The sequence below is a fragment of the Panicum virgatum genome, chromosome 9K (genome assembly GCF_016808335.1).
Source record: "Panicum virgatum strain AP13 chromosome 9K, P.virgatum_v5, whole genome shotgun sequence".
In the NCBI taxonomy this organism is placed as follows: domain Eukaryota; kingdom Viridiplantae; phylum Streptophyta; class Magnoliopsida; order Poales; family Poaceae; genus Panicum; species Panicum virgatum.
The window spans coordinates 4,503,145-4,640,272 of NC_053144.1; the positions used below are offsets into that span (position 1 = coordinate 4,503,145).

A 137,128-nucleotide genomic window follows, 5' to 3' on the forward strand; every position below is an offset into this window, starting at 1 on the left:
TATAAACTTCAAAAAGCTCTTTACGGTTTGAAACAGGCACCTAGAGCTTGGTATGATAGATTGAAAACCTTTTTACTGGCTCAGGGCTTTAAAATGGGATGTGTTGATAAAACTTTGTTCCTCATGCGATCTGGCACTGACTTTCTTTTAGTTCAGATATATGTGGATGATATTATCTTTGGTGGCTCTTCTCACGCTCTTGTCTCCAAGTTTTCTGAGTAGATGTCCAGGGAGTTCGAGATGAGCATGATGGGTGAGTTGCAGTTCTTTCTCGGGCTGCAGATCAAGCAAACTCCTCAGGGCACTTTTGTCCATCAAGACAAGTACACTAGAGACTTGCTGCGGAAGTTTGACATGAGTGACTTATCTCCTCAGCCGACTCCGATCAGCACATCTACGGTGCTTGATGAGGACTTGAACGGCGAGGCGGTGGACCAGAAGGAGTACATGAGCATGATCGGCTCTCTCCTGTACCTGACGGCGACGCGACCGGACATCCAGTTCGGCGTCTGCCTCTGCGCGCGGTATCAGGCTTCGCCGCGCACCTCCCACAAGCAGGTGGTGAAACACATCTTCAGGTATCTGAAATTCACCCCTGAATTTGGTCTTTGGTACTCTGTGGATTCTTCTCTGGTTTTGGTGGGCTTTTCTGATGCCGATTTCGGTGGGTGTCGGTTGGATTGCAAGTCAACATCCGGCACTTGTTAATTTCTCGGTACATCTTTGGTGTCTTGGTCCTCTCGCAAGCAGGCTAGTGTAGCGCTTTCTTCCACAGAATCTGAGTATGTTGCCGCTGCTAGCCGCTGCTCCCAGATACTTTGGATGAAACAAACCTTGCAGGATTATGGATTGAGTTTTGGTAGGGTTCCCATCTTTGTAGACAACATGTCCGCTATTAGCATTGCAAAGAACACTGTCTTACACTCCAGAACCAAACACATAGATATCCGGTTCCATTTCCTGTGAGATAACCATGAGAGAGGCCACATAGACTTGTACCATGTCTCTTCAGAGAGGCAAACCGCGGATATCCTAACCAAACCGCTAGAGTAGGACACCTTTGCTCGCTTGCGAGGAGAGCTTGGGGTTTGTTACCCCTTTTGATCGCTAACTTTTCTTTGGTTAGCTTTGTAGGTTTTACTTGTCCTTCTCTTTGTTTTCTAGGTTTGGTAGTTGCATTGTGCATATGCATTGTATATGTTTGCATTTTGTATTGCCTCACTTGTACTAGCATTCTTGTATACACTGCTATGATCTTCTAGTGCCTGCTAGTGTGAGTTGATAAATTTGATCATGTATAGCTTGCTCCACTGTGTATATGACATCATCTGAGTTAAGCTATTTTGATTTGAAAATCTGAAAACATGATCACCCTGTCTTGGCTACTAGCATGTTAGGGCGTGTGGATATGCTTTGCTATCTTATTCATGCAAGTGTAGCCTTTCGTTCAGCAATTCATACTTGAAATGATCTAAATCTGGTAAAATTGCTTGAACTGTTCTTGAAATGGATTGAAAAGATCCAGGTGGGATTGCTTGTCGCACTGATCGAGCTTTCGGGACGGCTCACTTTGCACTTGTGAGAACCCGGGCAAGGCTGTGCATGACTGAAACGAGTGCCTTAAGCTTCTGATTGTCTTTGACATAGGCTTGGCCTCGTTGCTAAGTAAAGCATGACAAGTTTTCAACCCCTGGCATTAAAAATTGATTGATATAATTTGATTGAAAAATGAATGTTTTGCAACATACTTTTGGCTACTTTGGCTCACCTGTATGAATATGATTAGCACTGCTTTTTATTCCCTACTTGTTGGTGCTAGATCATGGGTGATGCTTTTATTTCTCCTAAATTGAACTTGCCTAGCTCTATACTGATATGATATACCCTGTTGAGCTAGACGCAGGTCTTGTTTATGGATGCACACATGCTTGTGACTAGATGTTGCTCATAACCTTGTGTCCCTGAATGCTTTCACTTACACCTCCTGCATTGCATTCATTGCATAGCATCTGTTCAAGGGGAGTCTCAGCTTCAGGGGGAGATTTAGGTCTTTTTAGACTTGATGTGTGCATGTGCCAACAAGGGGGAGAATTTAGGGAGAAGTGATCGAACAAGGGGTAGACTTATTTGTTTTTTGAAAAACTTGTTGTGCACAGGGCTTTGAGAGTGCATCATTTTGGGAGAGTTGCACTTGTGAGAAAGAGGGAAAAACTTTGCTTAGGGAGTTTCTGCTTTGGTTTTGGCTCCTGGTTTCCTCGTTTTCCCTCTGCTTCTTGCATGACTGCGTCGAGCGTTACCTCTGTCTTTGAGGAGTCATGTTTTGGCTTTTGATCGATTGCGTCGAGCCGTTGCCCTTGTCTTAGGGAATTGATCTGTGCTTGAGTAAGTGACTATTCTTGACTTTCTGAGCTTTTTGTCACTTGCTTGAGTTCTTCACTTTATTGCTTCTCTTTTTATCACTTCTCTGCTTTCATGGTGTGTTGACAATGCACTCATCAAGGGGGAGATTGAGGAATGTTGAGTACTCTATCCTGCTTTTGATGAGTGAATTGTCAACCGTGCGGTGTGATCGTACGCTTGGTCTTTGGATTGCAGGTACACAGGCGTCAAGTGTCGACGGGGAGCTACCGTGGAGGTGCTGTGGCCGATGGACCGTGCGGTGGACGGCGGTGAAGGACAGCCGGGACCGGAGCTCGGACCGGGCGGCAGCTGTGGCGTCCACTCCTGGATCGTGGGCGCAAGCGGCGACGGAAGGCGGGTTTCTTGGTTTGCGCCACAAAACCAAGGAGGCGGACGGCTGTTGAAGACGCCAAGTCGTGGAGGCACGAGCGTCGGTCTCGGGACTGACGGAGGCGACGGGCGTCGACGGCGTCTAGGGCCTCGCTGCGGGCGAGGAGGTGATGGGCGTCGGGCGGCGTCTAGGGCCGTCAGAATGCCGAGGCGGGAACAGCGTCTAGGGCCACGGCGTGGAGGCGGGAATCTTCCCGCGCGTGATGTTTTGGCGGTTTTCTCAAAACCGGCCACCCACCCGGGTTTCGCGGACCCTCCAAAACCGCGGACCGGTACTTCGTCGACGTGGTGGCATCGCAGCAAAGACTTCGAGTCGAAGAAAGAAGCTCCGTCGTCGATCGAGTCTGTACAACAGGCTGCTGCCGACCCGACCGGTCTGACCGGTCCCCTGGACCGGTCTGACCGGTCTGGCCGCAACAGCTGGGTATAAAACCCCCCACCAGCCCGTGGCTGGTTGAGTCTCTTGAGTCTTTTTGTTTTCTCTTCGTTTTTCCTTCTCCTTGCCTCTGCTCCAGGTTAGGGCCAAGGACTCCAATGCAAAAGAGGGTTAGGGTTTAGCTAATCTCTCAATTTTAGTGGGTAGGATGATGGGCGGATGGCTCTAGCTTTGTATAGGTGAATTCCTCTGAAACTTATGAATGAAATCTTGTTGAGTTCATCTATGTGTGCTGAGTACTCGTCCTCCCCTTCCTCTCTTGCATTTTTGGCTTGTTTTCCTCTCTTTTGGATGATTCGTGTTTAGAGGAATCGAGCCCTTGGATTCGTGTTTTGCCGGACTCTTTGTGACGATTCCTATGCATCTAGCCTAGTGCCAAACCCCCTGGAATCGCGAGTTCACACGTATTGAAGGTTTTGTGTTCTTGAGAAAACCTCAATCCACTTTGATTTTTCCCGAATTCTCGAGATCCTTTAATCTTTTGGGTGAGATCTCTTGGGGATATGTTCACGGGACCAGTGTGAAGGTATCCTCCAAGTTTCGCTGGATTTGGATTTCGTTTGCTCAAGATTTGCCTTTTGAAGCTTTGGTCTCGAGCTGTCTGGAAGGGACCGGTCTCTGAAACCGGTCTGACCGGTCTGGATTTTTGAATTCCAGCCCGACCGGTCTGATCGGTCTGTGATAGCGGTCAGACCGGTCTGACTCATCAGTGCTGCTGTTTGAGGAGTTTTTTTATTGCTTCCATGAAGTTTTCTAGGGTGTGCTGCTGTGAGATAGGTTGTCCATAGCTATTCTCTCATATCCTAGGTGAAGTGTTTGCGGTGATTTTGGGATATAGGCCGACGGATCGATTTCGAGAGAAATTTTGATCGGCTCCCATTCACCCCCTCTGGTCGCCGGTTCCGGTCCCTCATTTTGATATTGTGCTTAAACTTAGCTGTAAAAATCTTAAAACCATTTAAATGCAAGTGGAAGTGGGGAGTATTTAAATTCTCTCACTGGTACGTAATTCTTGTAGAGATGAGAACAAAATTAGCAGGGAGTACTTTATATTATTAGACTTGATGAAAACTATAGTATTTCAGTTTCTTATGAGCTGGAGCACTGGATCATTTCAGATGCAGCCCTAGTCAGTGTTCATCTCATCATCAACCGGATTAACATCCACGCGGTAATCATCGACAAGCAGGGCATCCAACCCTTGGAACGGATCCTGCTGCATCGCCAGCGCATCGCCCTGCTGCTGCTGCTGCTGCTGCTGCGACAGAGCGGCCTGTGCCGGCGCGTTCAGCTGGGCGGCGCCCACCGCCGGCCGCGCGCGAGCCGCCGCGGCAGCGTGCACGGCGATCTGGGCCTGGGTCCTGGCCAGCTCGCACTGCACGGCTCTGATCTCCCCCTGGAGGCGGCCGACGACCCCCGCGCAGCCGTACACCGGGTCCTGCACCCGCCGGTGCGCCTCCACCGCCATCGCGTCCGCTGCCTTGCCGCGCTCGTGGATTGGGAGGTTCTGCACAGGACAAGAAATGGCGCACACGTAGCTAATGCATGTAAGATCATTCTTAAATTCGAAAGAAAAATGCAAGATCGTTCTGCAGTGTTTCGTTCAAAAGGGAAAAAAAACAATCATTCTACAATGCTTCTATACATGAATTCTGTACGTGCTAATGCTCGATGCTAAACTTCTATTGCTAAGGCTCGTAGCGATCAATTTACCTGGAGCATTCTTGCGACGTTGCTGGCGCCAAAGACCCTCTGCACGCAGGCGTATCTCTGGGGATCCGATGCCGGGAAGTAGGGAGCGAGGATGCAGTCCTGGGAGCACCTCCTGCGCTGGTTCTTGCACGCGGCGCACCGCCTGATGCCCGGGGTGGCAGCAGCAGCAGCTTCCATGTTCGAGCTCGCCGACATGATCTAGCGGGAGATTTCTTTGCAGAGAGGAGGAGAAGATTTTCTGAGAGATTTCGAGGATCCAGCGAAGATACTGGCTGCGGGGAGAGATGTCGTGTTTATGTATAGCATGGGGCTAGAGTAAATGGAAATGTACAAACGGCTAGCAACATTCGAAATGCAAATCCAAAATTTACCATAATTCCTAAGGACTGGGGCAACCCCCGACCGAAATAGAAAGTGTGGGCGATTGGGGAAGCGAGGTAGGCGGCGGCACGTTACCCTTGACGAACTCCTCGAGGTCGGCGGCGCGGAGGGCGGCGACGGCGACGGTGTCCTGCGGCCGGAGCGAAGGCTCGTCGTCGCCGTCGGTGTCCCGCTCCAGATCCCGCAGGCTCGATGGGAACACGAAAGGCGGGTCCATCCAGCCGCGAGCGGGCGGGCGGGCGGACGCCGGCGAGCGGAGGAGGGGGGGTCGTGGGGAGCTGAGGGGTCTGGGTTGGGGAAGGGGAGGGAGGACCCACGTGTCATAGGTGAAGGTGCCGCTTGCCACGAGTGGCTTGAATACACGGCTACTCGGCTAGCTAGTAGTCAACGGTCACTACACGCCTAGATTGCCTGATAGGTAGGGCCCTCCATGTTTATGACCCAAGAGTAAAGGGATTGAACTTTGAAGTCACCTAAACTTCACACATATGTCAACACGCGATGCATATTTTTCGTTCTGACCAGATGTGAGCGGGCTACGAATTTGTAGTTTGGTTTGCTACCAAATTTTGCCATGCTAAAATCAGGGAGTGCTAATAAAATTTGACTATCTATTAGTTTGTGTCTAAAAAATTAGACATTTTGATCAAAATCATGGTAAGTTACTCAATACTTCTTAAACTTTACAAGAGAAAAAAGTATTAGTTAGCACTAAACCAAACGAACATCTAAGCTTCTTATCAACAATTTGGCATGGCTTGATTTTCACAAACCAATATATTAGCTTGCTTTGATTTTGGCATGGCAAAAGTTAGTAGCAGATAAGTTCTTACAGTCCTATCACACCCGAACTACTTTTTTTTTCCACTGAAAAAAGGAGATGCATAGACTATTGGGGGTCACTCTTCAGTCCTCACTCCCTATAGCCGAAGGAGGTGTCGCCGGCGACGTCGAGGGTCACGGCGCTCTTGTACCTCGCCTTGTACTTGTACTCCTCCTTGATCCTCGTACGGCCCCAGCCTCAAGATGGATTACCTGATCATCTGTAAAACGCACTGGGTGTCAGTGCTACACATGTCCTTGGAGGTTCAATAGCTACCCATGCCGGGAAAGATGAAGTTTTGCTGCTCCACCGGCACGTTAGGTCTGGGCTTAGTGTTGTGGGGGCCCAAAAACAGCACACGGGATTGTCTCTCTCTTCTTTATTTTTTTTCTTTTTAAAAGGGAAAGGTAGAGGACTGAGTACTGACGCCGCATGGTAAAGATGCGTTTATGTATTGGACATAGGGTGGCAAATGACTGTGCCTTCCTGAACCAGGGGAGTTCCCTTGCTCCTGCTGCCTACGATTAGCCAGCCTTGCGGCGGTCAAAATTTAGAAAATATTTGGATTTATGGACTAAACTTTGGTCCTAAAGTTTAATTCATTAGGTGATGTAAACAGATAGACTAAACTTCGAACTAAAGATTAGTTATATCCCAACCAAAATTTAGTCCATTAGTCCGTAGAACCCACCTAATTCGGACTAAAATTTAGTTTCACCTATTTATGTTTCAAATGATTTCTCATCTAAATTTTAGTCCATGGATCCAAATATGTATACACTAAAGTTCAATCTAAAAAAGGTTTAGCTCATTTTTTATATATTATTTTTGGAGAAATTTTGCAATGATTGAAAAAATAAGAGCCGCCCATCTGATAAAATCTTATGGTGGTGAAGGCAGGAAGTACCCAGAAGTACCTCGATAAAGTACCTGGTACTTTCAAAATATGGGACCAAGTACCAAAACTAGTGGGATCAAGTACTGATTTAATTTAATTTCCATATATCAACGGCCAGGAAAAATTCAAGAAAATAAGTACCTGAAAGTAACGTTTGATACTTTACAATCAGTGTAAAAGAGCTCTTATTTTTGAGCTAAGGATGATTAAAGATTGAATTAGATTATGAAGGGAGCATTAGGGTCGTTACCACCTCTAATTGGATGAGTGATGGTTGTATATATAATAAACTCGACCGGAAAGGTACGTCCCATCATATTACGTTAACAGGAAGCAACCAGCTTTCCCGTTGAGAAAACCTTCCAAACCCTAACCACCTGAAATCTGTTGCCACATGGAGTCGAACCTAGAATCTAAAGAATGCTACTAGAGCCACCTAATTAATTCAGCTAGAGACCAGTTCGCAGTGATGGTTGTATATATGAAGTGACAACGGCTCTCTTTCTCCTGGCAAAGGAAAAATGTTGCTCTTCCACTGAAACGCATTATAACATTTCATGGTAAGACCAACCATTTTATTTACAAACACAGCTCATGGAGTCACCACGGAACTAAATTTTGACTGTTCGCTTTGCCTACTGAATTCACCTCTAAGAACCCTCGCCGCCCTTTGAATTGCACGGGAGACTTTCCACACTTCATGCCGAATTGCCACCTCTCGTTCTTTGGCACTCAGGTTGCCCGACCGAGAGATGGCGTCCGCGATCCCAGGGAAGAATGATAGCTTGCTTTCGTAGTCCTCCGGAGGTGAGTACAGCTGGGAAAATGTGTGTCGACTTGAACTTTCACCGAAGGAAAATAATGCAGAGGGAGAGTAAAGTCCTTTTCAATTTTGAAGAAGCGTTGCTTACCAGGTGCTTGAACCATCCTCTTCCTTTAAGCCCTTCCGCCTGCAAGAAGCTTCTTTCAGCAAGCAGGAGGCGATCGTTCAACACTCGCCTTCTTATCCTAGCGTGCTCATCATATAAATCTACCTGCTGAAGTTTCTGGATTTGGGTTCCAAACCAACAAAGGAGCACGTGATTGATTAGCACAAGAGTTTCGTATATCAATTAGAAACTGGAATAGAAACTATGTCATCAAGCACCAGATTGTGAAATATTGAATGAGACTATTCAAATGATAAGTCGTCGTTACAAGTTCAATGTGTCAGGCATCCAGATGATAAACTCTGGTAGCCTAAAAAGTCTATTATCCAAATCAAGCAAAGATGCAAATTTGTTTAAGCTTTGGACTACCTGAATACATGAAAACAGAAGCACGGTAAATAGTACCTGCGCCTCCTTCAGAACTTCCATAGCTGCATCAGAAAGATCACTGATGAATCCATTCATCAAATTGACTGCTTGACTATTATTCATCAGGGCAGAAAGTGCATTTGTATGCTCCTGTGTAATTGTAAATTTCAATCCTATGTTAAAATACAGATAATAAATATGCTGTATTGGCTACTGAGAGGAAATTGGTTTGGTGGTGGTTCTATGTAACATTTGAGCTCTCATGGATAAAATTCACTTAAATTGGAAATCTCCTTGTCCTAAAATGAAAATGAAAAATCTATCATTGGCACTGAAGTTGTAGATTCAACCACCAAGTTGGATATACCATCCACGATGCTGCACATGTATTTGGTGGTATTCTCCAATTCATACATCTTTGCAATGGTAGAAATCAAGTGTGTATAAATAACCCACTAACAAAAGGGAGTGAATAGCTAAATTATATGAATGCTTAGAGTCAATGTACCTGTAATTGTGAAGCGTAAACCTGATAATCAAAAGGTAGGACGGGATCATCTGCCAAGCGAAGGGCTAACAGTCCCCAAATTTCTGTGACTGGTGAAGCAGGAAAACTATATGAGCACTCCAAGGATTACTTAAACAAATGCTAGCAATACATTATTTCGACAGACCAAACTTTTGAAAATTGTAGAGTATGTAGCTAGCTTTATAGGCAAAGTTCATTCTTCTTGTTGACCCCTTCGGTACCAGTACACTCAATCATGATATCAAGCAGCAATATCACAAGTGCTGCAACCTTCTGCTCTAAAAAAAGGCATTTTCACAAACTATGTTGTTGCTTACTAGCCAAATGACGAAGAAACAATGGATCTCCATGCTTTTCCATCCAATTATAAGAGTCGAGAGCAGTGTGGTAACCAGGAAATTCTGCATTAGCATTACATTGGTTAGCGATGACGATTACCAGCCATTTTATAAGAACATGAGCAAGATAGGACAAAATAGAGCAAAAGGAGAATTGTGTGTGCCAACTTTAAGGTGAACCGTTGAAAAAATATTAAGAAATAAATGATAGGCACCCATAGCCTCAAAGCCAGTTGTACAGTTCAGACAAAAAAAATTAAAAATGGTTAGATTATAGGATCCTCAAGAGAAGTTCCAGCAAAACTGATCTACATTAGCAACTGCAGGTTTAAACATGTTAAAATCTCCAGGATGTTGTTCCTTTTCTGGAAAGCATCTGTTCTGTTTTGACGTACCTTTTCCATAGTACAAGTCTACAGAGGGAATTCCAGCATGATGTAGAAATGGAGCGAAGTCAGAATCAGTTCTGGCAAGTCTTTCTATCTGCAGAATTGATATTCTTTAGAAAATAGAAGGAACAAATATAAGGCAAGTACAGCTGTGATACTATACGAAATGATTTAGCTTTTTCTGTAAAGAATAAACATTAAGTCAAGCAGATATGGGAGCGATAAAAAAACTGGGAGAAAGCAAAAGGGAGTTATAGGCAAAATTGGATTTAAAGAGCGTGCAGAACCAAATAAGCTATGCCATACTCTATGCATTTAGTCTAAGCAGGTCATGAATTAGTGACAAAAGTGAAAAAAAAAGCAAAGGAAAATGTAGGCCAGTCTCCTTTTCTTGGTGGTGGTGATGGTGGTAGAGGAATTTTTAAGATTATAATACACAAGGTTGGTCAAATAAGTACAGAAGGTGCATCAACGACCTATATTGTGCATTGCTCAACTGTGGTGTAACTGGACATCTCTACATATGCGGAACAAATTTTGAACTTCTTAATTCTTACACTGATGCCGCCATTCATTTCATTCCATGTATCATGAACCATCTTTCCCATGACGTCCGGATCCTTTACCTGGAAAAATAGAAGTTTCAAAAATAGTCTCGTGTATCCATTCTGGAAGTCAAGCTTAACTGTACTGCAGACAATTGCACTAGAATAATTAATAATTTCGAGTACTACTATTGCTCAAGGTCCCAAGCTAAGTTGTTTCGAACACATACAAGAGGATAGATGATGCTACGATTATAAAAACATTCTGGCAATAATAAATAATTTTGCTACAACATGATTTCAGACCCTAGCTAGTTACGTGAAATGTGAATACACTTTCTAGTTTAGAAAACAGAAACATACAAGAGTGCAATAAAAAAGTATACCTGTCTTGTAATATCAACCAAGAGTTTGTCCAATTGAGGAGTAGAGCCAGCAAAAAACCCCACACCTTGCACAGCACAATCAACATTCAAGTAAGCTACAGCTTTCGACTGCAGATCTGCGAGGTTCTCTTCGACCCATTCAGTTGATCCAATCTGGAAAAAGGAACCTTCAAAATGCAGACAAAATAAGAGCAACAAGAAGTAAAGCTAACAACTAGATAGCACACAAAACCTGACCTGATCTAACAGCAGAAAAAAGGCATTCCATAGATGAACCAAAGGCAGAAAATTATCCAGAAATTCTCATTCTGATAATATTGAATTGCAACACCAATTAAATTACAACACTGCTATCCAGTATCTGCTATGTATTATAAAAAGCCGTTTAGTGTCATTTATGGTTTAAACATTAAACATGGCTTAATTGTCTAATGTTAAGAGTATATCTAAGTCTGCTTTTGGTTATATACCTCACGTTTATCCAGTAACGTCTTATTGTGTTTCTTTCATGTCTACTTACCATCCCAAACTCTTCAGCGTCCCAGCTACAAAGAATGATGGACCTCCGCGGTTTCCATCCTGACTGCAGCATTATTCCAAGACGCCGAGCAATGTCAAGAAGTGAAGCTGTCCCACTGTTAGGGTCAACTGCTCCATAAGTCCATGCATCTCTGTGGTTACCAAGTATCACGTAACGGTCAGGTTCTTGAGACCCTTTTATGACACCAAAAATGTCATGTATCTTTTCAAACTTCCTGTCCTCCTTAAACAAAGAGATAAGAGCAATCACAGTCTGACTATCTAGAAAGTGCAAGTACAGAACTTTCAACAATATGAAAGTGTACAGAACATAATTACGCAGATGCCATACCATAGGTAACAATGATGAAAACTTGCATTTTAAAACACTGTTCAGATGAACAAATTATACTTCACAACAGCAAAAACCACAGCACAGTGTTTTCAAATCGTCTAGTCGGACCTAGTCGCCATGGGACCGATCAGACGACTAGTCGCGATTAGTCGTCGATCAGGCCGATTAGTCGAGCCTAGTCGGTCCTAGTCGTCTGCCTAGTCGTCCTATGTGTCCCAGGACCGATATGATATATGTACTACATATTACTTAATAAAAAGCAAGCATGAAGGCAACAATGATGGTCGATTTTTCACTTATTTGTGAGAGATGATTTGTGAACTGTCCAGAACTCTGTATTTCTGTCCCATAGTCCGTATTCCTGTCTCTCAGCCTCTATATACCAAAAAAACTAATGGGCCACCTTGCCAGCCCATCACCGGCCGAGGCCCACAACTCAAACAGCCCACAAAACAATCTCAAGTCTGATCATTTTCCAACCTGATCGGTGCGACTAGTCGACGACTAGTCGGACGACTAGAAAACTAGTCGCCCAGACCTACTCGGTGTCCCTTATCGGGGTCACTGGACCGATAAGCCCGACTAGATAACATGGCCACAGCACGTCGATTTATGGACTTCCATGCCATTAAAAAGTCACACGGTTCAAGTACAAGGTGACGAGGGCATGGTATAGAATAAACACAATGCAGTGGCAAAAAATGTCAACAACAACAGGACAAAGGCCAAAAACAAAATACTGCTTGCAAAACCTGTGGCATTTAAATACATGTTCATAGCTCTAATTTGATTCAGGGAAGGGCTTCGCCCTAGGAAGCAGTTGGAACACCATCAGGAAATCTGATAATTTATATAGCGTAAATTATTCCTCCTCTTCTTCTGGCATTGTGGCCATGTGTACTGGAGTGCTGATTAAGTAATTTATGCAGTACACAAACTAAATAAGATGATTATTTCAGGAGTTAGGATCTGATGATTCTAAAACCAATCACCTAGTTTGGTATCTAATAACAGATAAAACCATAAATCCATGGGATCATGACACCAGTGGTGGAGCTTCATTGAGGCTAAAAAAAGAAGAAAAAACAGGCTACACAGCCATGACAATGAGCCAGCATCAAATTTACTCTATTGCTTATGGATCTCCATTACTGCCTTGACTATAAATAGACCGATTATTACTACCTCCTCCTAATTTATCAATAAAATTGAACCAGGCTCAGAGCCCACTGTGTAGACTACACGGGACTGTTGGGTACAACTCCGTATGGAAGTGAGCCAAACTAGAATACAGCTGCTGTTTGGTACACTATAAGGGTAAGTCCAGACTCTAGAGATCCATGAAACAATACCACCAAAATTGTCTTAAGTTGATGAGAAATTGGATACTGAAGTTACCCAATCGAATAATAATTTTCTCCCAAATAACTGTAGCAAGTGTGCGATTTAAGCAATAGTTACCTACCGATAATTCCATAGGTAGAAGCACCCAAATATAGACAGACAATCCAGTACGCTTATAACAGAAGAAACAAGCTATCTATACGGGCCATGTTTGGTTCTCTGCGCTAGTGAGTGCTAGGAAATTTTGACCGCTAATTACGGTGTTAAATAAAGTCAATTTACAAAACCAACTTCAGAACCTCTGCGCTAGGAACCCTGAAGAATCTAATGAGGCCTTTGACCGCGTGATTAGATGATGGTTACTGTAGCATCACTGTAGCCAATAATCGATTACTTACCATCATTAGATTCGTCGCGAAAAGTTATATCCATCCCTAAAAAGGTTTTGCAAATAGACTTTATTTAACACTCCATGCATGCGAGATTCCTTTCTCGGCTTGTGTGCGCTAGGAGAACCAAACAGGGCCACTGTACTAAGCTAACGTCAATTCACTGCCTGCAAAAGATTCCAATCGAGACAAATCAAACATGCAATATGACTTCTTCATAAACATTGGAAGAGTGTGTAGGCCGCGTTTAGTTCGCGAAAAGTTGGGCGAAAAGTTAATGTAGCACGTTTTCGTTGTTACTTGACAAATAATGTCCAATCATGAACTAATTAGGCTTAAAAGATTCATCTCGTGCTAATCAGTTAAACTGTGTAATTAGTTATTTTTTCAAATACATTTAACATTTCATGCATGTGTCGAAAGATTTGATGTGACGGGTACTGTAGGAAAAATTTTGGGAACTAAACGGGGCCGTAGTAGTATGATAAAAAGCAATCTACATATTGCGTTTTGGATCTAGCTGTCCATCCTGTTTGTCCGTATACATGTCGTCTTGTCGTCTTCAATCATGCAGAAACAGGACCAAGCAACAAGTCATACCTGATACGTGAAGTTGACCAATGTGGGGCCCGGTCCAACGCCACCGGCGTCCACCCCGAGCCCGGCCTGCCACTCCGCCGGTATGGAGGGGCCGCCAAGGCTTCGAATGATTGCTAACGCCGTTTCGGCCGACACCGGCATTGAGGGGATCTTGGGGAAGCGCCGCTTGACTGCCTCATCGTCGAACCCCAAACGCTCAGCCCCGCCGGCGGCTGCCCACCCGGGGGTGAGCGGGTCCCCGGGGCCGCCGAGCAGAACGACGCCTCTCTCTACGCCCCCGTCCGCGCGTCCCGCAATGAGCACGGCGACGGCGCCCTTCTCCGCTGCCCGCGCCACCACCCCGCCCCGATACCCGCCCCCGCGCCGCGCCACGGCGACGCGGCCGCGCACGCCCACCCCGAGCCTCTCGAGCGCGGCGTAGTCCTCCTCGCGGCCGAGGTTGACGAACACCGCCTCCGCGACGGCCCCGCCGGACGGCGCGTACGCGTGGTAGGGCGGCACGAGGCGGCGCCCCTCGTCGGCGGGCTCCTCCAGCGACAGGCGCGCGAGCGGGGACCCGTCGGACCGGAGCAGCGCGAGGGAGGAGGCGCGGCCGGGGTACGAGAGCAGCGGCGCGTACTCGCGCGTTAGGGTTTGGAGCCCCGCGGCGCGGAGCCGCCCGAGCACGTGCGCGGCGGCGGGGCCCGCCGCGGGCGTCCCCGCGAGGTGCGGCCCCGCGGTGAGCGCGCGGAGGTCGGCCGCGATGCTCGCGTTGCCCCCCGCGGACAGCGAGAGGAAGAGCGCGGCGGGGTCACGGACGGGGAGTCGGGCGGCGGCGGCCTTCGCCGGCGGTCCCGCGGGGCGGCGGCGGAGGACGAGCAGCGAGAAGAGGAGCAGCAGCCCGAAGGCGATGACGAGCCGGACGGAGCCCGGGGGCAGGCGGGCCAGGACAGCGTGCGGCATTCCGCAGGCCTGGCGCGGCGGACCGCCGGGGGCGGCTTGGGGGCGGCGGCGGCGAGCGAGCGAGCGAGTGGAGTGGTCAGTGGAGCCGAGCGCTGGGCCTACCGGCCGGCCTATTGCTTCGGTGCGTGGCGCCGTGCGCGGCGGCTTTACGTCCCGGTGAGGCCTTTCCGTTACCACTCGCGGCCACCGCACTTCGTCGGAGATTCTGGGATGCTGTTGGTGCTCGTCCGCGCGGCACGCTTTCACGGCGGCTCGAAGAGACTGCGGTCCGTTGAGGTGCGCGCGTGGGATTGGCTGGGTCGGGCCGGCAGCAGCACGTGGCGCGCGAGGTAGCGCGCCGAGCCGGGGGAACGCGGGATTTCCGTGCAGCTTATCCCGGAACTCTCGTCGTTTCTGGGCTTCTGGCCCAGCCCAGGTGGAGATCGATTTGGATGTGTGGTGCGCCGCAGGCGCAGCGGGCCTCTCCTAACGCGCCGAAAGAAGGGGATTTTTTTATGAAAAAAAGCCCCTTCTGGTACCCGTACAACTTACCACCGTGTTCGGCTGGTGGGTAGCCCTCCAGTAATTCCCTCTCACACCACTCCAGCTCCAGCCTCCGGCCACCAACCAGATAACAGTGTTTTTCTCTCACACTACTCCAGCTCCAGCCTGTCGAACGCGGTGCAACGTAAGATGTTGCACCAAAAAATAGTGAAGATCGGCAAGCAAATCCGTAGGCGCCAAGCAACGAGCGAACCTATATATAGGATGTTGCCTGCCTGCTACATGCGTGCAGTGCAGTGCTGTGCTTCAAGTTGTCGTCCGCAACACAGCAGCTGCTCTCTAGCAGACCACCACCACCCATGTCGTCTGCTTCTGCCGCCGGCGCTTCCGCCGACGCACCGGTGCAAGTACTCGAGGACTTCGCCGGCTTGGTCCAGCTCCTCAGCGACGGGACGGTCACCCGACGGTCGGACGCCAACGGCCTCCCGGTCCCTTCCTCCCCGCCGACCCTGTCCGCGGAGTGGAAGGACGTCGTGTACAGCCCGAACCACGGCCTCAAGCTCCGCATTTACAGGCCAGTTGCTGCTTCCTCTGCCGCCGCGGAGCTGAACGTCGAGGGAGACGATGCTCCCGCGAAGCTCCCGGTGCTCGTGTACTTCCACGGCGGCGGGTTCTGCGTCCGCAGCTTCGACCATCCCAACTTCCACGCGTGCTGCCTCCGCCTGGCGGGCGAGCTCCCGGCCCTCGTCATCTCCGCTGGGTACCGCCTCGCGCCCGAGAACCGCCTCCCGGCCGCGCACGACGACGCGCGGACCCTCGTGTCGTGGCTCCGCGCCCAGGCCGCCGCGGCGCCCGACACCTGGCTCGGCGAGCAAGCGGACTTCGGCAGGGTGTTCTTCGCCGGCGACTCGGCCGGCGGGAACATCGCCCACCACGTCGCCGTCGCGCTCGGGTCCGGCCTGCTCGGCGTCGCCCCCGCGCGCGTCTCGGGGTACGTGCTGCTCTGGCCGTTCTTCGCCGGCGTCGAGAGGACCCGCTCCGAGGCGGAGTCCCCGCCTGGCCCGTTCGTGACGCTGCCGGTGTACGACCAGTTCTGCCGCCTGTCGCTGCCGGCAGGGGCCACGAGGGACCACCCGGCGCTGAACCCGTTCGGGCCGGAGAGCCCCGCGCTCGACGCCGTGGCGCTCCCGCCGGTGCTCGTGGTGGTCGCGGAGCACGACCTGCTGCGCGACCGCGCCGCGGGCTACGTCGCGAGGCTGGAGGCCATGGGCAAGCCGGTGGAGCTCGTCGAGTTCCAGGGGCAGCACCACGGATTCTTGCCCGTGGACCCGTGGGGCGACGCAGGGGGCGAGCTGATCCGTGTCGTCAGAAGGTTTGTCTACGGCGGCGCATCGCGCAATTAGGACGTGAAGGATTGTCTCGTGGAGTCATGGTTGTGAACGCTGCGATCAAATCAGCGAACTGAGACAATTCCTTTTATCATGTGTTATCTGCAGAGCTTTGTTACAAAATTAGAAAAGTGTTACGGGGGAAAAGATTGATATGTAAAAGTTGCAAGAAATTTCAGCCGCTGTCGAGCTTGAAGGAAACAAAAGCTGGAGAAGCCACGTTAGTTGTTATAGGTACGGCGGCGCGACCATCAGCAACGCCGTGTGCTTCGATTCGTTAGCACTGTTCTTATTACAGCCGTCGTCATCGCGACGCTAATTCCCGTAGCCTCGTCTCTCACCCCAACACAACATGGCACTGGACCGCTATGCCTGACGAACACAACACATCAGTGAATTGACCGGGCGAGGAACAGGACGATCAAAATCGGCCGGCGCGCCGCCGACCACACGAACGCAACAGTTTCCCGGATCCGCCAGCGCCATTCACGTCGCCGAACATTTTCACCTTCGTTTCTTGTAGCGACGAAAATACCCGCCATGTACTGGGGGGACGTGGGGGGTGGGGGGCGTGTTACATGTACAACTAGTACAATCGAAAGGAACTCCGTGGCCAACCGCACAGCAGCTGACCAACTGTTTCCTGCCGCCGGCGACGTGGAATTCGCGCCGAATTCTTTGCCTCGCACCAGGCACCACGACTTTCCCGGGGCAGTGGCCGTCCACATCGGGCGAGCGTGACGCCGAATCATAATCGCCACCACCCCGGGCAGCGCCTTTTCGCTTCCCTTCCCCTTTGGAATCGGTGTCCTCGCCTCACGCTTGGCCGGGGAGGGGAAGGGAAGGAAAGGAAAGGCAGCGGTTTGCTCGGCGGCACGGCGTCCGGCGACGTGGAAAGCTCACCAGTATAATGCTATTGTAATGTACTGATGGCTGGCCCCTCCCAATCACATTTCGATCAGGGTCATTATTCAATTCGGTGCGGTCTCCTCCTAATCCAGCTGCTCCAGCCTAGCCCGCGCCGCTTCCTTCCAACAGACGCCACCAGTGACCAGACACCCCCCGTCTCACAGTCGCAGCGCGCCAGCCGTTAGCTCCCGACGGCGGCGGCGGGATCCGAGGCTGGGACCGGGGGAGCGGCGTGACCCCGGCGTTGGAGTGCTACATGTCTCCATGGATCCGGCCGCGGACCCCTCGCCGTCGCGGCGGTCGCTGAAGCGGCGGCCGCCCGCGCGGTCGCCGGAGCTGTCGCCGAAGGCGGGGGGAGGGGATCCGGTGGCGGCGGCGGAGGAGCTGATCCGGCGGGTGGAGGAGCTGGAGGCCGCGGCGGCAGCGCTGCGGGGGGAGAAGGAGGCCGCGGAGGAGGAGGCGCGCGGCCTGCTGCAGGAGCTGGACGCGGAGCGGGCCTCCGCGGAGACGGCGGCCAGCGAGGCCATGCTCATGATCGAGCGCCTGCAGCGGGAGAAGGCCGCCGCGCAGATGGAGGCGCGCCAGTTCAAGCGCTACGCCGAGGGACGCGCCGACCGGGAGCGCGAGGTCCAGGAGAACCTCGCCTCGCTCTCCGACCTCGCCGCCTCCTACCACTCCCGCCTCCAGTCCCACGGCATCGACCCGGACTCCTTCACCGACGACGAGGAGGAAGAGCCCGACGAGGAGGCGGAGCAGTTCGACATGGACGCGGTCCTGGTGGAGAGGAACGCCGGCGACCTGAGCGCTGGCATGGAGCTGAAAGCCATGGTGGTCGTTGACGGCGGCGGCGGCGACGAGGAGGAGGAGGAGCTGTCGTCGCCCGTGGAGAAGGAATTCGAGTACACGGTGGATGTTGCTACCTGCGCGAGCACGACGAAGGCGGCTGGGTCGGTGGTGGTGGCGGAGTACGTTGGGGAAGGGAACTCAGGGGGATTGTATGCGAGGGTCGAGGCGCTGGAGGCGGACAGGGTGGCACTGCGGAGGGAAATCGCGGCGCTGCGAGCGGAGAGAGCGCAGCTGGTGATGGCCAGGGAGATGGCGCGGCGGCTGTGCTGGGAGATGGTTACTGAGCAGAGAGCCATTGTGAAAAAATCAGCAGCCCCAGCGAGCAGTTTCTCGGTGCTCAGGATTTGCAAGGTATGCATGTGCTTAGCATATTGCTCATTGTTATCAAGCTGTTTTCTATGTAGCACCAAGTTTGTGAGTTGAAATTGCTAAAGTTTGACACATTTGGAGAACTAAACTTAGTCACATTGCAGGGAGTGATTTGTTAGTAAGATTTTTCCATTTGAAATTGCTAACTTAGTCACATTTTGAGAACTAACTTAGATCCATTGCTGCAGTTGACATTAGAGTTATTAGACACCATGTTACTTGTGACATATTTATTATGCACCTTGTAGGATCAGTATTCATTTATAGTATGTGAGCAACATTTGATGTTTTAAACATCATCACTTTTTTTAGTCAAATTCATACATGTCCACACTGATGATTACAAAATGCCGCTCGAGTTGTGTGCACTGTGGATGACATAAACAAATGTATTTGTCTTGTTTTACATCATGCTTGATGTGCTATTCAGTAAAATCCATTCCTGCAGACTGCAATCAAATTATTAACAAAAATTCATTCTTCCAAATCGTTTTCAATGGCAACGCAGCTTTTGGTTGAAAAGTTGTGAATTGAGAGGAGGTCATTTACCAAACTTCTGAAATACTTATATTCAGTAAACACTTCCAGCCATTTGAGCTAGTTTTCAGTCGACCATTTGTTTTAGTTAGATTTTTCTTCAACATGCCAGGGCATTTTGCATAGCATCAAGCACTGAACATTGACGCAACAACACTACAAAATACAAATATAGTATAAAAAATGTGATGTGTGCTAAACATTCAGCTGTATTTGATCTTCTAATTTAATTTTCCACATTCTTGGTTCATCCTTGAGAAAACACTCTTATTAATCTCTTTTCTGCAGTGGGTGCTCTCAATACTGTTTTGGAGAAACAGAAGTTCTACAGCCAAGTAGGTTATATATGATGGTTTTTCACTGATGGTCCTTTCCACTCTGAAGCGCAACTGAACTGTTGCTGTGGATATTCCGTAGGTATACCTTCGGTTTGTCGACTACTTTCCTTGGCCTTCTGCTGCTTCTCAACAGATCCACCATGTTGAGTCCCTGGCGACGTCTCCCAGGGCCACAACGATGAATTATGACCTCCATCCAACAGCCAAATGATTGTAAATTCAGAGCTTTGAACAATTGAGCTTTGTTGTGCATGTGTATTTGATTTTTTTTTAATGTTTCGTATTCCTTTTGCCACGTACAGTATTGGAGCTGTACGTTTTGGTGCCCAATCTTTGTGCTTGCCGTATAGTGTGTTATTCAGACTGCTAGGATTGACTTGTGATCTGGAGCTAACTGACATGCTCTGCATAGAGTGTAAATCATAGTAATTCGTGGAACCTGACGTTGTTTTAGTTGTTGCTGTTTGATGCTAGTGTATAGTGTGTTATTCTTTCTCTCGAATTCTTGGGTTAGATTATGTTTGGTCATCTTCTACCTTTCTATTTGAACCAGCTGCTACAAAATGATGTCATCTTCTACGTTTCCTTATGATTGCTTAATCGTTTACTTCTTAAAGCATGAAATTTGCACTGCAATCTGCAATGGGCGCCTAGGTGGTGCACTGGTGCCCCCTTTTTTTGTAATTGAATTTCATAGCCAATTCGGTTTTGGTTTTCTTATGTACTGAAGGATTCATTTGGACCGTCGGAATTTTTAAATGTTATGATTGAATGGTTCTGGAGATGTTGCTGGTGCGCCAATTCTTAAATGTAATCCGCTTCAAGAAGTCAAACATAGATAAATGAAGATGGATGGATAAACGTTTGAAAAATTGCAGCTTGTCTATCTGGCATTGATGCAGCGATGCTGATGCTAATGCTGAAGATTTTTCGAGAGGACAAGTCATTTTCCTCCTGTCATGCCAGAGCAGAATCATTTGAACTTTGGGAAAAATCAAACATAAATGGATTCAGGATCAAGACAATTCCTGTGCTAGTGTATATCATCCTATCTACTCGCCTGACATGTCTGAACTTGTCAGGATATTCATATCAGGAAGCTGAAACTTCCATGAAAGACGAAATTTACAGGTATTTTTGCCCATAGTTTTCAAAAAAGGTATTTTTGCCCATTTCTGCGTACAATAATGCAAAGCAGATACAAGCAAGCAAGCCGCTGTGCGTGTGAAATTTGCCCCCTGTGTGAAAAATTTTGCACGAACAGCGCGGGAAAAAAATAAAAATTATTGTACACTCTAATATACTCTATGGAATAACTTGTGATTAGAACAAGGGGCTGAGGTCCTGGATGGCCTGCATGGTGTTGGGGGAGAAGATGAAGCCCGGGGACAGCAGCAGCCCGGCCGCCATGGGGGACGGCAGCGTCGGTGCTGGCGGCGGCGCGGCCTGGCCCTGCCCGAGCGTGAGCAGCAGCGGGTCGCCGCCCTCCTCGGCCGCCGCCGCCGGCGAGAAGCCTGGCACGTACGGCGGCAAGGCCGACGATGACGTGGCGGGCGCGGGCTTGCCGGTGAGCCGCTGCACGACGGTCATGAACTCCTGCGGCCTGGCGTGGACGACCTTGGGCGTGTGCTCGTACACGATCACCGGCTTCTTGGAGCCGGACGCCGGCTTGGACGACGACGCCGCCGTCGGCGACGAGCCCCTCGACGACGCCGTCACCTTCAGCGGCTGCGGCCGCGGCCCCCGGAGGCCCCTCTTGGAAGGGGACGACGACGCCTCCGACGACGGCATGGCCACGGTCATAGTCATCGTGTAGCTCCACCAAGCTCCTCCTTACTATTCCCTGACGCTGTCAGCAGCCTGCTCAACGGCGATGATGTGCCCTACGGAGCACGGAGCTTTATAGAGAGAGGATGGAGAGCCAGCGAGTGGCTTGCATGCAAGTGGCGGTAGGATGTGTGCCAGTGTGAGTACGATGTCCAAAAGTCGCCGGTCAAGTACGGCGGGTGACCGTTGACATCTTTCTGCTTCAGGCTTCAGCTCCCATGAAGAAGTCAGAATTCCAGTTTGGAAATTAACCGGCCGATCAAGGAGAGAGGCAGGTTAGACGTTAGAGGTGGTTAGCGATCGCCTTGTTTTTCCTCTTCGGCGAGCTGACGCTGACCGAAGACAATTTTATCATGTCAATCTAGTAGTGCGTGGCGCGTCCACAGTTCGCTCGAGGTGTTCAAATCCTTCGAGGAGTGTGTTGTGTTCACTCTAGACTAGATAGTCTTTTGACTCCCTCCCTGGTAGTACAATTAGTAGTAGTACCCTTTGCATCATGCCGTGGACTTTTTGCGGGTGCCTTCTGGATGATCTTGCCCAGCCGTTTGAAGTTTGAAGTCCTAAATGTGACTGATGGCATGTTTGTGTTTACTAATTGTCTTCGTGGTTCATGTACCACGATGATTTGCAGTTCTCGTGCATGTTTGTTGAGAAAACAAATTAAAAGGCTTAGTAGTCGTTTTGGGTGACTTTTATGAAGTTCGTATCTGGAATTCAACTTGAGCGTTGGATCTCCGAAACAGAAGTTGAGAATAGTTGAGATGTTGTCCCTATCCCTTTTGACAAATGGCAAGGCTTACCTTTTTTTGACTAGCAGAAGATGGTCGGCTTTGGTTCCAATCCAGCCTTTCAAACAAGTTGTAACTACTGTTGAAGGCTTGAAGCAGCTAGGGAGTGTTGGTCAAATAACGGATTCGGGACGGCAGAATGAAGTTCCAAGTAATGCCTTGAAAAAAAAAGTAGTAAGAGAGAATGGGAGTGTAAACATGGAAGACCATGTGCCAAAGACGTTTTGAAAGAACAAGTCAGACAGCAGCGTCTCTCTAGCATCACCTCCATTGCTTCTTCAGAATTGCGGCAACATTGATTAAGCGGCAGAGACAGCGCCGGCTAACCCAGGGCACAGTACCTGGGATGTGATTGCTCGTTCAGAGCTGTTGAATTTTGGATCGGCATTAAATAATTAACTTGAAATAGAAGCTTTCGAGCAGGGTTGTATGCTAGTATTTGAGGTTTACAAACCTTTCTTTTCACACCATTATAAATTAAGAAAAATAAGTACATTTTAGCCCTCCAAGTAACTCATCTATTATGATCTGCCCCCTTTACAGATTTTTTTTCTTGGCTTCAGCCTCTCTGATACAACGAGCAAACAAGATGAAGAATTATAAGTTGCATTGGATCGGCTCGTTTTCTTACAATTAACCAAGGATTCATTCTAGCCTTTTTTTAGCGAGCCAATTTGTGAGCTGTTTGATAGGCTCAACAGATTCGAAAAATACAACAATACCATATTTTAATTTTTGTACCGTTCAATATGACAAAATAAACATGTAATTCGACTCATAAGTCAAAATAATATTGGTAAAATCTATTGTGAGTTTAAAATATTTTCTCCTAATTTATCGACCATCATTGGTGTTTTTCATAGTGTAATAATGAGTTATCATTTTAGGTCTTAATAACATTACTAAATTATGGCACATTGTTTATTATTATGGTAAAAACTTTTGAAAATAATGCTTGGTCAAAATTAGACATTACTGGACTAGGACAAAACTAAAGTCAATGGAGGGACTATCTCACATACTAACAAAATATTAAACCGAATTCATTTGTGGCTTAAACTCAGCAGCCAAAAGTGCTTCGAATTAATTCATACAAGTAGTAATTAAGATACTTAGCCAAAATGAATCTGCCCGTCCAATCTCCAAATACGGCCTGGAATTGATGAGAAAACGGAGACTAGCCCATCCGATTTGGCGCCAAGACCCCGGATCCGCATCCCGCGCGGTGTCCCCTGCCTCCGAACGCCGGACCACGGATCCGCCACTGACATCCGGACCCGCACGTATCGGGCCCACATGTCATCCACACGAAACCCGTCGCACGGGACCCGCATCGGCTCCGTTTCATTCCTCGGTTCCGTTCCTCCCCTTCCGCCCCGCTTCCCCGATCGATCCAACCTGAACCACCCAACCGGCAACCGCCTCCTCGCCGCCCGCGTCCAATGCCACCGCCGTCGCCGCCGCCGCCGCCGTCCGCGTAGCGTCCCCGCGGCGATGGGCAATACCTGCGTCGGCCCCAGCGCCGCCGGCCGCAACGGCTTCCTGGCCAACGTCACCATCTGGCGGCCCCGCGGCGAGGACCCGCCTGCCCCAGCCCTACCGCCGCCCTCCTCCCCCGCCTCCGACAAGGCGCCCGAGCCTGTCACCATCCCGGATTCGGAGCATTCCTCCCACCACTCATCCCGATCCTCCGACCTGCCGCCGCCCGCCGCCGCCCAGCCGCAGGGCCAGCAGCAGGACAACCCTCCGGCGAAGAAACCCGTGCCCAAGGTAAAGCGCGTCCAGAGTGCGGGCCTCCTCGCTGACTCCGTCCTGAAGCGCGACGTCAACACGGCCCGGCTCAAGGACCTCTACACCATCGGGAAGAAGCTAGGGCAGGGGCAGTTCGGCACCACCTACCTCTGCGTCGAGAAGGCCACCGGCCGGGAATTCGCCTGTAAGTCCATTGCCAAGCGGAAGCTGCTCACGGAGGAGGATGTCGAGGACGTGCGCCGCGAGATCCAGATCATGCACCACCTCGCGGGCCACGCCAATGTGGTCTCCATCGTCGGCGCCTACGAGGACGCCGTCGCCGTGCAACTCGTAATGGAGCTCTGCGCCGGTGGGGAACTCTTCGACAGGATCATCCAGAGGGGGCATTACTCCGAGAAGGCCGCGGCGCAGCTGACCAGGGTGATCGTCGGCGTCGTCGAAGCGTGCCACTCTCTCGGCGTGATGCACAGGGATCTTAAGCCGGAGAATTTCTTGTTTGTCAACCAGAAGGAGGACTCGCCCCTCAAGACCATCGATTTTGGCCTCTCCATCTTCTTCAAGCCAGGTACATTTACGGCATTCCTGGACTCTCTAAGCTAGAAATGCCGTTTTATCTAATCGTGACCTTGTTATAGTAATGTGACCCTCTATCAGTGGAATTAATATTATAACATCGAGTTAGCAAATGATCGAGGTGCCAATGTGCGTACGGTTGTTGCAGAATGGGGGATTCGTTTGTGGGGATAGCACTGGTCTCATGCTGCGTGCAACAAGCAGGCCACCATATATATGGTGACAACAAAATGTAGATCGATCGATTGTTACATGTTGGTGGTGACGTGGTGTGTATATTCACTAACAAGGGAGCATGGTTGCATCATTTCTACCAATCAATAAACTGAGATAACTTATGCTGCTAAAGCTGAACCATATTCGAGTATTCAACAAGTTTTTGGCACTGACTTTATTGGCATTTTGGCTCAGAGACCTCAGGATCGGTAAACATATGGCTATGATTTGCAAACGAGCATCGCACCAAAACTTATGAATTTCCTGGGTGTGCTTAAGCTCTCATCTTCAACACCAGTCAATCATATTCGTGACTTAGAATAGATCCGTTTTCACATTGATCTACACCAGATTTCTACTGTAACACATAATCTACATATGCAGTAGATTGTTTCTGTTTTCTAAGGAAATATGTGATTTTTCCAGGGAATATTATTGTGGTACTTTTACCAATTACCACGTAATCCAGAATAGCATTATTCTTTTTTTTTTCTGAAAAGTTTGCAGGAGCGCTGCTATGTCATTTAAGAGGGGATAAGCAAGTCCAAGTTCTTACAAACTAACGCCATTTGGACTAACATAACTTTCTCTGCAGGCGAAATGTTTACGGATGTTGTTGGAAGCCCATACTATGTTGCACCAGAGGTTCTGCTAAAACACTATGGCCGTGAGGTTGACGTATGGAGTGCAGGTGTCATAATCTATATCCTTTTAAGTGGGGTCCCTCCATTCTGGGATGGTGAGGTTATATGTAGCCTTTATGGTGAAATATTACATTGTAGTTTTGTGTGGCATTGGAAGTTGCCATTAATTCTATTTTTCTATTGATCTCTGGGGCAGAAAGTGAACAAGGGATATTTGAACAAGTTTTGAAAGGTGACCTGGACTTTTCGTCAGAGCCCTGGCCTAGCATCTCAGAGAGCGCTAAGGATTTGGTCAGGAAAATGCTTATTCGCGATCCAAAGAAGAGATTAACTGCCCATGAAGCCCTATGTGAGTAGTACGGAGGGATAACTACAATTTAATATGCAATTCCTTCCTAGTTTCTTTAGCCTCATCTCAACCAAATCGGCTATAATGACTGACCTGGGTTTTCCTAGGTCACCCTTGGGTTTGTGTTGATGGAGTTGCTCCTGACAGGCCTCTTGATTCTGCTGTTCTAAGTCGGTTGAAACAATTTTCTGCAATGAACAAACTAAAGAAAATGGCCCTTAGGGTGAGTACTCATACAAACGATTTAGTTGTGCATTATATCAAGCTATTCATGTATTGTTTTGTTTTGTTTTCTGTGTTTTTGTAGGTTATTGCTGAAAGTTTATCTGAGGAAGAAATTGCAGGATTAAAAGAAATGTTCAAAATGCTTGACACTGACAACAGTGGTCATATCACATTAGAGGAACTAAAAACTGGCTTGCAGAGAGTTGGCGCTACTTTGATGGACTCAGAAATCAATGCTCTAATGGAAGCAGTAAGTGTTTCAAGATGATCACCACCTATCTGCTGCCTGTCTATATAACTTTTTGAATAGAATTTGGTCTTCAGACCGCTTTGATGTCACTGTCTCATTCGCAGAATGTTAGCCATGGAAGAATGTTAAGAATAAATTCATTAGTTTTTTCTCTGATCTTGCATGGCTTTGAACATCAAATAAGCTTCAATTCTGTGCCGCGCTTTGGTGAGGAAAGAAAATACCACGTTATGAGGAACGCTTAACCGTGTTGCCGAGTATGAGATTTATTTTGGGAAGTTTACTAAAACAGTAGTGAAAATTAATTTTCTAACCATCATTCCAATTTATGGACTACCACTCAGTTGAAGCACATTTCATGAAAATATCAGGCGGACATCGACAACAGTGGAACAATTGATTATGGAGAGTTTATTGCTGCAACTTTGCATATAAACAAAGTTGAAAAGGAGGATAAGCTTTTCGCGGCTTTCTCATACTTCGACAAAGATGGCAGTGGTTACATAACTCAAGATGAGCTCCAAAAGGCATGTGAGGAGTTTGGTATAGGGGATACACGACTTGAGGATATTATTGGGGACATTGATCAGGACAATGTAAGCAGAGGATATTTGTTCTTCCTGTTCAAATTGGTAACTACAGTTTGTCTCGTTTTAATCATTATTTTTCTGGTATAGGATGGAAGGATTGACTACAATGAGTTTGTTGCGATGATGCAAAAGGGAGATAATCCACTTGGGAGAAAGGGACATCAAAGTAATGCGAATTTTGGTCTTGGGGAAGCACTGAAGCTTCGGTAATGGAGGTAATAGATGTTTGTTTTCCATAGTTTTCCTTCTATGATTGATTGACAATATTAGCCATGACTTCAAGTCAAAAGAGTATAATATTCAGTTTCCTTGAAGGGGACCATGTTATTATTTGTTTTTCTATGGATACTGTTCTTCGCTAGGGTATCTGATGGATCATTGCATTTAAGTTAGTTTCTTCTGCTTACTGTTTGTATTATCTTTTTTACAGTAGCAGATGTTTCTCATAGTAGCAAAGTTATCGTTCAGTGATTTGGAAAAAAATTGACCCGGCAATGGAATATAGCTCCAAAGGCTTGTCGATCGCATGCAGGCATTTCTGACCTCCAAGGTTCCATGGCGCCACAATCAAAGTTCCAGGGTACGTAGCTGAAGCAACCCAGGAGCGAAAACTTTTGCCAGAAAGCATCGACCTCACATAATTAACAGCAGGGTCGTCATGCTCAACATGGCATCTTTTGATTTCCCTCCTTTTCTAGTTCACATGTAGTGGCAACCAAACTTTCTCCACCATGTATCTGCGTTGTAAGTAAGCATGAGATGAGAGTAGGCGAAGTCCTTTTTTCTGCCCCTTCATCTTTCCATTTCCAGGAACGGCAGGAACAGTGTCAATCATTCCTGCATCTGCATTCCAGACTAATGTTTTAATTTTTGGTCATCCATGTTCGATAGCGGTGTAGTTCTTAGTGCCTGTAAGAATACAAGATTGTGCTGTAGGAGTCTGACAAATGAAACAAGTTCTTCTATGTTTGATTAATTGATTCTCCGTTGCTATTATAAATTTTTTTTGAGGGAAACGTTGCTATTATATTGGAACCTGATGAATGATTATTGAGGCCGCATTCTTTCCTATATACGTGAGGATTATATGTTTTATGATCATTTTTGTGTCATCAACTCTCGTCCCACTGATTATGCACAATTAAGAAGGCTCCAGTCAAGAAAATTTGGCATTCAGATAAAAAGAAACTTTATTACTCCAAATAATTAAGCATCTTGCCGTGCGTCTTCATTATTTGAAAAAGCGAAACAGTATTTTTCAAAAAAAAACGAAACAGGTGAAAAAAGATAAAGAAAACAAATAACAAACTGAAAAAGAAACTGAGGGGTAGTGCCTGTAAGAATACAAGATTGTGCTGTAGGAGTCTGACAAATGAAACAAGTTTTTCTGTGTTTGATTAATTGATTCTCCATTGCTATTATAATTTTTTTTGAGGGAAACGTTGCTATTATATTGGAACCTGATGAATGATTATTGAGGCCGCATTCTTTCCTATATACGTGAGGATTATATGTTTTATGATCATTTTTGTGTCAACAACTCTCGTCCCACTGATTATGCACAATTAAGAAGGCTCCAGTCAAGAAAATTTGGCATTCAGATAAAAAGAAACTTTATTACTCCAAATAATTAAGCATCTTGCCGTGCGTCTTCATTATTTGAAAAGGCGAAACAGTATTTTTCAAAAAAAAAAGCGAAACAGGTGAAAAAAGATAAAGAAAACAAATCACAAACTGAGGGCCCAACCGGGTTCGAACCGGTGACCTATTGATCTGCAGTCAATTGCTCTACCACTGAGCTTTGGACCCTTTATTGTAAACTTAGTAAAACAATAGTTAATCATACCAATAACCGTGAAAAGCCAAAGCATATCCTGGGACGGTCACGCTGCCCTGTACGAGACATGGACGGTGGAAGCTCGACGAATTTTTTTATTTTAATCCTTTTTAATTTAATATTTTAATAATAACTCATGCAGATTTAAATTTTCAAAAACTAGCCCTTTTGATCGAGCCAAACTCCGTGGCGTGACTCCCTGAAGAGTCGCGCCACATGCTTTGGCGCGACCAAACTGCCACGCTAGAAACCCCCCGCGGCCAGGCAGCTGACGTGGCAAGGCTGAGTCTCGCCACATGCAGTCGCGCCATGCGCCGTGGCGCGACTCAGCCCATTAACCATTAGCCCATGAAGAAACCCGAACCCTACCCCTCCTTTCTATTCCATCCTTCACTTCCATCACTGGCCGCCGCCATTTTTTTTTGCCGTTGCGAGAACGCCCCGCCACCCGCGCCTCCACTGGGCCGCCGCCACCCGCCCTCCGCCTTCGCCGCCGCCCGCCCTCCGCCGGCCTCGCCGCCGCCCGGATTCGAGCGGATCTGGTCCCACCGCCTGGATCCACTCGCGGTAGAGCCGGCCCCGCCACCTGCGGAGGCCACGTAGGCCGCCGGTCCCTAGCCCGCCACCAGCGGCGGCCCAGCCTTCCCCCCCCCCCCCCCCCCCCCCGCGGAGGCGGCCGGTCCCCGGCCCGCCTACAGCGGCGGCCCCGCCTTGCCCCCCGCGGAGGCCCACGGTCCCCGTCCGGCCGCCACCCGCCCCTGCAGTCCGGCGCCCTCCCACCCCTCCCCCACCACGGCCTCACCTCCTCCCTGACCCCTCCTTTCAATGAGCAGGTACATTTATTCCTTCCCTCCTCTAATCTTTTGATTTAGTTTTTCATGTGAAACACACTGAGGTAATAATTTATCTAGTGGATGTGATATTGTGTTACGATGTTGAAACTGTGATTTGTTGATAATTTTAAATAAAGTTACGGTGATTTGGAGCTGACCCTAGGTGGGATGTTGAAATTGTGATTTTTGTATGTAACTGCATCTCGACAATAGCGTGCATGGTTACATGTATGTTCAATGTGTTCTAGTGGTGTCATGCATTTGTTTTCTGACTCAGCATAATAAGGTCTTGTTCTGCCTGTAGCTTGTTCTTGAGCATGAGTATGGGTTGAACTTGAGAGTACATTTTACTAAAGGGGCAATTGTGTTTCTACCCTTACTTTGAATCCCAATTGCAATTTTACGCTCATTTTCTTTGACTTTGCATTCTTACCCCTACTGTTTCAAAATGAAGCATCGTTTTATCCCTACTCCGTTAACAGCACCTAACAGTGTTAAATAAGACAATTTTGCCCTTGCAAATATACCCCTACTTTTTTAAGAATTTGTAAATATACCCTTATTTGCCATTATATTGCAGCAACATTCCAATAACAATATGAACAAGAAATTGACAGAATTTGGACAGCATCTTAACACATAACTAAGTTCAAACCACATACATATGTATAGATAGCTAACATCCAATCATGCATATCCAAAAGAGATGTACCACCATATCACATCCCCATTGTACATGTCCAAAAGACAAGCATGTCTTCAGTTGCATCTCGCTGTAGTTTGTATTCGCAATATTTGTTAGCTTATGGTATAAAAAATTTGTATGTTATGACATACATTTGATAAAATTCTCCTTTAACAGACTGTGCCAGAATTTCCATTCATATGCTCCTTCAAAATGTATAGTGTAGACTGTATAAAGTGGCAGTATGTCTGTATGGATAAAAGCCAAATCTGAAATCGCATGCACTTCTTTTCCTCCAGCATTTTTTGTATCATTGTACAAGCAAACTGTGTGTTCACTGGTTTTCCAAAACAGATATGTTTAAGCATATTGAGTGCAGGAAACTTGGTAATCTGAAATCTATTTTGGTTACAGGCACCTTGGCACTTTCTCTCAAGCACCACTGCTCAGAGTCGAGAAATGGATGAGCCACAAGCTTGAGGCCGAGGTGGGTGGCTAGCCAATGTCAAAGACAACATTGGCAAGCCGCCTGCCCCTCCCGTCCGCGCCCACGCAGAGCCACGCGCAGGCCGCTGCCCACGCGCCGCCGCCCGCGAGCCACCGCCTTGGCCGCGCCGCGCACTCTCGCTAGCGCTGGCCGCGCGCCCTGCAGGGCCCCGCGCACTGACTGCTCAGGCCACACGCCGCGCACCCTCGCTGGCCGGGCCGCGCGCCGTGCAGGCCGCGCAGAACTCCGGGCCCCGCCACCAGGTGTAAGGATCGATGGACCAAGAGGGGGGGGTGAATTGGGCCTTTTTCAATTTCTAAAACAAAGTAAAGCAACCTTAACCTATGCAAAGATAGTAGGGCACCAATTCACCAACCGGATAACTAAGCTACCTACACAAGCTAAGAGAGATAAAAACAAAGTAAAGCCTAGCAAAGTAGAGCTAAGTTATGATCTCTAAGTCAAGCACATGAGTAAATTGCAAGAAAAAAAATGCTTGAATAAAGAGAGTGGACAAGAGACGACCGGATTTTTTCCCGTGGTATCGATGTGTTGGCACACACCCCTAATCCACATTGTGACACTCTCAAAGAGTCTTGTCACCTCCCTAGTTACCGAGACGAGGGCGCTCACTAAGAGTCTCCGTTCACCATCCCGGCGTGGTGGAGATCAAGCCACGTACAATCTTCTTCTCCGGGCTCCCACAATCCTTGGCAAGCTCCGCGAGAAAACACCTCGATCACCAAGATCGCCTAGGTGATGCCAATCACCAAGAGTAACAAGCTAAGGCCTTCACTTGAGCAAGAACCGATCACCAAGAACGGATGCACACTAGCTTCTCTCTACTCAAGTCCTTAATCTTGCTTCTTGATTGATTGAATGCACAAGTATGTGAATGATGAAGCTCAAGGTGGCTCTTGACTATAGTATGAGTGTATGGATGTTGCCTGGTGTCAAGAGTGGGCGAAATGACCCATTGGAGGGGTATATATAGGCAGCTCACACAAATAGAGCCGTTGGAGAAAAGCTGCCAGAAAACTGCGTAGCGCCGGTTAATCCGACGTCCCTCCATTTGTCATCGTCGGTTTAACCGGTGAATGTAAACTGCCTCTTCTGAAAACTAGCCGTTACAACTGGGGCAGATTAACCGACGTAGCATCGGTTTAACCGGTGAGTGTAGTTGTCCACTGAACCACTGAAAAACCAAGTCTCTGGACAACTGCACCGACGTTAACTCAAACCTATCGTCGGTTTAACCGGTGAGTACAACTTTTAAATTCCTCTGAAAAACCATCTCACTGGTCAATTGCACCGACGTCTTGATTCAAACAGCGTCGGTTAATCCGGTGAATAGAACTTGAATTTCCCTGGAAAAACCAATTCTGGACTAATGCACCGACGTTAAATTCAAACACATCGGTTTAACCGGTGTATTGAATTTGTCCAGACTCTGCTGACTTTGTTTAACCGACGTATAGAAAATTGAGAGCGTCGATTAAACCGGTGTATAGACTTTTTCTGATTTTGTCTTTTCTGATTTGAGTCTTGAATGAAATCCAAATATTCTTGAGATATAGTTTGAGAACCACTTATTTGAACTTCTAGAAACCTGAGTGACCATAGTGTGCATCCATTTTCAAATGATCATGTCCATGCTCAAGTTACTTAGCCTTAACCCCTCTTAATAGTGTGATCACTACAAAACTATAAAACCTATACTGACCTAAGTGTCCTTCTCAACCTTATGACACTTAGGACTAGAAAGATCCTTAGTCTTGACATAAAATTGAGTTGAATACCGAGATCGCCTTTTTGAATAATGAAATTGAGGGGCCTCTTTTGACATATGACCAAATGAGCGATAATGATCTATTAAGCTGCACAAACTCATTAGTCACAATAATGGTTGTCATTAATCACCGAAACATACCTTGAGGGCCTAGATGCTTACAATCTCCCCCTTTTTGGTGATTGATGACAACACAACCATAAATAACGGGAGAGCGAGAAAGATAAAGCAAGATAAACACAAGCGAACTCGAAAAGAAGGACCAAAGAGCTCAACGGCTCAAACGAAATTCATAGATATGTCTCAAAGCACGGCATACTCAAGCGACAAATGTACATATCCATGAACTAACACCAAATGTGATACGAAGAATCAAAGTCCTGATAACTACGAGCTCTCTCTAGCTCTACCCTCCCCCTAACTCTGTGGCTCCCCCTAACACCTCTCCCCCTTTGGCATCAAAGCACCAAAAGGCGAGCTACGGGTCGTGCTGTCGTGGTACGGCGAGGAAGCGGTCCGGGTCGTCGTCGTCGTCGGACGGAGAGCTCTCACCCTCGGTGACAGACGGAAGCTGCTGGTCTGGGTCTGAGCTCACTGGGGGGGTGACTGTCGTGGAGGCTCTCGTGCTGGCACTGCCTGGTAGAGGATCCGTAGAAGTCGTAACCGGGCCAGCGGAAGAAGTATCAATATCCGAAGAAGTGACCGCTGAAGCTGCCGGCTGTGACGGCTGCTGAAGCGACTGACTGGACTGCTGAAGGAGACTCCTGGAAGAGTGAAGTCGCTGGCAGTGGAGAGAACAGTGGACGACCGGCAGACCCAAGTAATGCGGACATCGAGAACGTGGTCTCCGGTGTCGCTGAGGTAGCTGGAGCTGCAGTAGGGGCTGGAGCTGGTGTAACGGCAGGCTGAGGTGCTCCAACACCCTGAAGGCCTTGCTGTCCTGGCTGCTGCGGGGCGAGTCCGGTGTGAGAGTAAAGCTGTGAGATCATCCCGAACATCGCCATCATCCCCTGCTGCATCTGCTGAAACTGAGCGTCTGTCCTCTGTGAAACTCTGTCGATAAGCCAGACAAAACGCTCCTCGGTCGCAGCCCGCTCTCGGGCGGCCTCTCTCTGTATAGCAGCAAGCTGAGCCTCATGAGCTCTCCTGGCCTCCTCCTGTGCAAGCATGTCCTCTCTCTGCTGAGTCACGAGCTGCTGTAGTAGTGAAGTGAGCTCGGACGGCTGAGTCACCTGAGACTCAGAGACTGTAGTAGCTGCTGAAGTCGGAGGAGCTGGCTCTCCTGAACCTCCTGCCTCGTGAACGTGACTGGCTGGGGCAGCTGAAGGAAAGTACTCAACGTCGTCGGAGGAGTCTGACTCAAGCTCAGACCAGTGAATCTCATCATCTCCCCCGGGAAGCTGTGCCTCTGCTGCTAGGAGTGCCTCATCCTCCTCTGCCACTCGTGCCTGAACCTCCGGTGACAGTCGAGCCATCGCTGCTCTATCTGCGTGTCTGCCCCTCCTCCTGTCCTGTGGAGCTGTGGGTCGGTAGACAGGGAACCTGGGAGCCTCGTCGTGACGGTAAGGGGCGCTGATGGGTGACTCTGCTGGCACTATCATAGAGCATATGTAACTGATCCAGTGCGCATAGGGAAACTGTCGCACCACACCCATCCCATCAGTGATCACATCCTCGATCTCAGCCAGAATAAAGTCAACTATATCAAATGGCTCGTGAGTGAGGATGTGTAGGAGCAAGAGCTGCTGCAAACCTGTGAACCCCTCTGGGTAGCCACTCCTCGGTAACAGAGTCCTCCGGAGTGCCATGTGAACAGCGTAAGCCTCTGGGGTCAGCAAGCTCGGCACTCTGGCGTAAGAGGCTGGGAACGGCTGGCGGAAGCACTGAGTGATCGCCTTGTGGGAAGGAGCAATCCCGCCAACCATCGCCCTGCGGGGTGGATCTGAGTCCCCGTAAACCCTCTCGTGCAGCGAGACGTCGACCAGGTCAACTCCAAGTATACCAGCAATGGTCGCCCTCGATAAACCAAAGTCCTGCCCTCCAAACATGAAGTGCACGGCTCTGCGCTCGGGGGCTATCCAAGCTGTAGCGTAGAACACTCTGACCCAGTCCTCGATATAACGGTTCTGCTCCATCTTTAGCAGCCTGGGCAGTCCTCTGAAGTGAGCGAAGTGTTCTCTGACATCTGCTCCCCCTGCGGCTGTCCTCAGAGACACCCAGTCAAGCACTCTGTGCGGGAAGATCCTGTGACCCCGCCTCTGGTAGGTCTCGTAGAAACTGGCCTGAAGAAGCGTCCAGAACCTACGGTCGACTCGGCTGTCACGGGTCACGGGGAACCAGTCCTCCTCCTGAACACTCCACCTGAGCCTCTTGACCTTCGCCGCATTGGCCTTGGTCAAGTTCTGGAGCAGCACACCTGGCTCCAGACGCACAACAGTGTCCATACGGAACACTGCACGCTCGGCCTCTAGGGCCTCGGCTCTACGAGCTGCTGCTGCTGCAGCTGCGGACCTGCGAGGCTCCTGTGGCTGGTGACCTCCTCGCGTCCTCGGTCTAGTGCGACGCTCGGTCGCTGGTGAAGTCTCTGCTGCTGGGGATGTCTGCCGAGTGCGGCCAGACCGTCGTAGAGTCGGTGACTCCTGTGTGCTCTGCCCCTGAGACTGCTCAGACTGCTTTGCCTCTGAATCTGAATCTGCAGCTGTATCTGACTGATCTGACTCTGCTGCTGCTGCCGTCGCGGCTCTGGTGGCCCTGGCACCTCTCACTCTGCCCATACCCCTGCCTCTGCCTCTGCCTCTGCCTCTGCCTCTGGGGTCCTCCCTGATCTGAAACGGACGAGCACGGCCTGATGCCTGCTCCTCGGCGGCCTTGGCCACCATCTCGGCCCTCTCGGCCTCCTTCTCTGCACGAGTCCGCTTGCGAGCGGGCTTCTCGACCACGACCTCCTTCCTCTTCCTCTTTTCGCGACCCATCTTGACTGACGGTGTGCAGAACACGAACGCGGCGCGAAAGTACCAGCACAGGCAAAACGTCGAGCACCTGGCGAGCACTTGGCGAGAAGGATGCTACGGATGCGGCTGCGGCGTGGAGCTGCTGCTGCGGCGTGGTGCTGCGGCTGCGGTGTGGAAGGCGTGGAGCATGGCGGCGCGCGCGGCTGGCGTGATGGCGGCGCGGGCGCGGGTGAGAAGCGGCGCCGGGTGGGCGCGAGGGCGCACGGCTGCGGCTTGGAACGGCGGCGCGTGGCAGCGAGCAAGGAGCGGCGGCGGCGGCTCGGCTTGCAGGCGAGCGGCGGCGAGTGGTGGCGGCGCGGGGGCGGCTTGAGGTGAAGGCGGCGGCGTGAAGCGATCGAGGGCAAGCGGCGGCGGCTGAAGTCGGGCGAAAACAGAGAGGAAGAAGAAACCACGGCCCGCACAAGACACATATATGACAGGTGGGTCCCGCGATTTTCTTTAACACCGGTCGATCCGACGCGTAGGGTTTGAACGCCGGTTGATTGCGTCGGTGCAGTTCACCCGAGGCTTCTGCAGATCTGAAACTGAACGCCGGTTGAACCGATGCTGTCAAGAGTGTACTCGTCGGTTGATTGATCAAAACACCGTTTGATTGCTAGGTCTGATTTGCATTTACTATCACCGGTTGATCCGATGCTCTGACTTTTGTATACGCCGGTTGAACGCCTGAAACTTGACTGAGCTGAGACAAACTTTAGTAACGCCGGTTAATCCGATGGGTATAGATCCTTTGAACGTCGGTTTAACCGGTGAAGCCAAAAACCCCACACTCAGCTCACTCTTCTATGCTAAGTCCAATAAACTTATAAGATTCAAATAAACTCAAGTTAATGGACTTGCATAGGCGACTTTACCCCTCAAAATAGATAGGATAGCACACTTGCTTAAATAAATTTCTTTTTAAACACAAGGAAAAGCCGCAAGAGAGACAAAACGCCAAATAAAATGTATGAGCCATGTCATAGGAATATTGAAGATAGAAAACTTCAAACTCATCATGACATTGCTCACTAGGCAATAACGCACCTAATACTTTGCTCTTTTCACTTTTCATGAATTAAGATCTTGTATATGAAACAAGTCTCATTTTCATCAAGTGACCTCCTTTGTGACCCTTACGCATGCAATGATAATGCAAGCTACAACCACATGCGAAAGTAAAGTAAACATGAAGTGCACATCTATATGACAAGAAATGCATAACAAGAAATTAAGATCTACTTGTCAAGTTTGAACCCACGGGAAGCTTCTTCATGATGAGCCTTTCTACAAGCCTAGAGGAAAACAAGTGGACCACCACCTCTAACTAAACCCTTGCTCATCACTATCTTACCATGGTTAGACAAGTGTCCTATATGTATGCATTTTTCTATATGACATGGCAACTTACATGACGTTTGCCGCATCTAACACATTAAGCTCATTCCTTAGCCTAACAAAGGTACTCTCGTCTAAAGGTTTTGTGAAGATATCCGCCAATTGCTCCTCGGATCTCACACCTTGAAGAGATATGTCTTCTTTGGCTTCGTGATCGCGCAAGAAGTGATGGCGAATATCAATGTGCTTTGTGCGAGAGTGTTGAACCGGATTCTTGGCAATTTTTACGGCACTTTCATTGTCATAAAGGAGTGGGATCCTATCTAGTTTCACACCAAAGTCCAAAAGGGTTTGCTTCATATATAGGATTTGGGCACAACATGCACCGGCCGCTATATATTCCGCTTCCGCGGTGGACAAAGCCACAGAATTTTGCTTCTTACTCGACCAAGAAACTAGAGAACGCCCAAGCAAGTGGCAACCCCCGGAGGTACTCTTGCGATCCACACGGCTTCCGGCAAAATCCGAATCCGAGTATCCCAAGAGATCTAAACTAGCGCCTTTGGGGTACCACAAGCCTATGCTAGGAGTGTGCTTGAGATACCGAAGGATCCTATTCACAGTCGAAAGGTGTGACTCCTTTGGGTTAGCTTGAAAGCGGGCACACAAGCACACACTAAACATTATATCAGGCCTAGATGCGGTAAGGTAAAGCAAAGACCCTATCATAGAACGATAGAGGGATTGATCAACCGGTTTACCGTCCACATCCAAGTCGAGATGCCCATTGGTTGCCATGGGTGTCTTGATTGGCTTGCACTCATCCATCTTGAACTTCTTCAAGATATCTTTAGTATACTTTTCTTGATGGATGAATGTCCCTTCCTTCATTTGTTTGACTTGAAAACCAAGGAAGAAGGTCAATTCGCCAATCATGGACATCTCGAATTCCCTAGACATCATGGTAGCAAACTCATGGCTTAGTAAATCATTAGTTGAGCCAAAGATAATATCGTCAACATAAATTTGACAAATGAAAAGATCCCCGTTGACGTCTTTTGTGAACAACGTGGTGTCCACCCTCCCGATCTTGAAGCCTTGCATGATTAGGAAGTCACGAAGCCTCTCATACCAAGCCCTTGGAGCTTGTTTGAGCCCATAGAGTGCCTTGTGCAACCTATAAACATGGTTAGGATTCCTCGGATCTTCAAACCCGGGAGGTTGCTCAACATAAACAAGTTCGTTAATAACGCCATTTAAGAATGCACTTTTCACATCCATTTGATATAATTTAATGTTATGATGTGAAGAGTAAGCAAGAAGGATACGGATAGCTTCAAGTCTTGCGACCGGAGCAAAAGTTTCACCAAAATCCAAACCTTCGACTTGAGAGAACCCTTTTGCCACAAGTCTTGCTTTGTTACGTATCACCACCCCATGTTCATCTTGCTTGTTTTGAAAGACCCACTTGGTGCCGATGATGTTCTTGTCTTTCGGAGGAGCTTCGAGGACCCAAACTTCATTGCGGGTGAAGTTGTTCAACTCATCTTGCATGGCCATCACCCAATCCGAGTCCTCAAGCGCTTCCTCTATGCTAGTGGGTTCAATACAAGAAACAAACGAGTGATATTCGCAAAATGAAGCATGTTTAGAGCGAGTTCTTACTCCCTTTGATGGACTACCAATGATTTGACCAATTGGATGATCCTTGGAGATGCGACCATGCTTCACTAGCGGTACTTGCGTGGATGCTTGTTGAGGTGGATCATGGGTGACTTGTGCTTGTGGTGGAACACTTTGCTCTTCTTGTTCTTGAACTTGGGGTGTTGGCGTTGGCACATCTTCTTGAGGTTGTGGATCATCTTTTTCTTGATCTTCATCCATTTGGGGCGCCGTGGAGGTGCTTGGTGTAGATGAGGAAGGTCCTCCCCCTTGATCATTGCCTTCATGCACCTCTTACGGCTTGATATCCCCAATGGACATATTTTTCAAAACTTCATCAATCTCCTCATCACCTACATTTTCATAGCCAACAACCTCCTCTTGGGAGCCATTAGATTCATCAAACTCCACATCACATGTTTCTTCAACTAACCCGGAGGTTTGATTGAATACTCTATATGCTTTGGAGTTTGATGCATAACCAAGAAAGAAACCTTCATCACATCTACTTTCAAACTTATCGAGCCTTTTCTTCTTGTAGATGAAGCATTTGCAACCAAAGACTCGAAAGTATGATATATTTGGTTTCTTCCCGGTGATGAGCTCATATGGAGTTTTCTTGAGGAGTCGGTGAGGATACACTCGGTTGGATGCATGACACGCCGTGTTGATTGCTTCCGCCCAAAATTTCTCGGATGTGCCATAATCATTCAACATTGCTCTTGCTAGGGTGATGAGAGTCTTATTCTTTCTTTCCACCACTCCATTTTGTTGAGGCGTGTAGGTGGCGGAAAACTCATGCTTGATGCCCTCTTCATCGCACCATTCTTCAATCTTCATGTTCTTGAACTCGGTGCCGTTGTCACTCCGGATCTTCACAATTGGGGAGTTGTACTCCCTTTGAGCTCTTCTTGCAAAGGTCTTGAAGATTTCCGGAGTTTCACCCTTATCGCCTAGAAACATAACCCAAGTGTAACGTGAAAAATCATCAACAATTACTAGGCAATAGAGGTTACCACCAATGCTCTTGTATGTAGTTGGACCAAAGAGATCCATGTGAAGTAGCTCGAGCGGCTTGGAGGTAGACAACATCGTCTTGATGGGATGATGTGTTGCAACTTGCTTCCCGGCTTGACATGCTTTACATAGCTTGTTCTTGTCAAACGTGACATCCTTCAAGCCGGTGATCATCCCTCTCTTGTGGGCTTTCTTGAGGTTGCTCATGCCAATATGAGCAATTCTTCTATGCCAAAGCCACCCAAGAGAAGACTTGGTGAAGAGGCATGTCATGGTACTTGTTTGCTTTGAAGAGAAGTCCAATAAATAGATGTTGCCATGCCTAAACCCCGTGAATACCATTGACTTGTCTTCTTCAAAAGTTACTACAACACCATTCTTGTCAAAGATACACGTTAGTCCAAGATCACACAATTGAGCAATAGAAATAAGATTAAAACTAAGTGCTTCTACAAACAAGACATTAGAAATGGATAAATCTTTAGAGATAGCTATTCTACCCAAACCTAAAACTTTTCCCCTTGAGTTATCACCATAGGTGACATGTTCATGATCGCCGGGGTCTTCAAGGGAGGTGAACATGCTATCATTGCCGGTCATATGTTGAGAGCAACCGCTATCTAGTACCCAATGTTTTCCACCGGCTTTGTAGTTCACCTACACACATGAGAATTCACTTTTGAGTTTTAGGAACCCAAACAAGCTTTGGGCCTTGCACATGTGTGACAAGAGCTTTTGGGACCCAAAGTTGCTTGGGGAGCTTTTTCTTTGACTCCTTAGTGAGTTTGCCAATGAATTTGGCCTTCACCTTGCCCTTCACTTTACTCAAGAGAAAATGGTTATTTTGAAACATTGAAGAGTAATTCTTGGGTAATTTAGGAAGAGGACGTGATGGTAAAGTGCACTCCCTAGTGTGGTGCCCGGTGACTTGGCAATGTTGGCAATATGATCCAACTTCCTTGATGAAGCTAATCTTTATCTCCGGAGAAGGAGTAGTGGCTATGTTTGGCTCCGGAAATGAACCAAGACCTCTTTTGCCATAGTCACGGGCATTGTTGAAGAGAATCTCTTTGTGGATGTATTCTCCTCTTGAGAGCTTCTCCACACTACTCTTGAGGCTTGCAACTTGATCCATCAATTCCTTTTCCCTAGAAGGTGCAAGCTCGGGCAAAACATTAGTAGCATTTGCATTAATGAGTAGGTCATCACATGAAGTAGAAGCATTGACCTTCTCAATAGTTTCATGAGCAAAGTTCTCAAGACTTGGGTCAATTGCTTCATAGGCAAATTCAAGTTCTTGATACTTGTGAGCCAACTCCCTATGCTCTTGTTTAAGCTTTTTGTGGCTCTCTTCAACTTGCTTAGCAAGTACAAGTGACTCATTGTGCTTTTTGAGCAAGTCATTGTACTTGCCAAGCAAATCGGAGTGGGCAAGCTCTAACTTGGCACGAGTGCTCTCAAGAACCTTGACTTTACCCTTTTCCCTCTTGATGACGGATGTATACTCATTAATGAGGTTAGCAAACTCATTAGGGTCAAGCTCATCATCACTATCATCTTCACTCTCACATACCTTAGAGTTACCTTTGGCCATGAGGCACATTGGAGGTGGAGGTAGTGATGGTTCTTCATTTGTGAGGGCGATGGTGACTATGTCTTCTTCATCACTTGACTCTTCGCTTGATGAGACATCGGTCACCCACTCTTGTTTTTCCACCAAGAAGCTTCTCTTGGTGTGCCCTTTCTTCTTTGGGAAGAGCTTGGTCTTCTTGTCATGGCTCTTTTTCTTCCCAAGTCTCTTGTTCTTGTTTTTCCTTTCTTCTTCTTCATCATCGCTTGAATCATGGCGATGCTTGCTCTTGTTGTCCTTGTTTCTTTTGTCCGGCTTGGGGCAATTTGGACGGATGTGACCTTTTTCTCCACAATTGTAGCAAATTTTGTTCTTGACATCCATTGGCCGGAACATTCCCCTTTTTGAGTCAAAGTTGAAACCCTTCTTGTTGATCTTGTCATTCAAGCGGGTGAACTTCCTCATCATGAGAGCAACCTCTCCATCATCTTCAACATCGGATGAGCTTTCATGATGATCATCTTCTTCATTGCTTGAGCTTGAATCTTGCTTGATCATCTTGAGCTTGCGGGCTTTGTTTGCCTTGGTCTTTAGAGCAATTGATTTGCTTGAAGTTGGCTCTTCGAACATACCAAGGATACTCATCTCATGAGCGTGAATTTCGCCCACAAGTTCTCCTACTTCCATTGTGTCAAGATTCTCCTTTTGAAGCATAGCATTGATGATGTTATACTTGGACTTCGGGAGGAGCATGAGAATCTTGCGATTGATGGAGGCACTGTCAATTTTGGATATTTCAAGTGCATTAATGTCCTTGACAATGACATTCAAGCGAGAGTACGTATCATTGCAATTTTCATGAGCTAGCATTTTAAAAGAATCATACTTAGCTCTAAACAAGTGATATTTTTTCTCACGAACTTTAGTGGAGCCTTCATGAATTTCAATGAGTTCCTTCCAAATATCACTTGCTAAGTCCATGCCATTAACTCTAGCAAAGACTTCCTCACTAATGGCCTCGAAAATTGCATTTCTAGCCTTGGCATTCCATTTTAATTGTTCGGTGGTGGGAGTTCCGGTGAACCCGGTCTTAGTGGCCAACCACACTTCGGGGGCAATCGCATCAAGGTATGCGGCCATGCGAACTTTCCAATAAGCAAAGTTCTTGCCCTCGAAGTGAGGCGGCGAACCACCCATCTTGGCCATACCTCTAGGCGGTGAAGCCTAATGATCCAAATGAGCAACGAGGCTTTGATACCAATTGTAAGGATCGATGGACCAAGAGGGGGGGTGAATTGGGCCTTTTTCAATTTCTAAAACAAAGTAAAGCAACCTTAACCTATGCAAAGCTAGTAGGGCACCAATTCACCAACCGGATAACTAAGCTACCTACACAAGCTAAGAGAGATAAAAACAAAGTAAAGCCTAGCAAGGTAGAGCTAAGTTATGATCTCTAAGTCAAGCACATGAGTAAATTGCAAGAAAGAAAATGCTTGAATAAAGAGAGTGGACAAGAGACGACCGGATTTTTTCCCGTGGTATCGATGTGTTGGCACACACCCCTAATCCACGTTGTGACACTCTCAAAGAGTCTTGTCACCTCCCTAGTCACCGAGACGAGGGCGCTCACTAAGAGTCTCCGTTCACCATCCCGGCGTGGTGGAGATCAAGCCACGTACAATCTTCTTCTCCGGGCTCCCACAATCCTTGGCAAGCTCCGCGAGAAAACACCTCGATCACCAAGATCGCCTAGGTGATGCCAATCACCAAGAGTAACAAGCTAAGGCCTTCACTTGAGCAAGAACCGATCACCAAGAACGGATGCACACTAGCTTCTCTCTACTCAAGTCCTTAATCTTGCTTCTTGATTGATTGAATGCACAAGTATGTGAATGATGAAGCTCAAGGTGGCTCTTGACTATAGTATGAGTGTATGGATGTTGCCTGGTGTCAAGAGTGGGCGAAATGACCCATTGGAGGGGTATATATAGGCAGCTCACACAAATAGAGCCGTTGGAGAAAAGCTGCCAGAAAACTGCGTAGCGCCGGTTAATCCGACGTCCCTCCATTTGTCATCGTCGGTTTAACCGGTGAATGTAAACTGCCTCTTCTGAAAACTAGCCGTTACAACTGGGGCAGATTAACCGACGTAGCATCGGTTTAACCGGTGAGTGTAGTTGTCCATTGAACCACTGAAAAACCAAGTCTCTGGACAACTGCACCGACGTTAACTCAAACCTATCGTCGGTTTAACCGGTGAGTACAACTTTTAAATTCCTCTGAAAAACCATCTCACTGGTCAATTGCACCGACGTCTTGATTCAAACAGCGTCGGTTAATCCGGTGAATAGAACTTGAATTTCCCTGGAAAAACCAATTCTGGACTAATGCACCGACGTTAAATTCAAACACGTCGGTTTAACCGGTGTATTGAATTTGTCCAGACTCTGCTGACTTCGTTTAACCGACGTATAGAAAATTGAGAGCGTCGGTTAAACCGGTGTATAGACTTTTTCTGATTTTGTCTTTTCTGATTTGAGTCTTGAATGAAATCCAAATATTCTTGAGATATAGTTTGAGAACCACTTATTTGAACTTCTAGAAACCTGAGTGACCATAGTGTGCATCCATTTTCAAATGATCATGTCCATGCTCAAGTTACTTAGCCTTAACCCCTCTTAATAGTGCGATCACTACAAAACTATAAAACCTATACTGACCTAAGTGTCCTTCTCAACCTTATGACACTTAGGACTAGAAAGATCCTTAGTCTTGACATAAAATTGAGTTGAATACCGAGATCGCCTTTTTGAATAATGAAATTGAGGGGCCTCTTTTGACATATGACCAAATGAGCGATAATGATCTATTAAGCTGCACAAACTCATTAGTCACAATAATGGTTGTCATTAATCACCGAAACATACCTTGAGGGCCTAGATGCTTACACCAGGGCAGGCCGGGCAGGCCGCGCGCCCTGCACGCCGCGCGCGGAGCTCCCTGCTAGCCGCACCCCCAAGCCGGGATCTGCAGCACAGTGCCTCAGGCCACTGCCCCCATAGCTGAGAGAAAGGAGAGGATGAGAGAACTCGGGGCTCAGATCTGCTTGGAGGAGAAGAGACGAGGATAAGGGTTATATTTGTCTTTTCGCAGGATTTTTGTTATTTTTCTAATCGTTTTATTCGGGATGCACCTCACGGTGTTACGAATAGGGGTAAACGGAGGCTTCGTATTGAAACAGTAAGGGTAAAAATGCAAAGTCAACGAAAATAAGGGTAAAATCGCAATTGGGGTTCAAAATAAGGGTAGAATATTATGGGGCTTTGAGTGATCGGCTAATGAATTGTAGCAGAGGAAGCAATGAGTTCTGTTTTGCTTTTTATTGTCACAGAATATTATAAGTTATGTGTCTTTGTGTTAATATCGAAGCAGAATTTGGTCATTGCTATGTAAATTTAGATTGTTTTTGTGTGAAATATATGGGGCTTGTTTAGAATTTGGTGGTGAACTGGGGATTTGTTATTTGTCTTGTGTTTCATCTAGGCTGACTAACACACTAAGGTAGCAACAAAGGTAAAATGGCTTCTTGAGTTACATGTTTAATGGGGTAATCATCACCATCTTCAGCAGGGGCATCCATACTACAATTACACACATTAACCACTATCTCCGCACAACTCACTTGCGAACCTCTGACCAACTCTTTGTAAAACAACTAATCATTCTCACAACCAATTAGCATCATCACATAGTGAGACATTTCCTTTCCAGCATCAAACCTACCACAAAGTTTTAACTCTATACACCCATTTTCTACTTTGAATAATGAATTTACTCGACCCATTATATCATCGAATGAAGGTGCCACATCAAATCTTGCTACTTCTTGCCTCATTCTTGCAAACTCTCAATTTTCTTTAACCGTCCCACCCGAAAATAAACGAACTAAACGATCCATCTACACATATATATATACACAAAATGACCAAGACAAAACTTTACTATTATAACTACAACATATTTCATTACTCCATACATGAAGAAGATAATATAACTATGTATAGCATAACATAAGAATCTTTACCAAAATACACAAAAAATAGATTTGCTACTATGAGGATTATTCACACTTTATAACTCTTCGTACTAAAAAAATCTAAACAACACTATCACCTCCAAAATGATATATGCAGCAATTATTACACGATATAAAAGTGTCACCATCGTTCAATTGCACGATACACCACAACTAATTCTACCCGATTCGTATTCAATCCTCCATTTCAACTCAAACCCTACCTAAACTCTAGCCAACTCAAACCCTAACAAATCCATAAAATGGAGGAAAACCAATTGAATAGAGTGAAGGAGGTACCTTCAAGGATCAATTTCCCTTCGTTTTCCCTTTCAATCCGGTGAAAGATCGAGTGGATCTAGAGGGGGGATGGAAGGGCGGCGCCATAGAACTCAGGTCGGGTGGAGAGTGAAGAAAAAAAAAAGAAAGAGAGTTGGAAGAAGATGTCGTCCGACGCCTATATCAGGCTGAGTCGCGCCACGACGCATGGCGCGACTCAGTCGCGCCAATGCATGTGGCACGACTCAGCCTTGCCACGTTAACAGCCTGGCCGCGGGGGTTTCCAACATGGCAGCTTGGTGTCGCCAAAGCATGTGGCGCGACTCTTCATCGAGTCACACCACAGAACTTGACGCGACTAAAAAGACTAGTTTTTGAAAATTTAGATCTGCATGTGTTATTATTAAAATATTAGATTAAAAAGGATTAAAATAAAAAAATTCTCTTGCTTTATACGGTCTCACAATAATTTGCCCCAAGTAGTGCTCAACCAATCACCGAGGACGTGCCTTACATACAGTCACGGGTGGTGGCCCACTTGCCAATATAAACGCGGGCCCGCACCTCGGTGGGAGACCCGTGCGCACGCCTCTCAATTTTAGCAAACCCCCAGCAATAACATCACTAGATAAGGATGGCCCACGGTTCGTCTGCCCCATCCGTCCTTGGCGCGAGGGGAGGCGGAGGGAACGACGGGGGCGGAGGAGAAATCGTTTAATCCCCCCCCCCCCCCCCCCGGTCTCCGCCTCGTCTCCTCTCGCCATCGCCCACCGCCCCCACCCCCCGGCGCAGGCGCGAGGGCGACGTTGCCGGCTCGTCTTCGGCGACGGAGCGGAACGATTCCACCAGGGCCAGGAACTCTGTCGTTTTCGTGGCGTTTGGTGCCTGTCCGTTGAGCGAGCGGGGCCAGGTGCCCTCCCGATTCCACTCCGCATTCGTTTCCCATCCCCCGTTTTCTGGAGTTTCTGGGTGCAGTTTTTGGTCAGATTGGCTCAATTCTGCGGCATTTACTGCCGTTTGGCCAAATCTGTTGCGTGGGATTCGGGGGGATTCTCGATGGTGTTTTCTTTTCAATTGATAGGCACAGGAATTTCACCAGAAATGCGCGTGTGCAGGAACCTTTCTGAGAAGAGGTAATCGAAGTCCGTTTGGTCCCTCGCGGCGGGGATGGACGAGAAGGCGAAGATGGAGAGCAAGCTGTCCTCGGCGGCGGCGTTCGTGGAGGGCGGCGTGCAGGACGCCTGCGAAGACGCCTGCAGCATCTGCCTCGACGCCTTCTGCGACAACAACCCCTCCACGGTCTGCTGAAATTGAGCCTTGGTTGTTTGTGATCGATGCGCTTATTGTTTCATTTTTGTTGGTGCTGATGTCTTCTTTGCAGGTCACGAATTGCAAGCACGACTACCATCTCCAGTGCATTCTTGAATGGTAATGTTTTCTAATGTGTTTCATCCTGCTGCAAGTTATGGTCCTATGCTCCTATGTTAAAGTTCTCGTGACGCCATGGGCGGAGCCAGGGCCCGTGCTGGGCGTGCTGCAGCACTGTCCCGGACTGGTTCATGCATATAAATCTCTATAGTAATTAGGTCTAAGGTAATAGCATTTAGCATAAATTTAATCAAACTAGCACTTGTTCGTCGGTTTAGCCCGGGTTGGAGTGCATTTAGCTCCGCCCCTGCGCGACGCCTTTGTCCCCTTTTGCCTGCGAGTTCTGAACCTTATGCAGTTATGCTTTTCGACCCATGTGCGACCCTAAACCCTAAACTCATAATAGCTCATTCTGCATTCTCTTGATCACTTTGCACCGCAACATGTTGCCTTCTGTGGCATAAATTATGACACCACTCCCTGTGTTATGTGCTTCATCACTATGGCCTTATTTAATAGAAAAGACCACACCAAACAACTTCTATTTAGATGTGAGTTTATGAAGTAGTGGTGCTTCAATCTCAGATTTTCAGTATTGCTTCCAATCATTATGCAATTTGACTGTGATAATCTTTTTTCAGAGTTCCAGGTACAAGGCTCTGGCCCATTATGTGTTGCAACAGAACCCTCTTACATAGTTTGCAGTCAAGGTTCCCCGTATGTTAGCACATCAATCAGTGATAACCCAGCACTATCAATCTATCACAAACAATTCAGCAGGAAACACTCAGCCTTACTGAAACCAGAAAAGCAGCAGCCGTTTGCAAATTGCCACATTATCCCCCCACCCACCCACACAAAAAAACGAGCCAGAACCAACTAGTCTACCAAATGGGATGGAATTGAACCTGTGTTCTGTAGGTTCTTATTTTTATATTCTCAACTTGCCTACACTAGTTGGGAACACCGAATGATCCTGCTGAACATGCCTGTCTCACTTTTAGCATGCAGTTATGATAACACATTGCAGAACATATGATCCATGCCCATGCAATATTTCAGCCATTTTCTTTCTTTTGGATGGTTGATTGTTGCAGCGATTTTCAGTACTAGCTTATGATTCAACGCATGATTAGTTGACTGAGTTGGAAGTCATTCTGTAGCTTGATAGCTTTTTTATTGAGTTTGTGCCATCCGTCCTAGAATCATAGTTTTGTTGGGGAAGTTCTTAGCATGAGATTTCGTTCTTAGCTTGTTATGGTCACTGATTCTTGGGATTTGTGCTACAGTTTCCTTGAAAATGAGGTGGAACTGCATGTAGTATGTGATTTCTGACATTGAAGTAATGCAGAAAATAACATCGTATGGTCGATTTAGAATGCAAGCAATAACAATACATGCATGATTCGTTCTGGTTGAGTAAGGTTGATTGAATTGAACCAAGTCAATCTCCAATCAATATGTACCAAAATTACTATTATTGTTGCCATGCTTAAAGTTTCATTTCATGTTTTTTTCAATGTGTTCTGATTCATATGACAATCTAGGTGCCAGAGAAGCTCCCAATGTCCAATGTGTTGGCAGCCTATCAGCATGAAAGATCCTATGAGGTGAAAATTTGTCATCTATCATGTTTATTTGTTGAGCTATAGATATTGTCTATTTCTCACCCACACTTTTGAAGTACTGCAGTCAAGAGCTGCTGGAGGCTGTTGAACAAGAGAGGAACATGCGAGCTAATCGTTCACATAGTACTGCTCTTTTTCGGCACCCAATGCTGGGAGATTTTGAGGTGTGGCATGCTTCTTTGTTCACATTTGAGGATGCTTTCGGTAAACTGTCAATGTTTTGCTCTGAATGTACACTTGTCACATGTACTTCTACTAATATCACCATTTCAACTTTTAGATTCCTGTAGGGGCAGATGATGCAGAACTCGAAGAACGCATCATTCAGCACTTGGCTGCTGCAGCTGCAGTGCGTAGGTCACACCGGCATCATAGGAGAGATGGGCACCGCAGCAGATCAGGAGCAAATAGTCACCCACAATTTCTTGTGCTGTCAACAGATGAGCACACAGCCTCAGGCCAAGATGCGGATTACGGACAAGCCCCTGCTGTAGTTTCTGGTCGCCCTTTAGCTACTCTTGTTGAACAAGAACGCACTACTCGAGGTTTAGAGGGTGCTATCAATCCACCCCTCTATTATTCTACTCCTGCTGATAGTAGTGGTAGATCAAACAATAGGTACTTTCTACATCCGTCGATACTATGCTTTTGCGCTTTTTCCTCACTATCATTGAGCCTTTGCTCGTGCTAATTGATTGTTATGATTGATCAGAATTTCTGGGATGCAGTCTACACCTGTTGATCAAGATAGAGCAGGACCATCCGATTTACCGTCATTCTCTGACACACTGAGAACTCGTCTGCAGTCTGCTTCAATGAAGTACTCTCCAAACCCTCAAAACTCATGACAAATGGAACATGGGCATGTGCATCTTACCTGTGGACATTCTTGACAATGGCAGGTACAGGGATTCTATAACCAAGAGCGCAAGTGGCTGGAGGGAAAGGTGGTTTTCTCGGAGCCACACCATATCAGATATCGGTTCTGAAGTAAGGAGGGAGGTCAACGCTGGGATTGCTGTAGTATCTCGCATGATGGAACGGCTCGATACAAGGGATGGAAATGGAACAGGGCCTTCTGCTACCTCTGCATCAGGATCCGGTTCTCAGTGAGGGAATGTCCTTGGAAGAACTGGTTCAATTGTTAAGACAGGTATGTGCTCATGATGTTCCTGCTGTGCAAGCAAAACTTCTACTACACAGCAATGCAGACTGACTGCTTCGAGATTTGTCTTGCTTCAGGCCCGAAGGAAAAAAAAGGCATCTGTTTCAGAGCTCCTGGGATCCAGCGATGCTTCATGATCTCTGTTAGGTCCATGCTTCAGAAGTTCGCTGAAGCTCTTGCGTCCAGGTCACGGGAAGGAACAGCAAATGTGCTCCCGCTCGAGACTTCAATACGTTTCCCCTGTGTAACATATCCAAAGGATGTATCTAATGAGACGGCTGTAACTGTAACAATACGAGTGTTGGTGGTGCAGTTTATGTTCACATCCATAAAAAAATACTGTACCAATGGATCGTTTCTCATGGCAAACTCGCTGTCTGAATTTTTTTCAGTTTGGTACTTTGGTCAAACAAATACAAGAGCACATGCTACACAAGGAATGAAGTTTTGTCATCGACGAGGAATTAAAAATTGCACCCCCTGGGTCAAGATTTAACTGCATAAGATTAATGCGACCTTCACGTGGCCAGCCCATCCCAATTCCTCCAACCAAGAATTAACACTATCGCACGTGCAAGCCCGACAAGTGATGGGCTGATGGTTCCTTCTGAGCACATACGGAGCCAAGAGTTAGCAACAGGTGCCAGATGATGATCTCTGAGAGAACAAGCCGGTCGGTCAAGATGAAAAAAAGAGTGAGCAAAAGCAGACGGTCCGGGCAGTTTTCTTAAGAAAAAGGAAACAAAAAAGAGACAAGATGAAGGTGCCCCAGGCAAAAGCATCAGAGCAAGCGCGCGCGTAGCTTGTGGCCGCGAGGCCGAGGTGCGCGCGGTTCGTAGTTCGTTTCGTGTCCTTTCCTCGCTCGCCGTCTCGCCTGCCCGCCCGCGTCGGCGTCGCGTGCCCTCGTACCGGCCCCATCGGCGAGCCCCCCGGCTCCAGACGTCGAGCCCGAACCCACCGGCACCGACGCTTCCCCCGTCATCCAGCGGCGCGGTGACGGACGCGACCCCGTGCCCGGCCGTGGCACATCAACACAACTCCTACGGTCCTACCCGTGACGAAACGACCCGGCGCCTTCGGGATCGCCGGTCTCCGCCGCATCTGGCCTGCAGGGCACTGCTGGAGACGGACCGGCCGCGGTCAGGCTTGGCCGCTCTTTCTTCCCGTATATGCGCAGGCCGAAACTTTTGGGTGGTGGTGACCAGCGACCAGTCCGTCGGTTGGTTCTGTACGCCACCACCTGGCAAGCGTACAAGGTAGCAGTAGCGCGAGACTTGTCTTGGCTTCAAAGGAGGAGGCAGCGCAACTACGAGCGCACCGCGTCGTTAGTAAGTACTCCGTTTTAAATAATAAGTTGTTTGATTTTTTTATTCTAAATTTGATTACTCGTCGTCTTATTTAAAAATTTATTCAAAATATTATTTTTTATTGTGGGTTGCTTTATTAATACAAATTCTTTAAGAATAACTTAAATTTAATTATATTTATACAATTTTTGAATAAAACGATTGGTCAAATTTAGTGTCAAAAAAGTAAAACGATGTATAATTTAGAACAAAGGGAGTAAGTCCGAAGAATAGCGTGACCGGAGCAGGAACTTCAGCGTACCCATTTCAGCCGGTCTTTTTTTCTCAAAAAAAAAAACAGGGCGCGGAAAGGCAGACGCTAGCACATTGTTAGTAACTGTGAGACGGAAAAGTACTTGGTACTGGAAATCTGTTGGAGGCTGGGAAAACAAGCCGTCGAGGCGGTCGCTTAGCGTGGAGAGTAACCCACGTCAGGCGACTCCGACGACGCCTCAGGCCAAACCATCGGAAAAGAGACAGCCCACTTCACCCCTCACAATCCTCCTCTCCCTATGTGACAAGTCAATAATTGAACAACCAAAAAGTAAAAAACAAGCCACCACTAATCGCTCGACGCAACACCTGGTTATCGTTAACAAAAAAAAAGGCAGCCATGATTTTGTCCTGCGTATTTGCCGAGTATATTCTAGGTTTCTTTTTCTTTCTTATCCCTTTCCCCCCTCGCGAATGTGTGAAAGGTAAGGAGGCACACGGTACGGCGCTGTCCTGCGCGTTTCTTTTGGGTGCCGCACCCGCACCGAATGATCATCGCCGTCGCCGGCGATCCGGCGATGGGGACCGTCCAGCGAGAGGCCTCGTCAAGCCATGTTCCGATGGCCATCAGGGAATTAGAGTGCTCGATGATTCCCGTTGTACATGCCGTGCAACGCCGAAGAAACGACGTGGCGGTCTACGCACGGCGCGCCGTACAGTACAGTCGGTTTTCCTGTTAATTTTTACGCAGACCAGGGGCACAAGACGGTACTGCTTTGCCAGTCGACGAGATGCCGTTGAAAAATATTAAACGAGTTTTAGTTTTATGGTAGACCGTTGGATCGCTGGCCATCATTAGTCTAATCAGAAGGGTAGGATTATTAGTTGCGGCCTAGCGGGTGAGTTGTCTTTCTCCGAGGGACATTTAACTACTCGTAGCCGTACATGATCGATATGTTTCTAAATCTGATCCTGTTTTTTTTTTGAAGGAAACTGATCCTGTGTATTGTAATTGCAACAAGCACATTGCTTCGGCCTTGCTCCTCATTGACTCGTTGCGGGTAAACGAGGGCGCTTTGAGATCATCAGTAGTTAGCGCGTCGTAAATGCAATGCGAACGCAAGCACATGCCGCAGCTAATAAGCTCTCATGCACTTGTTTGACCTTTAACCATAAGAAAAGATACTATAGTCTATCTAAGCATGATAAAAAGCTCGTCTCTTCTTGATCCGGTTCTGGTGGTGGCACCTACAACTACCGGAACGCCTTTTTTCCTTTCTTTCTTTCTTTTAATCTCCCTCAGAGGAAGCGAGACGCACTTGACTGCCTGCTGAGCGCCTGATCAATCATCATAAAAGCCTTTTGGGCCCTCTGCTAGCACCGACGGAGTGGCAGTAGCTAGCGAACCGAGTCCATTTTAACACGGGGCGGAATGAGATCGATGAGCACGCCAGCATGAACAGGAATCATTCCCTCACGGAATTTGACGGACAGACTACTGGTACACACGTTGCAAGACAAACTTTTTGCCGCAGCTTTTTAACCCAAAATCTCCGTAGCCCCGTGCGGGCTTGCATACTCGTCCGTCCTCCCATAGCTTAAGCTTACACTGGAGCCCGTGACGCCGGTGAATCCCTCTCCCTCCCGCCAACGCCAAGCCGGCCAGGGGCTCGAAAAGCGCGGGCGGGCACCGTGAAAAGTGGCTCAAACCAGCGGAAATCCTCGCGCGGCGGGGGGGGGCAGAAACAGCTGCAATCCGAGGCATTGCCGCGCTCGGCCGCCGCTCGTCCGCCTGCCGGCTGGGCTCGCTGCCCGCAGGTGCCCACGGACAGAGGGGCCAGGGGCCGTGGCGGCGTGGCCCGACCCGACCTCACAGGCTCACACAAGACACAACTGCGTCCAGCCTTTTTGCTGCTTACGCACACGCGAACCTTGTGTGCGCGGCCGCACACCGACACTTCCCCGGCGGCCTCCACCTCGGCCCCGCCCGCCAGCCTGTGTGCGCCCGCCTCCTCGCGCTTGCCCCCACCCACCACACCGCGTCTCACGTCTCTCTCCCTCTCCTCCGTCGGCTCGGTTGGCTCTTCTCTCTCTCACTCTCTTCACTCAAAGTGCAAGAGGAGAAAAGAAACCACCCCAGAGGAAAGGCTCACACCACCCACCTCCATTTAGCTAGCTTCTCTCTCTCTCTCCTCTCGCGCTCTCCCCCACCCAACCAACAAATCGAGCTAGCTGAGAAGAGGGGAGGACCAGAGGTGGAGAGCGGCGCAACGCAGCATCGAGGGGCGGCGGCGGCGGCGAGACCAATCTAGAAAGAGCAGAGGCCGGGCGCGCGCGGGGATGGGCGCGCCGGCGCACGGCGCTCTTCTCCTCTCCCTCCTGCTCCTGGTGGGGGCGGCGGCGGCGGCCGAGGACGCGGCGCCGCGGGAACCCACATTGCCCGCCGCGGGTGCCGGCGGCGGCGGCGGGGCGGCGGTGGGGATCAACTCCAACTCGGTGCTGGTGGCGCTGCTGGACTCGCACTACACAGAGCTGGCGGAGCTGGTGGAGAAGGCGCTGCTCCTGCAGACTCTCGAGGACGCCGTCGGGAGGCACAACGTCACCATCTTCGCGCCGCGGAACGAGGCGCTGGAGCGGGACCTCGACCCGGAGTTCAAGCGCTTCCTCCTCGAGCCCCGCAACCTCAAGTCGCTCCAGGCGCTGCTCCTCTACCACGTCCTCCCCGCGCGCCTCCCCTCCGACTCCTGGCCCGCCGCCTCCCACCCCACGCTCTCCGGCGAGGAGGTCGAGCTCGCCGCCGCGGCCGGCGGCTGCGCCGCCGGCATGCGCGTCGGCCACGCCGCCGTCACGCGCCCGGACGCGGTGCTCCGCCCCGACGGGGTCATCCACGGAATCGAGCGCCTCCTCGTGCCCCGCTCCGTGCAGGAGGACTTCAACCGCCGCCGCAGCCTCGCCGCGATCTCGGCCGTGCTGCCCACGGGCGCGCCCGAGGTCGACCCGAGGACGCACCGCCTCAAGAAGCCCGCGCCGCCGGTGCCCCCCGGCGCGCCCCCCGTGCTCCCGATCTGGGACGCCATGGCGCCCGGCCCGTCCATCGCCCCCGCGCCGGCGCCTGGGCCCGGCTCCGGGAAGCACCACTTCGACGGGCACAGCCAGGTCAAGGACTTCATCCAGACCCTGCTCCTCTACGGCGGCTACAACGAGCTCGCCGACATCCTCGTCAACCTCACCTCGCTCGCCACCGAGATGGGCCGCCTCGTCTCTGAGGGCTACGTGCTCACCGTCCTCGCCCCCAACGACGAGGCCATGGCGCGCCTCACCACCGACCAGCTCAGCGAGCCTGGCTCGCCGGAGAACATCCTCTACTACCACATGGTTCCCGAGTACCAGACCGAGGAGTCCATGTACAACGCCGTGCGGCGGTTCGGCAAGGCGCGCTACGACACGCTGCGGCTGCCGCACAAGGTGGTGGCGCGGGAGGCCGACGGCTCCGTCAAGTTCGGCCAGGGCGAGGGCTCCGCCTACCTCTTCGACCCGGACATCTACACCGACGGTAGGATCTCGGTGCAGGGCATTGACGCCGTGCTGTTCCCGCCGGGTGACAAGAACGCCACGCAGACCGCCGACCCTCACAGGAAGCCTCCCGCCATCACCACCCACAAGAAAATCAAGCTCCGGCGAGGTCAGTACCTCCAGATCTGGAACTGGTCCTTTCTGTTCTACCCACATGTCATTACAGATTGCTCAAAAGTAACCCATCACATTGTCCTTAGTTCAATAATTGAGCCGAAATTTACAGCTCACAATCTCGATTAGGGGGGTGGGTAGATTAATTTTGCGATTGGTTAAGATCAATGCGGGTTGATCAGTTGATGGTAAGAATGTTGCCGGTGAGGGTACCGGTGAGTGATCGGCTCGTAGCCAGCGGCGATTAATTTATCAGTTGGTGGGTGATTAGTAGTACTGGGTAGTAGAATAAAGACGAAGGCGTCGGCATAAAATAGAAGCGGCAATTAGGGTTCCTTACCGTCCTACTGCCATGGTCGTATTGGAAGGCATATGGGCTGTCGGTGGAGCACTTTCTAGCTTCTACCATGGACTAATGTTACTGTGGTTTCCTTGGGTTTTTTCACAAATGGCCAACATCTGTACTGGCCAACGTGTTAGCACCGTGGAAACATGGATGTGAGCTGACATAATAGGGATACTTGAGCATATGCTGTTGGGAGGTTGTCTTCAGCATCTGCTTGATGGGTGATACGGTTCCTGGGCCTGCAAGCAACACTATCCTTTAACCATGACGCATGAGCAACAATTTTGCTTTTCCTCGAAGCATGAAAGGCTCATATAGCCTTGGTCGCGTTTCATAGTTTAGGTGGAACAGTACCTGATTTGTTAATGCTTAGAGGGAAGGCAAGGTCGAATGTGTGCCTTTTGTATGGGTAAATAGCAATAGTTGGCAGTGTTCAGATTGTAGACACTGACAAATGAACGAACTCAAAATCTTGCCAGAGGAGACTGTTACAGAGGAAAAATTAGATAGCATTTAAGGTATACTTATGATCTGAATTAGACAATTCAGTTCAACCCAAACCACTAAGCCTTTGTAGGCCTTTGTTAGCATTTACTGTGAAATCAGATGTTTACTCGAGATTGGGTGCAGGAATGTACCAAAGCATTTTAGGAATGTGTCCCAGGCACCTAAAATTCTTTAGGCCCAAAGTCCACCCTGTATTTTGAATTCCATGTGATACGGTGTTTATTCGTTCCTGTTTGTACCCTTTCAAGCCAAGTTACTGTCGGCCATTATCGTGTCCATGACCCTTGCCCATGAGAAAAAGCATATTTATGGTATAAAATTTGCGAGTTTTCTTTTGCATAATTGTTTAGGCATCGAGTGCCGTCCTGCTGATTTGACAGGTTATCTGTTGCAACATAATCTAGCGTTTATTTCTTATTACTCCCCACCAATGTTTCCACCCTTCAGTTCGGCACCATGTCGGTGTCATTATTTGTTAACTGTGCAGTTAGTCTTACGCATTGTTCCCTACCAAAACTCTGCAGGCAAGTTGTTAGAAGCATCGTGCCAAATGGCTGCCCTCTTCGGTCAGCGATCGCGTTTCGTAAGCTGCCAAGATTGATCTCCATTGATACCGAAAGACGAACGAACTGAAACAACCAAGTGATGGCCGATGGGGGCTGTGCTGGAGGGAGCCGTCCACAATATTATTTGTTTTCTTTTTTTTTGTTTATTGATAAGAATAATGAATCAGGTGGGTATGTAAACTCGGTGGTTGTTGGTGTGTCCAGAGAAAGAGAGGGGGGGGGGGGGGGGGGGGGGGGAAGAGAAAAGGCAAGAAAAAAAATTGTCCATACATGAAGGAAGACCAGGATCGTCGTCTGTGTATAGAATGAATTAAACGTTTTGTTTTCTGTTTTCCGTCATTCTTTGCTTGCTTCTGTTCCCGTTTTGACAATGAGAATCTCGGGTAAACACACATCATTCTTATGATTCCTTTTTTATATTTTGTTCTCCCAATATATTGTCGCGTTTGTGCCATGATAAATCCTGGTAAGATCTGCAAAGCTGTGCGAGTGATTTGTCTGTCTGTCGGTGTACCTGCACTGCTCTTCCAAGACCAAAGAGTCACGACAGTGGGAGGAATCTTCCGGAGAGCATAATGGATGGTGGTGAACAATAAACTAGAGATGCTTCAGCTCAGAAGCAATCAAGCAAGCAGCTACTGCTGATATCAAACAATTGAGGTTGCTGCTCCTTGCCTGACCCCGTCAATGATCAATGTCTAACAAAGGTAGCTGCTCCCTGCCAGTGCTAGTGGTTAACAGTGAGGAAAAGCTACTCCTAAAGAAACTGGCAGATAAGAGCATCTCTAAGAGTTTATCAAATTTTATTTGATAAATTTTGTGTTTTGCCAACTTCTAAAAAAATATGTCAAGTAATAGTTTGGCATAATTTACTTGTCAAACCCAGATATAACTTACATCAGGAACCTGAGAGAAACAAAATTATCTTTATGTCCTTCCATCTCATAAAAACTTACATCAGGAACCCTGAGACAGAAACAAAATTATTTTTATGTCCTTCCACCTCTTTTGATACGGACGGATGCACCGCGGATACAAGCGCATACGCGCGCGGAGGCTCTTTTTCTGAATTTGGCATAAATGGCAACCTGGGATGGGAAACTGTTGGAGAATGTTTTTTCTGTTTTTACAAAAAAAAATAACAATCTGGAATGAGAAACTATTGGAGATGCTCTACCACAGAGCATGGCTGCTAAATCTTGCTGTGAGCTGAAGCTACTAGAATCCTGCTAATCTTGCACAATGGAATGATCTGGCCTGCTGCATCTCTCCGAAGCCTGTAGCCGTTCTGGGGGTCGGTCAGAGTGGAGCCGACGGGCGACGCTAACGGTAGCATCCGGTTGTAATGGGCCGAACGGACCACAGGTTCGTGTTGTGTTGTGTCCGGGACAGGATCGCAGGGGGAGAGCAAAGCGACAGCGGTCCCCCCCCCCCCCCCCCCCCCCCCCCCCCCGGCCGCCGCCGCCGCCGCCGGGCAAGTGGGTGTTGCGGGGTTCAGACTTCAGACACCGGCCGGGATTCAGAGAAAAGTGAAAAATACGTTCACGTGCCTGGCTGACGGCAGATCCGTGGACGTGGGTGAATGGTGGTGGGTGGAGAGCCCGGTCAAGGCCGTGGACATTTCCTTCCCGAGCGATTATTATAGACTAGCGCCAATCCATCGCTCCCCATTGAGGCAACAACGACCAATCCGTGCGCGCGAGGCCATCTGCAATGGCGAGTGTTAGGGCAGTCCCAATGCTAGACTCTATCACGGTTTTCATAGCTTCAAGACTCTATTACTAGAAACTATCCATCCCAGTGCAAGATTTTACAAGTAGTTTCTATAAGGATGTGGATTTAATGAACACATGTATGCAACACAAATAAACAAGGATCAGCTGTGGCAAATTTCATGTGGGAAGGAGCGGGTGGGGCGGGGAGGTGCCGCACGGGATCTGTCCGCCGGCCATGGAAACGATGGCTGACTTCGCAACGCGGAGAAAGGGTAGAGTCTTGTGCATCGAAGCCAGCGTAGACGTTGAGTCCGTCTTAGACTCGGTTTCTTCGTTTTTGCATCTCTCTCCACATTAAATTGCTTGCCACATCAACAAAACATCTACGTGGCAGTGTAATTAATAGGGATAGACTCTATGATGAAGTGTGGGTTGGGAGTGCCCTTATGAGTTATGACCGGCATCCACTTTACCAGGCGCGCCGAACTTCAGGTGGCTCGGAGGGCCACGACGGCTTAGTGGGCTGTAGGCCTGCTAATGGGGATGTACCCGCCCCTACCCGTAGCATTTTAATTAATTTTTGTCAACCCGCCCCCACCCAAATGTTTAATTAATCAACCCACCCCAACCCGCCCCACCAATGGTGGGTTATGCATGGGTTGCTGCGCACGATAGGAAGCGCTGGAGCATTACATAATGTGTGCTATACTCCTCTTTGTACAAACGGGCATCACTACCATAATGTAATATGCAACTACTATACAATTATTGTACAACACCGTCAGATCATATCGGAACATTCTGTTAGAGTGATTGCAGAACTCGTTGCTGTCGCAAATTCTTAACACTGAAGAACACGACCAGGAGCATTCAGTAGTGGCACCTCGCTGTCAGCCAGTCAGGCGATTGTCTGCTTTCTCTTTCGAGACCCTCTCTTCCTGTATTTCTTCCAGTTCGTCATCACTTCGCTTGCCTGCTTGCTCCTTCCTATAGGCAATCAACTTCTTCAGCCTCACGATTTCTTTTGGGGCAACATGCTTGCTTGTATCATTAACAATGCAACGAACCCGTGAAGCATACCTATAAGGGTTTCAATGGACATGTGAATAGCTGCACAAAGAATTCACCATACCACAAAAATGATTATAATGAAACAAATTTTCAAAAATTGAAGATCCATATCAATGAAAACAAAATTAACCTAGCCATCATACCCGTTTGATAAGAACATCTGAAATGATCATACTCATGGGAAACACTAAGATATCAAAACTAAATTGATGGTGAGCCGACTACAGCAACAAACAACAAACCAGAACAGTAGCCAAACATACACTCAATGAGCAAGGAGTAAGTGGGGAATGGAAGTACATCAAGGACTAAACCAGCCTTTGCAGCAAGACCTTCTCTTTGAGCTATCTCATTGAAATTCTGGATACGCGCTGGTGATGAGTTAATGTTCCTAATCAGGTCTCTTATCAATTCTATCACAGCACTAGCAACATTCATACCGTCTTGCACAAGAATGTTGAGTATATGAGCACAACATCTAACAAGAAGATGCTCACCACCAAATAACATGTCTTGCTTTCCGCTTTCTTGTAGAAGATCGCAAGCTGTCTTGTTGTTTGCTGCATTGTCCAGTGTTATTGTGAACATCTTCTCTTTGATTCCATAGTCTGTCAGAATAGTTGTAATGGCTTCCTCAATAGCAACACCTGTATGTGGATACTTCACATCCTTAAATGCAATTATCTTTTTCTTCAAAACAAAATCAGGGCCAATATAGTGGGCTATAACACAAAGATATCCCAACTTTTGGTTTGATGTCCAAAGATCCGAAGTGAAGCATATGCGAGAGCTAAGACTCTGAAGTTCACTTCGTAATTCTATCTTTGCTCTCTCAAACTTAGCAACACAATCATTACGAATCGTTTGTCTCCCTATGCCGCTAAAAGTGGGTTGCAGTGACTCCATCCAAGGCTCAAAACCTTCATCATCAAACTTGTTGAATGCTACATCAGCTCTAACAATCCATGCAATCATCAGGTCGCGACTTCTATGCTTATTAAAGGTGAATGGACCATCTGGCTTTTTCTTCATTGCAGCGACAAATCTGTTCCTATCATCACTAGGGACTTTGGGGCAGTACTCTGCAATGTGAGTTCTAAGGCTGTTTGTACCAGATTTCCTGTTTGCAATCAACTTTGTTCCACAGTACTTGCAAATTGCTTTTAGTGCACCATCTATCCTGACCAATTCTGGCTCATAATACTCCCAGATTGGTGCCCTTCTATTTGGTGTTTGTGACGAACTATTATCAGTGCTCTCACTTGTGCCAGAGGCCTCTAACTGAAGAGAAGACATCTATTTTGAAAAGGCATATTTTTAGAAGTTAAACATGCATGGGTTATCTTGTTGTAGAGCTCTTAAACTCTAAAGGAAACCTTTCAGTACTATAGCAGTCTAGTACTAGCAGCAATATCAGCAGTGCCAAGTGCAGCAATATCAGCAGCTATACACAGCAATATACATGAAATGCAGCAATATCAGCAGCTATTTGAACAGCTTAAACTTGCAACAGCTGAGAGAGTATACTCTATCTGCCAATCATAGTTCTACTAGATTCATAGGTGCATGCAGTAGCTTAGATCGAAACATGTAAAATTCATATATAAGATGAGGAGAAATACTTAAAGTTGGGATTACCTCGAGATGTTTCTCTGTGACTCTGTGATCTGTTGGTGCAGATGAATCCGGGTCAGCGGCGGCTTGGCCGTCGGCGCGGTCGGCGGCAGCTTGGCGTACCCTTGGTTGTATTGATTTAAAACAGAACTGTAACAAAATAAAAGGAATGTTGTTCAAATATAGGTTCAGAGATACTGCTTGTATAGAAAAGATAAGCTACATTGGCCGGACGAACAACTTCCCAGCAAAAATGCAAGTATTAGGTTTCTTATGCGGTTCCCAGCAAAATGCAACTACATGCAGTAATAGAACAACCTATCTCTGCTGCTTCAGCAGTAATAGAAAATGCATTGTTCAAAATTACATGCAGGCATAATATCTTCAGTGTTTTCTTATCTCTATTTTTGAAGCATATGTTCAGTGTTCTATTCAGAAAAAGTTAAATGAATCAAATGGACTGTAGATGGATTTATATTGTGAGAGCATTTGATAAGCTGTTCTCGAAGAAAGATACTACAATTTGCCAGGTTGAGAAGACACTACCTGACCCAGAGCTTGCAGGCTTAGAGCTGCTGGTTGAGTCTTTAGCTTCCAGAATATTGTGAGCCTAAGTAGTAATAGTAATTAGTACTGGCGCACTGCTTGATTTTAGATGGGTACCAAACTGCACCATCTAATGTTTGCAGAGCTGTATGCTATTCTTTTTGGACTAACATGCTTCCAGTTATACAACTAATTGCCAGGTCATTCAATTAGTCTCACAGCTAGCAGCAAGCAAATGTGGTTGACTTATGATTACTCCATGGCAAGCACTACCTCCGTTCTTACAGTATTTATGAATGAAATAATTCTGACCTCTAGCCCCCACTTTTAAGTTGGATCTTAATACTAGAGAGCAAGCAACAAGCATGCATCTCCTATCTGCATGTCGAAGGAGGATGCAGAGAGAGAGAGCAAGGTAAGAAGCAGTGGACTGGACTCACCCGGCCTTGCAGTGGAGGAGACCTTGTTGACGTAGGAGTAGGAGCTGCCCCCTAAGCAGTTCCCCATGGGAAAAACTCCTTATCCCTTCCGATCTCTATCACCACCTTCACCTCCTCTTTCTTCCCCAGGCGATCCGCTGGTCGTCTCTCTCTGGCCGGCCCGGCTAAGAGCAGCAGCAGCAGCGAAACAGGGAGAGACAGAGCACGCCGAGCGGCCGAGAAAGAAGACGGTGGCCGGCCTCTCAGTTCCCCAGATCCGGTGGCAGCCTGGAAGAAGGCGAAGCCGGCGGCCACAGATCCGGCGATCCCGTCGTGCCTACAGCACCTCCCCCACAGATCTTGGCATCTTGCAAGAAGAGGAGGAAGGGAGCCAGTGAGCCGTTGAGGAAGAGGAAGGGGTGATGCGGAGGAGATGGAGATGCAAGGTGGAAGAGGAGTACCTCGATCTGTGGACGTCGGAGGAGGAGAGGTGCGGCGGCGACGGTGGCCGGTAGCGGCGACGGCGGCGGCGGCGGCGGCGGTGTCGCCTTCTTGCGGGAGCAGGACCGCACCCACCCCGCCCCAACCCGCAAATGAAGCCCACCCCGCCCCAACCCGTTAGTCTATAAACCCGTTACTACCCTACAAACGGATCCCCATTCAAAAACCCGACCCAAAATCCGCATCTGAGCCCGCCCCGCTAGCAGGCCTAGTGGGCTGAGCCCATATTATCTTCTTATTCACTACTTTATAGATGAGGTGCACTCCTTAATTATATAGTATCTCCTAAGGGAGGATAAATACGTGTGTAAATCTTATTTTGGAAATTAGTAAGCAGCAACAACTTATTGGAAATTAGAAGAGAGGCGGCTAGGACTCCTGTATTTATCATCCCTTAGAGCAACTCCAGTAGTGCTGCTAAATTTGGGGGAGCAAAAGCTCATTTAGAAGCTCACTTCTAAATTTTACTCATCCAAATATGAGCCTCCACTCCAACAGGCCGAGTAATTTAGGCTTCCATTTTCTTAACTGATAACTAGGCCCCACTTGTCATTCCCTCGTCACCCCACCCACCTCTCCCACTCGCCCGTGCCCTACGCCCTACCCCGCGCCGCCCGCGCCTCCGCCTCGTCCACGCCGCTCAGCCTGGGCTCCTCTGCCTCGTCCGGGTCCACCACGGCGCGCAACCACTCTTCTTGGAGGATCCGGCGGTGGCTGCTTTCAATCCGGAGAGGAACCACGGAGAGGACGACGCCGAGTCAGAGGCCATGCGGAGGTGGCCGACGCGCTGCGCCCCCCCCCACCTTGCTCGTCGTGAAGCCCTGCTCTCCGCCCTTCCTCGCCCGCAACGGAGCCCAGGAACGGGATCCCCACCTCGCACCGAAGCTCCCCGACACGAGCCCGTCGCCTAGGGGTCACCGGAGTAGCGCCGCCACTGCCCAGACCTGCCCGCCGCCGCCCCTTGCTGCCGCCGGCCGGCCAGCCGGCCTCTGTCCTAATAGCTCTAGAGAGGCACATCGGTCATGCCCTCGTCGCAGTAGGCCGCGACGGTGGACGGTGGCTTCATGAGCATCGCCTGTGCCAAACTCGCGTAGTACAAGTTCGAGCTCAGGTCACCGAACAGGTGCCGTTCGAACAGCGAGTCCTCGGCAGCCGGCGATGACTCCTCCTTGTCGGTCGAGGCCTCGTCTTCGACGCTGCCGGGGGAGGACGGCGTCGACAACGTGGCCGATCGCGCCTCCTCCTCTGGGAGCTCCTCCCGGCGCTGGAACTCCTCCACGACCTCGGCGACGGCGCGGCGCACCTCGGCGTGGCTGGCGTACGAGGCCGGGACCGCGAGCAGCCACGCCGAGTCCGCGAAGTTGAGGCAGGCGCCAGGGCCCGCGACGGCGAGCATGGCGGCGTCGTGCGCACGCACCGCGGCCTCGGCGCCTGCCGAGCCAGAGCCTGCAGCCGCGGCGGCCCGGCACGCGCACCTCGCACACCCACCGCCTGGCGTTGCCCCGGCGCCGCACGACGCGGAACACGTCGCGGCGAGGCGGAGGGCGGGGCGGCGGCGGCGTGGCGGGGCAGGGGCGGGGCCGAAGGGGATGGGGAAAGGGAAAAAAAAGAAATCGGTGGGACCCACAGTTGGCAGCCCAAATAGAGAGTCACCAAATTGGAAGGTAGGAGGAGAAATTTAAAAAGCCTATCAAAATAGCAGCCCATTTGTTTTCTCTACTGAAGATTGATTTTTGATATTTACCAACTAAATCTTCATATGAAAACTCATTTGCTCTCCCTGGCCCTGGAGTTGCTCTTAGGATATCCTCCTCGGGAGCCCTAGCCGCCTCTCTTCTTTGTGCATCACCACGGCGCCGTGCATGCCGCCGCCCTCGCTCGCCTGGCCCTCGTCCTCCCACCACTCACGACTACAATCTACGCAGCGGGAGCGGAGTCCCTAGCAGAGGAGAGTCCCTAAAAAAAACTGAACCGACCGACACGCTCGCTCGGTGGTCGGTCGGGGGCGGCGCGCCGCAGACTGGCCTGCAGCGCGGTAGGTGGCCGCCTCCGGAGAACGCGACAGGACCCGATCCGACAGAGCCCGGAGGGCAGGAATCAGGGGGCGTTTAGTTGCATTTGGTGAAAATTTTTGGGTGTCACGTTAATATTTGACCAGATGTCGGGAGGGTTTTTCGAACACTAATTAAAAAACTAATTTCAGAACTCACTTGGAAACCGCGAGACGAATCTTTTGAGGCCTTTGACCGCATCATTAGCGCACGTGGGGGTACTGTAGCACTGATGGCTAATCACGCACTAATTAGGCTCAAAAGATTCGTCTCGTCGTGTACATCCAAACTGTGTAATTAGTTTTGTTATTTAATTACATTTAGTGCTTCATACATATTTAGTGCTTCATATATATATGTTCAAATGGGAGGTGAAAATTTTTTGGAACTAAACGGGGCCTCACTTCAGCACGGGCCACGGGCAGGGGGCAGCAGATCTCCGCATCTGTGCACACAGCAGCAACACGAAACCGTCTGTACTTTCTTTCACACGTAATCAAACAATCGAACCCGGATTCAGCAGTGACATGTGGGCCGTGGGCTCCGGCCCAGGCCCATGGCTGCCCGCTCCTACAAGTCCTACCACGAAACCAATCGCCTGCCTCACCGTTGTTACCACCCATCTCTACAGCAGCTCTACTGTACTCACCCCAGTCGACGTTCCAATCTACAAACAGTAGCAGAACTCTCTCTGGCTATGGCATCCACTCCTCGATGCTATATTATATTTATTGTATCCTCAATGCCTCCCTGAAGCCGATGCTGAAGCTGTTCTGCAGGCCGCCGCCGCCGGCCTTCTTGGGGAGCCCCAGCGTGGGCTTCTGCATCATGGCCACGAACTCGTTGTAGTCTATGCGCCCGTCCTGCAAAAGCAAACAAGAACCACCAGGCAATTCAAATCAGCCACGGTTTCAGAGACGCGACACATGCCATTCAGAGTGTTCTGAAACTGAAACGAAGACGCTCTGACGCACGTTGTCCTGGTCGACCTCCCCGATCATGTCCTCGAGCTTCACGTCGCCCAGCCCGAACTCCTCGCACGCCAGTTGCAGCTCGTCGGCGGTGATGTACCCGCTGCCGTCCTTGTCGAAGTACTGGAACGCCGCGAACAGGTGGTCCTCCCGCTCCACCTTGTTCAGGTGCAGCGTCGCCGCGATGAACTCGCCGTAGTCGATCGACCCGCTGTTATCCACGTCCGCCTGTTGAAAATGAAAAAATATATAGCACCTCAAATCTGTCAGGCACAGCGAATTCCATTCCACTCGTATTTTGGCTTTTGATCCAAATTCCACTCAAACTTCACACGGATGAAAAGCTGAAGAAGATTTGCTGAGCAACTTACTGCTTGCATGAGCGCCTGGATCTCGGACTCCTGGAGATTGGCGCCAACCTTTTTCAACCCAACCTTCAGCTCTTCGAAGGTGATGGTCCCACTGTTGTCTGTGTCAATCATCTTGAACATTTCTTTCAGGCCGGCGATCTCGTCCTCGGATAGGTTCTCGGCAATCACCTGGAGAGAACAAACAAACATATCAGTACAAGCAGTTTGGCTCAAACTCTTTGTCAGGAACATTCGGATAGCATTCCATGTTATTGTTTTTTGTAATGCGTCTTGTATCAGCCAAATGGCCAGCAGCTATTCACTGAATATGAGTACAAATGCACCATGATGATAGCTAAAGTTAATTCTTTCAAGACATGCTTACCCTAAGAGCCATCTTTTTCAGCTTATTCATAGCTGAGAACTGTTTCATGCGGGACAGAACCGCAGAATCCAACGGCTTATCAGGAGCCAGGCCACCAACCTGGACCCATGGATGCCCTAATAAAAGAAGATAGTTCAAGCAATGTTCAGTGATTAATGCATGGCTGATGGTTGTACTCTGTACTTCTGAAGAAAAACTGCAACGCATGCATAAACGGATCATGCAGAGTTAGATACTCACGTAGAACTTCATGAGCAGTCAGTCTCTTCTTTGGGTCCCTAATAAGCATTCGTCTCACAAGGTCTTTGGCGCCTTCAGAGATGCTAGGCCACGGCTCTGACTCGAAATCAAGTTTCCCATGTAAAACCTCTTCAAATATACCCTGCTCGTTCTCTGATTGGAAAAATATAAAAGGCATAATTAGTCCGAGAGATTGGACAAAAGATGCACATTTTTAAAGAAATTTGTTCAATGCTGAACTAGACGTGAGCGAATTTCGCACCTGCCCAGAATGGTGGCACACCACAAAGCAAGATGTAAATGATTACACCAGCACTCCAAACATCTGCCTCAGGACCATATTTCTTCTTGAGGACCTCTGGTGCGACGTAGTAAGGGCTACCGACAACATCAGTAAATATTTGACCTGAAATAAGATCCACATCTAAATATAGAGGAAAATGGAGAATGATTGATATCATAAGGATGGATGCAGACTGCAGAATAATAAGGTGTGCAGCTGTGTGGCTCAACTGTTGGTGACACAATATGAATTCTTCCAAAAAAAAATTGATGCCAAGGACCATATTTTCACCAATAATTCAAGCAATCCGAACATAATGTAGTACCCACTAACCACATTAGCAGCCAATGAATGCTGAAATTCAAGATATCCAAATTTGCTGGAAATCACATCAGTATATTGAAGAACATCAGGTGCCATTCTCTCTGTAACTGACCAAAATAGGGTCATGAAAGAGCCCTAGCGATATAAATGTGTATTAACAATTCCAATTACCACAAGATAATGGAGTTTTCATGAGTAGCATTGCACCACATAATGCTGATCAAATGTTGATGGGATGGGAGCAGATGACTAAATCATGGATCAAGTTAAAGAAAAAAAATAAGCAAGGTACGATATGCTGATTCATGTTCATATAGTAGCAATGCAATGCAAGCTCCTTGGAGAGAGATGCGAACGCAGAAACTCACCAGGCCGAAAGAAAATGGAGAGACCAAAGTCAATTGTCTTGAGAGCGGCCTCCTCCTTCTGGTCAACGAAGAGGAAGTTCTCTGGCTTGAGATCCCGATGCATGACGCCCATGGAGTGGCACACCTCGACGACGCCGACGATGACCCTGGCGAGCTCGGCGGCCTTCCGCTCGGTGTAGTGACCCCTCTGCACGATCCGGTCGAAGAGCTCGCCGCCGGCGCAAAGCTCCATGACGAGGTGCACGGCCACGGCGTCCTCGTAGGCGCCGCGGATGGAGATCACGTTCGGGTGCCCGGCCAGGTGGTACATTATCTGGATCTCCCGGCGCACGTCCTCGACGTCGTCGTCGGTGACGAGCTTCCGCTTGAGGATGGACTTGCACGCGAACTCCTTCCCGGTGCTCCGCTCCACGCAGAGGTACGTGGTGCCAAACTGGCCCTGCCCGAGCCGGCGCCCCAGGCTGTACTTGTCCTTGAGGTTCTCCGTCTTGCGCTTGAGCACGGAGCCGACGAGCAGCCCGGCGCTGGACACGCGCTTCACCTGCGGCACCTTGGGCCGCGGCCTGGGCGCCTCGCCGGATGAGTTGGAGCTGGGGTTGGTGGCAGCGGCGGCGGCAGCAGAGGCGACGGCGGCGGCGGCCGGCTTGGCGTCCTGCTTCGCGGGCTTGGGCGCCGGCTCCGACTGGGAGGTTGCGATCTTGACGGGCTCAGGCGCCTTGCTCTGCACCGCGACCTGCACGTCGGACGCCGGCTTCGGCAGCGCCGGCGGCGGCGTCCGGCCCGGGCTGCCCCCGCCGGGGCCATTGGGTGCGGCGGGCAGCGCGTCGCCCTCCTGCGGTGCCTTCCACAGCACGGTGGAGACGGACTGGAAGAAGCCGTTCTTGGTGATGCTGGGGCCGACGCACGTGTTCCCCATCGCGGCGGGGCCGCCGAATCTTTATTGGGCGCCTCGCCGGGACCGGATCCGAGGAACAGCTCCCGACTCCACGAGCTCCGCGCCGCCGGCTCAGATCACGTCGCACGAGGATACACACACGCCTCCTCCACCTCCAGCATCCGGAAACGGCCCCCTTTTCTGGGCAGGAGATCAGCTGAACAGCGGGAAACTAAGGAAGGCGAAGATCGAATCCGAGCCACAACGATTCGCGCGTCGAAGTCAACGCGATGGGCCGAGCGAACTCGAACTTGCAATGCGGAAACCTGAAGCCCCTTAGGAAAGGCCAGCAGCTAGGCGTCAAGGATAGCGACGAAGCGGCGGCAAGAAAAAGGCTCGGAGAGATGACGAGCGGAAGTGAGGGGGTACGTGAGGGGAAGTATGAACGGGCCAAGAAGCGAACAAAAAGGGAGATCCAGGAGCACGGCACGGCAGCAGGGAGAGGAGGCGGGCGGGGACCAGAGCGGTGGCTCGCAGAGCATGACTGCAAGGGGCAAGCCGCAAGCAGCCAATGATTGGGTCTCGGGCGGCTACTCGTGCCTGCCTCAGGGTTAAAAAAACCGGCCGGAACCGGTCCGGTTACCGCGGTTACCGGTCTAACCGGCCCGGACCGGTTCCGGCCGGTTTCAAACCGGCCCAAATTCAAAATTTAAATTTGAATTTCAAAAAATGGAAAAATTCCAAAAAATTCTTAAAAATAATTTAAATTGCGACGAATCTAATAGTGTCAAATTTTTTCAAATATTCGTTCATTTAGTATACTTTGCGAGCATTTGAAGTTAAACAAAAAAACATGCATACAAAAGTATACAAATACAATGTAAAAGTAGTACAAAAGAGGGTTGGAGGGTTCATTTAGGCTAAAACATATTATACAAACATTCATTTAGTATACTTTGCGGGCATTTGAATTTAAACTAAAAAAATTTGAATTTAACTTAAACCGACCGGTTACCGGTCAAACCGACCGGTAAACCGGTCTAACCGGACGGTTAGCCGTTCGAAACCGGTATAACTGCGGGTTTTGAATTCAAATTTGAGTTTGACCGGTTTTTTCCGGTAACCGATCAAACCGGACCGGTTAGCCGGAACCGGGCGCCGGCGGTTCGAACAGAACGGTCGGTAAAAAAATCCCTGGCTTGCCTAGCTGTGGGTTTGACATGGCACGGGCACTGGGAGGGAAGCGGCAGGAGGAAGCGGGCGCGAAGTGGGGGGCGGCGAGCGGGCACGACGGCCGTGTCATTCTTTTGTCCTGCTGCCAGAGGCGATGCCCCTGTTTCTTCCTTCCCTCTCGCCGATCGCGGAGGGATCGGCTGGAATTTGGAAGGAGGACGCGTGGGTTGCCGACCAGGCGACCGGGTCGCGTCGCCGTCCAAAGTCCAACGCGCGTCGCCGTCGGCCCGGGTCCGGGAGCCAATGGGCGCCTGCATCTCCGCCTCCCGAACGCGGCAGGTGGCCGGTAGCATCCCAGTTGAGCCTTCACAGCTGCCGGACTACACACACATTCAAAATTAGGTAGGTGCCTGTCAGTTGCCCGACTATAAATAATCGTACGCAGGTATCGACCAGTAGCTTTCTGGAGAAGTGGTCAAGCACACGGGAACAAAATATTTTCGCGGCGTGGACACGCACGACAGCATGGCCATGGCACGCAACAGCTCGGCAGAGAATAAGCAAATAACCGCGTACAGCAAGTGCGGAAAGCGAGGTTGGATGCAGATATTCTAAGCTAGAGTTCTGAGCTTGTTGGATGATGTAAACAAAAATACAACAGTGCATTACACTCCGAGACAAATATACCGGAGGCAGACCAGAGAGAGCAAAAAAAAAAAGCAGACGGCGGGAGGGAAGGAACCAAAAATTACACCTGGAGACACTTTTGTTCTATTTTACACCCCAAGAGCACAAGCGTATGACACAACGTGCAGACATGCAGGCCGGCTCAGACGAGCAAATGAATTTGGGTGGGGGGATACTCTACACTGACCTTGGGGGGCTTGGTTTACACGCCAGCCATGAGATGTGGTTTGTACTGTCCTGCTGCTGGAAAACCTGTATGGTCATCATATCAACCAAATCATACCTATTTTTCCTGTCGATATCACCGAGCAGTGCCGTCCCATCCAAACTGGCATCATGTAGTCCAGATTCCAACAATAGGGGCTCATCTCTTCTTAGGTGCCCTTTTGACCTTGATCATTCTTCTGTTCGACTTGTCACCGCCACCACCACCGCTGCCCAATGAGAAATTCCCACCCTGAAACTCTAGACTGCCGGCAGCTGGGAAGGACGGATTCTGCTGGGTTGCTTGTTGTTGGCCCCCGAACTGAAAAGCTCCACCTGGCTGGACTGCAGGAGCGCCAAATGCCGGGGCAGGGGGTGTACTAGTCTGCTGTCCAAAGGGTGAACCAAACATCGGTGCTGGTGCTGGCTGGTTCGTGTCATCTGCCATGCTGTCTTCATTCATCTGATCATTTCCGGGGGAGCCCATGCCAAAGGCTGTGTTCGTATTTGTCATTCCAAAGGCAGGCTGCAGAGTAGAGGAGTTCATGCTTGTGTTTGCTGAGGTAAATGAGAAAACAGAAGGCTGAGATGAGAAAGTTGGAGCTGACTGCGCTCCAAATGCAAAAGCACTGCCAGAAGAGGCTGATTGCCCAAACATAAATGTGCTCGGAGGGGATGAACTTGAGCTGAAAGGGTTGCTGAAACTGGAGGCTGATGAAGCTGCGGAGGTGCTGGCAAATACACTTGTACTGGCCACTGTTGATGCACCAGCAGAAGAGCTAGCTGAAGAAAATGTAAATCCAGTACCTGAGCTAGAGCTGAATGGGTTCGCAAATGTAGCTCCAGCACCAAATGGTGAATTGCCAAATCCCCCCGATGTGGATGTTGTCACTCCAAATGAGGTGGTCGCAGGTCCAGACGAGGAAGCTCCTGCTCCAAAAGACATGGTCCCAGGTCCAGATGAGGAGGCTCCTGTCCCAAACGAGACGGTCCCAGGTCCAGATGAGGAAGCTCCTGCTCCAAAAGACACAGTCCCAGGTCCAGATGAGGAGGCTCCTGCTCCAAAAGACACGGTCCCAGGTCCAGATGAGGCAGATCCTGATCCAAAAGACAAGGTCCCAGGTCCAGATGAGGCAGCTCCAACTCCAAAGGGAACAATCCCAGAACCTGATGAGGAAGATCCTGCCCCGAAAGAGAAAATACCAGGTCCTGATGAGGGCGCTGCTGCCCCGAAAGCTGATGAAGTTCCAGGTGTTGATGAAGCTCCAACACCAAAAGACATGGTCCCAGAACCAGTCGAAGAAGCTGCAATTCCAAAAGAGAAGGTCCCAGATCCAGATGACGAAGATACAACACCAGGAGTCACGGATGGGAATGAGCCAAATTGTGGTTTTGGACTCTGGGATGGTTGTTGCATTGTGTCCTCTGACTGCGCCGGCTTACCACCAAAGAGTGTGCTAGCAGCAGATGGTTGAGAGGTACTGCTAGTAACCAATGATGCGCTGAGGCCAGTAGATTGGACTGGCGAACTGAACCCAAAAAGGCTGTTTCCAGAGCTTGGAAATGTAAATGATGCGGTTGAAGAAGCCTGAACACCAGCAGCAGTGGAAGTATTAGACAGCGCAGTCGTTGCAGCGCCTGAAGCATCACTTGAAGCTGCAACTTGAGAGAAATTAAGTCCAGATGTGATGGGAGAACTTGAAATAGGTTTTGATGATGGCTTGCTGGCTGAATCTGGGGCTGTAGATTTCGCTTCATCTGCAGCACCTCCTATCCCAAATGATAAGGTGCTAGCTGGCTTTACCTCGGCAGTTGTGCCATCTGATTTAGCTGATGGTACCATTGAAAAGCCAACCGAAGTACTGGAAGAAAAATTAAATGCTGTAAATGCAGGAGATGATGATGAAATAGCTGGACTGCTACTGTACGCAGCAAACATGGTGGAAGCAGCTGAGCTGACAGCAGGTTTATCAGTAGGTGGGACAGTTGGGAGCTTTGGTGATGAAGAGTTTGAGAAGCCATTGCTCAGGCTCGCAGAAGTAGATGCAGCAGAAGCAAAATGGAGAGGGGCATTCAGTGTTGTTGATGCAGTTGATGGCACCACCTTGTCCGATGATTTAATGACATCTTCTGCTTTTTCTGTTTTATCACCTCTCTCAGAACTAGTGCTGTCCAATGTTGTGAGCTTGGTGACACTGGAAACATAAAAGGCAGAAAAGATTAGCATACTTAAAAAGATTGAAAACAGCTCACTTACATTCCAAGGAGGATAGTTCAAGACTTTTTTTGCATCACCAAGTAACAACAAAAAACTTGACAAAAATCGGAAATTTTCATTGGTTATCACCATTGTTCATTGTCAATATAAAGATCCATCTCAAAAGAAAAGGACTCGTAGCCTTACCAATCTCATGATCAGCAGATCAGGTAAATAATAATAATAATAACAACACTATATCTCTCAATGCATCACTACTCCCAGCTAGGACAAACAAAACATAGTTCTCAAACTCCATTCAGTTCAATGGCACAAATCAACAACAGACCACATCAATGTTACTACTAAAGTTTGATGATATTGAGTGCCCAGTCATGTTTTCACTAACCTGGTCGAAGTATAAAACCAAAAATCTTATGGTGCAAATCCTTACTACTAATAGAGTAAATGGTCCATAAGTAATCAAAAGAAAGACAAAAAGCCAAGAGAATTACCTCTGCCCAAATGTTGATTTGTTTTTAACATTTAGTGTTTCCAAATCTGGTGCAATAGACTGCTTGAGGCCAACACTAGTATTTGAAGCACAAGTCTGTTTATCGTCATTAACTGAAGCAAGCGGCGTTGCTGACACACTAGTTGCAGGGCGGGTACCAGGAGGCGCACTTGAGAATGCAAAACCAGCGTTGTTATCCACAGAAGCACGAGGAACTGCTTTTCCAGGATCATTTGATGAAAGCAAACCACCAGATGAAGAGACAGTTTTAGATAATGATGCTACAGGCTGTTCACTAACCGGAGAATCAACCATGTTCTTCTTCATTAAGTTCGATTCAACCTTTTGCTCTAATATCTTTTGTTCAACTTTCTGCTCTTTTCTAGTTGAGTCAGATTTCTGCTCAGTTGTTTTAACCTCTATCTTACTTGATAGACTCTTGGATGGAATGGGGACCTCCAGATCATCATCCAACTCTGGTAAGTCCTTGAAAACAAAAAAGTGAAGGGAAACAACATGGTGTCAGTTCATGAACATTTGACATATGGCTGGATTACATATGATGAAACAAGAATAAACCTTTCACATACCTCTATCACAGCCATTTTAAAGCCCGGTTTCCGTGATGTAGAAGCAGAAACTGAGTTTCCCAAAAAGGTAGGTTTATCAGACGAAGCAACTTTTGATGATCCACCTTCTATCATATTTAGCTTGCCTTTCTTCAACAGGGAACCATTCAAGTCTGGGTCAAGGGGTCCATTTGCACCATCCAAATCTTGAAATTTCAGGGAACTAGATGGGTCATACATACTGCTTGGCCCAATATCTTGCAAAACAGGTTTCTTCGACATCGAATTACTAGTATTACCAGTTACAGATTGCTGTCCAGACTGCTGCTCTTTAGGAGATGGAGCTATTATATTAAGCTGCTCAAATATCTTCTCTGCCATTTTGTTTGATTGAGCTGGTATGGATGGAGTGCTATCACTACGTTTACTATCTCCATTCTTATGGGATTCTAGGGGTCCCGCAGATGTTGTTCCAAGCAATAGCTTTTTTGAGCTCGGAGATTCCTGGATGGATGTGCTGTCTTCAGTGAAATCAGAACCACTTGTACAGCTGGTAAGAAGGTTTCCTTGAGAAATTGCACGAGCATCTCTAAAAGGAGACATCATATTTGACTTCTGCCGAATTCTACGAATGGGACCTACAGATCCAATTTCATTCTCTAAGTCACCCCCTCTTCTTTTTAAGACCTGTTAGGAAGATAGAAGTATAGTGAGGAAAAAAACATCTGGTGGTTAAAGTTCAGGCAATGCAGAATTTACATAAACCTCACCAAGTCACAAAAAAAGTTCCTCAATAGTGTACCTAACAAGTTGCAACATGATATTCCTATGATATTATACTTGCATCAATAAACGAAATAATATGTTGCTTTCTATAGCATAAATGCTTGCATATGCCACACCACAGCTATATCAGGGGAAAGATTTTACACAATCACAACCATAACTCTGAGACATATCTATATCTCTTTCTAAAGAATAAACATAATGAGGTAATAAAAATAACATGCTTCAGTACAAAACGCTATTTCGACACTCTGGCTATTTAATAAATTACCTGCCTGCCACCGATATGCGAACTTTGTGCTCGTTGGGACAATGAAAATGTGTTCACATCGCTAGAGATCGAACTCTACAAGATGCATAAACAAAAAATTACTTCCAAAAACTTTGGAAACTCTTCTGACTGCATGAAATTGAACAAAGGAAAATTCTCTAGTACTATGGGACGAAGACTCCAAGAGCATGCTGTGTGGAGCACATACAAATAAATACACATGACCTCCGGTAAAGAAATAAGCAATAAACTACAACAAATTATTTCAACTTTGACCAACATTAATTATCAACACTTATTAGGTACGTTAATGATCTAAAGAGGACTTGTCACAATATACTTCCATGATACCGCAATTTTTAGTAACACTTACAAACATACCAAGATAGGTTTCATAATCAATATTGTATTTTCGAGGCTGTTGCAAGCGAGACTTGAAAACTGGAAACTACAAGAATCTGACATAATGTACATAGATATACTAACCTTAAAATAAGGAGAGCGGGACATTCTATATATCGCTGACCGCCCCCGTAATCCCGAAGTCACGTAGCCATTTACAGGGAGCCCAGGGTTTTCATTCCCAAATTCGATCGGTGCCTGAACAATTGGTGGTCCAGGTCTCCTATCGTGGGCATTGTTACTTGCTTCACCTTTGTTCTCAAGAAACAATCGGCTTCTCAGACTACTTGATGGAGGTTCCCTCGAATAACGGGAGCTCATATATTGTTTCGCGAGTTCTGCAGGAGACCTAGCACCATGACTATGTACCTGCAAAAGTGCAAGATATGAATTAAATTAAAAAGGGACCAGAATTTTCAGACAAGAATACATAATTGGAATATGCTAGCTTCTAGCTAGCTCACTGAATGGTTGATGAAGCAAGTTAACAAGTGCATAGTAGTCGACAGTCATACCAGGACAAGTAACAATGCTTACTGAACTGAAGTGAACAACAGGCTCAGCTAAACTTGCACAGGTATGGGATTGACATCCTTGAACTCGAGACATTAGGCCCCAAAACTATATGTGGGTCAGTATAATAGAGTACCAAACCTGGTAATTAGAGATCTTGTGGGAACTTAGTTCAATCAAAGTTGTTATTTCGCATGATTTTTATTCTGAAATACATGTAGAATTTAATTGACAGTCTTTGCTTTAAATGAGGTTTTAGTTTTATTGAGACAATCTTACCAGTGTCCCTATACTCTGATTTAGCATACACGTTACCAAATTTCATCTTAAATAGGATCCGAGTGATTGGGAACTTAAATTTGAAGTCTCAAGTTCAGGAAGTGATACACCATGTTCTTAAGGCATCGCCTAGGTGACAAGGCATTCGGGAGGCAAGGACGGGCATAACAGACACCTTATCAAAAAGCAACAAGAAGAGAAGAAAAGAGGAAAGTGGTCTAGGAACTAGCAGGCAAGGCCAAGCATCCACCACCTCACCCACCCCCGCAAGATCAACATCTATGTCCAGAGCAGCACTCTCTCCAGGGCACCCTGAGAGGGAGGGAGGGAGATGAGGAGGGAACAGAAGCACTGCAAGCAGTACATTTAGGACATCGAGCAATCAGGAGTTCAGGGAAGTCGCTAACAGAAGTTGTATGGGATGGATAGAGCTTGTCCGGTTGTCCCCTCACCGTTTCTTCCCTTTACCTTGCTTTTCTCCTTTTCCTTTCGTCCTCTCACTTCAGCCGTTCTTTTGTTTCTAGGTTGGTATGATTTTGCCTCGCCTTGCACGCACTTAGGGCGTGTTTGGCTTGGAGCCACAACACGCCACGCCATGCTGTGGCTCGCCACAGACCTGTGGCGGACGTTTTCTCCGCCTCAGAAAACACTGTAGCGTGGCGAAAATACTGTACCTGGGCATTCAATGGCTACCAACCAAACATCCCCTTAGGCTTGCAAAGTGGGTGGGCCGCCATGCCTCGCCTTACCACCTTAAGAGTGTTGGTGATTCACACAGAATTCAAGGGGAATGCTATCCAATCTAAATATGAAGAGTAACTGTAATAATTTGAAGAAGGTAAACATATACTACCACACATCCTAACCCCAGAGATACTGGGAAAGGAATAATAAACAGTACAGGTATTCCTCTAATTTGGCTCTGCTTTCATGGCTCCCAGGAACAGACTTTTTTTGTCACCTTATACTGCAAGCAATATAAAATGCTTGTATGAGCAGGTTTTGTCCTTACTTTAACAGTCGGAGATTCAGCAGCCATCTGGTGTGATGTGGAGCCTCCTATTCCGTCAATTCTGATACCTTCATTCTTTTCCTCGCGGGAAACAATAGATGTAGGTGGATCGGGCTCGATGGTTCTTGCGCGCAAAAAGTCTGTAAGACGATCGAACTCAACCCTGCACAGTAATAACTCCTCATCATGAACAGCTTTAGAAGCATTGGACAAACAATAAATTGTGAAAGGAACACGTAAGCACGAATCAAAGAAAGATGAAAAGCACAATGGAACAAAGCAGTGGAACAAAAGGGAATATCCTTTGAGAAAATAAAAATTTAAACAAAATTGGTGGAACATCACAGAACCAGATAATAGATATTATAGCAGAGATGATGGTGAATAATATTCATCAACTGCAAATCAGCAATTGCACATTTTAAGAAAATATAACTGTTAAAACACTAGAGGAATAATAATTACGTAGATACATACCTAGTGAATGTTTTTCGCATTAACAAGTGCTCAACTTCAGACAATGCTTTGTCATCTGATGTGGCAGCTATGTTCTTCCCTTTATCAATTCCACCCTCTGGGAGTGGAGGCGAATCCTGCATTAAAATTTCAAATGTTCAGGTATGAACAATGATGAATGAAATGATACCATATACAGCACATCCCACATCAAACACAATTATAGCGTGGTGTATTTAGCTGCTAATAGTCAATTGCTACTTACAACATTAGTTGAATCAGGGAAGTGCTGTGTTGGATCATTATTTTTTCCTGCAATCACAAAACATCCATCAGATCAGCAACAGTATAATTCCTAGGCAATATTACACACAAGTCCAAACTAAAATTAAGAGCCAACAGTACAAACAGAATGGATACCAGAAGAGGATCTCTTATTTCGCATCAAGCAACGAAACATATAAGGCTCCAATAGGTTGATTACATCCCACTTGCTAACATTTAGACTATTATAGCTTACCGATATCGATCATTGTGGTATCCTTGAGGTGTTATCTAAACAACAATAATGCACCATGCGTATCGCTACAAAGCACAGTTTTAAAGCTTTCCATTTCTGCAGGAAAGCTCCTGTGAGTTCCCCGAAGCAAAACAATTTGCTTCCATCACGAGCTGAGCCTACGTATCAGCAATACATCTGCCACAGCTAAAATTACCAAAAACCAAAGCAGGTGCTTGCTAGTAAGGTAAACCCTAACATGCCCGGAAAGCCTGAAACCCTAGCCCAAGCCAAAATCACGGTCGGTTGGAGCAGACACCAATCCCATGAGCCAGGGAGGAACGCAGAGGAGTCTCAGGCTCACCGTGAGGCGACGAAAATTGCGGCGACGGGGCTGGCGGCGGGGCGAGGCGCTTGCGGAACACCGAGCCGAAGAGCCGCGCGGCGCCGCCCGCGATGAGGCGGGAGGCCGGGTCCACGAGCCGGGACACCCACCCGCCGCTCCCGCTCCCGCTCCCGCCCCCGCCGCCCTCCCCTCCCGGCCCCGAGGATGCGGACGCCGCTGCGGCAGCGGCCGCGAGGCGGTGCGCGGCGGCGGCCGCGGGGGGCCGCTCGTAGGGCGTGGAGGCGGCGCGGGTCGGCGGGCGCCGCCGGATCTTCCCTCCGGCGCCGGCGGCGGTGCCGGTGCTGGCGTACGGGCTCGGGTACATGGCGCCGGGGCGGTGGCGGAGGCGCGCGGGGTGGAGGCGGAGGCGGAGGCGCGGGGAAGGGGAGGAAAGGGGCGAGGCGAAGGCTAGGGCTTCGGCCCCGTCCCGCGAGTCGCGAGGCCCGTGTACTTCGCAGCTTCCTGTTTCTTTCTGTTCCCGTGCTAGGTGAGTAGGCGTGGGCTCACGGCGGATACGTAATTTCCCGTACGGGCAGGCGCCTGGCGCTTCCCGGGCAGCCCATCAACGTTCGGATTTGATAGTTTGAACTCTGAACGCGATTAGAGCCGTTAATGCGATGGGTGGATTTGAAATTTTGAACGGCCTTATTTTTTTATATATATCACGCAGGCAGGATATAAAAACCCGGATGCTTGTTTGAGGTTATCGTGACTAATAAATAGCCTCCCTACCTCACGTGATACTGCTTGCAGTTACGAGTTTGGACATCCAAGATCACTGTTCACATGGTTTTCAGTACAAGTCCTGCAGAAATCCAATAAAATTTGCATGTTCCGTCCTAAACCAAACACACAGGTGCAGGGAAAAAATGTTCAATACCGATTTTTAAAAGAAACGGAATAGAAAAATTAGTGTTCAAAGTTCAAACGCCAACTTCAGAACATAAAATGAAATAAAATAAAACAGGGTACTCCTCCGTGTCAGTGCTAGATGGTCCTACCACTGCAGTGTTATCACAAACAAAAAGAACCATTTCGGCGCACATGGTGCGGTCTCACTGAGAAATCTCCCGGCAGCTGCGTGCCACGCCACGTAAGGGGTGGCCCGCCCACTAGGCCACTACAGTCTACAGCAACGGCATTCGAGCTCGCTGCCGTGTCCGGCCATTTGCTGCTCCTCTCCGGCGGCCGTGCCCACCTCAGGATCACCGTGCAGGCGTGCACCACTCAGCCAGGGTTTTTTTTCCAACCGGATTCCGGTAACCGCCGGCCACCGGTTCCGGTTTATCGGACCGGTTGGACCGGTAACCGGTGAATACCGGACAAATCCGGATTTGAATTCAAATTTCTCCGGGGAAGCGAAACCGATCGGTATACCGGCCGGTTAGACCGGTTTACCGGCCGGTTAGACCGGTTTACCGGCCGGTTTTGCCGGTATACCGGTGGTTTCGAGAAGTTTTCCGACACTTAAAAAATGGATCCACGGTGTGAAATAAAAGGAAATTTCGACATTAGCTATGCACATTTTAACGTAAATGACCCTACCAAAGCAATAATATATAATCATGCATACAAATATAATAGTAATAAACGTGCATACAAATACGGAGTCATACACCTATACACATGAAATGAAAGTTCAACGTAGGAATGGGAAGACCCCCATTTAGGACGCAGTTTGGTATTCGGCGGTGGACATCAAAGCGATACCTCGCACTCTAAGCAGCTCAGCCTTGTAGTGTTACCAAGTTTGGCCCGTCCACGCCGATGTTGTTTGCCATTCCTGAACTAACATAGTATAAAAATGGGGGTCTTCCCATTCGTACACCCATCTCGTCGGTGGCTGTATGCTGATGTCAGGAATGGGGTAGTAAAAAGAGTGCCTGGAATCGCTGTAGGAGGAAGAAGAGTAGTCCACAGTCCGTTGGTCCACCACGCTGATAAAGTATGGACTGTCAGCCTGTCTTCGAGGTACTCCTGCAATATGGAAAAACTTTGACCAAGCTTTACCAATAGCTTCCTTTGCGTTCTTACCCTTCTGCGTCCAGGAGCCTGTATCAATCCTTGGTTGCGTCATTCCTCTTCTCCCACCAGCTGCCAAGTTATAGTCCTCCACCACAGGACTCTCCCTATGCGAAGTGGACCTTCGAAACATCCTCTGCATAACATTCCCCCTCATCGAAACACTACCCCCTCCACGCTCATATGCACCTCCTCTCTGTTCAACCCCCCGTCGGAACTCTGCTTCCGCTCTCGATAGATCCATGGCACGCTGCACCTGAGCCTCCTCATCTTCTTCATCACCGGGATAGTTTCCCTCCGCTGCAGCCTTCTCCCGTCTCAACATCTCTCGGGCCCGGTCAGCAATTGCCTTCTTTGCCCTATCCAACTCACGCTGAAAGAAGTCCCGCACATCAGGTGGCACATTCCTGCATTGGACCACCTCCGCCCCGCGGTGAGCTAAATGTTGCTTCAATCTTGTTGCACCACCTCCTCCTTTCTGCGTACGACAATAGTTGCATCGCCATCCGGGATAAAGATTTTCACCATGTTCTCATACAACATCTCTATCTCTCCCAGACATTTTCTACCTGCATAAATGGACAACAAAAACATCTCAATCAGATAAATAGAATCCTAAATCTTACCTAAATCCTAAATTAGTACACCTAAATCTTACCTAAAACCTATAACTTTTCAGCCATACACCTAAATGTAACCTAAATCCTAAAACAAATCATCTAATATTCTAAATCATACACCTAAATATGCCCTAACCAAGCATCCTACTCAAAAATTTGGAGCTCTTACCTTCTCTCCCGGTCGGGTCGGTAACCGGCGACACTGACCGGTAAACTGCTCTTACCGGCCGGTAAGCCGGCCACGGGCACCGGTACGCGCCGGATCCGGGGGTGCACCGGTAAGCCGGCCTAACCGGGCGGCCAACCGGGCGCGCAGCGCGGCTAACCGGTCGCGGACGCCGGTCGCCTCCTGGGGGACAGCGGGGTGGCGGACAGACACCGGCTGTGGCCGGATAGGGAGGTATTCTGGGGTGCTACCCCCGGGTCACAAGGAACCCTATCTAAGCATGCAGACCGCCATGGGCCTTAATGGGCCTTCTTTTTTTTTCTTTTTCTTTTTTGAATTTACTTTAAAATTTCTCAAACTAGGCTAAATGAACGAATTTTTGAGAAAATTTTACATCATTAGATTCTTCACACCGTGTAGTATTTTTAGGGATTTTCTGGGATTTTTTCATTTTTTTGAATCCAAATTTGAATTTTGAATTATGGCCGATTTGATACCGGCCGGTTCACTAACCGGGCCGGTCCGGTTTGACCGGTAACCGGTCAAACCGGACCGGTTCCCATCGGTTAGGTGAACCTTGCACTCAGCTAGCGTCGGCCTCTGGCTGCACGACCAGCCGGACGGACAGCAACTCAACAGGCCACGGCAGGAGCACGACACCCACGCTAACGCCGGGGCATTGCAGAATAGAAACAATAACAAAAAGCAGTGGTTCTACTTGCCCTTTCAAGCGCTCGTGACTCATGAGTCACGCAAGGCGCATTGAGGACAAGACCATTGTCGTGGTGCTGCAGACCACAGCCGGGTGGCGGATGGCACCCGCCCTAGCCCTGAGGGTGTGTACTCGGGGGTTAGCTGGTCTTAGATCGATCTCACTCAAGAACACGATGAACATAGCAGGATTTAGAGTGGTTCGGGCCGCCGGAGCGTAATACCCTACGTCCACTGTGTGTTGTATTGCCTTCCCACGAGAGTGAGAAGGTTGCAAGAGCTTGAGTCTGTCTTGATTGTCCTGTGCGCAGCGAGCGCCTCCCTTTTATATCTCAAGGGGGCGCGTACACAGCCGTTGGGTCCCCGACAGGTGGGTCCAACGATGCAGCATAACGTACTGTTCATATATTATGGCGTCGCAGGCAAAGGAGCTCTCTCTCTTGGATTCCCTCGCCTGCTCCCGGAGCCCTTCGTCCATCATGTCCTGGCGTTGTCTTGTCAGGACGGGCCTGTCGTAGCTAGTGGCACTGCCCGCCACATTGCTTAGGCGGGTGGTGTAGCTTGCGGCGTAGGCGGCATGATGGAAAAGTGCCGTGCTGTTGTATCCATTTAATGCTGCAGGCGGGCTCTGCGCGGGTGCGGCACAGGCGGCTCCACTGTGCTCCTTGGTAATACGCGGTGCACAGCGGGGCCTGACAAAGGCTGCCTCGCGTACCGTGGCGGCAGAGCACGCCTTGTCCATCGCATTGAATGCGGTGGGTGGCGAGTCCCTCCTGCGGAAGACTCGCGCACGTTCCCGCGCCTCCGGGACACGTGGCGGCTCCGGACCCCTACATGGTGAGGGGAGTCCGAACGGGCGCAGGAGGTCCCGGACCCTACTGGGGGTCCGGGGCCTCGGCGGTCAGCACGGAGCTTCCCTTCCTTAGAGACACGTGGCGTCACCGGACCCATACTCATGTGGGGAACGGTCCGGGGCCGTTGGCTTGGTGAAGGAAATGCCTGGCCCGTGGGACCTGGCTACTCCGTCTTCCCACGCAGTTACAGATAACTACACAGGTCCTGCCTTGCTGCAGTAAGAGAGGGTATCCCTGCTTCAGGGTACCGACAGTGGCCCCCGGGCCCACCTTGGGGGAGGTACGAACCCACAGGTGGGGCCACTTCTGCGATTTGGCTCTGTATAGCTTGAAGCTCCTTTCTGCAGGGGTCTTGACCGGCTTTGACTACCCTTCGGGTTGGTTGCTGCCTCATCACATCGCAACGGCTTACTGACTATGGGCCCCACGAACAGTGGTTCACCTAGTCACACGCGCGACGTTCGGCATTGTTGCGGCCGGAGTAAACGGATCATTTACCACCGGCACAGCTCCCGAAAAGCTCGGCCACGCCTGCGATTAATGCGCGCACGTCAGCTCAGCTTCCGCCTTGCTTCAGGCGCGCGGGCGACGGTTCGGATCCCGCCTTTTCACACCTCCGTTGATTACCCGCTCTCCCTGACAGGTGGGCCTGGGCCCCCACGTCATGGTCTGGGCGGTTAACTCCAGGCGCGGGCGTCGCTTGAGTTTCGGCGACGGTTCCGGGGCGAGCCGGTTGAGTCAGGCTTTATAACGGGGCGTACCGCATTCCGCGGTTGCTTTCCCGCATTCGTCTTCTTCCTCCAGCCTTTGCGCCCCCTTGCCTTCGAGCTTTCCTTGCCCTTGCTCCCCTGCGCCGGCTTCCTCTCACCTCCACTAAGCAATGGCATCTCTTGTTCATCCCCGCCGCTTCCAGACCGAGGGAGAGTTGAACACAGTGCGCCGCCTACTTGGGTGGAGTGCACAGGAGACCGGCTGGGGGGTTCGAGCAGGCTCGGTTCCTCTTGGCAACCTCCGCGCCGGGGAGTTTGTGCTATTCACTTCGCACGTCTCCGCCGGCGTGGGACTGCCGATTTCTTCATTCCTGCTACTGCTGCTGGAAGACTTCGGCCTCCAGCTTCAGCATCTGACGCCCCACTCCCTCCTCCTGGCGTCCATCTTCATGCACTTATGCGAGATGTTCGTGGGAGTGCGTCCCTGCGTCATCCTCTTCTGCTACTTCTTCATCCTGGTGAGGTCCGGAAGGAGCAAGGACGAAGTGGGAGGGTACTACTTCCAGATAAGGAGCGACCTGCCGACTCCTTACATTCCCGGTCTTGCTGGCGGAAGGTGGGAGGAGTGGCGCAGGGATTGGGTGATCGCCACCACCGAAGCCAACGAGCGCCTTGCCCTGCCGACCGCGGGGCCCGCCTCCGACAAGGCATCCTGGAGGGCCAAGCCATCGCTGCAGCCGGAGTTCGACTCCGTGTTGGACAAGATCAGGTCGCTGGCGGAGAGCGGCCTCACCTCGTGGCACGTGCTTGGGGACTTCGTGAAGCGCCGGATCGCCCCCCTGAAGCAGCGGCCGCGACCGGCGTGGAGCTTCACCGGCCTCAACGATTGCAGCAGGACCCACCGCGGGGAGGGAAGCGACCTGACCCAGGAGGCCTTGGAGGTCCTGGTGCGGAACGTGACGGGAGACACCTTCATCCCGGAGAACCTGATCCTTCCGCAGAGCATAGTCCCCCTCTGCGAGGACCCGGCGAGGGTGGCGGTACTGGCCACCCTGCCAACCCTGGACGACGGGGGACTGGCCCCATGGCAGACCGGAGGTGACTCGAACCGTGGGCTCCGGATCCCTGGCACGTCCGGGGATCAGGCTACGCTGAGCGCTGCGGGGTCCGGTGCCACCACGAAGGGGAAGCAGGCCGCGGCTAGCAGTGCGGTCGCGGCCGGCTCCAGCCGGGCACAGGGCAGCTCCGGTGCGTCGTCGGGAGACGCAGGCCGGCGGAGGCTACTCCGGGGCGACGGGACCCTGGTCTCGGAGCCCGCCGCGAAGCGCCAGAGGTCTTCTGAGGGTGCAGGCCAGGGTAGCTCCCGGGCTGCCGGCCCCCTCGGGTCCTCTGGCGCAACTGGGCCACCACCATCGCCGCCGAGGAATTCTTCCCGCCGGCAGCAAGAGCAGCAGCAGCAAGAGCAGCCGCAAGAGTAGCGGCAGCAGGCACGCGGGCGGCAACAGCAGCAACAGGTGCGACCACGGGTTGCGCCCATGCCACAGCCACAGGGACAGCAGCAGCGGGAGCAAGCCCGGGTTGCGCCTGCATCGCAGCTGCAGGGGCAGCAGCAACAGCAGCAACCGCAAGAGGGGAGGCCCGGGCTCCGGGGACGCTGGGTACCCGGTACTTCCGGGTTAGTATCATTCTACTCTCCTCCTTTGTGCCGCTGCTCCGTTTTTTTTTTCTCTGATGGCTTTTCTGCTTTGCAACCAGGGCTCCTCACCCCAGCGGTTCTTCTACCATCGCTGGCACATCGACAGGTGCCCAGGCGGCGGCGGCGGCCCTGGCGTCGACAGCGACGGCGGCAGCAGGTGCGGGACCCTCAGGTACGGCGACCTGTGCTAGCCCCATGGTGCGTGACGTGATGCTGACTGGCGTGCCATTTTTAGGTTCTGCAGTGCTCAGTGCGGCGGCGGCGGCGGTGGCGCCGGTGCTGGGTGCAGCCACGCTCGATGCCGTGGTGGCTGAAAAAGCCGGCTCTGGACGCCGCGGCCTCCGATGCTGCAGCGGCGGAGGCGCCAGAGCTGGGCGGAGCCGCACCCGACACGGTGGTGGAGGTGCCGGTGCAGGGTGCAGCCGCACCTGATATATCGGTGGCGGGGGCACCGGTGCTGGGCCCGGCCACGCCCAACTCGGCGACAGCGGAGGCGCCGGAGCTGGGCCCGGCCGCGCCCGACTCGGCGGCAGCGGAGGCGCCGGAGCTGGGCCCGGCCGCGCCCGACTCGGCGGCAGCGGAGGCGCCGGAGCTGGGCCCGGCCGCGCCCGACTCGGCGGCAGCGGAGGCACCGGAGACAAGTGCCGCAGCGGAAGCCCCTACCTCCAGCTCTGGTCCTGTTGCAGAGGAGGAGTTGGTGGTGGTCTTTGGCAGGCAGCTCCTGCAGCTTCAGCTCCCGGAGGAGGATGCGACTCCGCTTCCTCAGGTGCTGTTGCGAGTTCGTCGTTCGATCGAGGAGGCGACCTCCTCCTCCAAGGTGGCCTTCCGGCGGGAGTGGTCAGCCCTGGAGAGCGAGCGTCAGCGCCTCTCCGACTGGCACACCCGTCTGGAGGCGCACACGAAGGCTGAAGCCTCCCACGCCGCGGAAACTCGGTCAAAGCTCAAGGCGGACCAAGAGGCCTACCGAGCCAACCTTAGGAAGGTGTTTGACCGAGAGTTCGCGGTGTCAAACCGAGAGAAATCCTTGGCGCAGCGGGAGCGGGACTTCACCCTGGAGGTTGTTGGCTTCGCTGCTCAACGGTCCGACCTCGAGGCCCACCTCGCAGCCCAACAGTCAGAGCTGGAGACTCGCAGCGAGGACCTCGAGGTCCGGAGGCAGGAGCTCGACGTCTTCTCTGCAACTCTGCAGGGATGGCGTGAACAACTGCAGGAGAGGGCCCGCCAGCTGACTGCCGACGAGGCGGATTTGGAGGAGGGCCGGAAGTCCCTCGCCAAGCGGGAGGCTCACGCCACCGGCATAGAGAAGGAACTTGGGCGTCAGCGAGACTCGCTCAAGAAACTGAAGGTGTGGGCGGAGCAGAGGGAGGCCAAGCTCGAGGAGAGGTCCCGCGTGCTCGAGGAGAGGTCCCGCGAGGTGGAGGTGGCGAAAGCGGCCCTGGACACCCGGGTGCAAGAGGCGGTCCGGGAGGCGGTCCGGAAGCACCAGGAGGACCAGCGCGCAGGAGCCCAGCGGATCGCTGACTGGGCGGCCGAAGCGAGCCTCGCACTGGTGCCATTTGGGATGAGCCCAATCCAGGTGGCGGAGCCGCCAGCTTCGATAGCTGACGCGCTCCCAGTGCTGAGCTCTGCCTCGGATAGGCTCCAGCGCCTGGGGCCGGTCCTTGCTGGACAGCTCGAAACCGAGGGCCGCGAGCTGATCCGGATGGTGGCGGAGCACATCCTGACCTGCCTCCGGAGCCCCGACCCGACCATCTCGTTGGCGCCTGTGGTCGATGGCCCTGTAGCGGAGACAGAGGCCGCCGCTCAGGACAGCGTGCAGGAGGTCGTTGACTTCGTCGCCTCCTACTTCAAGCGAGAGCCTGCAGACCCTTGATTTGCAATTTTTTTTCTTTTGCATTATGTAACAAACTTTGTACTAGCTGAAAAAAAATTTTTGAAGCAGAAAAACTTCAACTTAGCTGTTTGTCAGTTGTTGATTTGCAATACGCAGCACCCCGACGCCCTGGCCCCCTGGCAGATAGGTTCAGTTGCTTGGACCTGTCTGCCATCTGAGCCGTAGAAGATACTCCGGATCTCCCTGGCATAGGGCTGCATAGCCTGTAAGACGAGCAAGCGCCTTGTTCCCTGTGTAGTATACAGGAGTACAGATAGGAGAATCAAGTTCGCTTATATAGTAGCAAGGATACTGCATCTTAGCTATTTGACGCATGCAGAATTCATCCATGATGTCCGGGACAAGGCGGATGCCCTGGGCCCCCTGGGAGAGAGACTCAGTTGCTATGAGTCTGTCTACCATCGAGACTGGCTCTTATCCTGCATGAAAGCTTTAAAGCAGATACTCGGACCCCCTGGTAGGTAGGCTCAATGGTTTGAGACTGACTACCACTAGCCAGGTTTTAACCTGTGTACCACTTCAAAGTTATAGCTTAGTAGCAGACCCGCGGGGCTCATTCCTGACCAATCCCAGGCTGGTACCAGGTCCAGGTCTCTAGATGCGCAGGTCCGGGTAGCTCAGTGCTTGCTACAGAGTGGTGGAGTGCGTAGGCTTAGGGTACGGAACCAGGCTAAGGCGCTACACAGGACTCCGGACCGCTCCAGGAAACAGCACGATCTTTCCGGACCTGGCTTCATCGTCCCAGACCCTTCGCAGTAGTGGGTGCGGTCACCTTGCTGTACTTGATCCTTTGAGATATAGAGCTGGACATGCCGTGTTGGACTTAGGAAGCCAACTCTTGAGCTGGAATGAGGTCCGGGCCCCCAATTACCCGGCTCCAGGTACTAGAGCGCTCGTTACAGGGTGGTGGAGTGTGTAGGCTTTTGGGTACGGAACCAGCTAAGCGGCTACACAGGCTCCGGACCACCCCTGGAAACAAGTACTCGCTCCCCAGAGTAGGTCCCTAGGGGTCCGGACCCCCTCCGGCAGCAAGAGGGTCCAGATCTGTACGGCAGTCCAGCAGCTCAATGCAGATCTTAGTTGTAGCAACAAGAGTAGAGGTTCCCGCGGGGGTTAGAAAGGTGAGAACTCCGAGAATCGAAATGCGTAATTTAACTTTGACACAAAGACAGAACTAGGAGAAAATCTTTCCTTTGCAATCTTGATGTACATGGCTTGCGCGATGGATGTCAGAGGCCGGGTTTACGAGGTCGGACCTCTACCGCTCTGAGCCGCGCGTTAGCCGGTGGTGCGATGGATGCCAGAGGTCGGGTTTACGAGGGTGGCCCCCAACCGCTCTGGGCCGCACGCTAACTCTATCTTATTACAAAGGAAAGGTTTATTTCCCTGCTCTGCCTAGGTGTAAAACTTACGCAGATGCTCTATATTCCATGGGTTGGCAGCGGCACTCCATCTTCTGTGGCGAGGCGAACGCATCCGGGCCGGCATACCTCTGTTACCCTGAAGGGCCCCTCCCAGCTGGGGGAGAGTTTGTGGAGCCCTGCTTGGCTCAGGATCCGTCTGAGGACGAGGTCGCCAGCCCGGAGCTCCCTGCTGTGCACGAACCGTTGATGATAGCGCCGGAGCGCCTGGTTGTAGCGTGCGTTTCGGATTGCTGCTCGCCACCTTCGCTCGTCAACGAGGTCCACGTCGTCGCACCGCAGCTGCTCCTGCATGGATTCGTCAAAGGCCTGGACTCGTGGTGAGCCCAGGTGGATTTCTGGGGGAAGGCATGCTTCAGCCCCGTAGACCAGGAAGAACGGAGTCTCCCCGGTGGCTCGGCTGGGTGTGGTCCGGTTGCCCCATAGCACACATGGAAGCTCGTCAACCCATTTGGCACCATGCTTCTTCAAGCAGTTGTAGGTGCGGGTCTTGAGTCCCCTGAGGATCTCTGCATTCGCTCTCTCAACTTGTCCATTGCTGCGAGGATGTGCTACGGACGCGAAGCATAGCTGGATGCCAATGTCCTCACAGTACTCTTGGAAGAGCCTGCTTTTGAATTGGGTCCCGTTGTCCGCGATAATGCGGTTTGGGATGCCAAATCTGCATACAATGGACCTGAGGAATGCGACTGCCGATTTCTTAGTGATATTCACCATAGGAGTAACTTCCGGCCACTTGGTGAACTTGTCGATGGCGACATAGAGGAACCGGTACCCGCCAACAGCCCGGGGGAATGGTCCCAGGATATCCACACCCCACACAGCGAATGGCCATGAGGGCGGAATCATCTGCAGAGCTTGAGCCGGGGTGTGTATTTGCTTTGCATGGAATTGGCATGCTTTGCAGGACCTCACCAGCTCAGCCGCATCCTGGAGTGCTGTCGGCCAGTAGAAACCATGCCGAAAGGCCTTGCCAACAAGCGTGCGAGAGGAGGAATGACTTCCGCACTCACCTCCATGGATCTCCGCGAGCAACTCGCGGCCCTCATCCTGGGAAATGCACCGCATGAGGACACCGTTGGCGCCACGGTGGTAGAGATCCCCTTCTACCACCGCGTAGCGTTTAGCCAATCGGACTATGCGCTCAGCGGACACATCGTCATCAGGGAGGATGTTACCCTTCAGGTAGTCCCGGATCTCGGAGATCCATGCATCGGGAGCTCCCTGAGCAGGTGGGTGTGGCCCTGCGAGGTCACCAGGATCCTCAACAGGGCACACGGCCCAGGTTGGGCACCACAGGAGGAGTGTTGCCGGGACCGCTGGCTTTGAGGTGCTAGCTTGATCCCCTTCACCCAGGTCGGCAGGCTGGGCGGTAGGTCTCAGCAGCCGTCTTTCGAAGACACCCTCGGGCACGGGTGCCCAGGTAGATGCTCTCGCAGAGAGATCATCTGCTGCTGAGTTGTGCTCGCGGGGAACATGTTGTAGTTCCAAGGCATCGAAGTCCTTCTCGAGCTTCCTCACGTGTATGAGGTATGCCGCGAGCTGGGGGTTGTTGCAGTTGCAATCCCCTCGGACCTGCTTGATGATTAGCTGGGAGTCCCCCTTCACCAGGAGCTGCCGGACCCCCAATGAGAGGGCTTGTGTCAGGCCAAAGATCAAAGCTTCGTACTCCGCCATGTTATTGGTGGCCTTGAACTCAAGGTGCACCATGTACTTCAGCTGATCTCCGTTTGGGTCGAAGAGGACCACACCAGCTCCGGCCCACTTTTCGCGGGCGGACCCGTCGAAGAAAAGTGTCCAGTGGGGCTCGGTGAAGACTGGTGCCCTGATTTCCGGCTCCGGGGGTCCAGCGTTGACGACCGGACCCCCAGAATTACTTGGGGAAGGAGTCCACTCTGCTATGAAATCAGCCAGAATCTGGCTCTTGACTGCATGGTGTGGCTGGAATTCCAGTTGGAACTCGGCCAGCTCTGCCGCCCACTTGGCAATATTGCCTGTGGCGTTGGAGTTGTGCAGGATCGCTCTTAACGGGTAAGAGGTCACTACGACAACTCGGTGTGCCTGAAAGTAGTGGCGCAGTTTCCTGGACGCAATAAGTATCGCATAGATAAGCTTATGCGTCTCAAGATACCTGGCCTTCGCCTCGTGGAGGACTTCACTGACGTAGTAAACTGGTTTTTGGACGGTCCGGACCCTGGTTACCAGGTCCGGGTCGCCCTTATTCACCACATCAGATCCTTGGGCCCCCAGTGACTCTGGGTTCCCACTGGCACAAGGCTCGTCCGGACCCCTTTGTGCGGGGTCCGGGGCTTCAGGCAGAGGTGAGGCTGACGGGCCCCCGTGTCCGGGGTCCGGCTCACCATCTTTGGCCGGGGAGACCCTGGTGTCCCCCTGGCGAGCTTGCTCCGTCCTTTCGGCGACCAGCACCATGCTGACTGCCTCCGCAGACGCAGCAAGATAGAGAAACAACGGCTCACCGGGCTCTAGAGCCACCAATACTGGCAGCGAGGTGAGGTGCTGCTTCAACTCCTGGAAGGCCTGTTCAGCCTATTCGGTCCAAGAAAATGGACCGGACCTCCTCAATAGTTTGAAGAAGGGGAGGGCCCTCTCAGCTAGCCTCGATATGAAGCGACTAAGAGCTGCGAGAGATCCAGTGAGCTTCTGGACATCCTTGATGCGGCCAGGAGGCCTCATCGCTTCGATCGCCTTGATCTTGGCTGGGTTTGCCTCGATGCCTCGATGTGAGACCAGGAAACCCAGCAGCTTCCCTGCTGAGACGCCGAAGATGCACTTCTCGGGATTCAGCTTCGTGCGCGTGGCGCGGAGCCGGTCGAAGACTAGGGACAGGTCCTCCACTAGCCTTGACCCTACCTTAGTCTTGACCACAATGTCATCGACATAAACCTCAACAACATCTCTAATTAGATTACAGAAGGTTTTGTTCATGGCTCGTACAAACGTGGGTAAGGCATTCCTTAGACCATACGGCATGACAATGTAGCAATAAAGCCCATCTACTGTTACAAAGGCAGTATGCTTTCTATCCTCTCTAGATATCTGAATCTGGTGGAAACCAGAGTATGCATCTAGGAAAGACAAAAGGTCACACCCGGAGGTGGAGTCCACGATCTGATCGATACGCGGAAGAGGGTAGGGGTATCTAGGACATGCCTTGTTGAGGCTGGTGTAGTCGATGCACATCCGAAGCTTCCCGTTGGCCTTTGGGACGACGACCGGATTGGCCAACCACTCGGGGTGGTGGACCTCCTCGATGAAGCCGGCATGTAGGAGCTTGTGGACTTCTTCGCGGATGAAGTTTTGTCGCTCCACGGACTGCTTCCGAGGCTTCTGGCGCACCGGCGTGGCGTCGGGGTAGACCCTCAGATTGTGCTCGATCACTTCCCTGGGGATCCCGGGCATCTGTGACGGTTCCTAGGCGAACACGTCGACATTTGCCCGGAGGAAAGCGATGAGCGCGTCTTCCTATTTCTCCTCCAGGTTCCCCGCGATGCGGGTGGTCCTGGTGGAGTCCGCTCCAATCTGCACCGTCTTCACGGGAACATGGTCCGGATCGGACGGTTGGACCTTGGGAACCTTTGCAGGCGCTGTAACACCCCGGGTGTTTGCACAGTAATTAAATAGGTGTCTGCACAGTAATTGTGTTTGTTGCTATGCATCTTGTGCTTGAAATGCTTAAAAAGGATCTTTTTGTAATTATGAAAGGTTATATGTGTAATTATGATTTTATGCGAGGTCCTTTATAAAGTTATTTGTGTTTATAGCTTTTATGGAGGGTGTTTGTGCAAAATTTCAGTGCATTTATTGCATGGCATCCAATTTTGTTTTTAAGTCTAATTTTGAAGTGAATTTGCATTGAAAAAGACAAATTTCCTAGAATTTAAAATCCCTCTTGTGTTTTCAAATTTAGCTCTCTATCCTTTGGTCAAATAAATTTTTGCACAACATCAAAGTTGTAGCTCTTGAAAAATTGAACAACTTTCATGTTGGGCACTTTTCCATTTGAGCTTTGGTTTAAAAGTTATCGCTATTTTACAGTGGGGTCCCTGGAACTTTTGGAAATTTCAAAATCGCCCTTATCCCCTTCTTCCCCTCCCTGCTCTGCTTCTCGCCGCCGACGCCACCGACAGCGTCGCCGCCGACGCCTTCCCGGCTTTCCCGGCCATTACTTCGCCGTGCGCTGGCACCCACGCGTCGCGGACGACCTCCTCCCCCTCCTGTTGCCTCGCGCTGGAGCTCCCTGGCCGTGCCACGCGCGCCGCCGAGTCCAGAAGCGCCCGCGCCGCCGCCACCTCGCCGTCGCGGTGGAGAGCCCGCTGCAGTGGCCGCCGTCCCCTTCTAGCGAGCGCCCGGGCCCTACAAATACCCCAGAAACCAATTCCTACCGCCCTTTTTCGCTCTCCTCGCTCCCACACCGCAGAACACCGCCGCCGCCCCGCTGGAACGCCGGCGAGCTCACCCCGCCGCGGAGCCGCCACCACAAGCCCGCTCCACCCCAATAGCCCCCACCTTTAGTCGCGCCTCGACCTCGCGCAGCTCCCAGGCCGCTTCCCATCGCCCGAACCTCGCCGGAACTACCTCGCCGTCGCTTGCCTCCGCCGCCAAGCCGCCCTGCTCCGTCGAGCCGCCGCCTCCGAGCCCCTCCCCGCAACCCTAAATCACCTAGAGGTGCGCCGTGGACCTGTGCAGCTCACACACCTCTCTACCCTCGCCGCCGGTGAGCCCCTCGCCGGGAAATCGCCGGTCAACCGCCGCCCCCTCTCTCTGACCCGGCCCAGGGACCTCGGGGTGGAAGAAACAAAACTTCAGGGTGTTATTTGAATAGACCTAGACTCATGTGAATAGTGCACTAAGGACTTGTTTGTAATAGTTTGCTGTGATCTTTGAAATTCAATATCAATTCATAGAAAATTCGTAAAATAGCAAATCTTGATGTTTTGGAATCCTCTTGAAGACCTCTATGCAGTAGAACCATAATATGTTAGGCTTTGGTTGCAAGTTTTTGCTGTAGATTTTGATTTGTGTTACTAGGTTTATAAATGCTAGTTATTTAATCTTTTTCTTATCTGATGCTTGAAAGCTGGTATTGCGCTGAAATTTTGATGGTAGTTTACTCTTGTTACACTAGCTTTTCTATAAAAATTTCATGATCAGTTCCTTGTTGTAGCTATTTATTTGATTTAATCCTTGTTTAGTATACTTTATTTATGATAAATAGTTTCTGTTCTTGTTAAATCCTGAAAATATTCCTGAGTGTTCATATGGAGTATATTAGTTGATCAGGAAGTTTGAGCTTTAGTTCATGACTAGAACGGGAGCTAAAATGGAATCTTGCTAAACTGATGTCTGTATTGTTTATTTTCTCCGAATTAATTCTGTGTAGATAAAATCATGAAAAATTCACAGTAGATAAATAATCCCTGTGTAGGACTCATGTTAAATTTTGAGCTTCTGTTTTGCTCTAGTTTGATCTGTATAATTCAAGCTTGTGCTAGGTGTTGCCTGCATAAATGATTTGTTGTGATTAAATGGTTACATGTCTTGGCATGATTTTTGCAGGGTAGCTTAGTATGTTAATGTTCTGTTTAGGGTAATTTTGGTAGAATTTATTACTATTTGTACTCTGATTTGTTGATTTATTTACAAACCATGACTTAGTGGTATAGTAAATCACCACCACTCATTTTATGAAGTTAGTTAACTTCTTTTGTGCTGTTGATCATGATGCCTTGTGTAGTTAAGTGTGTTATTTAACTACTCTATAAACGATTGCCCATGTGTGTTTTTAATATTGTCCTTGCATTACATATAGATACGACTACTTTGTCGGACGGGACGTACGAGTTGATTCCGGAGTCTGACGGAGGTGATCTCGACGCTCAAGTAAACACTGCAGAACTAACTGAAGCCCCGAACCAAAGTTCGGAAGAGCCTAGCGCTGAAATAGTTAGCAGCTACCGAGAAGGCAAGCCCCGGACATAACCTATACTTCAAATTAATATCATTTACTGTATTACTTACTTGTGCATTTACAGTTCTTAGGATTTGGATTGAAACCCTAGATGCATGATCCTAGGAACCTATGTACTGAACACTAGACTTGAGTTCGAGTAATTGCTAAGCTTATAGGAACGGTAAAAGTCGAGTGATTGCCTGTCACTCGCGAGCTTTATAGGAATTGCTTGTTTACTTTCTGTTATCAATATAAGGACGACGGACGGGGTTGTGTTCGATATCATGTCCTATGTGAGACCCCGTCTGTGTTGATGAACTTGCTAAGGTCGCGGTGTGTGGTAGTGCTGGTTAAGTTTTTGAAAGTACTAGTCACATGCCGTAAATATGGTACGCGGCAAGCCTAGTAGCCGATTGGACCGGGGAGTGGATATACCTCCCACTCTCTCAGTAGGGATAGGTTTTATTATATGTTGCGCAACACTACGACTTCTAGGGACAAGGTTCGGCCTTGGAGCCCTGTAGTCGGGGAGAGTGGCACTATCCACAAGCCGGAAAGAAAGGTTAACGGTTGTTTGGGAATGACCCGACGGTATTCCAGACGTGTGTGCTAGGTTACCCTTGCAAGGTTGAATTTCGATTCAGAATCGTCCGCCTCTCACGATGAAATGAGACTGCTTGATCTCTTTGCCACACAGAGTAATAAGAGCAACAATATTCTTATTAATCTTGATGTTTGCTTAGAAGTTCCACCATGATTGGATAGTAGCTGCTTACATAGAATGGTTAATCAACTAGAATCTTGAAGCTAAAACTTGAAAGTAAGGACATACTCTTATTGCTTTTCAGCAAAAGGAATACCAGAGCCTCACAAAACCTTGCATAGTCTAGTTAAAGTGGGCTACTTATACCCGTTGACGGTTAAGTCTTGCTGAGTATTAGAATACTCAGCCTTGCTGTTGAAACCCTTTTTCAGGTATGAGTTTTGAGGATCAGATCGCTAGCTTGACCTATCCTTGCTCGTTGCCTCCTGGCTGGTCCGTAGAATGGGATACGTCTTCGGCCGGCAATGACTATGACGAGTGATACCATGCTTGGGCTAGCTTGGTATACTTTTGCGACGTGTTGTAGTCATCGTGTTTCTTTTTCCGCTGTTTAGACTCTGAACTTATAATCATAACTTGTATAACTGTTTTATTTAAGTTGGCTTTGTAATAATATTTTTAACTGGTTTGTAATCGTTATTATGCCTGAGTTGTAAAATTGTGGTTGTAATATCTCTGAACTCGTCTTCGTGCGGGGTATGCTTGTTCGATCCGAGAATCGGTGGTTGTATCGGGACGTTACCCGACAGACCAAAAATTGTTCCGTTTGAAGTGCGTTTAAGCTAATGTTGCCTTTATGGTGATGGTTTACGCACTTGAGCCGGGATAATTTAGGCGGTTCTGCCACAGCTGGTATCAGAGCTGCAAGCATACACCAGAGATGTTGGAACCTTAAAAACTGATTTTCTTATAAAATTGAAAGAACAAGAATTTCGGAAAACTACGTTGGATTCGTTAAGAGTTGTGCTTAGAACGTAAAGTCCTAAGGAATTTATGGGAATTACTAGGTGGTTATTTATGTATGGTTTTATTATCTGACTTCCAGCACTTTATATTTTGTCAAACCATACTCACAAGCAACTCTTAATTCTTGTAACGACGCACCTACGTGAGGTAAGATGGTAAGGATCCTCAGTCAGCTGAGAGAGTCTGACCTTCCCGTCGGTGATGCGAGCCGAACGCTGCCCTCAAGCAGTGGCTTACTTGAGGTGCTTCCAATATACCGACTGTTAGTTGACTATATTGGAAGTAAAGTGTACTCAGTCAGCTGAGAGAGTCTGACCTTCCCGTCGGCGATGCGAACCGAACGCTGTGCTCAAGCAGTGGCCTACTTGAGCTGCTGCCAATATATCGATCTCGGTCGACTATATTGGGAGTAAAGGAACTTGTGAATACGTCTCTGGGTAGCGTATGTTAACGTTGGCCATACGGCGGAAATTGTATGGCTGCCGCTTCTATAGTGAGCGGTAATGTTTGGGAACGCTTTCATGGGTGCTGGCATGAAAGGTTCATTGGATATATATATATATATATATATATATATATATATATATATATATATATATATATATATATATATATATATATATATATATGTTCAGTCAATCTTCTGCAGGTACACTAACCACGATTCGATAAGATAAGAACGGTTAGAATGTATCGACTAGCTATACAGGGAGAGCCGTATTTATGTATACCACCGTGCTAACCACGTAAGCCCAACTTTAGTTGGCAATTGTTTATTTTGTGAGGACGGTCAGGACGTGCATACATATTTGGTTGATGGTTGATTGGTTCATAATATTTGCAGTTGCTACATGAGCTTGTTAAGGAATTTCTAGTATGAATCCTTATAAGATAAGTGTTAGTGTGCTTAAAACCTGAGTGAGTGAAACTCTGATTTTAGAAGCATACTTGTAAAATGCTTAGGTTTCCTTGGATGAAAAATATGGTTTTGAGTCATGCTTTCCTCCTAAGCCCCATCTTGTTGTTGTAAGGATCTTTTCATTCCTTAGAATCTCAAATGATGAACCAGTACCGATTGTGGTTTATTATTCTTTGAGTTTGGAACCATATCATCTTGTGAATTAGAATCACATTTGTTTTACCGCAGTCTTCTTAAAGCTTTATTTGAGAAGTCTTGAGATAATTGTATTACTCACATTTGAATCCTTTTTGATTCAGATGGCGACTTGTTCCCAGATCTTTTGGGATGAGGAGGGAAATGCTCATACCGATTGTCTGTACTGGGAGGGTTTTCCGAGGATTCTTTGGGATTCACTTCGTATCTTCCACTACCCAGATCCACCCCAGTACACGGGACGCCAGTTTTCGGAGGATGGAATTAAGAAGAACAGAGTTAAAATGACCATTCCTCAGCACCCCACCTTGGAGTGGCCACCGATTGAGATCGAGGTGATTGGGTACCGTCTTGTGGATGCGTTTGAGAAAGCAGCTCTCAACGCTATCACCACTTTTTGTGAGCACCATCCTGAGGAGGTTGCAGCATATCCTATTGGTTTGTTTCCAGCAGTCAGTGCTGGCAATGCACAGTGGCTGTTCAGGGTCACACACTTTGGGCACTTGATTGGAGATGTAGCGGATGAGACTATCGAGGCAGTAGTCAGATATATGAATGCTCAGTCTCACTACCAGATACTCCAGCAGCGACACATGGACCAGGTGATAGACTTGGCCCAGAGTTTTCAGCGAGGCCTTCGTTTGAGGAATACTCAGATTTAGGGACTTCAGGATGTCGTAGCTGTCAGAGGCCTTCTCCTTGCCGGCCCGCTGGCGAGGAGGAGGTGAGCCGTCTTTGGAGGACTGCTCCCGCCGCCCACTGACCCGCTTTGCGAGCTTCTGGATCTCGCGGCAGTCAGCGGCGCTGTGGCGTGCGGTGGGATGCACTGGGCATGAACCTCCGCTCCCACCTTGCGGGCGAGGGCGTTTGTCATGTGCATTTTGGCCCCCAGCCGCTGCTGCCGCAGCCGGCGCCGCCGCTGGTGCCGCCGCTGCAACGACTGGTCCACCAGATTGTAGTTCTCCGCGATTCCGGTTCTTGTTCTTCTTCTTCTTGCCACCGCCCTGAGCGGTAGCACTGGAGCCGCCAGCCTTGGCGTCTCCGCTTTGGGGGGCTGAGTGCCATGCACGACCCTCAGTGGCCCTGGCACACTTGTCTGCCAGGGAGAAAAGCGTAGTGACGCTTTCCACCTCGTGCGTCGCCAGCTTCTCGAGCATCTTCTCGTCACGTACCCCCTGACGGAAAGCAGTGATAATAGATGCATCTGAGATACGAGGAATGGTACCCCGTACCTTGGTGAAGCGCGAGATGAAGGCCCGGAGTGTTTCTCCGGGTTTTTGCCTCACGGCGTGGAGGTGTGCCTCCACACCATGCTGCTGGTACGCACTGGCGAAGTTCGCTGTGAACCTCGCACAGAGCTCTTCCCAGGACTGGATCGTCCCAGGTGTGAGGTTCATGAGCCAGGTCCGGGCTGGCCCAGACAAGGCTACATGAAAGTAGCTTGCCATGACGGCTGCGTTACCACCAGCCGCTGTGATGGCAGTAACGTACACATGCAGGAACTCCGACGGGTTAGTGGTACCGTCGTACTTTTCCGGCAGGTGGGGGCGGAACTTGGATGGCCATGCCACTGCTCGGAGGTGGTCCGCCAGCGCAGCGCAGCCCACCCCAGCAACTGGTGCGCCTGGCTGTATCCGGGCGTTCACCGGGGGCTTGGGTGCCACCACGTCCAAGTCGGCGTTGAGGTTACGGCCCTCAATGTTAAGACGACGCTCTCGTGCCCTCTCAACGGAGACACGGGCATCCTCTCCCGCGCGCCGGCGGTTGAGCTCCGCCCGCAGGTCTTCTGTTCGTGCACCCCTCACAGTAGGGGAGCGCACGGACGCCGACGCACCGCCCTGACGCTGGTGGTAAGGTACCACCGCGTTGCCGGGCGGAGGTCGTTGCCCAGTCCTTGCAGAACTGGGGGAGGCCTGAACCAGGTGGAGGAGACGGTCAACGTCGTCCCGCCACTGCTTCAGGGCATCTGGCAAGGCTGCCTCAGCCGGGGGGTTGCGAAGCAACTCCCTAGCCGCTGCCAGCGCTCCGCCACTCGCAGCTTGTGAGGGGGCCCTTGATGGGCGCCCTGACTGTTGCCGGCGAGCAGCGCGCGCTGCCGCCGACGGTGGCTGCTCCGCAGGCACAGTTGCCCCTGGAGTAGGAACACGAGAGGCATGTGGCGTGGAGGACGCCACACCCTCCGTCATCTCCACGTCGTCCACGCGAACCATGGGGACGAAGAAGAGATGAACTGCGACCAGCTAAACCCCCTACCTGGCGCGCCAAATGTCGTGGTGCTGCAGACCACAGCCGGGTGGCGGATGGCACCCGCCCTAGCCCTGAGGGTGTGTACTCGGGGTTAGCTGGTCTTAGATCGATCTCACTCAAGAACACGATGAACACAGCAGGATTTAGAGTGGTTCGGGCCGCCGGAGCGTAATACCCTACGTCCACTGTGTGTTTTATTGCCTTCCCACGAGAGTGAGAAGGTTGTAAGAGCTTGAGTCTGTCTTGATTGTCCTGTGCGCAGCGAGCGCCTCCCTTTTATATCTCAAGGGGGCGCGTACACAGCCGTTGGGTCCCCGACAGGTGGGTCCAACGATGCAGCATAACGTACTGTTCATATATTATGGCGTCGCAGGCAAATGAGATCTCTCTCTTGGATTCCCTCGCCTGCTCCCGGAGCCCTTCGTCCATCATGTGCTGGCATTGCCTTGTCAGGACGGGCCTGTCGTAGCTAGTGGCACTGCCCGCCACATTGCTTAGGCGGGTGGTGTAGCTTGCAGCGTAGGCGGCATGATGGAAAAGTGTCGTGCTGTTGTATCCATTTAATGCTGCAGGCGGGCTCTGCGCGGGTGCGGCACAGGCGGCTCCACTGTGCTCCTTGGTAATACGCGGTGCACAGCGGGGCCTGACAAAGGCTGCCTCGCGTACCGTGGCGGCAGAGCACGCCTTGTCCATCGCATTGAATGCGGTGGGTGGCGAGTCCCTCCTGCGGAAGACTCGCGCACGTTCCCGCGCCTCCGGGACACGTGGCGGCTCCGGACCCCTACATGGTGAGGGGAGTCCGGACGGGCGCAGGAGGTCCCGGACCCTACTGGGGGTCCGGGGCCTCGGCGGTCAGCACAGAGCTTCCCTTCCTTAGAGACACGTGGCGTCACCGGACCCATACTCATGTGGGGAACGGTCCGGGGCCGTTGGCTTGGTGAAGGAAATGCCTAGCCCGTGGGACCTGGCTACTCCGTCTTCCCACGCAATTACAGATAACTACACAGGTCCTGCCTTGCTGCAGTAAGAGAGGGTATCCCTGCTTCAGGGTACCGACAACCATAAACAACAATTAACGAAAGGCAGTGTCCAATTGTACAGGCATAAAGCACGCTGATATGCACCAACAAAACAAGGTTCTGTTGCTAGCACCATATGTAGTTAGATGTCCAACTCCGCATCAAAGAGGGTGGTTGAACACACAAACACACATTCTAAGTCATACGAAAGTAAGTGGAATAAGTGTTCTGTAATTAAGTACATCCATGGGGCATTTGGCACACAAACGCTGGTCGAGTTTGAGTTTAGATAATGGCATTAGGTGTAACAAACCCTATGCTGAACCCAAATGAGATGCAGGTCAGTTCAGCGTTGCTGTCTCCCAGAAGCTTCATGGTGAGACTGTAAGAACCCTGCAACAGAAAGAAATGCCACGAAAAAATTTAAAGAAATTCAGTCCAGAGAAATCCAGCAACTACATGAGCGTGCTGGTTATGCTTACTGGCGGGGTGAATGATGGCAATGTCTGTTGGCTAGCCAGCACGAATTCACCAGTTGCTGGGCAAGAGGTCTCATCACAGAAGTTGTGAGTTTCTGAATGAACGTGGAAGATGAAGTATGCAACATCTATCACTAGCTTCCCTGTAGTGATGTTTTTATCTGTATTCATAAACAAAAGCGTCCCGTAAATACCCTGTTTGGTTATGGCAAGAAGTAACCAGGTAAACTGATAAGGTAATAAAAATTAAATAATGAATATTCAAGATAAGCAAATCATATCAATATACAACAGATAATTTTTTTCGATTTAGATTCACCGACAGTCCTCCAATAGCCATACAAGCCTTTTCCAAAGGTAAAATAACTACACCCATGTCTTTATAAAGTAAAATAGTGCCATATCATGAATGTCCAAAAAAAACTACCTGCCAGACTATCATAGATTCAGGACCGTTTGACTTAAAGCCCTGGTACGGTACCAGACAAGTTGAGACAAAAAAAAATGTATCTCTATTCTGTATGCTTTGCATCACTCTGAAATTCCGAATGCTTAACGCCTAAGATTGTTCTGCATGAAAAGATGTCAGCAAAATTGAACAGAGTTTCTATGCAAAAACTTGCACTGTAGGCAGGTCATATGAGCAATAGACAATAAACGAATTTGCGAAATTCTTGATCACATAAACCTTGCAAAATTCTTTCTCAACCTAAATAATAGAGACTGTGAATAATAGATAATAGATCAAACATATGCTCCCTAGGTGACAGAGTACAGACTCATTCTGTTGCAAAAAAAAGGTAGGTATCTAACTTTCAAACAATATTCTCATCTAAAATGACTGATGACAAGGAGATTTTCCAAATTTACAGAAACTAGATAGTAACATCATAATTTGTGAATAAAGGTTCAGCTTTCAGCGAGCTATAACAGGATGGCTTAAATGATAAAGTAAGTGGATAAAATCCACCATATAATATGTAGATCTAAAACAGGTGGCAGTACACAATTTCATTATCCAAATTTTAATCGACTTTACAGAAGGAAGAGTACTTAATAGTTATATAGCACAATATTGCTTTTACTCTGAGTCACAACAGTCAATTTTACCCTGTTTTGCAGTTATACTCTTTAACCTTCGAGAGGAACATATGGGCACATCACAGAAGAGATGGCAGATCATTTGTAGGATACAATTTGTACACCAAAATGGCCCTCATTGACTCAAATACTGGCATCGGTTATCAGTAAAAGAAGAAAGGTTACAAAACTAGCAGAAATAGCTGAATTGGCATGCACACGTGCATCCAAATTCCCAATATATGCTGTTCCACTTTCATGTGAAAGGGTCAAAGGGCACATTTGTCAAGAACAGTCTAATACATGACTAAGGAGAGAACTGATTTTCCTTGGAAAATTCTTTGTTGTGTTTGGTAATTGGTACACCAGAAAAATCCTACAAAATTCTTTTTGTGAAACAGGGACAGTGCCATAGAAACGCAAACGCTCACCAAACCCTAAGTTATCGCATGTTATAGAATCAACAGCTCGGTTTTATCCGGCAAGCAGTATACTCAATCCAGGACAATGACTACACTGGAATTTCCTCCCGGCTAATAAACGGGAAAGCACAATGGAACTGCCGAACGCGGCTTATCCGTTATGATCTGTACGACGCCATAATTCGAAACACAGAGCCTAGTCCGCTGAGCAATCCCCGTCAACCGTCGCAGCGGATAGATTGGTTACCTGTGGAGGCAGAGATCTTGAAGGTAGCCGGCTCGCCCCTGACGACGGGATCGGGGACGACCTCCACACCGCTCACCGTCACCGGGTAGTCCCGCCCCTTCTCTGCACACACATACAAAAAGGGTTTTTTGGATCCATGCCACCGTTATTTTCCGAGTTTTGAAATATGCCATTACTATTCACGATATTGGAACCATACCATTGCTATTTTGAAAAACTTTGATCCATGCCATTATGTATGCTTCTCGAGCGTTTGGATCCACATGCAGGCCACCGTTTCTGGTCTTGCCCCTGGAGCAGCCGGTTAGCGGCATGGGCCATGGACGCCGACGACTCCCTGCTCCCCGCCACCGCGTCGTGCTCCTCGGATCCTCCCCCTCTCCATGGCCCGCGTCGCCGCCCCTACTCCCCGCCCGCGACGCCGTGCCCCTGCTCCCCCCCCCCGCGCTGTCGTGCCCCTACTCCCCCCTCCGCCGCCGTGCCCCTGTTCAACGCCCGCGCCGCCGCCCTTACTCCACGCGCGCTGCCGTGCCACCTGTGAGGCCTCCGCCTGCTCCACGCGCGCTGCCGTGCCTGCGAGGCCCACGTTCCGCCAGCGCGGCGGCGCCTCTGCACCGCCGCCCCGCGCAACACCGCGCCCGCGAGGCCTGCCTTCCGCCCGCGCGGCTGAGAGGAGGGGAGGTGGCGCCGCGGAGCTGGGGAGTGGGCAGCGCGGAGCCATGCGCCGGCTGCCAGCTCGCGCGCTCTGGCCCCCCAGCTCACTGGTGGCTCGTGCTCCCCAGCCTCGGCGCCCGCGACGGTGGCGATCGACCCAGCTCTCCCGCCTAGCCGCTCCGCTACAGCCTCGCCGTGCGCCTGCCACTAGCCCGCGCGTGCTCGTCCCCCGGCTCGCCGCCGGCTCGTGCTCCCCTGCCTCGGCGCGCGCGGCGGCGGCGGCCAACCCCAGCTCTCCCGCCAAGCCGCTCAGCTATGGCCACGCTGTGCACCGGCCGCCAGCCTGCGCCCGCTCACCCCCCAGCTCGCCGGCGGCTTCGCTCTGCCATGGTCGCCACCGACATCGCCCGCTCGTGCGGCCGGGTCGTGCTCCCTGCACGAACAAATTAGCGGACGCCAAGAACAGAGGTTGCGGCAGAAAATCCAGCAGTGATTAGGAGCGATCGTGGTCGTCGCGGCTGCCGAGGAGGAGCGCAGCGAAGCTGGCGGCGGCGCAGAGCGCGGCGACAGCGTTGCCCTCACGCAGCAGCACGTGGAGCCCGAGGCCGGCGTGGCGCGGCGGCCCTCCGCGACGAGCGACCGCCGGGGCCGTCCTGCCAACGCCATGGACGGGCCATGGATCAGATCCTAGGTAGATGGACGCGTTCAGGGGCGCGAGCGGCGCAGGACCGCGGGCGGCGCGCGGGGGACGGGCGGACCAGAGCAAGTAAAGTATAGAGCTGGGGCATTTTTGTCCATACTAAAATACGGTATCTGAGAAAGCCATCGAATACGTACGTAATGGCATAGATTAAAGTTTTTCAGAATAGCAATGTCATGGTTCCAATATCGTAAATAGTAATGGTATATTTCAAAACTCGAAAAATAACAGTGGCATGGATCCAAAAAAACCCTTAAAAAAACGCACGAAATGGTCATCAGAACAAGCTCGCCCGCACAACCCCGCAGAAACAAACTCGAGACGGGGCGGGGACACCCCGAAGCGCGCTTACTGCAGTACTCGACGGCAGTGGCTGTGGAACCGGAGGGGAGGAGGAGGAGCATCGCCGCCGCGGCGAGGAGGAGGAACTGGAAGTGCTGCTTGGTCGCCATCGCTGGCTCTCCGGCGTGGCGGCGTCTCGAGCGCAGCAGATGGATTAGCTGGTGACGCACTGACGCCACGAATCCACCGCAGTGACTCGATGCGGGTGGGGTCACTTTGACGCATGTCGTCGGCGACCTGGTTCTATACCAAGTGGGCCCGGTCAATCACATCAGGGCGAGTGGCGAGAGAGACAGTCTACGTGGGCCTCAAGGGCCCATGAGGAGGTGATTTTGCATTGGGTTGGGCTACGCTAGAAAATCACAGTTCAACTATCCAATATTTCAATTTTTTTCAAATAAAAAAACAAAACTATCCAATTTCAAGCATCATGGGCTATGTATCACCGATACGCGATACGGATACGGTGATACGTGAGTTTATAAAACAACATAGTGGTAGTATAGAGAGAGTATCGGAGTATCGGAGTATCGAAGTATCGGATACGGGTACGGCTGGGTTAGTGAAGTATCGGTGATTCATAGATCATGGGTTGGTCAGCTTCTCTGCTGCTGTAAGTGCTGGGAGTTCATTTTGTTCAGTATAAGTAGGGTTAGCCTTAGAGCATATTTATTTAATCCATTTCTTGACTTTTCAAATCCATCTGTTCTGGCATTGGCCAAAATCTCTGAAACCACTGAGATGGATGAGCACCCAAACCCAAACAGGTTTAGAATTAAGACCTTGATAAACAGAAATCTTAAACCATGTCACCACCACTGTGCATCTTTGCGTGCTCCCATTCTGAAGCTTCGTTTTTATTTCCCTCAAGGTCAATTGGATTCCTTGTTCTGAACTCACATGGACTGGACCTAGAGCCCCATAATAATACAATATCACAGTGCATACTGCACGATTTATTTATTAGCTATGTTACACTGTACTACTAAGTCTGATGGCGTGCACACGACTAGCACTAGCTAGACGATAATTCTTCACAATTCTTTTGCATATGGTTTCTTGCCTTTCTTTATTCAAAATGATCGGTTTAAAAGGTGACTAATCAATCCGTGCGATATTTGTCTGCATGACCATAGCATTTCGAATATGGTGTAACATTTGTTTGAACAATGTACCATGGCATTACCACAACTGTCAGCCCAGCCCACCCCTCAAGAACATATAAGTTGCTTTATCTTTTTTTATTTTGTACTGTTGAGATGTTACATCGATCATTTCAGTTTTATATTCTTGATCACATGGAGAAATAAAATCTTGGAGGAATGTCATAACGTATCCTGTCCGAAATCTCTGAAAAATCCGTTGTTAAAATTTGTAGTAGCTCTTTTTCTCGCTCGGACGGCGCAGGACCACATTAGATGGGAGAATTGAACAAGACCGCACGTTTCCATAGATGTTGCCGGTTGATTGATAATAGTACCATGATATTTTTGGAATACTGAAAGAGCAAAAAGTCTTAGCCATTTGAACACTGCTGAGCTGTTTGGCTTTTATACATTACACCAACTCAAATTCAGACAAATATTCCAAAATGTGTTCACGGACTACTTCTATCACTCATTCTTATGGCCCGCGTTGTAGTGCCGTATAGTCTTATTTTTGCTTGTTGAGGTGTGCGTGCGCCCCTTATGGCCCGCGTTGTAAAAAACTCATTTCTTTTCTTCTTAATGCAATGATACGCAGCTCTCCTGTGTATTCTCGAAAAAAAATCACTCATTCTTAGGAGTTCAGTGTGTCTGTCGTAGCAAGTAACAGAAGGATGGATGTCAACTAGCGTATTGCAAATAGTTAAAGTAGCGAAGCTTATGTCAGAATCACACTGGTAAAAACACAACAAAATCAACTGGTTACATGCCCTTTCCATTTACCAAATGCCAGTGTTGCTGGTTACTGTGTCCTTCACTCCTGTAGCTGTAAGCCACTACTGAATCCAATGCTGTGTCTTATCAAGGTCTCATGTACCGCAGACCAATACAAGTGATTCAATAGAGCTATAAAGTTTACTGGTCCTAGTGAGATTGTGTAGAAAATTTGGAAATGTCTCCCGGCTCTGTATCCTTCTGGTACTGCATTGAGCCAGAAATTATGTCTGGAGCCTAAAGTCTTGTACTGGACTCAGGATCTTCAATGGTGAGAACAGTTTCAGTGTAATATTTGCCAACAGTAATTTCCCCTTACCCAATTTAAATTTCTCATGAGATCACTTTGTCTCCAAAGAAACACAGCTTGGTTTAGATAGGGCACTGTTGTTTTATTTAACATCAAAGTAGAAGATGCATTTCTGGGGATCAAAGAAATGTTGCCTTTTTGCTCCCTTGTCTTGTGCAGCAACCATCCTTATTGGCATCCGTTTCTTCAAAGCTCAAAAATGAAATTCGCTCAATTGACCCAGCAATCCTGGGACGAAAGGGGGGCTGTATGTACATCATGATATGTGTAGGGGCATCTAGGGCCCACGAGGTTGGTATAATATGTTCGTTAAGTACTTGCCTAGTAGAACTTTAAAATCGATCAAGTTGAAGGAGTCTGAAGTCTGAACCACTAGTCTGATTTTTTGTTTTACTTGGCTTCGAAGGTCAAGGAATTGAAGCAACTGGGATCGGTAAAATTTTATATAGAACAGTTACAGTTAGGAATCAGAGTGCATGGATGAAATCATTCTACATTTTACATTTTTAATCTACAGAAATATATGACAATATGAACTGCCTGATTACCCTCTTCCATATCCATGAATCATATTATGATGATATCAAGACCATTTAAGCTTGTTTAGGATTACTGCAGTTTGTTCTCGTCAGAAATACAAATCTTCAATTTAAATTGCATGCCGAATTAACATTTGAAACATACATACAGTACAATTGTTTATAAACTTTGTTTCTGAAATAAAGATTGAATGTACATACTCATCTACAAAAAAATTACTAATCTGAATAAAAACCCCAGTGAACTTATCTTTGGAAGATTCGTCAGCCATTTGTAGTCCATGCATACTGAATCCTAATCCAAACTATATTTTTTTCATTAAGGACAAAACTACTCTGAACCCAAATTTACAATTACACCCAAGAAAAGATGTTCCTAATTCCTATCCTGAACATTTCCAGCCATTCCATTTTCCAAAGATAACGTACCCCAATTGGTCAATTCCACCTCACATTTGGTGGTATGACAGTAAGCAGTAAGCACAAGAAGAAAAAAAACAGAGGGGGAAGAAATCAAGCAAGAACCAGGTCCTTGCCTATTGGCTATTGTCATGATGACATCCTGGCCATTGCCAACGGCGTGATCTCGGCGAGCGGCGTCGGCATGGGGCTCGGCATCGGCGACGTCCGGCACACGGGGCACGTCGGGTGCTGCCGGAGCCACGGGTCGACGCACTCCCGGTGGAACAGGTGGCCGCACTCCGGCAGCTTCCGGAGGACGTCGCCGTCGCCGTAGTTGTCCAGGCATATGGAGCAGCACGTGCACGTCGTGCCCTTCTTGGCCTTGGCCTCCCTCTTGGCCTCGCCGTACACCACCTCCGGGTACCCCTTGAGAGTGGCCTCGTCGATGCCGAGCTCGACGTCGTGCGCCTCTTCGCCGCCGTCGCCTCCGCCTCCGCCTCGTCGGCCGCCGCGGCGCCGGGACGGGGGTTCCCCCGCCGCGTCGGCGGCCGTGACGGGCGCGCGGGTGCAGAAGTAGGAGGCGAGCGTGATGGTGGTGATGAGGAGGAGGATGCCGACGGAGACGCCGACGCCGTAGCCGAAGCCGCCGATGCGGTCGGAGCTGAACATGCCCACGGAGTTGCCGTCGCCCGGAGTCAGCCCCACGGGCGGCGTGCCGCCGGTGCTCATCGCGGCGTTCCTTGGCCCTCGATCGGTTTCTTGGCCGGCCGGCGAGCTAGCCGCTAGCTGAAACGCGGCGAGGTGAGGCGTCGACGTTGGTGTTGGTGAGGACAATGATCCGCGGCTCTGCTTTCGATCGTTTGGTGAGGTTTTGTTTGGGCTCGAAGGGAGCTGCTTGGATCCGGAGCTGGGGAGGTTGCGAGTGCGACGTCAACGCTTTGCATGTTGCAGAGCGCGGAACAGTAGGGAGAGAGAAGGACAGAGGAGCAGGGAATGGAGTTTCTATATAGGAAGGGAGTGAGGGAAGCAATGATCTCGAGGTCACTGCGTCGGTTTGGTGTTTTTTATATCCCTGTTTCCTGATGATTTGCTGCTGGTTTTTCTTGCTTTTCTTTCTTTGATTGAACAAGTTTGTCTCCTCGTTAGGTTGTGTTGTTGCACAATGTGTTGATTCGTTTGGTTTTGTCAAAGGTCAATGCAATCATGTGCTCGAGTACTGACTTTATTTGATTTTTGAAGTTGTGAGAAGCATGCATGTAGTTTGAGTTCATCTACAGTATTCTTATAGCACCAGGATGAGCATCTATCTGAACATGATTATTGTATACACAGTCTAAAAAAAAAAGATTATTGTGTACACCCTTACCTTCATCCGGAGTGCATTGGGATGAACCAAACTTTTAATTGTGTAACACTAACACATATCCCGATGCTAATATGGTACTTGATGGCCAGGTAGGTGCCATAATCTATGTCAGAGGTACGAGGATATTATATTTCAAGTCTGAGGAAAAGACAAATGGTGATACATTTTTTTTGGCAAAAACGTCAAAAGAAAAACCTTTTACAGTGTCATTATGGGAGTAGTAGTGTGTTCTCTTTTTTTTTTGCGCGTGTTTAGATAACTTTACTTAATGCCACCTTGCAGTGGAACGGATAAGTCGTGAAAAGGGCTGATCCAATGTATATTATTGCTTTGCAAAAGGGACTTTAACCTAGTGGTTACAAGAGTCTTAGTAGCACTTGAGGTCCTGGGTTCGACTCCCCGTGGGAGCGAATTTTCTAGGATTTAACGGCGTTTGTGCTTTTCAATGGTAGGCGACGTTCCCGTCGACAGCGGAGCGCCTGTGGTGACTTCGTCAATCTCGAGGATTTGCCGGCTCAGTTTCTCGGAGGTGCTCATAGGGGTAGGGTTGCGTGCGTGTATTCATAGGGATGAGTGTGCGTGCGTGTTTGTGAGCGTCTGCGTCTGTACCGTGTTTCTCAAAAAAAAATGTATATGATTGCTTTGTTAAGATAATGATTTATGCCTTACTGACTTAGAATGCAATGCAAGGAGATCTGAATTGTCCAATTGCAATCCCCAGGTTGACATGTGAAGTGCACTTCAAGTAATCTGAGTCTCAGACTTTTTCCATGGCCTGCTTGTTTTTTTCTTACTCATATTTATTCTTAGAAAAGAAGTACTTTTGTGCATGCACTGAGCATCAGAAAGTCAATCCTTGCCATGCCGCACGTCAGAGCTTTTCCTTCTTTCCGGAACAAGTCAGGGTTGTTTATCCTTCATCTTCTTAAGGGACCCTTTCTCCACAAGATTAAGTAGCCATTGTTCACGCCAATAAAACCAGGTGACCAAGTTATTATAGCTCAGTCCGAGAGCCTATCATAGAAGAGGCCGGGGCGAAGTTAACATGACAATCGCAGCCATGCAAAGCGACAGGTAAAGATGGCAAAAAGGCTTTTATTCACATTTCAACCATGGGGAACGTCAGAAAGATCTAGCGCAATAATAGACCACTGACCAAACCTTACATCATCTTGCAAAGTACCAATCGATTAAAATTAGAATTTCTTTCAACGATCTAGCAGATTGTTGTTGTTGTTTTTTAGCAATAGTAACCGATTGGCACTCTGGAGCCGAATCTTGGTTGACGTTGTTCAGAGAAATAGTAGCTCTATTGAATCTCCGTTCTGACTTCTGAACTTTTCGTTGCAACGTCAGAGAAGGTGGGTTGGAGAACATGTGTGGTCAGTCTGGAAGGTCAACCGCCAGAAAAGCACAGAAAATCATTTTGTTTAGTCGAATTGAGTTGAACTGTGTAGAATAATGCAGTTGAATATGCCACATTGCCACTAGTTGTAGTTGAGCAGCCTGGCCTGGCACTACCTTCTCCAGCGATGCCTTCCCCTGATGCTCCGTTCTCCACCATCCAGTACACATTCCGGTTGGATCAAGCCAGGTACATGCATATTCAATCAGGAAAAGAAGAACTCCTCCTCCTCCTCCTCTCCCTGTACTCTTCTTCAGTTCTTCCCCTCGGGAAGTTAGAACTCGGAACAACCGTCATCTTGCCGCCGCTTTTGCTGTTCTTCAGTTTGCTTGGTGCGGCGGCAGGGCATTGTTCTCCGTTGAGTCCCGTTTGAATTCGCTTGCTCATCTCAAGTACAGCAAACCTGCATCACAAACAGTTTTGGCGTCTTTGGTCTAGGCGTCACAAACAACTTCGGCAATTAGCATCTTGGATTCATAAAGAAGTGAGACGTACAGCACGGAACCACACGATGTGCGTGTGAGAAGGAAACACTAGAGAGAAGCCCGAGAATTATGGACTGTACTGCACGGATCATAAACTCCACGATCCACGTACAGCTTCGCTCTCACAGGTCATGACCCCAGGTTCAACCGCGATCGTATTGCTCGAGAATCTGGGGAGCGTTGTACGGTCAGGATTGAGGAAACGCAGGCGCATTCAGGCGGTCAGGGCCCCAATTGTCAACGCATGTAGGACGAACTTTTTTTTTTTTGCGGGCTGCTTTGCCGCCCACGCAATGAACTGATGACGTGACGGGATTTCATGGGAACGCACAGAAAATAATTGAACGGCTGCGAGGTTCAGCAGATTCCATGGTTGGCCGCTCGCCCGTGCGGGTGTTGGACGGGGAGGTGGTGGCAGCCGCTGCCGGACGCGATCGCCGCTGCCGAGTTCCCCGGCGGTGGCGGCGAATTAAGCTGCCGTCCTGCGCGCGGGGGCGAACGCCGGAACGTGAAGCCGGGGCCGCGGCAGCGCCGAGGAGAAGAAGCGAGGGGGCCGGCCGGAATCAAGGCGCTGGCGAGTGGCGCGGCCGGATGGCGCCGCCGAGGCCGCGGGGCGAGCGCCGGTAGCGGTAGACTTGGTGTAGCGCCTTTACATGGCGCCGACGGTGTTGTCGCTCCGCTGGCGAGGTGTCGCGCGACCGGCGGTGGCGAACGGGGACAGCGCGCCGCCGGCGAGCGGTGCCAGCGGCAGGCATCCGGCCGCCGAGGTGGACGGTATCTGGATTACCGTCCACCACGACCCGGGACGCTATTTCATTTACCGTCCGGGCTTGGAGTCATCTGGGCCGCTGGATGTAAAGCTTGTGGACAGGATCAACCCAACCGGTTAGGCTCAGAGAGAGGTGGATCGCTGTGTGGGCCAGACCCAACGGCCCAAGCGAGACCTCCTCGGCCCCGCTGATAAGCATTTGGCCCACAAGTCGTTCGTATGGCGGTCAACGAACGGCGTCGATTCATTTTCAACGAGTATTCTTTTATTTTCTTTTTGATTTTTTCCTGCATGATGAAAACGGTTTTTCTATATTTGTAAGGTCGCAAGTCACAAACCACGTGTCCTGCACAAGCATCATCATCATCCTCCGAAAGGCAATTTTTTTTTTCTTTTCTGGCGATCCTTTCCTAAATGATCTCGTGGACAATGACAAGATCTGGTAGCCGTTCACCGTGCCAAAATTGAACTAATCTAGGCCGAACGCTTGAAAAACTAAATTGAACTAATCTTTAAGAATCGAAACCTGGGTTATTCCCTGAGCTGTGATTGGGCCACGTCATCAATTTTTTTTCCTATCGTTGGATTCAAATCAGACGGAACCTAACAATGTCTAATGCAAACGCGCCGCCCGTCCCGCCTGCTCTTCCCGCTCGTTCCGCGTAGTCTAGATTTCTCTTTCCACTTCTACAGCAATCGAGAACAACATGAATCAATAAAAAAGCAACGCTTCCCCTTCCGCATCTCAGTTCCCAAACCAGCGAAAATCACCATCACCCCTTCCACTTCCGGATTGCAACAAAAAAATCATCCTACCTTAGCCAACGTCGACCAGGGCGTTGTCGATCTCGCTGCTTCCTCCTAGGTATGTAATCTCCCCAACTCCCCTACCAACGATAGTCCCTTTGCATTGCTCTGCACCTACGAACGAATGCGCCATCCGTCGGCGTCAACCGCTTCCGCCGCCGGCGCACCCTCCTCCGCCGGCGCTCAGTTCACCGGCGGACCTCCCTAAGCTCGCTCCACCAATGGCCATCGCGGCTGCCTCCGAGTCCACCCCCCCACCGCCCGGCCATACGCCGCCGCATTACCTCCTTCAGTCCCTGGTACGCGTCGCTCGCCCTCCACCGGCCCGCGCAGATGTGCCCGCCGCCGGCGCCCGTCTCTGTCGATCCAGGTCAGTGCCCTTTGCCTCCCCTCACACAGCGCAATCTAGGTGGCGGCGGCTCGCCCTATTGCTCCATCTGTCAGTGCATGTGCTGCTGCGGCAGCTGCGACGACGACGGCAGCTTCCGCTCGTACTCCGCGTTCGCACTTGCTCATCATAATCCCAAATCGAAACAGCCGAAGCTCACCCAGGTACTACGTGCAACAGTTCCTAGGCCGATCCAGAGACTCAAGGCGGCGGGATTCAAAGAAGCTCATGAGGTCGAGGTCCCCATGAGCGCAAGCAACACTCCCGCGAGCTGCTACTCCTGCTGGTGCCATGGCGCAATCTTCCAAGAAAACTGCCAAAATGGAAATCCCTCTCCCTCTTCTACCTCCTCATGCTCTCAAATTCTTAAACAACATCCCGACACCCCGTTCCAGCAATCTCCATGAGCTCAGGCACCCCTCCCACCCCAACACACACGCAAGAACCAGAGCACCAAACACCTAAAAGAACTAGGTAGATAGCCAATACATTTTTAACTTCTCCAACACAAGCCCTATATGCTGGCCAGTACACTGACCATGGCCGCAAAAGCCATGGCTGCCTCGAAGAAACGGCCCGCGATGGCGCAGATGTACTGCAACCCAAACTCGTCTAGCATGATCTTCCTGACAACAGAAGTGGCCACCTACATGTGTGGACCTGACTAATTAGTGAATGGAAGCGGTGGTTACCTATCATTTAGTCATTTAGTTCATTCAGTAAGCATGCTGACGAATAGGATTAACATGATGTGCCATGGCTGGGCAGATGCAAAATAAGGCATGGACATACGAGTTTCAGGAGCTCACTGTTTTACCTAACCACTCACAATTTTCATTACTTCTCATATAATTGAGAAATTACAGAAACAAAATGGTTCTGATAATAAAAGTGGCAGCTGTAAGCCTCTAACCAATTTAAGCCATCAATCGCAAACAGGAACAGGGCATTAACAGGAAGAAATTGTTCCAGTTCATTCCAACTCACCAAGTCTACAAATTGCATCAGTTCATTAGGAGTTGGCATGTGATGTTTAGTTTGGAACTAGAACATGTTAGGTTCATAGTAAACAAAAAGGCTAGAACTGAACCAGTTCATCTGCAAACCAGTGGCATTGGCAATCAAAATAAAGTTCAGAAAATAAAATTTCTTACACAAATTATTTTTTAGATAACGCAGGAGAGTTGCGCTTCATTGCATTAGAGAGAGAAAAAAGGTCCCCATACAACTTCCTACCCTCATACGGGGACCAAATATGAGAGATCGGACATCCTAACAAACACGAGCTAGGAAACAAAAGTAACATGACCAAAACTTGACCTAGCAGTCTAAATAACACCAATTATGGCATGTCCATGTTCTACAATAATAACCTTTTCATAACCTTTCATACTAAACCAATTTCATTCTTCTGTTTTCCCTGCAGTACACTACATTGACATGAAACAGGAGTGTGAAAAAAGGAAGATTCTAGATCAAGGTACATATCACCACTACTACACAGCTTTTGTCTTTATTGATTCGTGCTACAAATTATGTGATTGATCTAAATTTCAGATTTAGATACTATTATATTATTATATTATAGTCTTCTACTTCTTTGTTACTATTAATGTTTACTAATACTCCTCTCTTTCCGATTTATAATAATGGCTCCATACAATTTAGTATGGCACGCACTAAAAGGAATTTTTCAGAATTTACACCAATAGAGAAAAATCCTGACACAAAACGAGCTAGACAAAATAGAGCAAATTTAATTGCAGGTAAAAAAGGAAAAGGCAAAATAATGAAGACGACAACTCAAAAAGAAAAAAACAAAATGACGCATATAGCAAGTCCCTTGATATATCTCAGTCGTACCTATATAGTAAACAAGGGATGATCTCATTTAGCCCTAAATATATTGAATATCTGAAAGAACCATATGAAGAAAGATCATATATAGGAAAACCAGAATATATATGTAAACATTGTAATGCTATGTTTTGGTATAATGAGAGAAACAAAAAAGTTACATATAAAAAAAAAGAACCAATATACACAAACTGCTGCAAAAAAGGAACCATCAAAATACCAAAATACAGAGAGCCACCAAAGTTCCTATTAAACCTTTTACAAAACAGAGATCAGCCTTTATCAAAACATTTCTTCAAAAAAATTAGACAATATAATAGTTTATTTTCTTTTACATCCATGGGTGCAACTATTATAAATGAAATAAATAAAGGAGATGGACCATACGTTTTCAAGATAAATGGCCAAATACACCATCGTATAGGATCATTAATACCTTCAGACAACAATCAACCACAATATGCTGAATTATATATTTTTGACACACAAAATGAAATAAGCAACAGAATTAAAGCATTGCACAAGCAAGAACCATCAGAAATAGATATAGATCCTGAAATAGTAAGACAACTAAAAGAAATGCTAGATGAAAACAATCCACTCGTAAAAACCTTCCGCCATGCACGCGACATGCTTGAAAAATATAAAGATATAGATGTTAGCATTCGAATAATAGGAGCTGATAAGGGTGACCCAATACAATATGAAATGCCGCATACAGATGAACTTGCATTACTAATAGTTGGAGATTTAACTTTAGAAAAATGCCAACGAGATATAATTGTAAGCACAAAACAAAAAGGATTGCAACGTATATCAATTCTCCATCCCGCTTATATGGCATTACAATATCCTCTTTTATTTCCATATGGAGAAAGAGGATTTCAACTTGGCATACCTTACTACGAACAAAAAGAGTACACACATAAAATGAAACGAAAAACAGTCACAATGCACGAGTTTTTCAAATACCATATGCACTATAGACCAGGGCAGCCAAATCCATTCCTATGCTATGGTAGATTATCAAAACAAGTCATAGTTGATGCACGAGCAATGGAAGACGAAGATAGACTAATGTACATTTCGAGAAATCAAGACAAACTAAGAGCTGAATACTTACGAGGCATATTTGATGCTGTAGAAAAAGGAATAACTAATGGTAGCCAAATTGGCAAAATAATTTTACTACCATCAAGTCATGTAGGCTCAAGACGTTATATGATACAGAATTACCATGATGGAGTAGCAATATGCCGTGTATATGGGCCTCCAGATCTATTCATAACATTTACATGCAACCCTAAATGGTGTGAAATAACTTCAAATATACTTCCTGGCGAGAAACCAAATGATCAACCTGATGTGATTGTACGAGTATTCCATATAAAACTACAGGAACTTCTACAAGATTTATGGCCTGGCACTATATTTGGTCCAGCAATAGCTATTTTATATTCAATAGAGTTCCAAAAAAGAGGCTTGCCCCATGTCCATATCTTGGAATGGATAGATAAAAAAGACAATGAAATAACCCCAGACATGATAGATCTATGGATATCAGCTGAAATACCTAATCCACATGAAGATCCACTAGGATATGTTCTTGTAGCAGAACATATGATGCATGGCCCATGTGGAGAAAAAAAAAATCAACAATGCCCTTGTATGAAAAAAGAAAAATGTTCTAAATACTATCCAAAGGAATTCCAAAAAGAAACAAATTTTAATGAAAACGGATTTACTCAATATCGGCGCCGAGACACTGGTATTTATATATCTAGAGATAACCATAATTTGGATAATAGATGGGTAGTTCCTCATAATTTAAAGTTACTTAAAAAATATCAAGCTCACATAAATGTAGAATATGTAAACAAAAGTGGACTACTCAAATATCTTTGTAAATATATCCATAAAGGATCAGATAAAGCAATAGTTCTATTTAAGCGTACACAAACAAATGACCAGCACACAATAGACCAGCAACCTAAAGATATAGATGAAATTAAAGAATATTTGGAATGTAGATACATATGTGAGCAAGATGCAGTTTGGAGATTACTAGGCTATGATATACATCACCATTGGCCATCAGTTGAGAGATTGTCGGTCCATCTACTGTTACAAAATATAGTTAGGCTATGTAAAAAGGCCAAATTAAACGCAATAGCAAAAGACCCCAAATTCCAAAAGACAAAATTAACCGAATGGTTCGAAGCAAACAAACAATATCCAGAAGCGAGAGAATTAACTTATTGTGAATTCCCACAGCAATGGACATGGGACGACCACAACAGAAAATGGACAAGACGCAAACAAAACTTTAAAATTGGTCGTCTATATTATGTAAATCCAATAGAAGGAGCTAGAGGATATAATGATTTGAAAACATATAATGGGATAACATATGGAACATTCAAAGAAGCTTGTGCAGCACGAGGCTTATTACAAGATGACAATGAATGGTACGCAACATTTAATGAAGCCATAAATTGGGCTACAGCACCACAATTACGAAATTTATTTGTTACTCTCCTAGCATATTGTAATCTACAAGATGAAAGGAAATTTTTTGATACCAATCGGAGGAAAATGTCTGAAGATATTGAACATGATCTAAAACTACAATACCATCCTTTCGTATACAATCCTACAGAATCTGAACTTCACGATTCAGTTCTAGCAGAAATATAGCAACTTCTATCTAGAAATGGAATCAGTATTACAAAATATAACCTACCAGAAAGGACAACATCGCCTAAAATTATAGAAACTAACCATTTCATTGAAGAGGAGTTAAACTACGACACAGTAAAACTTGAATATGAAGCCAACATATTATATAACCAACTTAATACAGGTCAAAAGGAAGCCTTCCACAAAGTAATTGGCAGTGTACTAAGACATGAGCCAAATATATTTTTCATAGCCGGACATGGAGGAACGGGAAAAACATTTTTATATAACACAATAGTGTCATATCTAAGAGCTAGAAGAAAAATAGTACTAACCGTAGCCTTATCTGGAGTAGCTTCACTATTACTTCCAAATGGACGCACATCACATTCTCGATTTCATATTCCAATTGAGATTGACGAATTATCAATATGTGAGGTAAAAAGAGGAACAAAATTAGCTGACCTTTTCATTGCAACTGACCATATTATATGGGATGAAGCTATTTCTATATATGATTCGAGCGGGACTCCGCCAGCGGCCAGGACATCCACGTCAGTTAAATTTTTTTACAGCGTTCGATGATTAATCTACGGCTTACTTTTACTCCGCTCATGAGTTACTGTTCCAGTAAATATATCTTGCGACTCTTCGAGAGCTTTCTTGTTCCTCCGGCCTTTTCCATGGCGCGATCTCTGGTCCTTCTCCTAAATCCAGCCTCCCTGTTCCAGCCATCGCTCGCCTCATCTGCTCCCTCCGCTCGGAGGCTGAGCGGACAGTGAAGGAGGTGGCGACGGCGGCGGCCACGGCGGTAGCAACGAGGAGGCCGGCGCCCAGCGGCGGAGCTCCTCGGCCGCCTCCCAGACCCGGCTCGCACAATCCTATCCATGATGGTTGATTCCCATGGAGCTCGATCTGGCGCAGCCTCTCCACCATGATTTCCCCGGTCAACGGACGCCCCCCTTCCCCTCCGTCACCGCATCCTCCACCTCACCTCCTCCCTCTCGCGGCCTCCGCCGCTGCCGCTGTAGCACGCGGAGCCGACGACAGCGCCGCGGCTGTCTCCAAGGGCTGGAGCCTCCGGCGTCGCCGTCCATGGTCTGCTCGGTGCTGTAGCATGTGGAGCCGACGAGAGCCACACAGCCGTTCCCGAGAATCGCGGCCTCCGCCGCTCATGCTCCACTTGGCGCTGTAGCACGCAGAACCGACCACATCCCCGCTGCCGGCGGCGTCCTTGCGGGTAGCGGCCTCCGCCACTGCCGCTCACGGTATGCTCGGCAATAATGGCGCATGAGAGTGGTTGCTGTGCGTGGCGAACGGTGGCGGCGCGGTAGTGGGCAACACTGGCAAGCGACTTCCTTCCAAGCTGCAATGGTCCAGGAAGACTATCTTCCTCGCGAGCGGCCTCAACCTCGCAGGTGAGCTTTTTCTCCCATCACAATCCCCCCGCTTGCTGTCCACAACTCACGGAGACACAGTGTGCTGCCTCTTCCCAACCCAAATCGGATTTGCAGTCAGTCAATTGATCTCGCCTCAGCCCAAACCGGGTCCTTTACCCTTGGATTGAGCCCTCTGACTCACTTTCTAACTACTTTTGCTTCCGCATCAAATCCATCTCCCAACTCTGTTCTTTCCCCAATTTATTTATATTCAGATCCAACGCATGCTTTCCCTCATTTCTTGCTAAAATCAGAACACATTTCCTTTCAAAATGGGTACAATATTCTCCAATCCGTGACACTCCAATCCGTGCAGGTACCTGCTTGCTCCAAATCCAAGAATCTCACACATCGGTGGCCAGGCTTGCAACAAGGGCGGCCCTGCATGAGTTCTGGATTTTTTGAAGGTAGAAGCTCTGAATTAGTATTGAAGAAGAAGATGCAAGCACAGCTAGGTACACTACCCATACCTTATTATTAGTTTAATTGTTAGTGCTTGAAACCATAAAAGAAAATTGACCAATGAACACCATTCTCGAAACTCCTTTTTCCATCCAGACCCAATTGACAACAAGCAGGTTGAATAGGATGGCTAGGAGGTAGCGGCATCTATATTTCACAGAGGTGCACCATCATCACATATTCACATATTTCCTGTTTATACTTCTGAAGATCCAGCCTCGAGCTTAAGACCATAGTTCTATACTACTTCTACAAATTCTTTGCTTCCGAATACTCTAGACGTCATTATTAATCGTAAGTCTGTGATTAGTTCGCGAAAAAAGTTTGGGTTTTGGTATTGTAGCACATTTCATTGTTATTTAACAATTAATTTCCAATCATGGACTAATTCGGCTTAAAAGATTCATCTCGAATAAAACAGTTATACTGTGTAATTAGTTATTTTTCCAACCGCATTTAATGCTCCACGAATGTATTCGAAGATTCGATATGCCGGATACTATATGAAATTTTTTAGGAACTAAACATGGCCAAGATTATTTTCCTTGGCTGCAGAGGCAAATGCAAGTGATGACCGTCAAAAAATAAGATGTCCTATCATCTTCAGACGAAGATATAGAATATAAAAGAGTTAAACGGTCACTGCCCTGCCTTTTCTTGAAAGACAAAATTATTGGCATAGATTACCTCTATTATCAGGATCATTATAACAGCTGGCCATGTATCATACATGCCTCCGTTTCTTAAACAAAATTTTTAAGGATCCCTAACTTCTAGTTTATTTTGAGAAGATACTCTTCTAAACCGAGCTATGCTCTAAATATAATTTCAGAACATTCATTTTTGTTTCAGTGATCCACTTCACGGCAACCAGGGCCATGTGTGATTCATATGTGTAATGCATTTGCTTTCCTGTGCATTTATCACAAGGTACTATGCATTTAGGTTCAAGTCGAGTTATAGTGACATTACACTCAGCTTTCCCAGTAGTTAAATGGACTCCATCAATATTAAGGGTCTGCAACTAAATTGCTTTTATGTAAGCCAAGTCTAAGACTAGAGCATTTCTGGTTTGGCAAGTTACTATTACTTCCTGTTCATTTTTCCTTTTAGCAACAAAGATTGAGTTAACCGTGACATTATTCCTCTTTTATTTAATGAATGTGAGTAATTTTAGTTAGTATTGTTAATTGGGATCTGGAATTTGTCCACCAAATTTTGTTGAGTGTGTTTGCACCTTCTCCATGTGATAATTCAGCAGGTTTGTGTTGAATTAAAATTCCATGCAGACGACAACCTTTACACCTGAGCTGCATGTAGATCTGCCTTGGTATCCTTTGTAAATGTTTAGCATTTTGCTAGCTTAACAAAATGACTGAACTGGCTGTTTAAGATAAAGTATCATCGAACTATTGTAATCCTCTCAGTATGGACCATTTAGTTGTTTTGCCTATCTTTTGACAATTATAGCTCTACTACAAATTTATTCATACAGTTACTGTGCTTTCTAAAACAAAAACAGAGGTCACATTTGGCTTGGGACTGCCCCGGGTCTGACAAAAATGATGGCAATAATTTAACTCTTTGACGATTTCAAATACTTCTTGCGCTCCCCAAACTGCTTACAGTGTCATATCTCTGTACTACTTAACATTTGGGTTACATTTTCTACTTGAGTGCGAGTCCTCTTTAATACTTAGGCTACATATGCTATCTGGGCTGTTTTGCACGAACTGACCCGGTACGATCTTATTAGGTTACACCTGGAAAAAATAGAAATTTATAGAACTTTAACTCTGACCTTCCTTTATCCATTTTCCTATCAGATCTTATAAAATTTACATACTATTTTTAATTTCCCTGCACTTCAAAACATCTATTACTACCATAATAATTACCAGTAAGATTACAAAGGAATTATGCGCGCGCAACGCGCGCGCAATCCACTAGTAATGACAAATAGACAATGCTTTGAGGCTCTTGATAGGTCATTTAAGGATATCTTATCTGAAAAAGATAACCAACTAGAAGCCATACCATTTGGAGGAAAAGTAGTTGTCCTAGGAGGAGATCCAAAGCAAATATTACCAGTAATAGAAAATGCTTCAAAGGCACAAATTATAAATGCATCAATATTTCGATCATACCTATGGAAGTATGTTACAAAGATATATTTGCATGAAAATATGCGTTTACAGAAAATTAAAAGCAACAGTCTTGAATATAAAGAACTGAGTGATTTCAATGATTGGATACTTCGAATCGGAAATGGATCTGAGAAAATAAATAACATATCAGAAACTAAAGAGGACCCTGATAGTAATATAGTTGAAATACCTCAAGATTTATTGTTGTATACAACAAGAAATAAAATAAAGGCCTTGGTTGACTCTACATATCCAGACTTTCTTAATAACTACAGCAATCTAGAATATATTAAAAATAGAGCGATTTTAGCTACAACGAATGATATAGTTGAAGAGATTAATAATTACATGGTTGACTTCATACCAAATTCTGAAAAAGAATATTTTAGTGCAGATTCAACATCTAAATGTATGGACGCTATTAATGATGCTCATATACTTTATCCAACTGAATATCTAAATACTCTAAATGCTAATAATTTCCCAGCACATAGACTAAAACTTAAAATTGGCGTTCCTATAATGCTACTTCGAAATCTAAATCAAAGCCTTGGACTATGTAATGGAACTAGACTTATAATAACAAACCTAGCAGACTATATTATTGAAGCAGTTATTATAACAGGAACTCACATAGGTGACAAGGTATATATTCCTAGAATAAATCTTACTACAAAAGGTTCTCACTGGCCATTTGTATTGTGCCGACATCAATTCCCAATAAAAATATGTTATTCTATGACTATAAATAAAAGCCAACGACAAACACTTACAAATGTTGGACTTTACCTAAAAAAGCCAGTTTTCTCACATGGCCAATTATATGTTGCAATCTCAAGAGTGAACAACAAAAAAGGCCTGAAAATATTAATTGAGAACAATGATGGTTCTTGCGGAAATACAACTACAAATATTGTATTTAGAGAAATTTTAGAAATGGTCTAGCAATTCTATTGTTATACTCTAACATCATCTCTTTCATTTTTTTGCATAGTAGCTATATATTGACAATGATAACAATGCAGGTACTGTAAATACTATATCCAATAATATATTACTTACAGTTAAATGTATGTTTTATGAAATGCAAATTTCAATCACAGGGTGAGCTTACTACAATATCTGATCTTCGTCTATCAACAACAAATGATGTTTTACATGTAAGAGTATCAAGGATGTGGGAATTCAGAGAGGGAGGAAATGAAAAAGGGAATATAAAGCATCTTGACTTGGTTCTCATTGACCAGAAGGTATTTCCATCATCAGTACAAGTACTAATACAAACCAAAAATATGTATATGTATATTTTAACATTCCTAATCTATGTCACAAAAATTTCTACATGTAGGGTGATGCAATCTATGCTGAAATACCACCAGATGTAATACCAATTTTAAAGCCTCAGCTGTGCGAAAAACTAATCATTTTCATTGGCAAGTTTGTGGTTGAATAAGCTAAACCTGGATACAAGGTGGTGCAAAACCCATATATGTTGAGGCTGAACAGAAGGACTACCATTGCCAAATCAATTGCTCATGATCTGGAATTTCCAAAGTACACATTCTCATTGACTCCAATTGAAATATTGCCACAATTTGTTAAAAAATAAAGAACAATTACTAGGTATATTCTCTACTCAACATCAATAACCCTTTTACAATTATTTTTTCTGCAAATGTATGCAACTAAAATTTGCTGATGTATAAATATTATTTCAGATGTACTTGGAAAAATCACCGCTGTCTCAAATCCTGCAGTAGTGCGTAACACTGCAGGAGACCTCATGATGAGAAGAATAATAAAGCTGCAGGGCCTAAGGTATATCTTCAGTCCATAATATTTGATATCTAATATTTCCATCCCAAATATGATCACTAATAATACAAGTATCAAACAACTTTAAGCAGGGGAAATACAATAGATTTGTCTCTATCAGGTATGCAGGCTCTAGAGTTTGATGGTGATGCTGTCCTTAAAATTGGAGAAAAGAACCATATAATTGCTATCTTTGTTGGCACCTTAATGAAACAATATAAAGATGGAACACAAATTCTAAGTGGAACAACAGCTTGTCGCTGGTATATCAACGAGAATGACATACCTGCAATAAAAGCTTTTCAGAGAAGGTACACACTTTTCCTACAACTACTATTACATGTCCCTGGACTTCTATACATAAAAGATAAGAAAACATGTTCAGTTATAGCATGCAAAGACAGCTATTAAAAATTAAATTCTAGCATGCAGTTCAAACCTAACAGGCGAGAATGCTAAAATGTGCTAACCAATATTTGTTAGGATTTGGAACCCATGTGCTAACACATCATGTGAGCACCTCCTAAAGTGTTTCTACTCTATGCATAAATGTTATGTCTAAAATATATAAATACGCTTTGCACACATAATATATCCATATGATCATATTTGTTTATCTTTCAGCTTATCGGTGGACGCAACAGCTGTTGAAAAAATTGATTTACCAAATGAAGATCAGACTCATGTAGCTTTTGAAGAAAAGAATCTGTTACAGCTGAACGACATAGATCCTTTTACTCAAAAGGTATATATTGACAACTTCATTGCCATGTACTGTTTGCATATTTTATATCATATCCAGGCTTCAAAAATGGATAGTGCAAAAGGGTTGGCATAATTTAAAAGCAACCAGAATTGTTCATCCCTCTATAGCAGCCAGCAATCCGGCAATGATTACTAGCCATTCCCCCGCTCTAATTCTTGCCAGGCAAGCAAGGCACTCCTTACTCCTTAGCTTATGTAGAAAGCTTATGTAGAAGGAGAGCGAATTAAAAGCTAGCTAAACTATGGTTATCTTTTTTAAACCAGCATTAAATAGCAATGAGCAGTAGCCGGACTCCTCATCCTCATATTATTGTCAGCAAAAGAAAAAAGAAAAGAGAGAATATGTACTGTCAAATGGAGGAGAGAATTTAAAGGTAGTCAAATTTTGTTCCTGCTACTACAGCAAATAGCAACGAGTGATTAGTAGGCAGCTTCATTTTTGGCAGACAAGCAATGCACTTGTTAGTCAGGTCCTGATGTACTGTAAGATACCTGTGTAAACATAAAGATAAAATCCAGCCAAAAACTTCCACGGCACTCAATAATTGCGCTTGATTACTGCCACTATATCCAGATCTCATTTTTGGCAGACAGCCAATGCACTCCTATATAATCTTAAAGTTTTTTATTTTGTAGGGTGAACGATATCAATGCACTGTAACGATCATAGGAATACAAGATAAACAACATTGGTGCTATCGTGCTTGTCACACATGCTCATCAAAAATGATTTCAACATCAGATGGATTCCAGTGTACAAAGGATGGAGGCTGCCCTTCAAAACAATTTGAATAGAAGTAAGAAATACTAAACCTGAATAAATCTGTAATTATTTCAGTCCTCTACTTAATTAAATTAATCAAACAAATTCTTGCAATCTTTCATGTACAGGTACAAAATACCATTTATAGTTGCAGACAACACATTTAGTCTTGAGTTTATGATGTTCGAAAGAAGAGCTACTGAACTTATTGGTAAGAGTGCTGAAACATTAAGGAAATACAATGATCCAGATATAATTCCAAGTGACATTTCACAATGGATTGGCCACAAGTTCACATTTGTCGTACATTAAAAGAGTATGAGGACTTAACATCCATCATTTGAGGTCCTGTTGATAAAAGAACGCCATGAAAAGCAGGAAGTACTCCCATTATTAACCACTCAATCATGTGCACAAGGATCAGGAACATCATCAGCTTTGGTTCCAACCAAGGATCTACCTGATCTAATGACTATATCTTCTAAAACACCAACAGATCAGGTAAGATGGTATAAGCACCAATAATATCATACTGAAACAGAATATGCTTCCATTTTAGACTATGCATACATTGTTAATATATTACTTTCACTGTAGGAACTTGTAATGCTAACTCAATCCATAGCAGAATTTGATGATATGAACATTGATAAGTCACCAGGGTAAACATTCACTCATTTGATGACAAAAATCATGTCTTTAAGAAAGGCAAGAAATCTGATATGCAGCCATCAACCAAGTAAAAAATTACAACAGGTACTTCAATACTTAATACTTCATACATACATGTTTGTACACTCATTGTGTGGTTATACCATCTTAGGAATTTTTGCTTCGAGTTGGTCATTAGACATCACTAGAATGCATGTTGTCTGTATTCTACTACCGTTACAGGTCTGTCATTGCTGACATAAAACTGGCAACTGGAATGGCATGCATGCGCACCACATTAATTCACAGAATGTTCGCTTTTGCATAGCTACTTCATATTAAAGTTCCATATTGCCGCTTGAAAGATACAATAGGAATGCATATAAAACTTTCTTGCCATGTTGAAATGCTGAATTTTTTTCATTCCATATTAAAATATTACTTTTAAGCTTACATTTTGTCAATTTACTGCTCATAATCCTACAAATTGTTTTTAACATCTATTGTTCTAACAATACATTCGCTTCTTTTTTTTAGATATTGGCCATGCAACAACTATTTTGATGCTTACTTCAAAACCACCTTTTGTCGCTTCCTGTGTCCCAGCCAAACACACCAATATCCATACTGCTTTTGTGACAAACACAACTATATTCACAATGCTTTGGAAGTGGCTCTTCTTTTGGTGTATATAATGCTATCTTCTTACTCTGTTCCTTCACAAGTTGGGTTATGTGATAGTTCAAACACTAAATATCCCTCTTGCGAATATATTTATATATTGTGTGTCGAACCATGAACTAATATGAACATTTATGTATATATATCCCTATTCAACTTGTTTGTCATGTGTACAATGTATAAATGAGTTTCCGATGGTTTAAAGACACTACGTGCTTCACTGTTTTGGTAAACCTCAATTTCTTCAACTCCCAGGTGTTCAGATACCTGCAGGCAAAAGAGATGAACTCTGATGTGCAAAAACAAATCGACCAGCAATGGCCCAACGCGGCGTTGCCGCGCGTCTTTTCTAGGCCCTGTTTGTTTCGGTGTAGTACTACTAGCACACGATTCCCGAAAAAAGAATCTTCAATACATGGAGTACTAAACGAAGTTTATTTGCAAAACCTTTTCACGGATGGGTGTAATTTTTCACGACGAATCTAATGATAGTAATTAATCGATGATTGACTACAGTGATGCTACAGTAATCATCCTCGAATCGTGCGGTCAAAAGCCTCATTAGATTCGTCTCGCGAAGTAGAGCAAGGTTGTGGAGTTAGTTTTGCAAATTGACTTTATTTAGTACCTCTAATTATTGGTCAAAATTTTTGTGCTACTAGTACTACTACAAACCAAACAAGACCCTAATCTAGACCGAATCTGAAACAATTTGAACTGACGTGTGATCATATTGGTTGGCTACTAAATTTGCCATCCTAAAATATGAGCAAAGATTATAAATTTTGGTACTTCGTTTAGTTAGGATTAAAAAATAGCCACCTTCTAAAATTGCTAAAGTTTTTGGTAAAAAAGATTGGTATGCAATATGTCCATATTTTGGTAGCCAACTAAGCAGGCTCATTGACCGAATCTGAAATGACTAAAACTAAATTTTCTGTGCTTGACCCGCCGATAGGCAGACTAACCAGTCTTGCGGAAGAAACAGAATATAGCAAAGCTTGGCCTGATTATTTGCGGGCCAAGCTTACCCAATAGCAAGGGCATAACTAAAACCTCCAATCGCTAGCAAGGTCCCCACCTTTTGATTTGCTTAAACTTACGGTCAGTTCGTCATGACCGGTCGTCATTTTTTTTTCCGCATCATTTTCACTCATTTTATTTTCTGATGCCCAAAATCGAAGGCTGTGCAAACAGAGCAGTAACGGAAAACACGCAAAACCTTCTGCTCCACTGAGCGAATATTGTAGTATTTTTAGAACCGAAAGTATCATCACATAATACGCGAGAAAACTTTGGGACCCAACAGTACTCGCATAGAGCGAAACAACAAATTTGCCGCCACCGTCAAACAAATCTGCCTACAGCGCCTACTGCTGGGCGCACTGCACCCTCTGCGCGCCGCCCGGCATGTCCTCGTCCTCGTCGTAGGCCTCCTGGTGCTGTTGCTGCCGCCTCCGCAGCTCCTCCTCGATGTTCACATCGTACGGCATCGTCTCCTCACACTCATCTAGCTCCATGTCCGTGTACTGCGATGCTGGCTTGGCCGGGAGGACAGCCTCCAGGGCCTTGCACTGCTCCGGGTTCAAAGAGTCGGGGAACTCCACCGAGAAGTGGATGTACAGTTTGCCCTTCATGAAGGGCCTCTGGTACATGGGCATGCCCTCATCGTTGATCGCCTTGAACGAGTCTGCACAGGTATAAGAAATGAGCACAAATTTGCCAGCCATGACCATGGGCAATGAACGAATGAACTGAAACTTTGATGTTCAGATCACCTACCAGGCTTGACAACTTCACCGGGCTTTGATTTGATTAGCAGCTGCCTGTTATCCAAGTGGGTCAGAACAAACTGGAAGCCGCAGAGAGATTCAGTCAGGGTCAGAGTGTGCTCATAAAAGAGGTCATCGCCCTTTCTCTTGAACTTGGGATGCTCCTTCTGCTGGAGGACAAAGATGATGTCTCCGGTGACAGTATCCGGCTGCACAGAAGATACACAAAATAGTTGAGACCCACCTTAATGTTGGGATCACACAACTTCAGAACCAAAGACCAAAAGACAAGTGGAGACATACTGCCTCATCAGCTTCACCAGGGAATGTAATCTTCTGGCCATTCTGCATACCCTTCTCGACCACCACCTCAAGAACCTTCTTCTCCTGAACCACCTTCTCACCCTTGCATTGTGGGCATCTGTCCTTATCGCTGATAGTCTCCCCAGTACCCTTGCACTCATTGCAAGGATGCTGCATTTGCTGAATCATTCCTGGTCCCAGCTGCCGGATTTGGACCTTATACCCAGAGCCTTGGCAACCAGCACACCTTGATGAAGCTCCAGACTTTGAGCCCTTGCTGTACAATGAATGCACCACAGCATGAGAAGCTGGAACAGCATGAACTAGAAGCATGGTTGGCAGAAAAGATGAGCCAATCAACATACCCATTGCACTTGGAGCAGAGTACATTGCGCGACAGTGAGAGCTTCTTCGAGGTGCCATTGTACAATTCCTCCAGAGAAACCTTCAGAGGGTGAACAACATCTTCACCCCTACGCTGCCTCCTGCCCCTACTGCTACCACCACCTTCGCAGCACCAGAACATAGAACGTGAGACCCTAGGTATGTAAACTAGCAATGGCAAAGAGATTGTATTTACTGCTTCCCACACAACATACCTCCAAAGGGGCTTCCACCACCAAAGAAGGATTGGAAGATATCAAATGGGTCATGCATCCCTCCTCCACCTCCCATTCCCTCCTTGAGGGCATCCTCACCATACTGATCATAAATCTCGCGCTTTTCAGGATCACTGAGGACCTCATAAGCCTGAGCTAGCTCCTTGAACTGAAATCGAAAGAACCAATCTTAGTTTGTCATCTCAATCAGAAATCAACATCTACATTCATACAGCCTTACAACAAAGGAACAGTAAATTGCAGCCTTCATATAAAGAGGCAGAATGACCTATACATCAACATTAATTCTATCGAACACAATAGCAATTCACCATTATGGCAACCCTCTGTGAACTACCTCGTGGCTCAAGACTAAATGATAGCATAACATGGAAAATGAAATACCAACAGAAGATATCAGACAGTATTGCAGTACTATTGTTTGATCAGCATAAATCATACATGAACTATTGATATTTTATTTTCAGAATTAGAGCATTCATCTAGTAATAATTCAGGATTCAAATCAGCACAGCACACAACAGCATTCAGGACCAGGGGCATTCAATCAGGCATGCACCCTTTGTTTCTCAGATAGGTTGCACCAATTTCACAATCCATAAAAAGCTCAGTTGTTCAGTCCAGGATACTAACAAACCAACCATCAATTATACATCACAGCACATGATCAGGTCTATAAACACTAATAAAATGATCATCTCGTTATCATAGAATTAAGCTATAGCTGTGTCACTCCACGGGACTAGAGTACCAAGCAAGGCGGGAGGCATAATCAACAACCACCTGATGAATCAAAATCACATAGAGTAACTATTTTCAGGATCACATGAACAACTTTAGATGCGTCTAGGTAGCAGGTAATTATCCTAACAATTCAGAGCCGCATCTACTTCCCCATCTGAATCCCTCCACCGCTGAAAACGCATCCGCCATCCCAACCCTTAAACCCATCGAGTCCCAGGCCGCGTCAGATCCACGGCGCCGCCTCAAATCGACCTAGCCACACCGTCCCGAGCCCGCCAATCAAACGAACCTGCCGCCTACTCCCCCGCCGCAGACAGATCGGAGCCAAGCGAGGAGGCCAGACCCAGGCCGCGCGCGCTCACCTTCTCAGGGTCCCCGCCCTTGTCGGGGTGGTTCTTGATGGCGGCCTTGCGGTAGGCCTTCTTGAGGTCATCCTGGGACGCGTCCTTGGGCACGCCGAGGATCTCGTAGTACCGCGTGTTGTCGCTCTTCTTCGGCGCGCGCCCGAACATCTCGTCGCCGCGCGCTTCTTCCTCCTCCGAAACCCTAGCTGTTCGATCCGGCCGGGGGCGAGCTCGCGGGTCGGGAGCAGTTTGTGAGGAGGGAGAGGGGGGAGGCGGAGGCTGGGTGTAGTTATAGCGGGGGAACGGGTGGTGGGGAGTGAATACTCTGGAAGCTGCAGGAGGCCGTGGGGGGGCGGGCGGGCCGTCGGATGCGGATCGGGCGGCCAGGGGCGGAGCTTCGAGATGCTTCCGGGGTCTTCCGCCGAAAGGCCGGGGGCTGCGGGTGAGGCGGGGAGCGCGTGTTGACGCGACCGTGGCGGTGTGTAGGGCTGGAAACGAGCCGAGCCGAGCCAGGCTCGGCTCGGCTCGGTGCGGCTCGGTGGGTGGACGAGCCGAGCCTGGCTCGGCTCGGTCCTTTGGCGAGCTCATTCAGTAGGCTCGGCTCGGCTCGAAGGAGGCTCGCGAGCCAGCTCGAGCCGGCTCGCGAGCCGGGGCACAGCAGTTGCCGCCGGCCAGCGACCGGTCAGCACGCGCGACGGCGCGCGGCCGAGCTGCAGCGGCGCATGGCCGGGCGGAGCGGTGGCGGCGAGGGAGGGGAGGTAGGACGCACCCACGCCTGCGGCCGTGCTCCGCCCACACAGCGAGCGCCATGGCCGTCGAGAGGATGGGGAGCAGGAAGGAGAGGAGAGTGAGGGCGGAGAGGGAGGGAGGGGGCGGAGGGCCGGCGTTGACCCGCCAGGGCAGCGAGGGAGAGAAGGGAGGGGGGCGCCGGCGTGGACCCGTGGCAGTCGGCTTCGCCCGCGCAGGGGAGGAGAAGACGGCGGCGGGGAGGAGAAGACGGCGGCGCCCGCGAATCGAAGATGGCCGGCTTTGGGGAAGAAGGCCGCCCACGCCCGCGGCCGTGCTCCCCACGCCGCCGTCCGCCCGTCCCCTACTGCTCCGCGCGCCGCAGCGAGCTCCGTGCACGCCGTCCTTGCTTATCCGCCGCCGCCATGAGCACCGCCGCACGCCGCACGCCACGAGCCGCGAGCTTCACCGGGGAGGCTCCGCCGTTGGAGGGTAGGGGCGGCGGCCGGCGGGCGCGGCTGATGGCTGGCGGCCGCCGGCCCGGAGGGCTGGAGTGGGGGCGAGGGCGGCGGCCGGCGGGGACCGGCACTCCGGAGTCCGGCAGGTCGGCAGCCGGCAGGGGACGGCGGGCTGGTGGCGGCGGCGGCGCGGCGCGTCCTGCCTCATGGCTACTGGGTGGATGGGCCTATGAGGCCGCTGGGTGGATGGGCTGCTGGGTGGATGGGCCGGCCTGCTACTGGGTTGGCCCAGCTCGTGAGCCGGCTCACGAGCTGAAGCGAGCCGGCTCGGCTCGGCTCGCTGTTTGGACGAGCCTAATATCTAGGCTCGGCTCGGCTCGTTCAAGGCTCGCGAGCTGCTCCGAGCCGAGCCGAGCTGCACCGAGCCCGAGCCAGCTCATGAGCCTCGAGCTTTTTTTCCAGCCCTAGCGGTGTGGGTGTGGGTCGCCGGGTGCGGGTCCGTGCCGGTCTGCCGGAGGGAAGGGAAGCGAGGCGAGGCGAGCCGCGCCCGGTAAGGAGATCCCCTCGTTTTGGGAAGATGCTTGTGCTCCCCGTCTTCTGTTATGGCGAGGAGAGGTTAGCTTTCCATCAAATAAACTTCCTGTTAACGATGGAATTAGGGATGATATTTTGTGCCGCTGAATCGTGGTCAAGCAACCTATACATCCAGCAATAGATCAGTCCCACTTGGATTTTTTTTTTAAAAAAAAAGATCAGTCCCGCTTGTAGTACAAGCATATAGGAAGAAATTTGGGATGATCGGGTCTTCAGCTTTGCATATAACTATATCAGGTTACCATCCAAGCTGAGATCACACCGGGAACTTTCTTCATAAAGACAAGTATAAGTGAAGTTTCATGAGAGTTTGATGAGCATTTAATTTTATTGATGTGGTAGTATATTAATGAAAAATAAAAAAGAAGAGTTTCATTTCTATAACACTCATCTGATACAATTATCTAGTTTTTATTATAGGTAACTATGCAGTAAAACAGATTGCCCTAAGACTGACATCTTCTACTCCACTCGTTCCAAATTATAGTTTGACTTTTTTATTTCAAGTTTGACCACTAATATTATTCAAAAAAATTGTGCATACTCAAATTTAAGTCATTCTTGAAGAACTTTTATTAATATAAAGCAAGCCACAATAAAAATATGATATTTTGCACAAAATTTGAAATAAGACGAATGGTCAAACTTGTAATAAAAAAGATCAAACGAACCATAATTTGAACCGAGTGAGTATGTCGGGTGGAAAGAGTCAATCAGATGATGAATCTGATTTCTTGCGACACATCTATAGCCACATCGTCCCAAATTACAAACACACATCCTCATTCATTTCTGGACGGAAAGACCATCTTTCCGGTTTCCTCCAATGTTACTGTTGTCGCTTTTTGCCGTGCATGAGTGTTGCTTTTATCTAGCGATGTTCTAATTTCAACCACAAAGCTGTGAACGCTGCATGAAACTTTTGTGGCATTTCTTCACCATTTTCCTCACACACCGTTCCATTCATTCCACCGTATCAATAGCGGAGATTCTTCGAATTTCGTAGATTTCAACTAGTGACATCGTTAGTTGTTGGGTCATAATAAGCTTTTTTACCGTTCCAGATAGGGTAACCAGAAGGAAAATTGACACATAATACTGCCGGAAAATGAACAATTTTGTAACTCTGGAGTCCACACCTTAATAAGCCCGGTGAACCCATACGACATTACGACATCCATCATCCTCAAAACTTTTTTTTTCCGAATGAATGTCGCCCACATGTGCGTTTGTATTAATATAGCAGGAAAAAATCTTGTGCATACAAACTCGTGTATTGGTAATTTAATATAATTGTTCAGGCTGATATATTGACTGTTAAACTCTTAACTCGAACATCAACCTACTTTTAAGCTCATGCAAGACAATTTGAGCATCGGGTGCATTTCATGTCTATTCAATCTGAAGTTTTTTCCCGTTTGAGCATGTCATCATGAGAGACAAATTTGTGTCATACGGCATGTCTTAAGTCTTATGCTGAGTTGTACCAAAAAAAAAGTCTTATGCTGAGCATCTTTTTACCTTCGAAGTGTTGAGGAAGTTTCAGGAATCGTTCAAGAAATGGCGAACCACACGTATGTCAGGAATGAGGAATAATCTGAATCAGGCGATCTCCAAATTCCGAATTATATTGTTCTTTTCCACAGAGGCTTGACTGCTTGACAGGATGAGAGGTCACTGATGAAGCGCGTACGTGCCGTGGACTAGCAAGGACGGGTAACATGGCGGCATGGCGCTCAATCAACCTCCTATTTCCGAGGAAGGAGAAAGAGAGCTTGTCCTTTTTCTGGTTAGTGGCTGGTAGCTGCAGCAGCCGCAGAGCACTGATAGGCTGATAGCACGTTAATCACATGATTTCTTTAAAGCGAAATCTCAAGATGCCCCGTGGGGTCATCCAGTCCATGAGTGCGCCCCATCATCAATGTCAGTGAACGAACCAGGCCCTGATAGAAAAACAAACAATTCAAAAACAAGTTATTCAATATTTACACGGAGTACTTCACAAATTCTAGGATTGATACCATTCAGAGGTAAAAACAAGGCTAAAACATGTGATCCTCCCATGCTATCAGAAGAAACCACTCGCAAAAATCCACAGCAAAGTGACAAGTCCGTCGGCTTTCAGGTGAGGATCTGCACGGTTTGCTGAACCCAGCTTGTTCTTGTCCTGGTTCCTGCAGCTCAGCAAGAAAATCAACAGGATGGTAAAAAAAACAAACAACGGTGCAGAAAGTCACACTGTTCGCTGGACTGGAGCGGCTGGATGGAGCTGATTTATGTGAGGGAATAGGACTGTAGCACTGGTGGTAGCGGATGATTACTGTAGCAAAAGTCTACTGCAAAGTTTCAAATATGGAGAATCTCACTATAAACGATGGTAGTATAGCAATATCAATAGTGGTACTGTAGCACTGATCCGGACAATCAAGGCGAACAGGTGAGTGAAAACGCGAGAAAAGCGCCGTCCTTTCTCTTTTGTTCCTTTACTCCCCTTCCTCTCTCTCTCCTACTCTGTGCCGTTGCCACTGCCCACTGTTGCCGCACAGCAAGCCCCGCAGCACACCACGCAAGCAGGAGCAGCGGCAGCGGGGCGCAATAATGCGGACGCAGGCGAGCACAGCGGCGTCACGGCTGCGGCAGTAATGGCCGCCTGGTTCCACCACGGCGTCTACTAGCGACACACTTCGAGCCCACCCCTTCCTTGATTCCTTCACCACACCCCGCTCCGGATCGCGCACCGCGCCTGGCCCCCAAACGCAATCTTGGCCGTGTTTGGTTGAAATACATAAAAATACTGTAGCAACTTTGACCATTAATTTAAAATATTAAATGAAATCTAATTACAAAGACACCTCCAGAACCCCTGTAAATTGCGAGACGAATCTAACGAGGCCTTTAATCACGCGATTAGAGGTTGGTTACTGTAGCACCACTGTAGCAAATCATCACTTAATTACCGTCACTAGATTCGTCTCGAAAAGTTACGCTCATCTCTGAAGAAGTTTTGCAAATAGACTTCGTTTAGTATCCCATGCATACGAGATTCTCTTCTCGAAAAACGTGCGCTAAAAATTTCGGTGGTAACCAAACACGGCCCTTCTGCCGGGGAGATTTGCAAAAATGGGACTGCAAACATTGGCCTTTGCAGTTTTGCCATTGACCCCACATTTCATAGGCACAGATGGTCCCACCGTGTCATTCACTGGGAGTGGCAAATTCACGAGTGGTCAGTGTTTGCAGTCCTAATATTGCAATTTTTTCCTTCTGCCGAGCGGCGCCGTTCATTGGGTGGCGACTGGCGAGGCGACCCCGGCTCTCGGTGTGGTCTCGGCCGGCGTTGATCAGGTGATGCGTGTTTTGTGGCTGCTTTTTACTCTCTCTTTTCCCCCCTTCTTGTGAGATTGTGCGGTTTTGGGCGCGATACATTCGTGCCGGTGCTGATGGAAACTGGAAAGCTTGCGTTTTAGGTTGATGCGAGTGAGAAGGGCGGCGCGATGGGCATCTCGGCGAGGTGGCTTAAGTCGTTGGTTGGGCTGAGGAAGGTGGAGCGGCAGCAGCAGCAGCAAAAGGAGGATGAAGATGTTGGACGGATGGTACGATATCTTCCAATCAATCTGCAGTTCTGGCGTATCTTGGTTCTTAAATTGTGGTTGGTGAATTGATGTTGTTTATTGCCTAGACCTGGTGTGGATTGTGCAAGGATCATGTTCACAAAGAAAGGGAGAACTTATTAAATGGGCTTCTTTATCATATCATAACAAATAACAATTGACAAATCCTAGGTTTGTAAAGAACAATGTAGATGATCCATCCCTGACTGAATTGGCGTTGCACCTGGTAATTTGTAATGCATTGTGTGTGTGTGTGTTAGTTTTGAATTTTACTGCAGAGTGCATATTGCTGGTAATTGGTACCTGCTTGGTTCAAAGCTTGCTAGAGTACATACGAGCATAAGGAAAAGTAATGGCAAATTGGCAATAGCTGGACCTTTTCAATTTTGAGCACTTAAAGCCCTCTGCCGCTGTGCAATCCCAAGAGCTGCAAATTAACAAACTGATTGGTATATACATCACAACCCTTTTATGTGTATTGTATCATTTCGCTTATGAGTTAATTGGGAAAACTGCAGAAAAATGATGCCACAGAACTGTTACATGGCCAGAATCAGCACTTCCAAGATGACAGCAGCCTTGCTGCACAACAAGATTTCACAGAAGTTGCTAATGGAAATGGTTCACGGGAAGGTGATTCGGATGCGCCTTCATGCTTGGAACCCACTTGTGGTTCACCTCATATTCCACTGCCTCAAACTGAAGATGAACTCAACGAGATCTGGGCTGCTACAGTTATTCAGACAGCATTTAGAGCTTTCTTGGTACTCATTCATACTGTCATGTGGATTCAGATCCAATGCATGCAAGTGCAGACTTCTGAAAATGTTGTTAGCTCCAATATCTCAGCAAACCTAAATAGGCACTATTATACTCAAAACCTTAATATTCTTTGTGTTTTCACCACTTGTTTTACCTTATCAGTTACTTACAGTTTTAATTCCAAATAAATCACACGCAGTAAGTCGTATGACTAATTGATAACTTTATTGATAAAAGATATTGAGTTTTAGCAAAAATAAAATTATCCTGCTAGATCATCCTGTTATATTTATCAGGTTTACAGTTTTTTTCATCTCAGTTCTGGTTGTAGCTAATGCCAATGCAATTTGAATTTCCTGGTGCAACTAAACCAATTAATCTTATATTCTAACTTCTAACTATGGTTTTGTATCTGTCCATGGGTGTATTCAGTAATGATGCTTGACTCAGTATGTTCACAATCTGATTGTATGTTGCCATTTGCATCTGTAAAGTTGGCAAAAAGAAGTGTTCTTTGCCCCAGAAACATAGAGACGTCACCATAATTCTCACTTAATGTTTTAGTTCCCTATGGTTCTCACCTGGGTACTTCTCTTTTTCAGGCTAGGAGAGCCCGTCGAGCTTTAAAAGGGCTGGTTAGGCTTCAAGCCCTTGTAAGAGGTCATATAGTGCGAAAGCAGGCTGCTACAACGCTCCGCTGCATGCAAGCTTTGGTCAGGGTTCAAGCCCGTGTTAGAGCAAGGCGAGTTCGCATGGCTTTGGAAAACCAGATCGAACAGCAAAATAGTTCACCAGAGCAAACGAAGGAGGCACAAGTTAGAGAAATTGAGGTGAGATTCACAAGTTGCCAAAGAAGGCATCCTATCTTCTATGGCAGATAGTTATACATGCTGCTACTATTTCAAACGTTGTGCTTCCAAAACACTACGACATGATTTGATTACAAATGACCATATTTTCCTCTAGAAACGTATCCTGCTCTTCTCATTAGAAAATAATAACTGACATGGCCGTGCAACGATTTGGTTTGTTTGTGAACTTTTAGCATTGTCTTAAATTACAGGATGGCTGGTGTGATAGTATTGGTTCTGTGGAAGATATCCAAACAAAGCTTTTAAAGAGGCAGGAAGCTGCAGTTAAACGCGAGCGAGCCATGGCCTATGCTCTTACTCATCAGGTAGTTTATCCAACTTTTACACCATCATAGTTCATAAACTGTTATCTGGTAATAAGAATTTTACTGAAGCAGTAAATCATGGATTAGAGTGAACGTTGTAATGCATGAAACTTGCTCTAGTTTAAATATAGGGTAAATATATTATGGGCATGTGTGGAATGATATGGTTTGTCGTTTGACCCTGCTAGCCTGCTATCTTCTGTAATGGGCTTCTGTAGTATCTACTGCAAGGATGTTTTCTGTTGCCTGTTGGATACTAAGAATTCCTTTCATAGGGAACAGTTGAAGTTGCCCATTCCTTGCATGCTTGCCTCATATTTCCCATGCTATTCTGTTTGGTCAGCTCTTAGTACTAATTACATTCTGTAGCAAACATGAGAACAGTACTCGCAAGGAAAAGGAAAGATCTGTGCTTCGGCCCTCCATGGTAGGAAAAACACATCCAGTCATGATAATTGAAATAACCTTCAGCTGATAAAAAAGGGGATCCACAGTGCAAGGTTAGGGCGCCTTTCAAAATCCTGGGATCTGAACTTCTTAACTTGTTTCCCCTCTATTTCAGTGGCAAGCAAGTTCAAGACAAGCGACAGCATTTGAACCTGACAAGAACAGCTGGGGCTGGA

The 137,128-nt window shown here is 48.3% G+C and overlaps 14 protein-coding genes, 1 non-coding gene and 2 pseudogenes across 26 annotated transcripts in view; 7 read left to right on the plus strand and 10 right to left on the minus strand.

The window, feature by feature from the left end:
* Positions 1–4,247: 4,247 nt before the first annotated feature.
* On the minus strand, positions 4,248–5,652 carry LOC120649507 (LOB domain-containing protein 24-like). Of its 3 annotated transcripts, none has more exons than XM_039926320.1 (3): positions 5,396–5,652; positions 4,940–5,151; positions 4,248–4,733 (listed from the first exon to the last, which is right to left on the minus strand). In XM_039926320.1, the coding sequence occupies exons 2-3, from the start codon at positions 5,132–5,134 to the stop codon at positions 4,353–4,355; spliced, it is 576 nt and encodes a 191-aa protein (XP_039782254.1). In that variant the 5' UTR covers positions 5,135–5,151; positions 5,396–5,652; the 3' UTR covers positions 4,248–4,352. The 3 variants fall into 3 exon arrangements, with proteins under 3 accessions (XP_039782254.1, XP_039782252.1, XP_039782253.1); XM_039926318.1 differs by having other exon boundaries at positions 4,940–5,211; positions 5,396–5,651; XM_039926319.1 differs by lacking the exon at positions 5,396–5,652 and having other exon boundaries at positions 4,940–5,385.
* A 1,871-nt stretch (positions 5,653–7,523) lies between these two features.
* LOC120649508 (probable glutamate carboxypeptidase VP8) lies at positions 7,524–14,857 on the minus strand. Of its 2 annotated transcripts, XM_039926321.1 has the most exons (10): positions 13,734–14,845; positions 11,047–11,289; positions 10,527–10,679; positions 10,153–10,221; positions 9,602–9,689; positions 9,186–9,269; positions 8,848–8,936; positions 8,376–8,489; positions 7,953–8,087; positions 7,524–7,858 (listed from the first exon to the last, which is right to left on the minus strand). In XM_039926321.1, exons 1-10 carry the CDS (start codon positions 14,673–14,675, stop codon positions 7,634–7,636), a joined length of 2,142 nt encoding a protein of 713 aa, XP_039782255.1. In that variant the 5' UTR covers positions 14,676–14,845; the 3' UTR covers positions 7,524–7,633. The 2 variants fall into 2 exon arrangements, with proteins under 2 accessions (XP_039782255.1, XP_039782256.1); XM_039926322.1 differs by lacking the exons at positions 7,524–7,858; positions 7,953–8,087 and having other exon boundaries at positions 8,379–8,512; positions 13,734–14,857.
* A 593-nt stretch (positions 14,858–15,450) lies between these two features.
* LOC120648476 (probable carboxylesterase 15) lies at positions 15,451–16,707 on the plus strand. The gene has a single exon (XM_039925250.1). The coding sequence runs from the start codon at positions 15,518–15,520 to the stop codon at positions 16,559–16,561; it is 1,044 nt and encodes a 347-aa protein (XP_039781184.1). The 5' UTR covers positions 15,451–15,517; the 3' UTR covers positions 16,562–16,707.
* Positions 16,708–17,502: 795 nt separating this feature from the next.
* Positions 17,503–20,075, plus strand: LOC120649510 (myosin-binding protein 7-like). The gene is made up of 3 exons (XM_039926324.1): positions 17,503–18,652; positions 19,496–19,542; positions 19,625–20,075. Exons 1-3 carry the CDS (start codon positions 17,720–17,722, stop codon positions 19,725–19,727), a joined length of 1,083 nt encoding a protein of 360 aa, XP_039782258.1. The 5' UTR covers positions 17,503–17,719; the 3' UTR covers positions 19,728–20,075.
* A 793-nt stretch (positions 20,076–20,868) lies between these two features.
* Positions 20,869–21,336, minus strand: LOC120648973 (translation initiation factor IF-2-like). The gene has a single exon (XM_039925591.1). The coding sequence runs from the start codon at positions 21,334–21,336 to the stop codon at positions 20,869–20,871; it is 468 nt and encodes a 155-aa protein (XP_039781525.1).
* Positions 21,337–23,585: 2,249 nt separating this feature from the next.
* Positions 23,586–27,691, plus strand: LOC120649509 (calcium-dependent protein kinase 11-like). The gene is made up of 8 exons (XM_039926323.1): positions 23,586–24,477; positions 25,297–25,440; positions 25,542–25,694; positions 25,802–25,917; positions 26,002–26,169; positions 26,541–26,765; positions 26,847–26,974; positions 27,190–27,691. Exons 1-7 carry the CDS (start codon positions 23,655–23,657, stop codon positions 26,967–26,969), a joined length of 1,752 nt encoding a protein of 583 aa, XP_039782257.1. The 5' UTR covers positions 23,586–23,654; the 3' UTR covers positions 26,970–26,974; positions 27,190–27,691.
* An 805-nt stretch (positions 27,692–28,496) lies between these two features.
* Positions 28,497–28,568, minus strand: TRNAC-GCA. The gene has a single exon. It is a non-coding gene; the product is annotated as a tRNA-Cys (tRNA).
* Positions 28,569–46,017: 17,449 nt separating this feature from the next.
* LOC120649513 (E3 ubiquitin-protein ligase RHF2A-like) lies at positions 46,018–49,873 on the plus strand. The gene is made up of 9 exons (XM_039926326.1): positions 46,018–46,231; positions 46,437–46,620; positions 46,703–46,749; positions 48,237–48,299; positions 48,382–48,481; positions 48,598–48,935; positions 49,030–49,137; positions 49,220–49,470; positions 49,560–49,873. The coding sequence occupies exons 2-8, from the start codon at positions 46,489–46,491 to the stop codon at positions 49,428–49,430; spliced, it is 999 nt and encodes a 332-aa protein (XP_039782260.1). The 5' UTR covers positions 46,018–46,231; positions 46,437–46,488; the 3' UTR covers positions 49,431–49,470; positions 49,560–49,873.
* Positions 49,874–53,132: 3,259 nt separating this feature from the next.
* LOC120649511 (fasciclin-like arabinogalactan protein 16) lies at positions 53,133–56,544 on the plus strand. The gene is made up of 2 exons (XM_039926325.1): positions 53,133–54,723; positions 56,106–56,544. The coding sequence occupies exons 1-2, from the start codon at positions 53,382–53,384 to the stop codon at positions 56,180–56,182; spliced, it is 1,419 nt and encodes a 472-aa protein (XP_039782259.1). The 5' UTR covers positions 53,133–53,381; the 3' UTR covers positions 56,183–56,544.
* Positions 56,545–58,752: 2,208 nt separating this feature from the next.
* LOC120648974 (zinc finger BED domain-containing protein RICESLEEPER 2-like) lies at positions 58,753–62,019 on the minus strand. Its single transcript, XM_039925592.1, has 6 exons — positions 61,534–62,019; positions 61,094–61,157; positions 60,572–60,697; positions 59,234–60,229; positions 59,077–59,093; positions 58,753–58,942 (listed from the first exon to the last, which is right to left on the minus strand). Exons 4-6 carry the CDS (start codon positions 60,227–60,229, stop codon positions 58,753–58,755), a joined length of 1,203 nt encoding a protein of 400 aa, XP_039781526.1. The 5' UTR covers positions 60,572–60,697; positions 61,094–61,157; positions 61,534–62,019.
* Positions 62,020–63,007: 988 nt separating this feature from the next.
* On the minus strand, positions 63,008–63,545 carry LOC120648975 (annotated as a pseudogene).
* A 980-nt stretch (positions 63,546–64,525) lies between these two features.
* On the minus strand, positions 64,526–78,281 carry LOC120649514 (annotated as a pseudogene). The gene is made up of 16 exons (XR_005665273.1): positions 77,786–78,281; positions 77,188–77,234; positions 76,944–77,059; positions 76,467–76,629; positions 74,747–75,031; positions 74,261–74,335; positions 73,225–73,890; positions 72,636–73,120; positions 70,049–72,118; positions 66,986–67,548; positions 66,273–66,416; positions 66,011–66,163; positions 65,771–65,886; positions 65,407–65,574; positions 65,039–65,263; positions 64,526–64,927 (listed from the first exon to the last, which is right to left on the minus strand). The product of XR_005665273.1 is annotated as a nuclear pore complex protein NUP1-like (transcript).
* Positions 78,282–99,895: 21,614 nt separating this feature from the next.
* Positions 99,896–103,943, minus strand: LOC120649515 (putative phosphatidylglycerol/phosphatidylinositol transfer protein DDB_G0282179). Of its 2 annotated transcripts, none has more exons than XM_039926329.1 (4): positions 103,756–103,943; positions 102,050–102,151; positions 100,304–100,461; positions 99,896–100,214 (listed from the first exon to the last, which is right to left on the minus strand). In XM_039926329.1, exons 1-4 carry the CDS (start codon positions 103,853–103,855, stop codon positions 100,107–100,109), a joined length of 468 nt encoding a protein of 155 aa, XP_039782263.1. In that variant the 5' UTR covers positions 103,856–103,943; the 3' UTR covers positions 99,896–100,106. The 2 variants fall into 2 exon arrangements, with proteins under 2 accessions (XP_039782263.1, XP_039782261.1); XM_039926327.1 differs by lacking the exon at positions 103,756–103,943 and adding an exon at positions 102,249–102,461.
* A 2,726-nt stretch (positions 103,944–106,669) lies between these two features.
* LOC120649516 (putative RING-H2 finger protein ATL71) lies at positions 106,670–107,927 on the minus strand. The gene has a single exon (XM_039926330.1). It carries the CDS (start codon positions 107,642–107,644, stop codon positions 107,063–107,065), a length of 582 nt encoding a protein of 193 aa, XP_039782264.1. The 5' UTR covers positions 107,645–107,927; the 3' UTR covers positions 106,670–107,062.
* Positions 107,928–117,313: 9,386 nt separating this feature from the next.
* On the plus strand, positions 117,314–125,561 carry LOC120649517 (ATP-dependent DNA helicase PIF1-like). 4 transcript variants are annotated; one of them, XM_039926331.1, is made up of 13 exons: positions 117,314–118,089; positions 118,427–118,565; positions 118,669–118,734; positions 119,425–121,744; positions 121,823–121,969; positions 122,068–122,342; positions 122,438–122,537; positions 122,627–122,845; positions 123,159–123,279; positions 123,936–124,096; positions 124,191–124,563; positions 124,660–124,818; positions 125,251–125,561. In XM_039926331.1, the coding sequence occupies exon 4, from the start codon at positions 120,492–120,494 to the stop codon at positions 121,662–121,664; it is 1,173 nt and encodes a 390-aa protein (XP_039782265.1). In that variant the 5' UTR covers positions 117,314–118,089; positions 118,427–118,565; positions 118,669–118,734; positions 119,425–120,491; the 3' UTR covers positions 121,665–121,744; positions 121,823–121,969; positions 122,068–122,342; positions 122,438–122,537; positions 122,627–122,845; positions 123,159–123,279; positions 123,936–124,096; positions 124,191–124,563; positions 124,660–124,818; positions 125,251–125,561. The 4 variants fall into 4 exon arrangements, 1 of the variants encoding a protein (XP_039782265.1); XR_005665275.1 differs by lacking the exon at positions 119,425–121,744; XR_005665274.1 differs by lacking the exon at positions 119,425–121,744 and having other exon boundaries at positions 118,427–118,734.
* Positions 125,562–126,601: 1,040 nt separating this feature from the next.
* LOC120649518 (dnaJ protein homolog) lies at positions 126,602–129,455 on the minus strand. The gene is made up of 6 exons (XM_039926332.1): positions 129,196–129,455; positions 128,069–128,237; positions 127,835–127,976; positions 127,470–127,746; positions 127,177–127,375; positions 126,602–127,084 (listed from the first exon to the last, which is right to left on the minus strand). The coding sequence occupies exons 1-6, from the start codon at positions 129,343–129,345 to the stop codon at positions 126,765–126,767; spliced, it is 1,257 nt and encodes a 418-aa protein (XP_039782266.1). The 5' UTR covers positions 129,346–129,455; the 3' UTR covers positions 126,602–126,764.
* Positions 129,456–133,472: 4,017 nt separating this feature from the next.
* Positions 133,473–137,128, plus strand: part of LOC120649519 (protein IQ-DOMAIN 1-like) — a 4,816-nt gene continuing 1,160 nt past the window's right edge. For 2 of the 4 annotated variants that reach the window (XM_039926334.1, XM_039926335.1), the window contains exons 1-7: positions 133,473–133,716; positions 134,217–134,300; positions 134,423–134,548; positions 135,085–135,330; positions 135,931–136,158; positions 136,392–136,505; positions 137,068–137,128. The exon at positions 137,068–137,128 is cut by the window's right edge. In XM_039926334.1, coding sequence (XP_039782268.1) covers positions 134,450–134,548; positions 135,085–135,330; positions 135,931–136,158; positions 136,392–136,505; positions 137,068–137,128 — 748 coding nt within the window. In that variant the 5' untranslated portion in view covers positions 133,473–133,716; positions 134,217–134,300; positions 134,423–134,449. The remainder of the gene's footprint in view (positions 133,717–134,216; positions 134,301–134,422; positions 134,549–135,084; positions 135,331–135,930; positions 136,159–136,391; positions 136,506–137,067) is intronic. The other 2 variants (XM_039926333.1, XM_039926338.1) reach the window with 2 other exon arrangements.

Coding starts and splice junctions, on each gene's coding strand:
- LOC120649507 (XM_039926320.1), bottom strand. CDS start 5,134: ATGTCGGCGAGCTCGAACATGGAAGCTGCTGCTGCTGCCACCCCGGGC. Junction 4,734..4,939: donor ACGTCGCAAGAATGCTCCAG/GTAAATTGATCG, acceptor TGTCCTGTGCAG/AACCTCCCAATCCACGAGCG.
- LOC120649508 (XM_039926321.1), bottom strand. CDS start 14,675: ATGCCGCACGCTGTCCTGGCCCGCCTGCCCCCGGGCTCCGTCCGGCTC. Junction 10,680..11,046: donor ACGCTGAAGAGTTTGGGATG/GTAAGTAGACAT, acceptor TCCTTTTTCCAG/ATTGGATCAACTGAATGGGT. Junction 8,937..9,185: donor GTTTCTTCGTCATTTGGCTA/GTAAGCAACAAC, acceptor CTGCTTCACCAG/TCACAGAAATTTGGGGACTG.
- LOC120648476 (XM_039925250.1), top strand. CDS start 15,518: ATGTCGTCTGCTTCTGCCGCCGGCGCTTCCGCCGACGCACCGGTGCAA.
- LOC120649510 (XM_039926324.1), top strand. CDS start 17,720: ATGGATCCGGCCGCGGACCCCTCGCCGTCGCGGCGGTCGCTGAAGCGG. Junction 18,653..19,495: donor CGGTGCTCAGGATTTGCAAG/GTATGCATGTGC, acceptor TCTTTTCTGCAG/TGGGTGCTCTCAATACTGTT. Junction 19,543..19,624: donor AACAGAAGTTCTACAGCCAA/GTAGGTTATATA, acceptor GATATTCCGTAG/GTATACCTTCGGTTTGTCGA.
- LOC120648973 (XM_039925591.1), bottom strand. CDS start 21,336: ATGCCGTCGTCGGAGGCGTCGTCGTCCCCTTCCAAGAGGGGCCTCCGG.
- LOC120649509 (XM_039926323.1), top strand. CDS start 23,655: ATGGGCAATACCTGCGTCGGCCCCAGCGCCGCCGGCCGCAACGGCTTC. Junction 24,478..25,296: donor CTCCATCTTCTTCAAGCCAG/GTACATTTACGG, acceptor CTTTCTCTGCAG/GCGAAATGTTTACGGATGTT. Junction 26,170..26,540: donor TCAATGCTCTAATGGAAGCA/GTAAGTGTTTCA, acceptor TGAAAATATCAG/GCGGACATCGACAACAGTGG.
- LOC120649513 (XM_039926326.1), top strand. CDS start 46,489: ATGGACGAGAAGGCGAAGATGGAGAGCAAGCTGTCCTCGGCGGCGGCG. Junction 48,482..48,597: donor CAATGCTGGGAGATTTTGAG/GTGTGGCATGCT, acceptor TTCAACTTTTAG/ATTCCTGTAGGGGCAGATGA. Junction 48,936..49,029: donor AGTGGTAGATCAAACAATAG/GTACTTTCTACA, acceptor ATGATTGATCAG/AATTTCTGGGATGCAGTCTA.
- LOC120649511 (XM_039926325.1), top strand. CDS start 53,382: ATGGGCGCGCCGGCGCACGGCGCTCTTCTCCTCTCCCTCCTGCTCCTG. Junction 54,724..56,105: donor GAAAATCAAGCTCCGGCGAG/GTCAGTACCTCC, acceptor AAAACTCTGCAG/GCAAGTTGTTAGAAGCATCG.
- LOC120648974 (XM_039925592.1), bottom strand. CDS start 60,229: ATGTCTTCTCTTCAGTTAGAGGCCTCTGGCACAAGTGAGAGCACTGAT.
- LOC120649515 (XM_039926327.1), bottom strand. CDS start 102,363: ATGCCGCTAACCGGCTGCTCCAGGGGCAAGACCAGAAACGGTGGCCTG. Junction 100,462..102,049: donor CAAGATCTCTGCCTCCACAG/GTAACCAATCTA, acceptor TTATGAATACAG/ATAAAAACATCACTACAGGG. Junction 100,215..100,303: donor TGCCATCATTCACCCCGCCA/GTAAGCATAACC, acceptor TTTCTGTTGCAG/GGTTCTTACAGTCTCACCAT.
- LOC120649516 (XM_039926330.1), bottom strand. CDS start 107,644: ATGAGCACCGGCGGCACGCCGCCCGTGGGGCTGACTCCGGGCGACGGC.
- LOC120649517 (XM_039926331.1), top strand. CDS start 120,492: ATGCGCGCGCAACGCGCGCGCAATCCACTAGTAATGACAAATAGACAA.
- LOC120649518 (XM_039926332.1), bottom strand. CDS start 129,345: ATGTTCGGGCGCGCGCCGAAGAAGAGCGACAACACGCGGTACTACGAG. Junction 127,977..128,068: donor TGGTGGAAGCCCCTTTGGAG/GTATGTTGTGTG, acceptor GGTGCTGCGAAG/GTGGTGGTAGCAGTAGGGGC. Junction 127,376..127,469: donor CTGGTGAAGCTGATGAGGCA/GTATGTCTCCAC, acceptor TCTTCTGTGCAG/CCGGATACTGTCACCGGAGA.